This window comes from Mytilus californianus, unplaced genomic scaffold (genome assembly GCF_021869535.1).
Source record: "Mytilus californianus isolate M0D057914Y unplaced genomic scaffold, xbMytCali1.0.p SCAF_12, whole genome shotgun sequence".
In the NCBI taxonomy this organism is placed as follows: Eukaryota; Metazoa; Mollusca; class Bivalvia; order Mytilida; family Mytilidae; genus Mytilus; species Mytilus californianus.
Window position 1 is genome coordinate 51,127,833 of NW_026262604.1, and position 144,179 is coordinate 51,272,011.

Sequence of the window (144,179 nt, forward strand, 5' to 3'; positions counted from 1 at the left end):
CGAAAATCCTTAAAATTTGGTTGACCATTAGCCAAGTTCTCAAGAGAACAGTTATGCCCCAAACACATAAACTGTCATAGCCCATGATAGGGTCAAGGTCAGAGCATCTGGTCTTTGATATAAAAGACTCTTCCGAATAAATTTACCTTAGTAACCTGATCACACTTATTGTGCTGGTTAATTTTCAACTGGAATTGTATACATTGTAGGACATTTGACAAGTCAAATAAAGTTTTACTCAACTGGTATATCAATTTTTGATTGGAAATTATAGCACCACAGGCAAAACAATATGGCACCATATCAAACCTGATAGGACCACCTGCCCACTCATGCTCCACTGTGCTGAAAGGGTCTGGGGATAACACAGAGTCAATTTTAGTTATACAGTACAAAAGTTATGTGCAAGACACAAATCAGACAAATGTTTACTATTATTATAAAAAATCCCTATAATTTAAAGGGATCAAAGTCAAAGACTGATTGACCTGCCTTTGCTAAATAAAAGTGACACCCTCAGATGACACCCGGGGGGTCCCCAGTCCATGATGTTACTCCATACATGATCATCATCTACAATACATTGACACTATTTTCTTCCCATTGCCAATATTTTATTGTAGATGATAGAACGTCTAGTGCCTATGCTACCGCATTCCAACCATAGGCGGATCAGGGAGGGGGTGACTGGATGGGAACAATTTGGTTGATTATATAGGGAATCACTGAAGCATGACTGGAGCGGGACCCACCCCTCCCCCCCCCCCCCCCCTCCCTTATGAAAAGTTCTGGAGTAAGTATACCATAAACAGTGCGTCGAACAGTCTTGGACCAAAAGTGTTTGTACTATTTGTCCACAAGCACTTGTGTCAATGGGGGATTACTATTCACACTCAAATGAAAAATCAGATATCTTGTACGAGTGTCGAATTCTAGTTTTATTATTTTTCCTTGACTTTCACTTACTTTGTCACATGAATAAATCTGTTTCCGCTTGATTTATCTCTTCAATGATATGTATGTAATCCCTTGAGTAACCTCTATAAACATTGTAATCCTTAAAACGAACTTGAAATTTCTGAAGACGCTCTACATTTGAAAATGAAAGTACAAAAGTTTATAAATAAAGAAAGTCCATGTTTTGCGCATGCCCGCGAATTATTAAATGTTTGGGGTTTACACGATACATAACAAGTACTGCTGAGGCACGATGAAACATATTGTAATGATATTGCTATATCATCTTATCAATCTATTTACATTTATAGAGACTCCAGCTGTCTTATCTTGATTGACAATATTAACAGATACATGTTCTTAAAGTTCATTGACTTTATCTATATATAACACACAGGGGTTTTATATCATGTGGAGTTCTATATCATGTATTCTTACAATAAACATGTATTAATTATATGGATTCACTCAATTGGCCTCTAACGATGGTAACATAACATGGTGTCAGATGTAAAAACGACTTTAAAATAGTTAATAGCAAATGCTATCGTTATTGTTTGGTGGGGAAAAGATAAAAGAAAGAATGTATGGTCATTTTAAGCAACCGCCAGAAATGGATTTTTTTCCATGAAGACAACCTATTCCAGAAATGGAAAAGGTGGAAACAAACAATGAACTTATATCTAGTAGTAGCTATGGGGGAAAACAGAAAAGGAACAGTGCAGAGCTGTCTTATATGTCATTGGATTAGAAGGCCGAGAAATTTACAATACATTCAATTCTGGTGAAAATGAAGCTGATAAACTTGAAGTACTGCTGAAAACATTCGAGGACTATTACATCCCGTTGACGAATGTAACAGTAATCATACATCGTTTCAACACACGCGTTCAAAATTCGAGTGAAAGTATTGATCAGTATTCAACAGACCTGAAGTTAATTGCCAAGCACTGCGAATTTGGACACTTAAAGGATGGACTCATTCGTGATAGAATAGTTTGTGGCACAAACTCTTCCAGAGTAAAAGAACGTTTACTTCGAGATGATGGATTGACACTGGACAAAGCTGTTGGTATTTGTCGCGCCAACGAAGAATCTAGAAAACAGATGAAAACGTTAAACGAGGAAGGACAAGTACACGCTTTGAGGAGGAAAACTCAAAATCAAAGAAACAACCGCAAGGAAGGCTATGCAAAGAAAGGTCCGAGCAGACGAGATCATGAAAAGCGAGAGTCGAATTCGAGTTTCAGTTGTGGAAAGTGCGGAACAACTCACGAGAGGAGAAACTGTCCAGCATACAGTAAAAAGTGCCATAAATGCAATATAAAAAGCCGAATCACTATCAGAAGTTTTGTAAATCAAAGTTTTCGAAAAGTGTTCACGGATTAGATGAATATTCTTCATGCGAATCGGACGGAGATAATTACTTCGTAGGAGCAGTAAACAGAAAAACGGAAATCAAAGAAAATGCTTGCTTTTCATCATTAAAATTGCAAGGTAAGACAGTACAATTTAAAAACGATACTGGTGCTCAAGTCAATATCTTACCGCTTTCAATTTACAAGAAATTGTCAAACGTCAAATTAAGCAAATCTTCCACCTCTTTTACTAGCTATTCAGGAGATAAACTCTAAGTTGTAGGAAAATTTGCGTTGCATTTTAAAGACAAAAACTGTGAATTCTTTGTGACGGACACAAATCAATCTCCGCTATTAGGATTCAAGGCATCAAATGAGTTAGGTCTAATTCATGTTATCATGACGGTACAAACAGACGTTGACGATCCTGTCAAATCGTTTCCGAAAGTTTTTACAGGCTTAGTATGTCTAGAAAAACCGTACCATATTAAAATAGACTCAAGCGTCAATCCTGTAATAAACCCGCCGAGAAAGATACCAGCCGCGCTTCGAGAAAAGCTTAAAGGTACATTAAAAGAAATGGAAGACAAAGAAGTAATCCGAAAGGTCGATGAACCTACAGACTGGGTGAATTCGTTGGTTGTTGTAGAAAAAGCCGAAAACAGAAAAGTTGAGGATTTGTTAAGATCCAAGAAATTTGAATAAAGCGATAAAAAGAGAACATTTTGCGCTACCAACAATAGAGGACATAACCACACGACTGACAGGTGCTAAGTATCTGAGTAAATTAGATTGTAATAATGGATATTGGCAGTTACGCATGGATAAAGAGAGCCAACTCCTTACTACGTTTAATTCTCCATTCGGGAGGTACTGCTTCTTGTGAATACCTTTTAGAATTAAATCGGCTCAAGAAATCTTTCAAAAATGAGTGTCACAATTGTTTAAAAACTTAAAAGTTGAAACTGATATCGACGACATTCTAGTGTGGGGAACAACGCGAAAGGAACACGATGATAGACTTCGCTCAGTTCTAAACAGATGTCAAGAGGTTGGACTAACGTTAAATGCTGACAAATGCAAGTTTCGAGTCAAAGAGGTGACTTACATAGGACACACTCTAAGCGCAGATGGAGTAAGACCCGATCAAGAAAAATTACCGGCTATCAAAGAAATGCCGGCTCCAACAGACAAAAAAGGGGTACAACGACTACTAGGGACCATTAATTACTTAGCAAAGTTTGTTCCGAACATGTCAGCAGTCACAGAGCCTATCAGAAAGCTATTGAAAGAAGAACACGAATTCATTTGGACACATAAACAGCAACAAGCATTTCAGAAATTGAAAGACATTATAACAAGGAATCCAGTATTAAGTTTCTACGATGTATCAAAACCAGTAACTGTAAGTTGCGATGCATCCCAATGCGGTCTTGTGGCAATGTTGATACAAGACAATAAACCTGTTGCATATGCATCAAGATCATTGGCAGATGCCGAAAGCAGATATGCCAACATAGAAAGAGAATTGCTCGGTGGGCTTTTTGGATTGGAAAGATTTAATGATTATACGTAAGGTAAACACATAAATGTTGAATCTGACCACAAACCGTTAGAGATGATCGTGAGAAAATCTCTAGGGTGTGCTCCGCCACGACTACAGAGAATGTTATTGAGGTTACAAAAATACGATTTCTCACTGAAGTATATACCAGGGAAAGATTAAATAGTTCCAGAAATGTTATAGCGAGCGCCGATAAAGTTCATCACAAATAATGAAGTGGAAAATGATATACATTGTTTCGTGAACATGGTCATAAGAAATACATCAATGTCTGATAGAAATCTAGAACAAATAACAGAAGAAACTTCAAAGGACGGCATATTACAAACAGTAACCAGGCTTATAATAAACGGCTGGCGAGATGAGAAAAATGAGGTTCCCAAGGAGGTTTTTGAATACTGGAATTTCCGGGATGAATTATCCAACGTTAATGGAATTATTGTAAAAGGAGAAAAAATAATTATTCCAGCGATTATGAGAAAGAATATGCGCAACAAACTACACGAAAGACATTTGGGAATAGAAAAAACCCGAAAATTAGAAAGAGACTCTATATTTTGGCCAGGAATCAATGCACAGATTACTAACTTTGTTTCAAAATGTAGTGTGTGCTTAGAAAGCAAAAGAGCCAACTGGCAGAAATTGAAACTCCAGAACTACCGTGGATGACAGTTGGTACTGATATTTTTTATTGGAACAATAACAATTACCTAATCATTGTCGATTACTACTCAAGATATTTTGAAATTGCGAAATTAGAGAACGTACGTGCGTCATGCGTTATAACACACATGAAATCCGTTTTTGCGAGACACGGCATACCGTCAAATGTCCGAAGTGATTCAGGATCACAATACGTATCAGCTGAATTCGACAATTTGCAGAATCATGGGCATTCACACACACAGTGTCTAGTCCACACTATCAACAATCCAATGGACTAGCCGAAAGATTCGTTCAAAGCGTCAAGAAAATGCTAAGAAAATCTAAACAGGACGGAAAAGATCCTTATATTGCTATGTTAAAATACAGAGATACGCCGTTGGAAAATCTTGACTCACCAGCTCAACTCTTAATGAATAGAAGACTGAGGACAACTATTCCAACAATAAAGAACCGTTTGAAACCAAAATGCGGTAATTTGAAGAACACGCAAAGGAAAATGAAACAACAAAAATGAATCAAAAACAATATTACGATAAAAGTTCAAAACTATTACCGGAACTACAACCTAATGACACTATACGATTCCAGCACCATTTTAAAGGAAAATGGGACCAAGGAACTGTCATAAGAAATAATAACACTCCGAACTCATACGTCATCGAAACACCAGAAGGACAAATTTTCAAACGAAACAGAAAACATTTATTGAAAACAAAAGAAGACAAAATCGAACAAACATCTGTAAAAGAAGCAAATGAAAACAATCAAAACGATTTTGACAATATAACTGATGAACAATCTTTACAACCATCGTTTGTTAGAAGAAGTGAGAGATCCGTCAAAACACCTACTCGACTAATAGAGGAGTGTTAAATTCAAAAGGAAATCTGAGTAGTGCCGTAAGGGACAGAATAATGCCCTTGCTCAGATTTTGCGAGTAGGAAAAGGCAGGATAGTCTATCCTGACCTTACGTTTGTATGAAATTATTTAAATAGATAATCACGATTTATTAAAACTTCTACGTCAAAATTATTTAATTTAGTATACGTTTTCTATTCATTGGAGAAAACATTTTCTCTATTATCTTTATTGATCAACATGTGATTTTCTAAAGTAATTTCGTATGATGGTTAAATTTCATGTTTGTCTGTAACTATTTATCGTAGTTAATTAGATTCAACATACAACACAAACTGGCTAGACTTTCAATGTGACTTAATGAACTGTGTTAAATTTTTATTGCTTGTCTCAAGAGGGGGGTTGTAATGATATTGCTATATCATCTTATCAATCTATTTACATTTATAGAGACTCCGCATTTCTTATCTTGATTGACAATATGAACAGTTACACGTGCTTTAAGTTCATTGACTTTATCTATATATAACACACAGGGGTTTTATATATCATGTGCAGTTCTATATCATGTAGTCTTACAATAAACATGTATTAATTATATGGATTAACTCAATTGGCCTCTAACGATGGTAGCATAACACATATAAATAACATCAGCTGCATTTGATGATTAAATAAAATATATAACTTCATTAAATGTAGAAATAAAAAATAATTAAGTATTCTTTCAACCGTTTAATTATATTCAATATTCACAACAGAGAATAAGTAAGTCAATGATTAATATTTACCTTTATTAGGACGGAATCCACCAAATACATCGGCGGGTCATCCAGTTAAAAATAGCCGCAAAATTAAATCAATGCGCCATTTGGCAAATGGTAACGACCTCTTTACAGACATTTACGGCGCTGAACCTATTCTTAGTTCAAAGGGTATCTACACGTCTCAATCTTCAAAATCGCTTATCTAAAAATACTACCATCGCTAACATTTGTAACAATAAAAATCGTGGTTACCCTTCTATCGATAAGTGTCATGCCAACAAATGACTTACATGTCCCCGTCTTTCCACCAACAATACGGTAAGGTCCACGTTTAATGGTCGCACATTTTCTTTAAATTTTGAAACTGATATAACTTGAAAAAACAAACAGTACTATTTATTTACTCACATGAAACAAACCGGGATGCGGTATTCAGTACGTAGGTGAAACTGGACGATATTTATCTAAACGCACTCAAGAACATCTGTATCGTTTTAAAAGACCCAATAAATTCAAAAGTATCATTTATCAACACCTTAAGAAGCACAATCATCCTATTAAATATTTAGCAGTTCAACCTTTAGAAGTAGTAAATAAGCAGCCTGGTGAATCTCATTCAAAGTTTGTACGATCACGGAAAATAATTGAATTAAATTAGATTAAAAAATTACAGACAGTCTACCCTCTCGGTCTTAATGATAATATCATAGGAATTGGTAATATATCAAGAACCGATGCTGTTAACATTTTGGATATAGTTTCTAAAACTGTTCGTAAAAACCGTTCTCATGGTCGTAGAAAAAATCGCAATCAAAGAAAATTTCGGACCAATCATACCAATATTTCGGACCTAATTTCTATTTCAAAAAACAACGGCAGACATTATCTGTTAACAAAGCTCTGTTCATTACCGGTTAATAAGTTAAATAAAATTTTAGAGGATTGCAACACAATTTCATATAGCAGTCCTAAGTATGAAATCGTTCAAATTATAATGGCATATTGTTATTCTAAACTGTTCCCCAAAATTGATCGCTCTGAAGATCATAAAAAACAGTTTATTAAAATAAAGTATGTCAATAAAGGTTTTGATTTTGTAAATATTGCCGGTATTTTTAACGACCATTCAGTTAAAGAACAAATTTCGGGATATTTTGATAATACTGAGCTCCCTCTTATTTGTTATATTTACAAGAAATCTACCCGGAAATTTGTGTTTAATTATAGCCAATTGTGTAAAGATGTTAATATCAGTGAAAATACACCTACTTCATGTAATTCAGTAATTCCGAATACATTTATGGACCCATTTCCCATGTTATAACAGGAGATCTTAACATCGTTCAAGACCGAGAGTTAAAATCATTCCTCAGTAAAGGACCTAAATATCGTCCCCCGTCAATTATTAATTGGAATGAGTGTCGTGATATCATCCACGACTCACTCCATACTTACTGTTTGAAATGGATAAAACGGGAAAAAGCTGACAAAAAATCTTTGGACTCTTTTTTTAATTCAGTAATGAACATAGTTGATATACGTATTCAACATTTTAAAGAACATTTTACTCTTAACAATAACCACAATAAACCTATTTCTCGTATCAAACATAAACTAAAAGAACTAGCCAAGGAATTTGTTTTTGTCCCGGCCGATAAAGCTGCTAATAATATTATTGTTGTTTGACGTAAATTTTACATTGAGGTTCTGAAAAAAGAAATCACCAATTCACCAACATTCCAACTGACTCCATTTTCAGAAAACGACATCTGTAACAAACATAAACTTTTAGCTACCGCTTTACAAGCAGAACCAAATACAATGAAAGTTCCAACTATGTATTGGCTTCCGAAGCTACACAAAACACCTTACAAATATAGATTCATTTCGTCTTCAAGCCATTGTTCCACTACTAAATTGTCTATTCTTCTTACCAGTACACTTGGTACAATCAAAAACCTGATAATAAATTGTTCAAATAAGGCCTTCGAAAATAGTGGAATTAATTACTTTTGGAGTATCAAGAACTCGTTGGAAGTACTTGATAAATTACATGCATATATTGGTGATTTTGAATCTGTTCAAAGTTTTGATTTTTCTACCCTATATACCTAATTGCCTCACATTCTCATTAAGAAAAAATTCACACACCTAATTAAATGGGCATTTAAAAAGTCAGAATGTGAATATATATGTTCAAACTCTTTTAGGTCATTTTTTAGTAGCAATAAACAAAAAAACTATGTCAATTGGACATGCTTTGATACTATATATGCCCTTGAATTTTTACTAGATAACATTTTTGTTCGCTTTGGAGATTCCGTATATCGTCAGGTTATCGGAATTCCAATGGGGACTAACTGTGCACCACTTATTGCGGACCTTTATTTGTATTGCTATGAGTTACAATTTATGACAAAAATCAGCAAAGACCCATCGAAACAACATCTGATACACAAATTTAATAATACTTTTAGATATTTGGATGATATTCAGTATGTATACTAAAGAAATTTATCCTGTTGAACTTAATTTAAATAAAGCTAATACTAACAATGACCACTGCCCTTTCCTCGATCTTGATATCTATATCATTAATGGAAAGCTTAATACTAAAATATATGATAAAAGAGATGATTTTTCATTTCCTATCGTTAATTATCCATTTTTAGATGGTGACGTTCCCTTGTCACCATCTTACGGTGTTTATATATCTCAACTTGTACGATTCGCTCGTGTATGTAACAATGTTTTAGATTTTAACGAGAGAAATTTATGTATTACTGAAAAATTATTACACCAGGGTTTTCGATATCACAAACTAGTCAAAACATTTACTAAATTTTATCATCGGTATAAGGACATCATTCGTAAATATAGCTCAACATGCAGACTTCTTATACGTTCAGGTATTTCACATCCAATTTTTTATGGAAATATTCTTTATAAAGCACAAAAATGTCAGTATTCACCTCTGAAGCTAACAAAACCTTTAAATAGACTTATTAAGAAGGGATATAGTTACGATACTGTTGTCAGGTCATTAAAGATTGCATATTTTGGCGTTAATATTGATTCACTTATAGGGTCTTTGCATCGGCACTAAACACATTTATTTAAAAACCAGTTGTTGGCATGACACGGGTTATGTTCTTCTCATATATTTTATGATGGTATGATACTAAACCCCTAACGGGAAGGATTGTGCCTGATATTCATATGATGAAGACATAATCTTTCAATCAGTTTAATTGAAGTCTGGAGCTGACATGTCAGTTAACTGCTAGTAGTCTGTTGTTATTTATGTATTATTGTCATTTTGTTTATTTTCTTTGGTTACATCTTCTGACATCAGACTCGGACTTCTCTTGAACTGAATTTTAATGTGCGAATTGTTATGCGTTTACTTTTCTACATTGGCTAGAGGTATAGAGGGAGGGTTGAGATCTCATAAACATGTTTAACCCCGCCGCATTTTTGCGCCTGTCCCAAGTCAGGAGCCTCTAGCCTTTGTTAGTCTTGTATTATTTTTAATTTTAGTTTCTTGTGTACAATTTGGAGTTAATATGGCGTTCATCATCACTGAACTAGTATATATATTTGTTTAGGGGCCAGCTGAACATGCTGAAGGACGCCTCCGGGTGCGGGAATTTCTCGCTGCATTGAAGACCTGTTAGTGACCTTCTGCTGTTGTCTGTTCTATGGTCGGGTTGTTGTCTCTTTGACACATTCCCCATTTCAATTCTCAATTTTATTACAATATATTGTTCACTTACATCTTCATCAAAAGCACATAAGATAAAAAGCAATGTAAAAATTTTCAATTAGCACTATTTCCAATGGGCAACATCATTGCTTTTGGGTTATTCGACGGTCATTTAAGGTAATCCTCGACATATTTATTGTTTTTCATAACAAAAAGTATGAAAAAATGTCTAATTAGTTATAAAGAATCTACCAGACCTGCTAGATCAGAACAATGGCACTTTTTCAAAAATTCCTAGGGGGTAACCAAAATCCAGGGTGCTCGCATAAGGCAGCTTAACTGCCTAATAACGAAATACAAATCTCCTTGTTTTATGAAATTTCTGTAGGGCCGTCTGAAAAAATGTGATCACAATAGAATTCAAATGGAATTTAGCAAAATATTCCATTTATCGAAAAAGTTGAATTGGAAGCTATTCTTATTCATTGATTTTAAAACCAAGGAGATGTAGTGTGATTCCTAATGAAACAACTGTACACCAAGCAATCAAGTTTAAGAGTACCTTTTAGAACTGTACCATTTACCTATACGTGCCAAAGAAGTTATGCAATACAATCAAAAAGTCATTGCACGGGTTATTGGTAAGAAAAAAAGACAAAAGAGACGTTTTTTCGTTCTTGATTGTTAATTTTCCGTTGACCCCCTTTATACGGTGTGTACAGTTAACAACTTATTTGCTATGTCCGTGTCGATAGTCACATTTTAAATTTCAATGGATGTAATTAATGTACTGGTAAATTATTAAGTCAGGTGTTTCGTTACCACAAATTAATTAAAACTTTTACCCAATTCTTCCATACATATAAATATTTGTTTTGGAAGTTTGGCTGTACTTGTAAAATGCTTATTATATATTGGATATCACATTGAGTTTCTTATTTTTACGGTAATATTTATAGAGCCCATACGTTTAAATATGATTCATGTAAATTCATTAATCTTTTCAATCAGCGTTTTATAAAAGGTAATCACTTTAACACGGTAGTAAAATCTTTTTTTATGTTAGTAGTTGTTTTTTGTGCTTCGCACCGATCTATTTAGCAAAACCTTGTGTATTCGTTTTCACAGTTTGTTCTTATTTTGTGCTGTGACACATTTATCCCAAAGTGCAAGTTAAGGGCAGGGTTGAGCGCTTAAAAACTTGTTTAATGCCGCCTCATTATTTATGTGCCTGTTCCAAGTCAGGAGACTCAGGAGACGGTAATTCAGTGGTTGCTTCATGTCCGACATATTTTTTTTTTCTTTAAGCGTATAGTTATAAGTTAGGACGTTCTTTTTCTCGATTGAATAGTTTCACAGTTTTCATGTTGGGTCTTTTTATAGCTAACTATATGGTACGAGTTTTGTCATTGTTGAAAACCGTAGGGTGACATGTGATTGCTTATATCCATGTCATTTGAACACTGGTGAATAGTTTTCTCACAGATTTAATTTTCTTTATTAAATGTAAAAATTGTACTTCGTAGATTTGTGATTACACGACCTTATTTATAGTCGACACCAGACAATGGCCACCAATATTTGTGCAATACACCACATGATCTAACAGTTTTTTTTTTATTTAAAATTATTCTCTTATATATATTCTATTGAATTCCTATTTCTTTCATTTATAATAAAGGTATTAAAACATATTCTAAAGACTACAATTAGACACAAGCTAGATATCGCGTGTGCTTTATATCATGTAAATATTAAATGCCAATTTATTCTATCCGGCAAACTACATTAATATCAAGCATATACCCATATTGTATAGTCTACAATAAGACGCAAGCTGGCTTTATGTGTGCTTTATATCATGTTAATCTTGCATGACAATTTATTCTATTAAACTACATTACTATTAAGCATTATAAAACCCAACATATTCGACAATTAGATTTTTGTCATTATGTTATGAAAATGAAAATGGTTGGCACACACACAAAAAAGTAAAACGAAAAATTTAAAAAGGGAAATGAAATCACATTGAAAAATGTAAAATGATAACTTGTATGTGTAACAGACCTTGACGTTATGACATCTTAGTATCATTACTTTTAACTACACATTTATATTTTCCTCTTTTGATTTGGTTGTTGTGTTGAAAATAAAAATAAATATTTTTTACTTAGGATCATATACATTTTTAATACAATACATAAATTTAATACTCATAAGAAGCCTCAACTTTGTTCTTTATTGTATTAGTCAATATGCAATAAATGTTTATTTACTTCGTTTATTCATACAGCTAGTAATTAGTAGTATAAATGTGATACACTATATTAAAATGAAATACAGAGTGTTCAATTTTGTTAATTGCATGAGGCTTCACTGCAATATTGTATTTAATAGAAAGACAAAGAATATGGGGTATCCATCCATGACACATATTCAGTACATGCACAGCAACAAATAAAACCACAAATAGCAAAGGAACAGCGCTTTAATTGCTGTTCTTCATCTCAGTCACAGTGATGCCTTCAACACGGAACAAAAAAAACTCTCACCTAACTGCAAGTTTAAGTCGGCCCTTAGCATCGGCTTAAGCGGAATTCTTTATATAGACTTAGTAAGAAGTAACACCAACAAATCCGGTCCGGTCAAAAAAGAACATACTGGAAAGTAGTCCATATTTGAAACAAAATAGTTCCTACGCATAGGTGTAAAATATAAAACTATGTAGAATATATTTTAATAATTAAGGTATCAGATGAAAAGTGAAGGACTGGTGATACTTGTAGAACACATAGTCTACCTTAAACCATCACTCCTTGGCTAATGTTAGAATTCCAACCAACTACCTAGAGTATTTTTGAATTCTCAATGTTTAACAGTGGCAATATAATTGAAAATTGATTTGAACTTTTAGCTCATATATTGATAAAAAAAAAAAAAAAAAAAAACACAACTAGCTAAATCTTATCAACTTCTAAATACATGTGCGTAAATCGGTATGAATACTAGCCCACGTTCTTCTTGGCTCATGTATAAAAGTATAAGAATGTAATGTTAAAACTGGATTATAAGTTATTATTTTACTTGGTGACTCTAATGCAGTAAAATTAAATAACACTTACCAATTCCTAGTAAATTTTTCAAAAACCTCGACAAGTAATCAGATGATACTGATCACTTTCTGTCAATTTATTCACACTACATTTACCAAAAAAAAAGTACCAATAATGTCATGCATCAATAATTAAGCTACAAAGATTGTTCCGTTTATTCAAAATATTTAAACGCTTGAACAATATACACTTGTTTAATCGTTCGTCAGAAATCAATGTCCTGTTTTCTTTAAGCGATTTTTTTTCTCTTAACATATGCATAGGGGGGGGGGGGGGATCATAATTCGACGAAGTATGGTAGCACTATGTTCGAATATTATGTTGTATATCCATATACATATGTACCAACAAAGAGAAATAATCTAGCTCGTGGATAGTATTATCTCATAAAGAACAGGACAATGGGTGTCTTCAACTTTATTCACGCCTGATTGCCACCGCTGTTTGGATGTACCTTATCCCAATATTTTCGAAGCTCATAATCATCTATAGAGGTTTTTCCCTAAATTATTCCGTTTCAATTTGTTTTCTAAATATTTTTATCGTTTTAAACACGATTGATATGTTTTTGTTTTATCTATATATAAAAAAATAAACACATTTTGCTTTTGTTATACAGCAATACACCGTTCTTTCCGTCACATTTCATGGCGTTCCTTAGTAAAATATAACAGGGTATACAGTGGTAGAAAATGTAGAGTAAAAGGACAACATTTCAACATTGCCTGCTTTGATAAGATATTACTGTAAGTTCAGAAATTATTACAAAAAAACATTTTTCATACTTCACGAGTAAAAAAGATTTTACTCAACCCATATTCAATATTAACCACAGATGAAAATAGTACTCACAACTTATCAAAAAACTCGTTTTTTCACATATGTTTAAATGCATTGTTATATATGTACGATATAATCTACACATTTATTTGTGAAATTTATGGGTACATGTCAAATCAGTACCTGGTCAATTTGGCACTTATATTGATTGATTTCGTGGCGGTCTTTTTTAATTGGTTGAGGAAGCCGGAGTGCCCGGAGAGAACCACCGACCTTCGGTAGGAAAGCTTACAATCCCAGTCAATTAAGATTGGAGTCGAGCGCGCCTGTCACGCGCAGGATTCGAACTCACAACCTCAGTGTTGACAGGCTAGCGACACAGTTGCCCACCTACTTATACCACTCAGCCACCGAGGCCCCTTCGGCACCTATAGAAAAGTCAATTCGGTCTCCATTTAAAGTCATTTTGGGTTTTGATAAGTAAATTCAGCACATAATACTTTTTACTTTTTCATGTTTTCCTATTTTTTTTGTTGTTTTTTGTTTTGGGATTAGTTTGTTCGATACATTAATTCATTTGGTAATTAAGTTGTTATTAACAAATATTTCAAGTTTCCTCAATGATCTATTAAGACTAGTCATGAGTGTATACATATAAATTATTCTCTGAATTTATTCTCCCTATGCATAAATGCTAAATTGTTTTTTTTTTCTCTAAATTATAAAGTGCGGTCTACAGAGAGATTAAGGGTATGAATCATTTCTTGTATACAAATAGCTGCAATTGACCGCATATACGTATACCGAAATCAGCTAATTTTAGTAAATTATCTTTATTTAATCCACCTTAATTTGTACTTTTTGTAAGTATATCCAGAAACCTTTACAGGAAAGGTGTGAGAAAAACCACTCAGTTAGAGTGGGTTTGTAAGGACTACACAAAGCAACAGAAGTTTAATCCAATCATGACGGTTTGATTTAATAATGTAATTTTGACACCTTGATATAATGAATTTCTGGAAGTAATAAAAAGATTAACCAATTGTTTTAATCATGTAATTCAATTTTAACACATTGATAATTAGATTATGTTTATTATTTGCAAGTGGACACCATATTAATCGACAATTCAAACGTCTCGATCCATTATTGGAGTGTATTCATGACCGCTATTAGGACCAACAATAACGTCGGTAAGCGCCTCAACCGATTGAGCGCCAACTTTGGAACAAGAGGACCAGTTCCATTCTATTAGCTTGTTCAGAAATGTTTGCAGAAGACGATGAATCTCATTTCCACTGAAAGCGGTACCAGAGGGTAAGCTTTAACGATAACAACCTAAAAAGAGTCGATAAGTTCAAGACAGTCTACAGCCTTTGGAATGACTGCAGTAAGTGTGCCAGTCCTTAACTACGTAAATGTGTTGCCATTTATGGTCCACCGGCAAAATGATAAAGTTTAATGTTGACTTAGTGCTATTTATTAAATGTACTAGTTTTGTACGACAGACAGCAACACACGACAGTCACTGCATTACGACTTCTGACTTGGGACAGGCACATAAATATATTGCGGGGTTAAAAATGTAAAAAAAAACTCAACTGCTTTATATGAACACTAGTGCTCCTTGAATATTAACTTCATATAAGACTATACAGCCGGTATTATATTAGATTGTGGGATGATATGATTTAAATATTATCAGGTTGAGTACAATCACCTTGATTTTAGCAGATATGAACATTTTTTATATGGTATAATATATTAACTTGTATCTGCGCATTTCAAGTTTGATTACAGTTGCTCCGAGGTGGGAATCATTGTTACAAAAACGTATATACCGGTAATAAATAAAATAATGTAATGTTAGGGCAAACAAATATGTATGTCTTGCATTGGTGAACATTGTTATAAACCATTAGATTTACCACAAATTTTGGTAATAGGTCGTCATTTTTCCGATTTCCACTATTTAACAACGCTCAATTAGGAATAAGTTTACACGAGAAAACAATGTTTTCAATGATTTTGCAATGTTGTCACAGTAAATCAAAGTCAAGGAAGAGTATACTGATTTTGGTAATTTTGCAAAATCTCTCATTTATAAGCAATTAAATGAGAAAAATTAGCTAGTCTAAAAAAGTTTCTATCTGAAATTGTTTCTGCAAAAAAACAAAAACTTAAGGTAAAAATCATCATTCAATGTCAAAAACTATAATGAGAAGCCTGATGAGTTGAGCAGATAAGCGTACTTGTAGATTTTATCCTGCTGATCATTCTTTTTTTTATTAAAAGGTTAAACTTGTCTACTTTCAACAAAATTACATAAATGGGTAAAAATCAACATTCAATGAAATTAACTCCTATCAAGAGTTGATTCACGATTTCAGGTTGCACTTTGTAAATACAGCTGTTTTACAAGCCACGCCTCTTTTGGGGAGATATATAATATTCATAGATATTTTGTTTTGTTTACGTACTGGTTCCCAGATATGATCTCTGTTTCATCTCATAGAGATATAACTTGGGAATGTTACAAGTATAAAAACACATGGTAGCGGCGAAAATTGAATTCTGAGGAAGACCCAAAGTGAAGGTAGGAGAAGTACAGAATTTCAGTATAAGTTTAACCTCTTAGAAGTTCGGTGCATATATATGTTGAAAATATGCCGCACAGCCCTATGTTTTGACCTTTGAATAAAATAGAAGTGCATATCAACTTTCCCTTCTAGGATATAATTTTTTACGAAACTTCATAGTAAAAGTGGCACAGTTTTAGCCGCAAGGGGAGTTCCTATGGGAAATTGCAGTGTTTATATTTACAGAAGTGCAACCTTCATTCATGTTTGCCTTGTTCGAAGTTCTTTATGATACTTTTGCATAATTAGTTTCTGTCTTTCTTCTTTACTTTCAGCAAAAAAAAAACACAAATATGGGTTTAAATTGGAATTCTAGTGCAATAACTCCTATGAGCAGCCAACTGACAATTATTACCATGTTGATTTATTGCAGATATTGTCATGCTGATCATTTTTGTTATCAACATATTTTTCTATCTACTAATGCTTCTGCACAAGAACACAAAATTATGGGTGAACATTGTCATTCAAGGTTAATAACTTCTTTAATGAGTTGACAAACAATTTTAGAGATCTGCACTTATTTGTAGATTTTCATGTTCTGCTTTAAAATGTTGTTATCAATAGTATTTCATTATCTACTATAGTTTTGGTAAAAATAACCATTTAAAGACAATTACTCCGACAGGCAGTAAGCCGACTATTTCAATCCTGGACTCATTTTTAGAAATTGTCCTTCTGATCATTTTTGTTGTTCATAGTTTTTCTTAATCTATAAAAAAAATTGAGATATTATAGCCAGAAATGCAAAAAAAAAAAGGTAAACATCTTCATTTGAAGGCAATAACCCATGTAAGTTTTTTTTTTTAATATCTCACATTTTTGTCAAAATGGACAGTAGTTAATTTTGATATTCTAAACATGCATGCACCTGCCCAGTTTTCTCTTTTCATAACAGTTTTCAAGATACGAGACAATATTTTCAATTACGATTTTAAGCCTTGGCAATCTAGTTTTGAGGCATGTGCTCACCAGACACATTTTCAAAACTAGATTTTAAACTTAATACCAGTTTTGGCCAAGTTTGGTTCCAATTGGCCCAGTAGATTCAAAAAAAGAAAAGTTTTGTAAAGCAGACAAAGATGAATCTGGTCCTTTTATTATCATAATAAACATCTGTTTTCAGTTTCAAGTTGATCTGACCACAACTTTTTTGGAAACTACCTTTCACCACAAGTATATCCTAGATGGACGGACAGAGAAAGGAACAGTTGACATGTATCCAAAAACATAAAATCCTTCCTTTATCATAGGCAGGGTATAAAAATTGTTTTCTCAGACAATACATCACTTACAGTTTATCAGAAGTATTAGACTATCATTACATCAATTCATAAATTTAATAGTTAATACTGTTATAATTGTTTATTAAAAAATGGAGATAAATATCTAAAATCGTGTAGAAAGAAAAGTTTAGATTGGATGAGAATGACCTGTCTACTTGTCTTACAATTACAACCTCCATACAAATTATGGTTAACTGAGCTGAAAGTGGGAGCTGGACCCAAAAAATACAAATTTTAACTCTGAGGCCTTTAAAAGTAAAGAAATACCAAAGGTGTGCCTGTCATGACTTGAGTCATAAGTGAGAGAACACGTGATATGAATTTTTACATGTGTGTCATGGTCTCAAGTGTACGCAACCCATATTCCTTCTTCAGCTCATCTATGGGCCATTGAAAGAATAAACTAATCTTTTTAAAATGATATAACTATTTAATATTATGCTTTGAATATACACAAAATGATAAAGTCTTTCACAGAGTCAAAAGACTATATGGTTGACTGCTGGTTCACAGTAAACTTACCAAAAATGGACAGGTCAGTATAAAATAAATTAAAAAAGCAGAGGTCATGGGAAGTATACTGTAAATTCATATATTATTGAATGCATTTATTATTGCAATTTTTGAAGAATTCACAAAAATGGGAGATTAATTATTGCGATTTCAGGAAAATCTGCATTAAGCTATATGTATCAAATATCAGAAAGAGAGTCTTTATAATTATTGCGATACTCACTCAGTCACATTATTCGCAATGATAGAAACCTTGCAATAAGTTTTGAATTTGCAGTATTAAAACTCTACAATAGATATCATTAGTCTGTCAAAGACATTACACTGGTTTTCACATTAATTGTATACATCTGTAAGCTCATTCCCTAATTTAAACTTTTCCAGATTGAAATATAAAAAAACTGTTCTGAATGTTTACTTGTAAAATGAACAGAAATTCAAAGAAAGTGCAATACACAGGTGTTTCTTGAAAGATAGAATAGTTAAAAGGATAATACCAAACCAATCACTGCTGACATCGGCACATTACAATCCATGTTGTGTAAGTGAGAGGACATATGAAATAAGTAAAAAATTGTACATGTTTAAAAGCAAGGTTTCTCATGAAACTGGTTTCTGAGCAGTAAAGAACACACTACTGTATTCATATCGCAGCATAGATTTAGGATTCTGTGTATAGGTAGATCTCACATCTTTTTCCTCTCTCTGAAAAGTAGAAAAACAAAAAATTTAGATCTTATTAAATAACAAGAGTGCACATGCTGAAATGTCTCGCCTTCTTTACTAATCATTGATATCATGTTGATAGTCCTAAATATAAAGCTTTATTACAACTGTCACATAAACTTAACATTAACCAAGTAAACTAAACATTGACCAATGAACCATGAAAATGAGGTCAAGGTCAGATGAACCATGCTAGGCAGGCATGTACAGCTAACAATTCTTCCATACAACAAATATAGTTGACCTATTGCTTATAGTTTAAGAAAAACAGACCAAAACACAAAAACTTAACACTGAGCAATGAACCTTGAAAATTAGGTCAAGGTCAATAAAATTTGCCAGACTGACATGAACATCGTAAAATATTTCCATACACCAAATATAGTGGCCCTATTGCATACAGTATTAGAAAAAAAGACCAAAACTCAAAAACTTAACTTTGACCACTGAACCATGAAAATGAGGTCAGGGTCAGATGACACCTGCCAGCTAGACATGTACACCTTACAATCATTCCATACACCAAATATAGTAGACCTTTTGCATACAGTATAAGAAAAACAGACCAAAACACAAAAACTTAACTATAACCACTGAACCATGAAAATGAGGTCAAGGTCAGATGACACCTGCCAGCTAGACATGTACACCTTACAGTCCTTCCATACACCGAATATACTAGACCAGGGTTCTCCCCAGGGCCTTAAAGGACCACGGGCCCACATGTATAATTTTTTACCATGGTGGTATCGTTCTTACCGCGATGTATTATATTTCTCCGTGGTGCTAAAATTTTTAGTTAAAAAATCGAAAATCGGTAAAGTTTTAAACGACTTGTTAAATCTTTTCCGTGCGGTATAAAATTCCAGGTGAAATTTGACCAGTTCAAACCAGTTCAGATTGTTTACACCACGTGATCGATTTACCTTTATGAGGTTAACATTTGTTGATTGGATTTAATTGATGTAATTAACACTTGTAAAATGATTCTTTTGTGTTTTATTAACTTTTAATTAAGAGATCATAACTTTATGATCGTAGATAACTATTTTATGGCTTCACTCACCACCTGACAAGTCGGCAAATACTTTGTACACAAACCGTGTTGACCAGATAGTTGTACACACGACGGTACACATTTTGTACAATCTGCAATCTATTTTATTTTATAAATAAAATGCATGACTGTACCTTCAAACTGGATATCTATATCCATATGATAATTAATGAATAACAGAAGTGATTTGCAAATTTTATCCATAAGCACATGTTAAATTTATTTATATCTACTTCCTGTCATCTAGGCGGGAAAATAGGGAGACTTTGTTGTTGACATTGAATAGGGTTACTTATAGATCTATAGAACTAAGATAAATTTATAGATTTAGGAATTCTTTTTAAATGGATCATGACAAATAAAGATTTAGATTTCAGTGCAGTATTAAGTCTGTATCTATGTTTGATTATCACTAAAGACAAGAAAAGTTAATATTTACATGAAATCTATGGCAAAATGTTTTGAAATTTATGAAAAATTTCTTTTTATTAAAATTTAAGATAGAAACTGGTTCAAATAATAAAACCATATTTGTTCTTGTTAATTTTATATCTCCTTATGACAGGAATCCTTTCACAATACAACATCTTTCATTCTAGAAATAAGAAAGTTTTTTAAATTAAACATTTTTGTTCTCTTTTGAATGATATTTTATTCTTATTGATCATTGATTTTATAAAAGATTTAACAACTTTAAATTTAGATGAATATTTTGTAATGTATCATGTTTTATTTATTTTTAAAAAATATTAAAGTATACATGTCAAACTGTTTATTGATTTACTTCTTTTTTACCAATAATTTTCAATGTCTACATAACACAGTACCACAGCATTAAAACAAAACAGGAGACATAAAAACTACAGTTACTAGAAATATAGCTAAGCGACGCGACGCAACTGATTGCATGAATCATTTCACCAAGCAGTCCACACGCGTTACCCTGGTGCTATCCAAAAATCCTGGGGAGAACACTGCTAGACCTATTGCTTATAGTATCTGAGATATGGACTTGACCACCAAAACTTAACCTTGTTCACTGATTCATGAAATGAGGTCGAGGTCAAGTGAAAACTATCTGACGAGCATGAGGACCTTGCAAGGTACGCACATACCAAATATAGTTATCCTATTACTTATAATAAGAGAGAATTTAACATTACAAAAAATCTTAACTTTTTTTTCAAGTAGTCACTGAACCATGAAAATGAGGTCAAGGACATTGGACATGTGACTGACGGAAACTTCGTAACATGAGGCATCCATATCTTCCACCCTCTAAAATATAAAGCTTTTAAGAAGTTAGCTAACGCTGCCGCCGCCGCTGTAGCCGCCAGATCACTATCCCTATGTCGAGCATTCTGCGACAAAAGTCGCAGGCTCGACAAAAAATCTGTCATTTTTCTTCCTTATGTTGAAGTTACAATTAAAATTATAACAGCATTAAAAGTTTCTGATCCATTTCCATTTCTTTCTGTGACTTGGTTTTGTCAAATGTTATCAATTTGTAGCGGCAGCGAAAAGATTGTATTTCAAGATGTGTTTAAAGTTTTGAATAACAGAAGAATGTATGAAATTTATTCTGCAATGTCTTTGTGAATCTGGCTGTAATTACTTGCTTATGAAAGTGTTTTGAGTTAATGTCCGAATTGTTTAATACAGATGGACAGACAGACAGGCAGAAATAGGTATACCATAGTACATCCTGTTTTTAAAGATGGGAGTATCAAAAAGAATTAAAAAGATAAGTCAGAATTAATTATTTCCTATAGCAATGTTTTTTTCATCCTATAGAGAAAATACTGCCATAACGTTTAAGTTTCATAAAATATATTTTTGGAAAAAAGAATGACATGAAGATCAATGTGGGGTATGAAATGAGGATTTTCATTTTGTGTATTTGACATGACTATTTAAATAACTACACTACAGCTTGCATGTTATAACAATCTAAAATCTTGAGTGTAGAAATAATATTTCAAATCAACAAAAGAAGAATCTGTTCATCTTATTTCTGTATTTTTGTAACTTTTACACAACATATAAGACATTTCATCAGACTTACAGTTTTCCTTCAATTGTCTTCTCAGTTTTCAAATTTCTAACAATCAGATTTAAAGCTATTACATTAAAATGAATCAGGGTGGAAAAAAAGGGACTTCCACCCCAACACCCTCCAAAACAACCAACATACTTCCGTTGGTAATTTTGCATACATCAAATGAAACTATAACTTTCATTCACTTACAACTCATACTATAATATAATGTGTCCTCCAACATTTATTTAAATGAAATAGACCTTATATTACTGTACCTGTATGACAAATCCGACTTGTTTCACAACTTTCTTTAATTCTTCATATGACAGTTCTATAGAAACTTCATTTGGAATGTCCGAATAATGGTATAATAACGGACCTACAGAGAACATACAATATTGATTAAAATAAACTGTTTTTAAATATACCAAAGAGTGGAGCCATTCTACTGAATATTTTTTAAAAAATAAATGAAAATTCATATAAACATATTCAAAAGATCAACATTTCTTTTGCTACACATCATATTATCAGGATTATAATATACTGTGGCATATGGTGATTAGAAAGAACTCATATCTTTCTAGAACCTGTTTGTACAGAGATAAAGTTAATTTCAGCATATAATTGTTTATGTTGTTTCCTTGGTCATGGTATTATGTCTGTCTGATAAACCAGAATATTTACTGGATATATACAAAGTGTATGATTGTTATCTAGGAAAGCTGTCGGTCTAGCTTACTTGAAATCTGTGTATCGGCTTGTCATGCACATTCTTTGTTTTACTGTCCGCATGTGTTAAATAAACCCCCTTCATTTTTACATCTTTTTGATAATTTTGTAAAATGGTATGAATCACATCTGAAACTTTGAAAATACTTTATAAATAAGATGTGGTATGAGTGCCAATGAGACAAGTCTCTATCAAAGTCACAATGTATAAAAAGTTAACAATTATAAGTCAAAATTTGTTCCCCTCAAACTAACCCAATCACAACACAACTTAGAACAATCATTGACAGTGTCAATGCCAGAAACAGCATGCATAACTCTTGCCTTCACAAATTTGATGAGGCAAGAAAAACTGTCTACTTGTTTATACAAAAAAGAAGTAAATCTTTCCAAATTTTCCTTAAATATCAGGCCAACAAATTATGTTTTCTGTCTTCTGGACTGGTTATAATCCAAACATTGGTAAGACTGAGGATATTTTGTTGAAAATTTTGTCTGATAAACATTTTTTTCAAGGAATGAAAAAATCTAAACATAATTGGGTTTAATAAGGAAAGGTATTGAACAATAACAATTGAATAGTGACCCTTGTATGGATAATTAAAATGTCTGTTATGATAGTGTTGTATTTCAGCATTTTAAAACTGTTTAAATTAATCCAGTATCCTCCAGGTTTCAATATACTGTAAATAGTTTCTATATAGGATATACATAACATACATGTGTAACATGTTTAACACATTGGGGCATGCTTGTTTTATCTTACCTAGATTAATCCAGTATCCTCCAGGTTTCAAAATATTGTAAATAGTCTCTATATAGGATATAATACAGTGGGCTGTGTCTATAAAGAATACAGTAGCAACACAATCGAAGGTGTCTGTAAATAAAAAACAAGATAAATATAATTTGCAATTGTATCCAGCATACATCGTAATCATGATGTGTCCTAAAGTTATAGACCTAGCCATTTTAAGTGTTACTGTTATTTGTGGTGAGAATGTCTGGCAGTTTATGACAATATTTGTGTTAAATTTCTTTGTTATATATGTTGATTTTTTCTTCAAACTATGTTCTTCAATGCAAAGAGGTAGAGAAATTGATATCTAGTATTTAGAATTTAGCTCCAGCTGGTGCTTGGGCCCATCTTGAACTTGAAATGATGCATGAGCTTCAACTATAATTTAAGGCCTGGTTGTGACATTGAGACCAAGAACAGCAATACAATAGCTGGTTTTGTTAAATTCCTGTAGGGATGTAGTGTTATGAAATATCCTTTCTTTTCAATTATATTGTTCTCAATTAAATCTTGTTTAGATAATTTTGTTTTCTATTTTCATTAAGTGTTTGATACTTTTCATTATAAAAGTAAGTTTAAATGATAAAAATTGTACCTGTAGCAATCTTGTCACCCAAAAGGCATGAATATGCATCCACAGCTTTGAAATATTGTGTTAATTTTTATCATAGAAATAGAAGCAATATTATATCTATCATTCATTTGCAAAACACCAATAGTTTTTGTTCGTAACACTGGCAATGTATTATGTCTCTAACATCATTGCAAACCCAGACTTAAACATTAACAAAAGGAAAAGGTATGATAAAGCCACATTTTTGGCCCCTTGAATTTTCACACAAAACACAAATTACAAAGTTACAAAATATCCTTCTGATGTTAACATGTCTGTCAGAAATCAGTATTTATAATTTTGAATTTTGTCTAACACATCTGCTTTAAAACTCTTGAATTTAATGCAAAACTGTAAAAAACATAAAACAGAGCCTCATTTTGAGGTTTTGTAATAAATATTTGAATATATATATACATGAAATATATGAGCCAAAGCCTTATCAAAATAATTCTATTTTGCTATATACGCTATAAGATATCTTATACAAAAATAACAATGTGGGTAAAATAACTCCAATGGTAAAATAGTGGTTTGCTTTTATATTATCAATAAACAGCTGCTCCATGAGCGCATGATACGCCCATCGTCTTGTGTGTGAATTTTTATGCAATATTGAATAAGCATAAATAGTTTCCTACATACGGCGTGACATGCGAAAAACCCCCTTTTTTTTAACAAAAAACTCAATATCTCTAAAATAAAATTTTGAATCAAAACCAAAAAGTATACAGATCTTTAGATTAATATAACTAAGAAGTGTGTAAAATTTTAAGCAATAATCATAAATCGTTTTTGAGATACGGTGCGACATGTGAAAACCCCCCCTTTTAAAAAAAAAAAAAATCAATATCTCAAAAATAAAATTTTGAATCAAAACCAAAAAGTATACAGATCTTTAGATTAATATAACTAAGAAGTGTGTAAAATTAATAATCATAAATCGTTTTTGAGATACGGCGCGACATGTGAAAAACCCCTCCCCCTTTTTTTACAAAATACTCAATAACTCAAAAATAAAATTTTGAATCATCACCAAAAAGTATACAGATCTTAAGGTTAATATAACTAAGAAGTGTGTAAAGTTTTAAGCAATAATCATAAACTGTTTTTGAGATACGGCGCGACATGTGAAAAACCCCTCCCCCTTTTTTAACAAAATACTCAATATCTCTAAAATGAAATTTTGAATCATCACAAAAAAGTATACAGATCTTAAGATTAATATCACTAAGAAGTGTGTAAAGTTTTAAGCAATAATCATAAATTTTTTTTGAGATACGGCGCTACATGTGAAAAAAAACACACACCTGTTTTAGTTACTAAGTCCCGTAACTCAAAAAGTTTTAATCTTATTTTCACCAAAAAGTATGCAGATCGTTTGACCATCATAAGAAACAACTCTGTTAAGTTTCATGAAATTTGGATAAGTCATTCTCAAGTTACAGTGCAACATGTTTACGCCGGACAGACAGACAGACGGACAGACAGACAGATGCCGGACATTTGTATACCATAATACGTCCCGTCAAAAATTTGACGGGCGTATAAAAATGAGTAAAGAGGCCATTTTTAGGTCAAATATATCAATTTCAATATGACATTTTTGCAATAAAGTGTCCAGATGATATCATTCTATTCATTTGCTATAAAATTATCATTTTTTTGTAAGGATTGAACATGTTTACTATTTTAGCAATTTCAGGGGCCCAATTATGGCTCTTATCATACCTCTGCCATTCGTGAAATATTGGAATAAAAAAGTTTAACCATAATTTTTGGCTGAATTAATGGATGCATTTAAAGGGTCATCCACTTACAAACTGGCACAATTATGGCTCTTATCATACCTCTGCCATTCATGAACGATTGGAAATTCAAAATTTAACCATTTTTTTTTTTTGCTGAATTAATGGATGCATTTAAAGGGTCATCCACTTACAAACTGCATAACTCAAGGGTCTTTCAGTCTACTTTACTTGTGCTTCTTCTATAAAATTCAGAGAAAACAATGTATAGCAATATAACATCTGATTGTAATTTTGAAAAAATCAGCAAGCTGTTGATCAAATCTTATTTAAGGGTATCCAGGTCAACTACTGCATTACATCATCAATGTAAGTATTTGTATTTTTATGAAAGTCAGTTTTTTTATGGAAAAATAAATTATAGAAACTGAAACAGAATTTGAATGAAAGAAGAGGAGCAGTATGCACTCTTTTACACAGGTAAACAAATATTGGACCAAAATACTATTCTTTCTAATTCTGATTTGATTAAAACTTTCCCAATTAGTTTTAAATCAATGTTTGGTTCCTTTTAATTACTTATTTCCCTGATCAAAATTCAATTATGACATCAAATTTGTTTGCTCTCTTCTTCTTTTGCTTTTATGATATAACAAAAAAGTGACCATTCCTGAAGACCTCACATTGAACTAACAATATCTTTTTGCATTTTTTTTATGGATGGTTGTTTGACGTCCAGTGTTAAGTTAAGTGCATAATCAGGATGAGAACATGTTAATGTGATATGAATATGAACCCTGCTTTGTACTAGTACAACATACTTAGCCCTATTTTAACATGCTAGTTCAACAAGGTACAGAAAGACATATTGTATAAAACGAGGCATTTGAAGATCTAAATTGATCTGAAAACCCTTCAATCATTAATTTATTTTATTCAGTAAATTTTCAGACATATCTGCAGCGGAAAATTAAATTTTGTTCAGACATTTTGTTTGGGACCAATTTAAAAGACTTAATATGTTTCAGATTTGAGTACATGTTTCTAAAAAAAATCTTTATCAGGTAAGCTACAGATCAAATATTTAGGAAATTATATACTGTAACTTCAGAAATTATTGCATGCAAATAATTTATTATTGGGAATCACTGATGAATGGTAAAAATGCGCGATTTAATTAATGCGATCGCAAAATTGCATCTGATAAAAAAATCACTACTGAAATTATGAATGCAAGATTTTATTATTGTGAACCTGATATAGTCTCATTTTTCGCATTTAATATAAAAACATCACAATAATTTCTGAATTTAGAAAAACATTAAACATTCTGAAGCATTTACACTAAAGAGGATCTTAACAGAACAGTTAATATTGTCAAAGTTAAACTTAGTTTAAACCTTAACATTGTATCATATAAAATCATGTCAGGACATGATTTGTTGTTTTTTTTCATATATTTTAATATAAAAATTTGCCAAATAAAACATTCTATTAGTATTTTGGAATCTGTGCCACTTGAACTATTGAACAATCACTTTTGGATTGTGCAATCACACATTTTCTCTTTTGATGCTGAAAAATAGTCATGATAGTGATTAGGTGCATTAGTATTGAATTGTATCAAAATGAGTCAAAAAGTATAACAAAAATACGGAACTCCAAGGTTAATTCTAAAAGGGAGAAGTCCATAAAAAATGATAAAATCAAAAATTAAGCCTATGAACCATCAGAACAAATGGATAACAACTGTCATATTCCTGACTTGATTTTGCAAAATGTCTGAAGAATTCTGAAGCTAATATGAGGAAAATATCTGAAAACAGCCAAACTTCTACCAAGAATTATCTTTTTGCAGTTTATTTTGCATTGATGGAATGATTGATTGATGTATAACGTCATATCAGCACAAGATAACAAGTTTGCATTTCAATCAAATGACTGTTTCAGATTTAGATACATGTATTCACTTGAGATACAAACCTGGATCAGTGTATATTTCCAGGAAGTCACCAGCTGCCATGGAGAAGTTAGAGTTAGGAGGAAGTTCTGCAGGATTTACATCAGGGAATTTACAGCTAGCTGTCTGGTCCTCGGTGTAAGTATTGTTGGTCCATTGATGTATCCATGGATACAGGGTAAACGATTTCACAGCATTACATCTACAAGACAAATCATAAATTTTAGAGAATCATGCAATAATCATGATAATGTAGATTTTGAGCTAGACAAATTATCTAATGTTCCAAATATTTAAGCACCATGTAAAACTATAGGGCAATGTTAAAATATTCAGGACAAGAATATGTTACTGATTTATAACAAGGAAATGTGTCCAAAGAATAACATACCAACTCGCACTATTCATGTTAAGTGAATCTTGAAATCTGAGTCAAAACTGCAAATTGTCAATGCATATATTATTTTTCAAAGGTCACATCATAATGAACATGTGTACTAGTTTTCAAGTTAATGTGTACCTGATACAAGGAGGCTTATGGACAGAAGATCATACAAGAAAATAGAAAGACAGACACAGAGACCAGAAAATATAATATTCTCTACTGTTGTAGATGAATGTTTTATACTAGACAGACATGCAGTTTTACATTTTTAACATTCTACGCCAGAGATTAAACAGTCAGCATGAAGAAAAGTCATCTTATTATAATACACTATTCTTTGATAATCAAAATTCTCTTTTTTTTTGGCATGCAGTTAAAATTTATTATTTTTGAGAAAATAATCTCATAGCCTTATAGTCTATACAGCTGTTGTCAAGTCAATCAATCATATGTTCATGCTAGTAGGCAACACATAATGCAATTGTTGTCTGCATCATCAAAGTGTGTTAAAAAGGAGAAATAGCAGTACAATTCAAAGGGGATTTATCTGTTGGAAGGCAAGCTGATTTATCTCGCTTCCCTAGAATTAATGAATGGTTGTCCCTTTATCAGAATTATAAATGTGTATTTTATGTAAAAGATCAGTAAAGAGGTTTTGATAAATAATCCTTACTTGTTTAGTATAAAATTTGATGCCATCAACATAAAGAGACTCCATTCATTTCCCTGACAACTGTATCCCTGTTTAGCTATCTCATATGCCAGCCTTCCCAAACCAGCTCCAGGAACAAGTACAGAAATTTTAGAAGGATCACTGAAATACAGAAAATGCAAATACTTATAATACAAGTCATGTTTATTTACTTGAAGTTAAATATTTAACTGTAAAAGTAAAAAGTAAATTTGTAACATTTTAATTTTCTTTTCAAGGTGTGATTAATCTAACCTAAAACTTCTTCAAAAATTAACTTATGTCCAGTATTTTTTTTATAACCTCTTAAATTTTTCAGTTTTTTGAGGTCATAACTTGCCTTAAAATGCCTTTAAAATTCTGTTCTTGTTTGCTTATATATTTTTTCTTGCTAGTTCAACCTTTTATCTCAAGAACTAAACAAACAAATCTACTGCATACAATTGTTAGGTTAGTGTGAAAGGCCTTTAAAACAATGAGCACTATTTTAAAGAACAGACATGAATAGTAAAGATAACTATTAATGAGGAACAATTGAACACTCCATTTAAGCATTTCAGTCCAGAGAAGTTCAAGAAAAGAGGAAAATATTACTAATTTACTTTATAGAAGAAAGAAACAATCTGTATGTCTAAGGTATATAACGCTACCTTTAATATAATTTACAAAATGTACCTATACCAGTAAATTAAAAATATACTAGTATAAGTATGACCAATGCCTGTAGACCAAAAGTTTACCACAGAAATTTAATTTTTCTATGAAACTTGTCTAACACATCTAATTTCTCTGCCCTAGTGTCATCAGATAGAAAGTATAATCCCCTGAACCTTATAATTTATGGTTTTACACTTTATTGTCCGTTTTTATCAAAGAAAAACATTTAAAGTTGGCAATTGGCATTAATTTCTGAGATAGATAATACATGTACATGTGTCATATTGATATGTTAATTCTGTTATTTTTAAAATAAAAGTAGCCTTTAAAACACTCTAAAATTGTCAAAATTTCTATGACAACTGGAAAATAACTGCCCTGTCTTCTGTCTTGCATGTTGTCTTTCAAACAAATCCCCTCTTCATTCTAAAAAAAAATATTCTTTTTATCCTTACCATGCTTACCATTTTGACTTTGGAAATTTTTCACAAATCTCCATGACAATAGGAAGATAACATGCTTCTCTCTCACTCTGACCATCTGCACTCCAGTCTCGTACAAACTGTTTTATTGTTGTTCTAACTTTGTCCATATCAAACTGTGTAGGTGGAACCTCTTTTTCATCTTCAGTTGGCTGTCAGAATAATACACAAGCAAATCAATTGAACATGCTAAATAGACCAATTTATAACTATTTATCTTTTTGCAAAATGTTACTACTTCTTTCAAAATATTTCAAAAAGCAAATTAAACATGAAATAAGCTTAAGGAATTGGATTGTTGGCTTTGTTCACATCTGAAATTAATGGATGAATAGACAAAAAAAAAAATATGCAATGAATTGCTATAGTATCAGCCATACAATTTCAAAATATCCCATAATAGAATTAAATATGAATGAAAGACATTGCATTTATTCTGAAAAATTTTACTCATGCCAAGTATTTCTTTATTTGAAACAAAGATAAATTCTGCACACTTTTTTGAAAAGTGCAAATTTAACAAAGACTAATAGGGGAAAAACAATGGTGGTATTACACCTATTATGGGAAGCTGCACATGCACCTTTGACCTTGTATGTACTCTCATTTGTTAAAATTTCATGCTATTTAAGTGAAATATTGCAAAAATGAAATATTCTGAGTTGATTGAGTCTCAAAAACACATTTTAAGAGAAAATTGTCTAGAAATAGGAATCTACCATGAACATTAGACAGAGCAAGCCATACTCAGTGTTTTGGGGAGCTTTTTCTGACTTTTTCTCATTATTTTTTATATTTTGCTATAATAGAAAACTTTTTCCTAATTAGTACTTTAATAAATATACAGTTACAAGTAAATGAAATTACTTTTTGAAGCAGTAACAACAAATCATTCACTAAAAGGGAAGCATTTTATGTCCCTCTCTGGAGAGTGGCATAAATTTAAGTTTTACATAAGGACTTATTGAAACCTCCATGGTGCCAGTAAACTTTTATATGGATAGTTCATTCAGCTTGAATATTTCAATTACTCATTTATTTTCACATTTCTTGCATAGATGTGTGAAAGTTACCCAAAAATTTTAATATTTTTGCCTAAAAAGTTGAAATTTTGAGGAAAATGAGAGGTATAAATGGACCAAAAGGGACCTTATACTGAAGACAAAGAGGTCCATAAGTGGTATTAATCATCCTAGAGTCATCTTTTGTATCATATTCAACTGTTTGTAGGCAGATGAGATAAATATTTGATCCTTTATTGGTCCACACTCTATTCTATCATGATGCGGCTTGGTTTGGATTTTTTTCGAAGAAAGTTTGCTCGAATTGCTGTAGATGTCGTCTTACATTATATTAGATTTTTCTCAAACTATTGAACTGATTATGACAAAACTTGACAGTAATGCTTGAAATAACCAGTATTACAAATGAAAAAAATCACATTCAGTTTATTCAACAAAAAAGTCTTCTTAAGGTATAATACCACCAAATCATAGTATATCACATCCGGTTGCATACGAAAAGGGTCGAAAAAAATATTCCCTTGAATTTGACAGTTGTGTGAAATTAATCATACATTTCATTGCAGTAAAAAATTTCTGAGTCATAAACATATATCTTGGGTGTTTCAAAGCACCATTCTCTTTTTATTTGGTTTTTCTATAAAATATTTTGGAAACTTGAGGTTACATGGTTACTAAAACCTGCAAACAGGAAAGAAAGGGGTGGTAATTTGATTGGCTAACTTCCAGTGATGGTTATTATCTTATATGCAATGAAATATTATGTGAAATTTTGTCTGTAGTACTGGACAGGATAAAACTTTACTCATGCCCAAATAGGAGAAACACAATGGTGGTATTACACCTTTAGGTTCCACTTAGTGAAAAATGCCAGTTGAAAAAACATGATTGGTAGTGTCAAAATTTTCGAACAAAAACCCAGTGCCAGTTTACATGACAGTGACTATATAAGAATTATCTTTAAATACCATAAGTTTCATGGAAAGGTGGGTTCAGGATTTGAGGTTATTAGGGATGCAAGCCTATCACTTTCACTATAAAGCGTAGCAATGCAAAATATTTTTGACATGTTTTATGATAAAAATGATATTTTTCTAACTTTTCCTTTGATACCACATCGTAAGTTTTATAGGTTATGTCATGTTAACTAGTACTGTTTTGGGAAATAAGATTTTAATCATAAATATCTAAACAAGACATGTTGATTTTTTTCTTTAAATGATTGACATAAAAAGTGCGAAAACAAGATTAAAATCCACCTGAAACATGTGAAATATACAGAAAAAAAATGAACATTGGAATTTTGAGTCCTCAATGCTCTTCAACTCCATATTTTAATTGCCCTTTTTAACTTTTTTGATTCAAGCATCACTGATAAATCTTTTGTAAATGAAATGCACTTCTGGCGTACAAATATCTTCATGTATGATGCGATTATTTATTGTGAAAAATATCACAAATATCTCAGAACTACATGTACATGTATATTACTTTGTACCTCATGAGTTTTATTCTCAAACATGTACTCAGCATCTTTGATCACTAATTGAATAATTTCATAGTTATGGTCAACACAGTTCTGGATTAAAGTTAGATTGTCAAGGTAACCAGGCAACATCTTTTTATGACCATCAGACAAACTCTGGAAAGACTCCACTGCATTTTTTACTCTTTTTGATGAATGTATTCTGAAATGTAAACAAAAGCTCAGATGAATTGATTTTCAAGGAATATGCTGAATTCATATCATTACCATCATGACCATCATGTCAATTACCCGATTTCCCAATTTTTTTAACCTATTTACATATTTTTGGAAAACTGGATCGCTGCATCCTTGAAATAAAAAGGGTCATTGTGAACACTTGAAATTGAACAGGCATCTTGATTTCTTAGGCTAAAAATATAATCAGTCAAGGGTCTAACTTAAATACGTTATTAGAGAAAAATAACATACATGTCGTTATTGTGGCTAAAATATAAAAAAACTGTGATAACATATGTATGTTACATGTTTCGAAGGGACAATATACAACCTTTATTTTGTTTAATTTTTCACAAGTTCTATTGATATTATAATTTTCTTTATGTATACTAAACTTTGCAAAGATATAACAGTTCATAGTTTACCAATCATACATAGTACACGGTAACACCTATGTTATTACAGAAAATATATTCCTGCAATAACCAAAGGGTGTTATTACAGCTTCTCTACATCTCTTTAAAGCCTTTGCTCTGACATCTATCACAATCTATTTCAATTCATTGTAAGAAATGATGATCATAGCTTGTAATGAGGCACTGCGCAAGATTCCAAGTAATTCCCAAGTGTCTCATTTACTCTTATATAATAAGTTACATGCCTGTAATAACTAAGCCTTGTTATTACAGCTTAGTTTTCCCTTGAAGGCCTTGTCTCATTGATTTACCATGGTTGATGAAAATTGTATTAATGGAATTAGAAAATAAGGTAAAATAATAAGCTACTGCGCAAAGTTTCAAGAATTCCCAAGTGCCCACTAAAGATAAAATATTCATGATATATTTAACTGATAACAAACATATGTTACTATAGATTAAGGAAAAAAGAGTAGACAACTCATGAAAGTGTCTGTTATAACACATGCATGTTATTTTTCTCTGATAACTTGTTTAAGTTACACCCTTGACTGATAATATTGTTTGCTTGCCAAATCCAGACTGACCTGAAAATATTGATGTGACTGAAAAGATTTTAACCTAAAAAATATGGCGCAGGGCTCTGAGGCTACTGGTCAACTGGGGCAAAAAAGAAGTGTTCCCGTCATATCTAGTTACTAGGGTGTTCACAACATTGATATTGATTTCAGTCACTCTTGACATCAGCAATTTTCCATTTTTCAAAAGTTGAGGAAATACACATGATACATGTAGCATATTTTTATTTACAAAGCAATTCAACATCTTAAAATCTAAAGACAATTTATTTCTTTAGAAACATGTTGAATAATTATCTTTGTACAAAAATGTAGATTGATTGTATGTCATTGTATGTTATTTCAAAGAACAACTTTTTATGCAACAAATCAAAGTACTATTTCCTTTCACTTTCGGCACTTGTCACTCTAGTGTACATCTTCACTACAATTTTCCCTAAAATACATTAATTAGTACATTAAAACGCAATTAAAAATTATCATACCATAATATCACCAATCTAACGATTTTCATAATTACATATTTTTCTTTATAATCAAAAACAATTTGTGAATTCTCAGTAAAATGGTTTCTGAGTCATTTATCTTAAGTAAATTTGTCAACACATAATGATTTTCGGTATTACATCTGTAGATGAGTGTGAAGCCTCTGACATTAATGATGACACCTAACAATCTTATGGGTACATTGAATACACATTGATCTGTTCACTATGCAAACTAAAAAATAAACTAGAGAAGCAAAAAATTTGATAATTAGAGACATGAGATCTAGAGAGGGAGGGAGGTTGGGATGTAAATTTGAAATGGAATGAAAACTGAGCAACACCAGAGTTGATATAAAATATTTCCTTTTTCCTCTGTATATGTAAAGAGCTTGCCATCTTTTTTGAAAGGTGCAACATCAGTTATCAAATCTTGTGCTTTTGACATAACTGAAAAGATATTTTGGTTTAGTTTTTGATGTTTCATATTGACCAGGTTTGTTTATAATAAGTATATCACAGATCATTTTTTCAATATATTTCCAAATATTCTGTGGGCACATTTTCATGGTTTTTTACAGTACTACTGTTTGTTTCAACTTTTCATATTTTACTGGAAATTTCTTCCTTTTTCTATGAGCATGATGAGCATGATAAGGATTGTTTTTCTTGTTTAAGAGCTTATACAATTTATCTGTTACCCAAGGTAAAAAAATGTAGTCTATGTTTGTGTGTGATCATTTTGTATGGTACATTTTTCTGTATAGATTTTAATAGGTCTATCTTAACCTTAACCCTTTTCAACCCTGTGTCAATTTCAACGAATACTACTCAGTCTAGATCATGGGTTTGCCTTACCAATTGGTGGTAAAGTTATCATTTTATTAACAAATTGGCATTGTAATTGGAGAGATGTATCCCAATCTTCTCAGATGATTGAGACAAGAATCATGAGAATATCCAAGTAAGAACTAGTATATATGGTAAGAGATCATTCAGATTATGCAGCTGCTTCACTCTTCTCAGATTAAGAGTTTGCTCTATCCTGGAATGGTTTGAACTGCCGTTGCTCAGCCTGTAGATAGTTAAAATCTGCTTATCATGCTTACCTTAGTCTCTGTTTAAAGGGATTAAGTGGATACTCATAGAGGCAATTGCCACATGGGTCCCCGTTTGGATCTATGCTCAACACACAATTTTTAAATTTATACTTATAAATCTGTGGTATGGCTTTGCTAAATATATTCTTTATTTTTTGCTGGCAGCAGAGGCTTTGTTTACAAACAAAGTGCTTGTGAGCACTGAAAGGGCAAATATTGCTTTCATTTTGCAATTTTGTGAATTTAAAATAAACCATTGAATTGTAATTAGCTAGAAAAAGTAAAGATTTGATTTTGAGTTATCTTCCTTTGTTCATGATTGCACATTGTAGTTGAGGATATTTTTATAACCGATTCATGACCATGCATATCAATAAAAAAAGTTTTCTTGACAAGAAGGATAATTCAAATAAATATCATATTGTAACTTGAATATCTTATTATAACATATCATTAATAAATTGCTTGACACTGACTGTGTCAGATAGGATCTAATTAAACACTCCTGCTTCATTTTATTTAGTTTTTAATTATCACACAGGTCTTCAATATTAGTGTTCTTATTATGTTAAAAGTTGCTCATACTCTTATTTTTAAGTGCTAATCTTTAAAATGAATTTCTTAATCTTTTAAATATCAAATTTTATCATGATATTTACCTAGATAATTCTAAGTTTTCTTAGTGCTTTTTCCAAATTTTTCTGTACCTGGATTTCATAAGAACTCGTAAGAACCAAATTTACTGAGAACCGATAGATATTACCCAAAAACTTTATTTTATACAGTATAAAATAAAATTGAGAATGGAAATGGGGAATATGTCAAAGAGATAACAACCCGACCAAAGAGCAGACAACAGCCGAAGGTCACCAACGGGTCTTGAAAGCAGCGAGAAAATTCAGCACCCGGAGGTGGTCCTCAGATGGCCCCTAAATAAAATTGTGTACTAGTTCAGTGAAATTGGATGTCACACTAAACTCCAAAACATATAAATGAACTCAAATTAAAAAACATACAAGACTAACAAAGGCCAGAGGCTGATCCTGACTTGGGACAGGCGCAAAAATGCGGCGGGGTTAAACATGTTTTGTGAGATCTCAACCCTCCCCCTATACCTCTAGCCAATGTAGAATAAAGAAACACATAGCAATACGCACAGTAAAACTCAGTTTAAAAGAAGTCAGAGTCTGATTTCAGAATAGGTAACAAAAGAAACTAAGCAAAATGACAATGATACATAAATTAACAAAGGTCTACTAGCAGTTACTGACATGCCAGCTCCAGACCTCAGTTAATCTGATTGAAAGTTTATATATGTCTTCATCATATGAAAATCAAGTATAATCCCTCCAGTTAGGGGTTCAGTATCATACCAACATAAAATATATGAGATTGAGAACATAACCTGTATCATGCCAACAACTGTTTTTAGAATAAATGTGTTTATTTCCGATGCAAAGACCCTATGAGTGAATCAATATTAATTCCAAAAAATGCCATCTTTTATGACCTGATAACAGTATCGTAACTATATCTCTTCTGAATAAGTCTTTTCAAAGGTTTGGTTAGCTTTTTAGGTGAATGACAACATTTTTGTGCTTTGTAAAGAATATTACCATTAAATATTGGATGTGAAATACCTGAACATATAAGATGTCTGCATGTTGATTTATATTTACAAATGATGTCATTGTACCGATGATAAAATTTAGTAAATGTTTTGACTAGTTTGTGATATCGAAAACCCTGGGGTAATAATTTTTCAGTAATACAGAGATTTCTTTCGTTGAAATCAAATACGTTGTTACATACACGAGAGAATCGAACAATATAAAAAAGAAGATGTGGCATGATTGCCAATGAGACAACTCTCCACAAGAGACCAAATGACACAGAAATTAACAACTATAGGTCACAGTACCGCCTTCAACAATGAGCAAAGCCTATACGGCACAGTCAGCTATAAAAGGCCCCGAAATGACAATGTAAAACAATTCAAACGAGAAAACTAACGGCCTAATTCATGTAACAAAAATGAACGAAAAACAGATATGTAACACATAAACAAACGACAACCACTGAATTACAGGCTTCTAACTTGGGACAGGCACATACATCAGTCAGGGGTACTACTTGTACAAGTAATTTTTATTTACTTGAAGAAGTAAATAAAATATACTTATATATAAGTTAATATGTAGGATACTTATACAAGTGTATTTAATTTACTTGTATAAGTAAATTATTTTTTGGCCTAGTTATGTCCCTTTATAGACATTCAGATTTTTTTACTTATAAATACATAATATAAATATTTATACAAGTTAAAAAGTCGTCCTATCTTCTTTTCTTGAATTCTTAGAACTTCTTTGCTCTACATAATTTTGAATTCTGTCCTTTGCAGATGTCTTTGCTAATCATTTAAATATAATTTCATGGACAATGAAAATCTCATGTCTGTTATCTTCAGAACACTGCTCTGATAATTTACAAGCCCCAAAGGAGCAATTTTTGAAGGCCTTGCGCAAATACTTAAGATCTTTGCGCAATCAGTTTCTTTGTTGAATCAATGAGATGAAACATTGAACTCTTATAAAAAATTATGAGCTAACCTGAGAAAAATTGTTAATGGCATGATTTTACATCTCAAAACTTGAGAATTTTTGTGGGATTATACAAGTAAATTTTTCAGAAAATTAAGGGGAGATTATTCACACATTATAATTAAGTATATTTTATTTACTTCTTCAAGTAAATAAAGATGACCTGTACAAGTAGTACCCCTGACTGTACATACAGAATACGGCAGGGTTAAACATGTTAGGGGGATCCCAACCCTCCCCTAACCTGGGACAGTGGTATAACAGTAAAACATAAGAACAAATTATAAAAATCAGTTCAAAGAGGCTTAACTCATCAGAAGGATAAAAATACAAATACTACAAATACAAGTGGACGTGGCCGGGTACTTGTACATCCAAACAACAAAAAGACACTAAGTACAGATCTGAGAGTACTCACAGTTACTGACAGCTAGTTCAAAGCCACTAACAACTAATAAAAAAAATCATGCATCTAAGACTAAATTATCAATCCGTACACATCCAACATCCAATGGATTTAGTGTAAAGACGTCATAAACAGTCAGAGAAAAACATGACCTTGTGCAATGCCAAGATACAGGTATCGACAGATTGTAGATCCATGAATGTGTATATGTATATAACAATAATATTTAGTTTGCTTTTAATTTACTGATAACAAAATCAACTTGAGATATATAAACACCATAAGATGGTGACAAAGGAATGTCACCATCTAAAAATGGATAATTAACAATAGGAAATGAAAAATCATCTCTTTTATCATAAATTTTGGTATTAAGCTTCCCGTTAAAGATATAGATATCAAGATCCAGGAAAGGACAGTGTTCATTGTTAGTATTAGCTTTATTTAAAGTCAGTTCTGCAGGATAAATCTCTTTAGTGTACATACTGAAGTCATCATTATTGAGAGCCAATATATCATCTAAATATCTAAAAGTGTTATTAAATTTTTGAATCAGATGTTGTTTCGGTGTGTCTTTGCTGATTTTAGTCATAAATTGTAACTCATAACAATACAGAAACAGGTCCGCAATTAGTGGTGCACAGTAAGTCCCCATGGGATTTCCGATAACCTGACGATATACAGAATCTCCATAGCGAACAAAAATGTTATCTAGTAAAAATTCAAGGGCAGTTATAGTACTCAAAGCAGGTCCAATTGACATAGTTCTTTTGTTTGTTGTTACTAAAAAATGACCTAAAAGAGTTTGAACATATCTATTCACCAGGGGCGTAGCTACCCGGAGGCACAGCAGCACGTGCATCCACGTCGTTTTCACAAATAAAAAAAAGAAAAAGAGAGCGGAGAGAGTGAGGGACAAAGTTAACATATAGGAATTGGTCTTTCTATGTATGCATTTTAAAAACTACACAAAGAATACAAGCAAGAGGAATACACATGCAGCGGAATTTTTAATCCTGTAAGACATGTATGTGTACAATAAATACATACAACAGGTGTAAACTAAGAGGAACTTTTTATATTACGGGCATTGTTTAGAAAATACCAGCTACAATATTTGTTGGTACCACAACCATACCGTATATTCCCTTTGAGTGTAAAAAAAAACATAATCCCTCTAGGGTTAACAAAAAAACTTGAAAATTATTATTTTCCGCTTCGCCCCAAAGCACACATCTTACTAGAATGAAGACTCTTCAACTCGTATCGATCCGGGAATAATGACTGTAACCTTGTGAACTAGTTCAATATTGACTAAGTATGTAGGTCTTGACAACACGAATAGTTCATTTTCACATCACGTCAACGTATCTCGTCCTGTGTGCTTGTAATATTTGCTACCGGACATTAATAACCATTCAATCAATCAATAGTTTCCGTATACTAGTAGATGAGAAGTTGGAACTGTTGTTATTATAAAAAAAAGTACACATTTTCCAGTACATGTTTTACGTTTTTATTTATTTTACAAAAAAAATCTTTTATATAGATTCGATAATTCGAAGTCGTTTCTTTACGGGCCGGCTATACGAAAGGTTGATTGTAAAACCATTTAAATAAATTGTTAATTCTAACTCGTTTTACTGGACTATTACATGTATTAGGTCATTCAATTTTAAAAAGAACTGTCTGTTCGAGTAGGACACTAAACTGCTGATTCTTAAGCGAAAGATACACCAAACTTTTATAACACGTATCTTCACAGCTATCATCTAGATATTGCCATACAACTGGTCGAATGCATATGCATTTGTTAATTAGCTGGCTAATTAAAAACGCAGATCATGAAAAAGATCGTGATCAAAGTACCATTTACTCTGAAAAAGTTCATTAATTTCAACTTCGAATATTCCTAACTACGTAAAATTCGAAATTCCAATCTCTCTCTTGTAGAGTTTACCCACAAAATTTTTAAACATCTAAATACATATGCTAATCAAAATATATGAGAATGTGTCCACCAAGTATTTGGTATCGATGATGTTTCGCTAACAGAAACTCCACATATAGTATATTTTATTTATGTTTATTGTTTGTTTTTTTAAACCTACTTTGCTCAATACAAATACTAGCATATGGAACAAATCGCCGTGATTTTAAGAGCTGTCACGTACAAAAAACGCAAGCAACAATGTTAAGTCTTAATTCGACTCGAAGTTAAACAAATAGTTGACCAAAAAACCACAACAAAAATGTCCAAGTTTTATTTCGGTTGTGATTGTTTTGAAACGCTATATATGCGGAGCTTCTGGGGGGCTTTGCCCCCCTGGTCCCCCCCCCCCCCCCCTAACCCGGGCTTTGCCCTGGACCTACTGGGGGCCTTAGGCAGCCCCCAGACCCCTCGCCCTATAGTTTGTGATTCCACTTCATTAAGAAGGTAGCTATGCCCCTGTTCACATTCAGACTTTTTAAATGCCAATTTTATCAGGTGTGTGAATTTTTTCTTAATAAGATTATGAGGCAAAGTGGTATATCGGGTAGAAAAATCAAAACTTTGAACAGATTCGAAATCACCAATATATTTAAGCATGCAATTTATCAAGTACTTCCAACGAATTTTTGACTCTCCATAAGTTATAAATTCCACTATTTTCAAAGACCTTATTTGAACAATTTATTACCAGGTTTTTGATTGTACCAAGTATACTAGTAAGTAGAATAGATGGTTTAGTAGTGCAACAATGGCTTGAAGATGAAATAAATCTATATTTGTAAGGAGTTTTGTGCAGCTTCGGAAGCCAGTACATAGTTGGAACTTTCATTGTATTTGGTTCTGCTTGTAAAGAGGTAGCTAAAAGTTTATGTTTGTTACATATGTCATTTTCCGAAAATGGAGTCAGTTGGAATGTTGGTGAATTGGTGATATCCTTTTGTAGAACCTCAATGTAAAATTTACGTCAAACAATAATGATATTGTTAGCAGCCTTATCAGCCTGGAGAAAAACATATTCCTTGGCGAGTTCTTTTAGTTTATGTTTGATACGAGAAATTGGGCTATTATGGTTGTTGTTAGGGGTAAAATGATCTTTAACATGTTGAATACGTATATATATCAACTATGTTCATTACCGAATTGAAAAAAGAATCTAATGACTTCTTGTCAGCTTTTTCTCGTTTTATCCATTTAGAGCAGTAAGTACGGAGTGAGTCGTGGATGCTGTTACGACACTCATCATGCTCATTTCAATTAATAATTGACGGGGGATGATATTTAGGTCCTTTACTGAGGAATGATTTCAACTCTCGGTCACGAACGATGTTAAGGTCTCCTGTTATAACAGCGGAACTGGGGCCATTAATGTAATTGTATTCAGAATTACTGCAATTTCATGAGGTAGGTGTATTGTCACTGATATCAACATCTTTACACACTTCGCTGTAATTAAACACATATTTTCGGGGAGATTTTTTGTAAAAATAACAAATAAGAGGGAGTTCAGTATTATCAAAATAGCCAGGAATTTGTTCTTTAACAGAATGATCATTAAAAATACCAGCAATATTTACAAAATCAAAACCTTTATGGACATATTTAATTTAAATAAAATGTTTTTTGTGATCTTCAGGGCGATCAATTTTGGGAAACAATTTAGAATAACAATATGCAATTATAATTTGGACAATTTGATACTTAGGACTGCAATGTGGAATTGTGTTGCATTCCTCCAAAATTTGATGTAATTTATTAACAGACAAAGAACAGAGCTTGGTTAATAGATAATGTCTACCGTTGTTTTTTGAAATAGAAATTAGGTTCTAAATATTTGTATTGTTATTACAAAATTTTCTTTGATTGCGATTTATTCTATGCCCATGAGCATGATGAGAACTGTTTTAACAAACTGTTTTAGAAACTATATCCAAAATATTAACAGAATCTGTTCTAGATATATTACCAATTCCCATGATTTTGTCATTAAGACTGAGAGGACAGACTGTCTGTAATTTTTTAATCCAATTAAATTCAATTATTTTTCGTGATCAATCAAATTTTGAATGAGATTCCCAAGCCTGCTTATTAACTACTTCTAAAGGTTGATCTGTTAAATATTTAAAGGGATGATTGTGCTTCTTAAGGTATTGATAAATGATACTTTTGAATTTATGGGGTCTTTTAAAACGATAAAGGTGTTCTTGTGTGCATTTAAATAAATGTTGTCCAGTTTCACGAAATAAACTGTTTACTGTTATACTGCTTTTATAGATATAAATGTATATTAACTAATAAATTATAATGTGACAATAAAAAGTTAATAAAATGCTCTGCTGGGTGCAGCTTGATACAACCGCAGAGGTCTAACCCTGAACAGTTGGGGCAAGTATGGACACAACATTCAAGCTTGATACAGCACTGAATTTGGATTATCATTAAATATTTGACACAGCATATAGGTTTCTGACACAGAATGAATGTGGTCTAAGAACTTAAATTTTTTTTAATTTACCTATTCAAACCATATCATTATTATTTGCTTTTATATATAAATCAGAAATAACCAATTTAAAATGGAAAATTTTAAAGAAAAAAAAAGGACAAAAAGGAAAAAAAAATCCCTCCCCCAAATTTTTTGAACCCCCTTATGATTCATCACCACCAAACTCAATCCCAGCCTTCCCTTTGTGGTATGGTACCTTGCAGTACAATTTCAGAGAGATCCATACACTTGAACACAAGTTATTGTCTGGAAACTAGAAAAATGCTTGCTTTAGGCCCCTTTTAGGCCCAAAATTCCTAAACATTTATGGCAATTGCCCCCAAACTCAAACCCAGCTTTCCCTTTGTGATATGGAACCTTGTAGTACAATTTCATAAAGATCCATACACTTAAACACAAGTTATTGTCCTGAAACTAGAAAAATGCTTGTTTTTTGCCCCTTTTTGGCCCCTTATTCCTAACATTTTGAGGCAATTACCCCCAAAATCAATCCCAGCCTTCCCTTTGTCGTATGGTACCTTGCAGTACAATTTCAGAGAGATCCATACACTTGAACACAAGTTACTGTCTGGAAACTAGAAAAATGCTTATTTTTGGCCCCTTTTTGGCCCCTTATTCCATAAATTTGGGCAATTACCCCAGAAACTCAATTCCGGCTTTCCCTTTGTGATATGGAACCTTGTAGTACAATTTCAGAAAGATCCATACTCTTACGTACAAGTTATTGTCGTGAAACTTGAAAAATGCTTGTTTCTTGCCCCCTAATTCCTAAAATTTAGAGGCAATTACCCCCAAAATCAATCCCAGCATTCCCTTTGTGATATGGAACCTTGTGGTACAATGTCAGAGAGATCCATACACTAACACACAAGTTATGTCTGGAAGTTACAAAAATGTTTATTTTTGGCCCCTAATTCCTTAACTGTTGGTACCATAACCCCCAAAATCAATCCCAACCTTCCTTTCATGGTATTGAACCTTATGGTAAAATTTCATAGAGATCCATTCACTTAAACTAAAGTTAGAGTGTGAAAACCAATGTGTCTTCGGATGACGACAACGACATCATACCAATATAAGACCGCAAAATTTTTTTGCATTTGTATAAGAATAAAAATACTTTTTAACTGTATCCAAATACACAGAGTTAAAAGTTTAAAAGGATTAATTAGTTTCTTTAATAATGGAAATTTTATTAATAAATACATCATTCATTTGTCATTTGGAAAACTTAAATCTAAAAAAGAATGATTAATACTATTTATATTTTTATTAACATGATTAAGATACAGTTATCTATCTTTTGAATATTTATTGGTAACTACACAGAACTTGCCAATTCTAGACAGTTCGGCATCCAGACAAATCGGGATCGGACAAACTCCCTCCAAAAAATACACTTCCCAACAAGACAAATAGCACCTAACATAGACAAATCGGCACCTCATAAAGATTAAATAAAGCATGTGTTTATTTGCTTATTAGCTTTCAGACCTTATCATTGCTTATTAAATCCTTGATCAAAATATATTGAACCAAAAATTAAAATACCTGGGACTACATGTAATGTAGATATGCGTGCATGACCTCAATTTGCAAGTTTAGTGTAAACAGAGACATATAATACAATTGTATTATATGTCTCTGGTGTAAATATAGCAATTATTTTCGACTGTTTTGACAAGTTACCAATTTGATTCCTGCACTATTTATGACATTATTGTATATATGGTATCTTTGATGAAGTATCTTATGAAGTGGTTTATTCTTTTTGTTGTTTATTTGTGAAGACTGTATTGCAGCTTAGTCATTTGGGTAGCTGTCTTATTTGTGTGTATTCTTTTTCCTCATGCATGAAAATTGATTTCAATAGATTACAAATTTCACCATTCATGTACTACTTTTAATGTCACAATGAATGTAATGCATAGTTCTATTCCGATAGTATTCTAGTATAAAATCAATAAAACACATGTAGCATATTTATCATATTTATTTTATTTATTATAACAAGGGGGCTGGTTTCCATAAAACCAGACATAAACAAATGTTTCGGCTATTTTAACCAACGAAATGAATGGTAAACAACTGCCATAACATATACAAGACTTAGTACAGGAATACTATGAAGAAAATGCTGGGTTAAACCTGTTTTTATAGCTAGCTAAACCTCCCACTTGTATGACAGTCGTATATAGTTCAGTTTTATTGACAAAATTATGTGAGCAACCCAAATACATGTAGACATAATTGGTAAATGTAACAAAAATTGGGACCCAGCAGCCAAAACTGTATAACTATACAACACAGACACACACACACAACTGATTTAAACATACAAACAGTTGGTTGCCAAAAAAATGTTTCTTTTATTTTTCTTGATATATATAACATGTATAACGTGAGGGTACCCAAATTGCACCTATTTTGACAGTTTATTTATGATCCATACACAAGTTTTCATTCTGTATATAGATATAGGAAGATGTGGTATGAGTGCCAATGAGACAACTCTCCATCCAAGTTACAATTTATAAAAGTAAACCATTATAGGTCAAGGTACAGCCTTCAACACTGAGCATTGGCTCACACCGAACAGCAAGCTAAAAAGGGACCCCAAAAATTACTAGTGTAAAACCATTCAAACGGAAAAACCAATGGTCTAATCTATATAACAAGAGGCTCTCAGGAGCCTGAATCGCTCACCTGTATTTCAGAGGAGAAGATTTTTAAATGTTAGCAAACTTGATGAACAAATTGTGTAAAATTGTCTTTAAAGGGCAATAACTCCTTAAGGGGTCAATTGACAATTTTGGTCATTTAAACTTTTTTGTAGATCTTACTTTGCTGAATATTATTGCTGCTTACAGTTTATATATATGGGCAATAATTTGGTATTCGGCCTTTGGTTTCTTTTTGTAGCTTTTTTTTTAAGTTCAAAAACTTTAACTTTTATTCTGTGGGTTGTGTTGGTGTGAGACTAGTATTAATGGAACAAGTAGGTTTTTCGAGGAAAAATTAATCAATTTTGATTCACCGTTTTCGTGACAGGAAACCAAACAGGAAACCAAACTTTATTTTCTTTATTTTGCACAATTTATTTCAAAAGACAAATGAACACCATTACTAGTGTTACTTGCCTCATGTTAATATTTAAAATCTATTTTCAATGTTAAGTTAAGGTTTTTTTTAAACGCGACAGGAAACCACAAGAAACCGAAAGCATTTTTTTAGTTTTATTTTATTGGAAAATCAGCTTAAAATAATCTGAACAGTAAACGTTTTCTTGATAATGTTACTTATAACTTTGGTTTTTAAATTTAGGACTGTTTTTGATAATTTTTTTCCAATAGACAATAAAAACTATGAGAATATAGAAACAAGGGCACTAAGTCTTTAGGATGTCACTATAATAAATTATTTTGGGCGCCGACTTGCATCTACTGATTTTGACTACCAATGTATTTTCTCTTGCTTTTTGTTATAATTCTTATACACTTTTATATGTAGCACATGTGCCTACTAACCCTTAGAAACCCAATGCAGTCTGCTAGCTAGCTCTGTAACACAATTGCATGGTTTACACTTTGTGCTTATGTGTCACTAATCAGAAAATTCAAGCACTGCAAAAACTGGGAGATCTAGCTACTGCTACTTATCTTATATAATGTACTTTTCTATAAAGGGCTGTTCCAAAAGTGAATGTTTTGGGGTGTTGGAGGCACTTTCTCAGCTCTCACTTTTGATTCAATTAATTGGAAAGATGCAGGACATTTTAAATTTCTAAATTTTATTGAACACAAAACAAAAAGCGTGATCCAACAAACATATTAATGTTTGGAACATCCAATATGTGAGTGATGTCCATTTTATCCACAGTACAATGTATAAGTAGTATCTTGTAACGTCCACCCTGTACCTTGCTTTTTGTAAAATTGCATGTTTTATATAGATTTAATAGGCTGTTGGTTTTCCTGTTTGAATGGTAATTTTTGGGGCCCTTCATAGCTTGCTGTTTGGTGTGAGCCAAGGCTCCGTGTTGAAGAATGTACTTTGACCTATATTGGTTTACTTTATAAATTTTGACTTGGATCAAGAGTTGTCTCATTGGCACTCACACCACATCTTCTTATATCCAATAAAAGTTTGAATTGTTTTACATTTGAGATTTCGGAACCTTTTATAGCTGACTATGTGGTATGCTTTGCTCATTGTTGAAGGCCGTACAGTGACCTGTAGCTTAGCTGTAAATTTCTGTGTCATTTGGTCTCTTGTGGAGAGTTGTCTAACTTGTAATCATACCACATCTTCTTTTTTATAAAGACAAGATTCCATATACAAAACCATTATTTTGCAGGTGTATAGAAATTCAATGAAATCCTATAATTGTTTACACCCATTTTTTACAACTGCTGGAAAATTACAATTAAGTACCATGGATTACAGAAATATAACCAAAAACCTCATATACCAAAAAGAATAGCCTGGTTTATTTCACTAAATTTCTTTCCAAAATTTGTGACCACAAATATATAAATCTGATTAAAATAAAATTCTGGTAAGTTGTTATTGGGCTCGTTTCTCTAAAGGTCACAAGTTTGATCGTAACTTCTTATCATTCTATACAAATTATGACTGATCTTCAATGTCACAAGTCTTTAGATTAAACAGAACCCTAGTTTCTTTCAGCAAGGGCAACTGTAAAAAGCTTAATAATATTTTACATGTCAACATTAAAAAAGAGGGACGAAAGATACCAGAGGGACAGTCAAACTCAAAGATCGAAAAACAAACTGACAACGCCATGGCCAAAAATAAAAAGACAAACAGACAAATAATAGTTCAAATGACACAACATAGAAAACTATAGACTAAACAACACGAACCCCACCAAAAACTGGGGGTGATCTCAGGTGCTCCGGAAGGGTAAGCAGATCCTGCTCCACATGTGGCACCCGTGACATCTTATTTCATGCAATGTTTTATGGCAAATTTGATATAGGAACATATTTTCAAAGCAAAATGTTACTTTCAAGTTGAAAAGAAAAGTGTTTTGATATATTGGCCATGCAGGCAGTGAACCGGCACTACTTACCTGAAGGGAAATAACACTTTTGAAACGCTATGAAATTGTGACGCATACAACTAAACTGGATACAACATTGGCTGTTTCCATGTATTGATTTACTACTGGCATACATATGCATTTAGATTTGCATCTCTGGTTAAAATCTGTCTAAAATGTAATAGTATTACTATAAAACTCCTAAATATGTGTTTGTTTTGAAAAGAATAAGTGCAATTTATTCAGAAATTTCCACGTTTTCTTAATTAATACAGGATAGCATAATCGTTGTATCTTGATGTTTTAGCCAAAAAAATGTATTTATTGGTTTTGAAATTCCAGTTTTATACAATTAATTCCAATGTCAAATTCCTATTAATCCAGTAAAGTAAAATACTTTGAACTTAGAATTAAAATCTTATAATAGGCATCATGTGATATTTGTGACCTGCACACCATGTACATGGTTTCCACATGTTAACCCTCTTTAGTGGGCTAAAATCGATAAAGTTCTTCCTTTTAAGTCAGGCATGGTAAAAGTTCACTTCTCCTTTGACAATATTATTGCATTTTTGAAAAGTGTTTGCTGAAAATGATTAAAATAAAGAAAAAAAAAATTGTGACAAAGATACCAACTCTGTACATTCCAAGTGTAACGGTATATCAACATGTATTTTTTTTTAAATTATCTTTATTTACCTAAAATATCAAGTACAATTTACTGCTAAAGCAAAATCAATTCAATGAGCATCGGCAGAATGATAAGAGACGTAATGTTGATTGAATTTTCCAAAGAACCTTTTCATCGTTATCCGGAAACAAAGTGTGTTGTAACGTCTCTCGAATAAGAAATGGATTTTGTCAAGTCATTGGGCATTTATTTTCACTCAAGATAGTGTGCAACATTATGCACGTAGGAAAAATAATAGACCCCCGTCGCGATCTCTCTCAAAATTGTATCTTCCTTTTTTAAACAATATGAAAACAGTCTACAGAATATGCTTGCTATTATCCCGTTGGAAACAAAACGATGTTTAGACCTAATATTTCCTATACCCGGCTGTAAGCGCTTAATCACATGTTAGCCACATGTTTCACGTATGACCGGAAATGATTTGGACTGAACGACAAAAACAATTTTAATAAAAAAAAGTAAATAAAGACTTCTGTTTCGTGTGAAATGTAACGCATAAAGATAACTTCATTTTCTAACTTAATAATTACGAAGGACAAAACTGGAATGTAAATAATCACTGATTTACCTGTTTGAACATCTCGCGAGAGTTCATATTTGCATATTGTTATGAAGAATTCAAGTACAATAAAGCAGACTACACCATCTAAATTTTGCGTTACGAAATCCGAAACCAAAGTAACGCTACTTTTCTTACACCTGCTACAAAAATAGTTATAGTTCTCGGCAATTTCTTCTGACTATTCTTTTTGATAGATGTTCTTTATTATTTGAAAGCAATAAATACGATTTTGCAGGCGACAATTATCTTTAAATCGGGCAGCGTTACGCACTTCGGAAGCCAAAATAACGATAAGAAACGACATACAAAAGTGGCCGAATAATCTTAAATATTTGTTTATTTCAAATTCTCTCTAGGGGAGATTAGAAAGCACCTATATTTTGATAGAAATAATAGCATTTGATGGTGGAGCAACAACTCCTCTCAACAAAATACAATATTTTATCACTTTTCTATCGTTATCGGAAACGGTCCCAATACCAAATTATTGCCCATATCTATAATAATATTCAAAATAAAAACAAAAAACTGCAAAATTTTGTTAAAACTACCAATTTCGTGGCAGCAACCCAACAATAGGTTGTTCAATTTGTCTGATAATTTCAGGGCCGATAGATCTTGACCAATTAAACAATTTTACCCCATGTCACATTTGCTCTAAAAGATTTAGTTTTTGAGATATAAGCCAAAAACTGCATTTGACCCGTATGTTCTATTTTTAGCCATGGCAGCCATGTTTGTCGATGGATACAAACTTCGGATACAATTTATAAACAAGATACCCTAAGGAACATTTAGTTAAAGTTTGAAGGTAATTGGCCCAGTAGTTTCAGAGGAGAAGATTTTTTAAATGTTAGCAAACTTGATGAACAAATTGTGTAAAATTGTCTTTAAAGGGCAATAACTCCTTTAGTAGTGAATTGAAAATTTTCGTCACATAAACTTTTTTGTGGATCTTACTTTGCTGGACATTATTGCTGCTTACAGTTTATATATATCTATAATAATATTCAAAATAATAACAAAAAACTGCAAAATTTTGTTAAAACTACCAATTCGGTGACAGCAACCCAACAATGGGTTGTTCGATTCGTCTGATAATTTCAGGGCCGATAGATCTTGGCCAATTAAACAATTTTGCCCCATGTCACATTTGCTCTAAAAGATTTAGTTTTTGAGATATAAGCCAAAAACTGCATTTGACCCTTATGTTCTATTTTTAGCCATGGCAGCCATGTTTGTCGATGGATACAAACTTCAGATACAATTTATAAACAAGATACCCTAAAGAACATTTATTTAAAGTTTGAAGGTAATTCGCCCAGTAGTTTCAGAGTAGAAGATTTTTAAATATTAGCAAACTTGATGAACAAATTGTGTAAAATTGTCTTTAAAGGGCAATAACTCATTAAGGGGTCAATTGACAATTATGGTCATATTAACTTTTTTGTAGATCTTACTTTGCTGAACATTATTGCTGCTTACAGTTTATATATATCTATAATTATATTCAAAATAATAACAAACAAGAGACTCAAGAGCCTGAATCGCTCACCTGTATTTCAGAGGAGAAGATTTTTAAATGTTAACAAACTTGATGAACAAATTGTGTAAAATTGTCTTTAAAGGGCAATAACTCCTTAAGGGGACAATTGACAATTATGGTCATATTAACTTTTTTGTAGATCTTATGTCTTACTTTGCTGAACATTATTGGTGCTTACAGTTTATATATATCTATAATAATATTCAAAATAATAACAAAAAACTGCAAAATTTTGTTAAAACTACCAATTCGGTGGCAGCCACCCAACAATAAGTTGTTCGATTCGTCTGATAATTTCAGGGCCGATAGATCTTGGCCAATTAAACAATTTTACACCATGTCACATTTGCTCTAAAAGATTAGGTTATGAGATATAAGCCAAAAACTGCATTTGACCCTTATGTTCTATTTTTAGCCATGGCAGCCATGTTTGTCGATGGATACAAACTTCAGATACAATTTATAAACAAGATACCCTAAGGAACATTAATTTAAAGTTTGAAGGTAATTGACCCAGTAGTTTCAGAGGTGAAGATTTTTAAATGTTAGCAAACTTGATGAACAAATTGTGTAAAATTGTCTTTAAAGGGCAATAACTCCTTAAGGGGTCAATTGACAATTATGGTCATATAAACTTTTTTGTAGATCTTACTTTGCTGATCATTATTGCTGCTTACAGTTTATATATATCTATAATAATATTCAAAATAATAACAAAAAACTGCAAAATTTTATTAAAACTACCAATTCGGTGGCAGCAACCCAACAATGGGTTGTTCGATTCGTCTGAAAATTTCATAGCTGATAGATCTTGACCAATTGACCAATTCTACTCCATGTCAGATTTGCTCTAAAAGCTTTAGTTTTTGAGATATAAGCCAAAAACTGCATTTGACCCCTATGTTCTACTTTTAGCCATGGCGGCCATGTTTGTCGATGGATCAAAACTTCAGATACAATTTATAAACTAGATACCCTAAGGAACATTAAGTTAAAGTTTGAAGGTATTTGGCCCAGTAGTTTCAGAGGAGAAGATTTATGAAATTGATTAGGACAACAGACGACGGACAACAACGGAGCCAAGTGATGGCATAAGCTCACATGGATCCCTTAGAGCCCCGGTCAGCTTAAAACTGCAAAATTTTGTTAAAACTACTAATTCGGTGGCAGCAACCCAACAATGGGTTGTTCGATTCGTCTGAAAATTTCAGAGCTGATAGATCTTGACCAATTAAACAATTTTACCCCATGTCAGATCTGCTCTAAAAGCTTTAGTTTTTGAGATATAAGCCAAAAACTGCATTTGACCCCCATGTTCTATTTTCAGCCATGGCAGCCATGTTTGTCATTGGATCAAAACTTCAGATACAATTTATAAACTAGATACCCTAAGGAACATTTAGTTAAAGTTTGAAGGTATTTGGCCCAGTTGTTTCAGAGGAGAAGATTTTTGAAATAGTTTACGAAGACAGACAATGACAGACGACAACAGACGACGACGACAGACGATGGACTCCAAGTGATGGCATAAGCTCACATGGGGCCCTTATGGCTCTGGTGAGCCAAACTAGAGGCTCTAAAGAGCCTGTGTCGCTCACCTTGGTCTATGTGCATATTAAACAATGGACACAGATGGATTCATGACAAAATTGTGTTTTGGTGATGGTGATGTGTTTGTAGATCTTACTTTACTGAACATTCTTGCTCCTTACTATTATCTCTATCTATAATGAACTTGGCCCAGTAGTTACAGTGGAAAATATTTTGTAAAAATTTACAAAAATTTACAAAATTTATGAAAATTGTAAAAAATTGACTATAAAGGGCAATAACTCCTTAAGGGGTCAATTGACAATTTTGTTCATGTTGACTTATTTGTAGATCTAACTTTGCTGTACATTATTGCTGTTTACAGTTTATCTCTATCTATAATAATATTCAAGATAATAACCAAAAGCTGCAAAATTTTCTTAAAATTACCAATTCAGGGGCAGCAACCCAACAACATGTTGCCTGATTGGTCTGAAAATTTCAGGGCAGATAGATCTTGACCTAATGAACAATTTTATACCATCAGATTGCTCTAAATGCTTTGGTTTCAGAGATATGAGCCAAAAACTGCATTTTACCCTATGTATTATTTTTTTGCCATGTCGGCCATCTTGGTTTGCGGGCAGGGTCATCGGACACATTTTTTAAACTAAATACCCTAATGATGATTGTGGACAATTTTGGTTAAATTTGTCTTAGTAGTTTCAGAGGAGAAGATTTTTGTAAAAGATTACAAAAATTTACGAAAAATGGTTAAAAATTGACTATAAAGGGCAATAACTCCTTAAGGGGTCAACTGACCATTTTGGTCAAGTTGACTTATTTGTAGATCATACTTTGCTGAACATTATTGCTGTTTACAGTTTATCTCTATCTATAACAATATTCAAGATAATAACCAAAAACGGCAAAATTTCCTTAAAATTACAAATTCAGGGGCAGCAACCCAACAACGGGTTGTCCGATTCATCTGAAAATTTCGGGGCAGATAGATCTTGACCTGATAAACAATTTTACCCCATGTCAGATTTGCTCTACTCTAAATGCTTTGGTTTCAGAGATATAAGCCAAAATCTACATTTTACCTCTATGTTCTATTTTTAGCCATGGCGGCCATCTTGGTTGGTTGGCGGGGTCATCGGACACATTTTTTAAACTAGATACCCCAATGATGATTGTGGCCAAGTTTGGTCAAATTTGGCCCAGTAGTTTCAGAGGAGAAGATTTTTGTAAAAGTTTACGGACGACGGACGACGGACGCAAAGTGATGAGAAAAGCTCACTTGACCTTTCAGGTCAGGTGAGCTAAAAACGAGAAACATGTATGAACTACATAAACAGACGACAACTACTGTAATCAGATTCCTGACTTAGGACAGGTGCAAACATTTGCAGCGGGATTAAACGTTTTAATGGTACCAAACCTTCTCCCTTTTCTGAAACAATAGTATAACATCACAACATAGCAAAACACACTATAAAATATCAATTGGAATGCTTAACTCATTCAAAAAACGTAAATTAACACACAATGAACAAATAAATTTGACCTGTGACACCTGAATGCAAATACACAGTTCATAAAAAATTACAAGAGATAAATAATTAAAGTCAAAAGTTAATGTGTTTATTTTGTAGATGTATCCTTATTTACTATATAGTTCCACCAATTTTATTTGGATTCCATATTGAATCATAGAATCAAAGCACGAAAGCGCTGTAAAGGCAGTTAATTACAGGTTGTGAGTATTTTAAGTCCAGTTATATCATTATCTTGCATAGTACAGTGTACTTATCAGAGGTGGCTTTCAGTATTTAAGATTTAGAGTTCTCTAATGATATTGAATAAGTTTTATGAATGTCATATTCTGAGCACTATATGAAGGCGATTGTTCTCACTTGTTTATGAACTAGTGCATTATGTCCAGTTTGTACCTTTTTTATCTATGTTTATAGTCAAATTAGTTGTCAAAGGTACCAGGATTATAATTTAATACGCCAGACGTGTGTTTTGTCTACATAAGACTCATCAGTGACGTTCAGATCAAAATAGTAACAAAGCCAAACAAGTACAAAGTTGAAGAGCATTGAGGACCCAAAATTCCAAAAAGTTGTGCCAGATACGGCTAAGGTAATCTATTCCTTGGATAAGAAAATCCTTAGTTTTTTCATTGGCAATCATAACACATCTCCTTATTTATATAATGATCTATATTCAACGACCTCAGGTACAAAAAAAATGTATGTAACTAAACTATGATGGGAAACCTTTGACTTCTTTCTTTATATAAACTTTTGATTTGGTACCATAGAACTATGTAGAGTAAATGTACATTGCAACATGTCAACTAATTCAACTCCAAGCAAAATTATATTTCCAAGCATAAAGTAATTTATGAATGAAATAAAATGCTCCGCTGGGGCGCAGCTTGATACGACAGCAGAGGTCGAACCCTGAACAGTTGGGGCAAGTATGAACACAACATTCAAGCTTGATTCAGCACTGAATTTGGATTGTAATTAAATATTTGACACAGCATAGGTTTCTTGTTTTTTGCCCCTTTTTGGCCCCTAATTCCTAAAATTTGGAGGCAATTACCCCCAAAATCAATCCCAGCATTCCCTTTGTGGTATGGTACCTTGCAGTACAATTTCAGAGAGATCCATACACTTGAACACAAGTTATTGTCTGGAAACTAGAAAAATGCTTATTTTTGGCCCCTTATTCCTAAACTTTTTGGGCAATTACCCCCAAACTCAATTCCAGCTTTCCCTTTGTGATATGGAACCTTGTAGTACAATTTCATAAAGATCCATACACTTACACACAAGTTATTGCCATGAAACTAGAAAAATGCTTGTTTTTTGCCCCTTTTTGGCCCCCAATTCCTAAAATTTGGAGGCAATTACCCCCAAATTCAATCCCAGCATTCCCTTTGTGATATGGAACCTTGTGATACAATGTCAGAGAGATCCATAGACTTGCACACAAGTTATTGTCATGAAACTAGAAAAATGCTTGTTTTTTGCCCCTTTTTGGCCCCTAATTCCTAAAATTTGGAGGCAATTACCCCCAAAAATCAATCCCACCATTCCCTTTGTGATATGGAACCTTGTGGTACAATGTCAGAGAGATCCATACACTTACACACAAGTTATGTCTGGAAGTTACAAAAATGCTTATTTTTGGCCCCTTTTTGGCCCCTAATTCCTTAACTGTTGGTACCATAACCCCCAAAATCAATTCCCACTTTCCTTTTGTGGTATTGAACCTTATTTTAAAATTTCATTGAGATCCATTCACTTAAACTAAAGTTAGAGTGCGAAAACTAATGTGTCTTCGGACGACGACGACGCCAACGTCATACCAATATACGATAAAAAATTTTTGCGGTCGTATAAAAAGGAGTTCTTAATTAAGAAATAAACTGATTCGCTGAGCGCAGCTGGATACACCCGCACAGGTACTACCCTGAACAGCTGGGGCAAAAATGGACACAATATTCAAGCTTGATACAGGTCTGAATTTGGATTGTAATTAAATATTTGACATATTATAGTTTCTGAATAAATGTAGTCAATGAACTTGAAATCAGTTATATGAATTGAATTTATATTCAATTAAAGATTTCTTGCTGTTGTGCAATACACTGTGCTGTTAGGCCGTTAGTTTTCTTGTTTGAATTGTTTTACATTGTCATTTCTGGGCCTTTTATAGCTGACTGTGCGGTATGGGCTTTGCTCATTGTTGAAGGCCTTACTGTGACCTATAGCTGTTAATTTCTGTGTCATTTGGTCTCTTGTGCATGTGTGGAGAGTTGTCTCATTGGCAATCATACCACATCTTCTTTTTTATATTTACATCAACAGATATAAAAAATTCACCAAAGTCAAGGTGAGACAACAAAACTTAGTTGTAAGATCTCTGAAATTTTTTACAGGGTACGAGTTTTTCTCATTGTTGGAGATTGTACGGTGACAGTAACACCTGTAACTGCTTAAACCCATTTCTTATGCACTTTAGTTTGATAAACTCACTGAATATCATACCACATCTCCTTATTTTTATATGATTACAATTTACATGTGCATGTTATTGTAAATATATATATATCAGAACAAAATTCATTGCGTCACTTTTATTTATGCATCCTTTGGCACAATACAAGTTCTAAAATTACACAACATAAAACTAGAGGCTCTAAAGAGCCTGTGTCGCTCACCTTGGTCTATGTGCATATTAAACAAAGGACACAGGTGGATTCATGACAAAATTGTGTTTTGGTGATGGTGATGTGTTTGTAGATCTTACTTTACTGAATATTCTTGATGCTTACAATTATCTCTATCTATAATGAACTTGGCCCTGTAGTTTCAGTGGAAATTATTTTGTAAAAATTTACAAAATTTATGAAAATTGTTAAAAATTTATTATAAAGGGCAATAACTCCTTAAGGGGTCAAATGACCATTTTGGTCATGTGACTTATTTGTAGGTCTTACTTTGCTGTACATTATTGCTCTTTACAGTTTATCTCTATCTATAATAATATTCAAGAAAATAACCAAAAGCTGAAAAAATTTCTAAAAATTACCAATTCAGGGGCAGCAACCCAACAACGGGTTGCCTGAATGGTCTGAAAATTTAAGGGCAGATAGATCTTGACCTAATGAACAATTTTGTTTTTAAAAGATTTGCTAGAAATGCTTTGGGTTTAGATATATGAGCCAAAAACTGCATTTTACCCTATGTACTATTATTAGCCATGTCGGCCATCTTGGTTTGAGGGCGGGGTCATCAAACACAATTTTTAAACTACATACCCTAATGATGATTGTTTACAACTTTAGTTAAATTCATCTTAGTAGTTTCAGAGGAGAAGATTGTAAAAGATAACAAAAATTTACGAAAAATTGTTAAAAATTGACTAGAAAAGAGCAATAACTCCTTAAGGGGTCAACTGACCATTTTGGTCATGTTGACTTATTTGTAGAACTTACTTTGCTGAACATTATTGCTGTTTACAGTTTATCTCTATCTATAATAATATTCAAGATAATAACCAAATAAGGCAAAATTTCCTTAAAATTACTAATTCAGGGGCAGCAACCTAACAACGGGTTGTCAGATTCATCTGAAAATTTCAGGGCAGATAGATCTTGAGCTAATAAACATTTTTACCCTTGTCAGATTTGCTCTCAATGCTTTGGTTTCAGAGATATAAGCCAAAATCTACATTTTATCCCTATGTTCTATTTTTAGCCATGGCGGCCATCTTGGTTAGTTGGCCGGGTCACCGGACACATTTTTTAAACTAGATACCCTAATGATGATATTGGCCAAGTTTGGTTAAATTTGGCCCAGTAGTTTCAGAGGAGAAGATTTTTGTAAAAGTTTACATACGACGGACGCAGGACGACGGACGCCAAGTGATGAGAAAAGCTCACTTGGCCCTTTGGGCCAGGTGAGCTAACAACTAAATGTTATTTCAGATGAAAGTTTTGTTTCAGTTCCATTCATAGGATTTATTAGAATTTTGTATGTTTTGCCAAGTCCAATAATTCGCTCTATGTGACATAGAGACATAATTGACTAAACCACCAGGTGTCGAACATTCAAGAATTTTCAGTGTTTCTGTTTTTATTTGATGAAAAGGTTGCCTGAGCTCTAGGAGCTTTAGGTTTTATCACGGGATATTCTGTGCTGTCAATAATAATCCAAGTCGTAGGAAACTTTAATTTGAAGTTGGATGGTGAAAAATACCTGACTAAACCACTAGATGGCCAAGTGTTAGCCTCACACCACTGTTTAGACATAAAAACAATCCATGTATACACAATATTCTTAACACTAGATTCAATCTAGAATCTAGACAGTTCAAAGTTGGTTGTATGATGCCTCAATTTCATCAAAATCATAAAAAAACTGATTTTCAACTGACACCCTATCAATTTGAAAATATATGTATCTCAAACAATGTGCTGCTGGACCAAGTGTGGTCAAAACAAATAAAAATTTAGTATACAACTCTTAACCGGTATAAAAATGCATGGCTGTGTCACGTGTCTTCATTTCAAAATTCTCTGCTGAAAACATAGGCATTGATGGTGTTTGCGTAATTCCATCTGTGAAGCTCAACATTAGCTCGGCAGTTGGTGGTGGACAGTCATAAATCCTTTCTGCAGTATGAATGACTTCTTCAGGAAAACCAACTTTACAATCAAAACTTTCCTCTAGATTTCTACTACAATATTCATCAAGTTTAATTCTTTTGTTTTCACAGGAAACTGCCCTGATTTTTCTTTTTGCAGACGATTCAGTCTCTTGCTTGGTCCAGGAAAATAGGCTGGGAATTGCAGTAGACTTAAGTCTCTGTATGGTGGGTTTGCGCCCTGAAAAAGGTTATAAAACATTAGTTTTTTTTATAATTAAATGAACTTCCATTAGCAATGTATACTTTGTACTACCTGGCGAAATATTAACTAGATTTATTCATTACAATCTGGATAAAACTATGTTTGCCTGATTCAATGTATGTTATGTAAATCCAAAGGACAAACAATGAGAGACTTATGCAACAAACGTACATTGTTTGTACCTAAATAACTATAATATAGATGAGAGCATGTCATTGTTTTGTTCCTGTTAACATTGTCATTGATATTTTTCAAGAAAGTCTATGAGGCATAGCTTATGCATTCCTGTCATTACTACATTAGCATAATTACTGCTAAAATAATTCTCAGTATGATATACCTCTTGTAAGAAATCATTATAATTGTAGCAATCACCAAAAAATCTCAAACAGATCACATTGAATCGTAATCCAAAAAATTATGACGTCTTGAATTACCCACCCCCTTTTATTCTAAAACGATAATTGCGGTTGTAAACAGACTTTGGTTTATTCGCATGGCGATTACATATACAACTATATATTTCACAAAGAAAATAGAGTTTTACCATGAATAGTTTCCTGCACGTAGTCTTTTTCAGTAAAACGTGCCTTGCAAACAACAGCTGATTGAGATGGACTCCACGATATCATCGTGTTCTCGTCCAATCTGCGTATGGGCCATGGCGTTGATCCAACTTTTCCTTCTTTTTAAGTCATTTGGAAATGCATGTCCTCCTCTTAAATGACATCCAGGTACACAACAACAAGTACTTGGCATCGTTAATTAAAAATATAACTGAAATAGTTGCACAGTGCAGAAACCGGAAGAAGAGGAACAGGATCCGCTACCACGGCGCCACCTATTCAGGAACGATAATTTGCTACTTTATATAACTGCGAAAATAACGTCAGACGGGTTCACGTGCATAAACAGAAATGCGCTTTAAATTGTATAATTTAATTCATGTTCAGTCGACCTTTAATTATAATATCAACGACTGAAATGATTTATAAACATCTAGATTGCAGATAACACTCGAAATTAACCCGAGCTCTTTCCACACGGAATTCAAATAATTCTAGTTTGTCAATCGGTTGACTGCTTATAATGCAAAATACTAATATATCAAAAGTTTTTAAAACTAACAAAACACAATGATCGTTTCTCTATTTCCCAATGTAAATGAAATGAAACAAAAAACATTTTATATCGCAATAAGAAGAGGAGAGAATTCAACATTTCCGGATCTACTTGGAGTCTAATGACCCCCCACGTAGATAAGTTGGATATCGCGGAAGGAAGGATTAACCCGGCAACTAGAAAGGCATTAAAGCACTGCCTTTAAAAATGGGTTTAGACCGACCTCCAAAGGATCCATGATTCTGTAATGAGGAGTACCCAAATTGCATCCATGCTTAAATTCACATCCTTAAAAATCGAATAACAGATGTTTTGTTTTATTTCTTCAAATTTTTAGAACAATTTGACATTAGTCCATGCCAACTATTCATTTTTTTAAGAAATGGATGCTTGTAACATATTTTATTTGCTCATTTTTAAAAGATGACTTTTTTTCGCATGGCGACGTTTCCGTAATTTTACTTTTTCCAGTGACATGAGTGAATACTTCATCTATTGATATATCATGTATATACTGTGAATGTTTTGCGAAAATTTAAATATACCTATTTGCAGGGTTTAAGCTACAATGTAGGATTTTGAGGGCTTCAGTCACTTTTGCGCGGGAGGAAAATCAACCTTATTATGGTTAGCAGCAAGGGACCTAGGATGTATATTACTATATATACATCTTTGTCAGACTTTGAAGGACTCAGACATACTAGGCAGTTACTGCATGATTTGACTGATGTGGCACTTCAATACGAAGATTATGATATAAGATCTAGAAATCTAGTTCACAATTTCACTTCAGATAGTTTCAGGGTACATTCTTAATCAGCAAAAGTTGGGATCCATTTTTTTTTAAACCAGGAATCACAGCATAAATGAACTTGTAAGGACTATTTCACTGCTGCAGTGTATTATTCATACTCATTATCCTTAAAAACGTTTTTAAGCGATATTTAGAGTTAATTCTATAAAGTTGGAACCAAGAATTTGCACAAATCCTTATTGGAACAATTCTAATCAGTGGTGGATCCAGAACATTTTGACCGGGGGGGGGGGGGGCACTGACTGACCTAAGGGGGGCCCGCTCCAGTCATGCTACAGTGATTCCCTATATAATCAACCAAATTTTTCCAACAAAAGGGGGTGGGGCCCTGGATCCGCCTATGCTAATGACTTTAAATTGTAAATTTATCAGGAATAGATCACGTTTACTTTCGATTTCCAAATGAAATGAAAAAGGGAAGTGACAAGTGGATAATAAATTCAGAATGAATCCTGATTCATCTACGGATTGGTTCGTGTTTAAAAAATGCAGGAAATTATCATTTCTTAAATTAAATTTGCTAAATAAGAACTATATTTGTCTCTCTTGTTTAGTTTGATACTTAATTATTTCGTATTTTCTGTTTTAGTGTCTTTAAATTCATAAGAATACTTTCGCGCATGCGCAGTTCATCTTAAAGGAAGCACCTGTTTGATTCGTTAAAACATTTCTGAATGTTATGAATAAAGTTCTATCTTTTTAATCGAAACTGTCGAAAGTTTTTGATTCAAAGTTATATCAAATATGAAGAAAATACATTCATTTTACGAAACTACGACAAGCGAACTGCAAATTGTGATCGTTTGAGAAATATTGAAATTAAAATGCGAACTGTCCAAGGGAAAACTCAAATGACAAAACTAAGACAAACGAACTGCAAATTGTGCTCGTTTGATAAATATTGAAATTGAAATGCCGACTGACTGATTTTACTGGAGAAAATAATGATGATGATCAATTATGAGGTTGATTAATAATTAACGGATTAGTGACCAATCTGATGGCGATAAGTGGATTATCTGTAATCACAACTTATAACACCTGTTGTAAATGTTAATAAGCTGAGGGTCATAAACTTGTCAGAAACAATAACATGAATAAGACAGGTAGAATTGTAGTATTTTCATGCGAAAATATTTTTACTCTTTCCAAATTTAAAGGACGAAATTGATTTGGAATACTTTCGTCATTTTGAAAACTGTTTTGTAAATGACGAAAATGACGAGCGCTAGCAAAATCACTGCCTATTTGAAAGACGTGCATAATGTCAAATAATAAAAAAATACAAATTGTTAAGTCCCTAAGAAAACATGTAAGATTTTTACTGCTATTTTTTCTTAATACACATGTAATAGGTGCAATTTGGGTACTGTGATGTTAGAGAGAAAAAAGAGGTGCCGAATTGTCTTGGTACCGAAATGTCCAAAACGGATGCCGAAATGTCTTCAGACTTGGGTGCTGAAATGTCTAGTTAGCGGAACTTGCATATCTATATCTATAGACAGTCAGGGGACTTATTGAAATAAGTGATTTTTAAATCACTTATTTAAGTAGCAAATTCGAAGTTTTGTCACAAATTGTGATTTTGTAGTTTTATCAAAATTTTAAACACATAGGTTTAGATAATATCTTTTCATTAGTAAAATTGAAAAAAAAAATGAACTCTTTGCTTCTTTTAAACAACTAGGTTTATGCCTTTAATGCAATCATTTAGCTGCAAATTCTATTTTTGTTGAAAAAATGCTATCAAATGGCTTTACATATTGAACTGATACTTTCTTAACAGATTTTTCCCTGCAGTGGGAGTATTTTTCCTGTATAATTAAAGGTTTCATCTTCTAGATTATGTAATAAAATTCTACTGTTCGCGATCAAAATTTCACTGTTCAGGGGTGTTGAAATTAGTGGGGGTTATTAAAATAATGATACTTAAAGAAGTGATTTTTTGGAAGGAAATTAAGGTATGATACTTAAACAAGTGATTTTTATGTCATTATCCTAGATTTAGTACAAGGTCATCACCTGACATGACCCGGTCATCCTATCAACACAGATGTTGGTTCTGATAATTTTAGCAACATAATTAGTCCCTGGATCATTAGTATTCTATATTTAAAGCTACAATAAAATTAAATCACTTAGTCTAGTGATTAATTTGTACTACTTAAATAGGTGATTATTAAAGAAAGACAACTCTTACTTCCAACCTTTAAGGACATAATGTTACTTGAATCAGTGATTTAGAAAATCACTCATTAAAGTAAGTCCCCTGACTGATCGAGTTCCTGCAAGTGAAATTGTACTTTTATTGAGTAAAAATGATTTATATCTCAAAATCAGATACTTTAATACCTATAAAAGCAGTATAACGCCATATGAAATAAAGTTTTCGGGTAACATATATTGGTTTCTGGGTCAATATTCAGTTCTTGGGTCGGGAGTTCTTGGAATTCATATGCATGGTACCCAAAATTGTTAGTAGATGCATTTTTATCATACTTCAAGTTTGCTTCGATCAGTGGTGGTCCTAGGGAATTGACCATCACATTTTTGGGAAGGACCAACACAATTTTGGTAATTTGCAATAGAAATGATAGTGAGGACCTGCATATTTTCTTCAAGGACCACGAGGCAAAAAAAGATTTCGAGAACTCTGACATGTTAAACCAATTCTTTCACATATAAATGCCAAATTTGTAATGTATGTTGTTATAATTTATTGTTTTTACGTTACTTATATGTTTTTGTATTCGGTCAAAAGGTCTCTTGAGCTTGTGTTATAGTTTGTACAGTTTTATATGCCAAATCAAAAATAAAAATGTTCTTTCCTGGTATGAAACTGAAACTTCACACGGTGTAAAGAGTCTTTAAAAGAGTATGGAAATCCATTCGCTTCACACGTATTGTAAACACAAACGGAAGTTGATACCAAAAAGTTGACATGGACATGATAGAAAGAAAATCGTTTGACGCCATGTAAACATATTCAGATTTTTTTAACTAAGTGGAAAAAAGATATGTATGGATGATTTCTGGAATACCTATAGTATTTGAACGCATTTATTATGCGTAAAAAGTGCTCCCTTTCTAACTGTTCCTCGTCTTTAGAATTTTCGTCTTCCATGTTTTCGAGTTATCTCGGATTTTGTCAATATAAATCAATTCCTCGTTATGTTAAACGCACCTGAGAGGTAAACAAAATGGAAACGCATATAACCATAAACTAGACGTAGAAAGTGAGATACAGCAATGTACCAGTAAAATATTTTACAAGACAGTCATGATGAGTCGGATTTTATACGTGTTACTGCACCAAGAAACAGTCCGCAAGACGAAATTTCACCATACCAGACACATTATTCCGACTCCGAGCAGACAAGTTAATTGTTGCTTTTCCTGCTTAATACCGCTAATATAAATAAGAAGATGTGGCCGGTATGAGTGCCAATGAGACACCTCTCCATCCAAGTCACAATGTGTAAAAAGTAAACAATTATAGGTCAAAATAGTTGGGAAGTAGAAAATAACAAAATGTTCTGGTTTGACTACGGCATTGGCAGGTTGAGGCGATATACATCAGGGGCGGATCCAGAACCTCGAAGTCTGGGGGGGCACCATGAAACCAAATTAAAGATTTGTTTAGATATGTATATATGCAAGTGTGGGTGGTGGTGGTGTCATGTATTGGGGATGATGGTGGTCGTGGAGGGGGGGGGGTCTTTTCATTATTTTTGGATCCATTTCTTTCTACTCTTTTATTTGCTGCCAATTGTCCTCTATTCTTTATAGTTCATCACACCTTTAATCTGTTTTCTATATTTTTTGGGCACATTTTTTTCTAGTCTTTACTTTTTGACCATTATTCTCTAATCTGTAAACCCCATTCATACCCTCATTCACGGTAAACCATTCATACCCTCATTCATGGTAACCTATTCATACCCTCATACATGGTAATTAAAACAAGAAAAAAATGTGTATACACATATTTCTGTACTATAATAGAAAAAGAATGGATATTGGGTATCCATCCACGACACAAAATCAGTACATGCACAGCAGAAAAACACACAATAAGCAAAGGAACAGCGCTTTTGTTGCTGTTCTTTATCTCAAATATGAGTATAGGTTTTCTAAAAGTACAATATCATTTTATTAATGATATATATATAAGGCACAGACCATTCATGTTTCGTGGAGGGGGACTTAAGGTTTTTTTTAAAGACAAATCATTGGTTTCTATAAAAAAAATAAAGGGGAAAACACGACATTCAGTTTAAAAAAATGCTGTATGCATTGAAAAAAAATCGTTTGTTGTTTAATAAAGTCCGAAAAAGACTGTTCTGAGAAAGACACATTCCCCAGAAACCGTATACAATGTGAGTGTTTGGTAATAAAGACGTATCTCATATCGATGCTAACATTCCTGACACTAAACATCTATTTTTACATATTCTTTTCAGACCGATTTTAGTTGGTAATGTCTTTCCTGATCAGAAGATTTCTCTTGTTAATCGATCTTGATCATGTAATATTGTATTAGAAATCAATAAATATATTCGTATTAATTCCAATCAGCATGTAGATGTACATGTAGTTAACATAAATGCTTTTGGATATAGACATTACACAAAGGTGTCAATATTTACACACCCATCGATAAGTTGTCATAAATCACGCATGTTGAAGCTGGGGTTAATTAACGACCAGTTTAGGAAGTCAGATCAAGCTGTGTCTTGATTTTAGATCTAGATATCTAGCTATATCGATAGATAAACAGATACAGTAGCAATAAAACTATGTTAGAAAAATTTTTTGGTGACCCCGACTGGGGGGGCACGTGCCCCCTGTGCCCCCCCCCGGTAAATCCGCCACTGTACATAGGATAACAATCCACAAAAAAAAATTTATTAAATCACTGTTATATTTTTACTTTATTTTTCTATGCACAAATGCAATGTAACGTAAAATTACTGAACATTTATTTCGTTTAAATTGTAAATAAGCCACGCATGCAACGGCACGTAATAGTCAAAGTTGTGACTGAGTGCGGAAATATGAAGATAGATAGATAGCATGCCTCCACGTGACCACTCAAACGGTTATAACCATCGTTTGATGGCAAATTATTATCTTATTAACAAGTTCTGTGCCATAGGGCCAATATTTTGGCCTTTGTAATTTCTCAAAAATGCCATGGGGCCAATATTTTGGGCCCATTATAAGTAAAACCTGAAGATTACTTTGAAGTACAGATTCATCGTTTGTGGTGTATTCATGAAATGTACCCAAATTAGTTGTGGTGACAACAAAAATATTTACATATGCAACTATTCCAGTCATAGTTACATTCGATAACTCTGCATGTTACTGGTTTAATAAGAATTATGTCAAATTTACTGGTTACCCTTGTGATGATTAGAAAATTGAAAAATATAGATATTTCACCTCGGTTACCATCCATTCGAGATTTTCTTTTATTGATATAAAATAATAGCATAAATTAATTTCATTAAGAATCGAACAATACTAATCTACATGTACACAGGTCTTGTCAAAATTTACATCGTGATTAGGTGCCATGTTTGTTTTCTTTGGGATCACGTTGATGACTTTATATCTCCTTAATCTAGCTATATGTCCTTGGGTATTATTAAAGTGACAATATAAACGTGTCATACGTAATTGCAATATCAACAGTGAAATCAAATTGAATCATTTGCATGCGTAAAATTAGTGTCGAACATCTTCTACGTTTGAAAATTATTTGGTCGCCATGATTTTTTTTTACGTAACTTCAAAATTTTATCAAAACAAACAGCATGTATCCACTTTAACAAAGAGAAACAATGTTTGATTCTTTGCTGCTTTAAGGTAAGACAATTACTGAAAACGCAAGCATCCAACATTTATTCGATTTTCATCGTAAATATCTTACAAAATATATCTTCACAAGTCGGCCCAAGCTGTCAATGTAAACTGCATGGTTAATGCATATAAATCTTTATTTTGAGTGCGAGAGACTGTTTCTAATTAATATATTAAAGAAAAGGAGAAATAAGAAATTTCTTAAATACAATAAGACACACTTTAATACAAATTTGAAATATTACTTTTTGATTAATAACTAAATGAATACCGGCATGTCGTTACGTTGTTTACATGTACTTCCAACAGCGGCCGCCATGTTTAAAATATTGCTAAAGAATGCCAAAATGTCAACTTTTCAATCAAATTTTGAAGCAAAAAGTTTGATACCTAAACTAATATGGTTTACGATTTCATTTATATGAATATGTTGTTGATCTTTTTAGGGATTGGAAGGATATTAGTAATAATACATAAGTTGAGAAAATTGATTATATAATAAGATCCCATTGCAATTTTATCGAGTTTACCGAAGAAATCAACGGAGGCTGTGTGGTTATGTCACCTCAATTTTCAAACTTATTTTGAAGCAAGAAATCATATATCTGAACTGAAATTTAAAACATTTTTAATTGTAAAAATGAATGTACTATAAACGCGGGGTTGGGAGGTAAAATACACAATGCAACAAAAAAGTTATGACCGTTTAATCTAATAGTATGTACCCCGTTCATTTTCATTGATAATCAATCGTCCATTAATGATATACAACTGAAGTGTAAAAGCCACGTGATGACCGCGATAGTTGGATATGGTTTTATTTCGATTGACGCCAGTAGTAGTGTGACGTTTACGTCTGTTACGTCACTTTTAAATTCACGACAGGTTCCCGTTCTAGAACAAACGCTACGTGTAATATCATGCTACATGTATATTAACGTCAAATGTTGGGATTTGTGTACACAATTCCATTGTCAAACTTAAAAAAATAATTTATAAGCAATGAATGTATTGTGTTTTGGTTATTGGTTGTCTAAGTGGTGAGCAAAAACAACTTTAGGTTTTGGTTCAGTTTGTGTTCCTACTTTTGTTCTACATGCCCATAGTTTGTATAATATTGAGCATTAATGAGCAAAATGAGCACGGAAAATAGGTATTCCGTTAATTTCGGTGAATGATAAAGCTGACCATGCATAAAAGTAGTTGTGAAAATGATATGAAATATATTGTTTGCAAAGGAGTACCTGCCAGAAGATAGTTCATCATTATGTTTACGGCAAAAGATTTTGAAACAGACAGCTAGTCTAAAAGATCGCCTCTTTGTGAAATTGATCTATAGACAGGCAACATACTTGTTTCTTGTCTTGTTTTTAATTAATGATAATGATGGACTGCTGCTTAATGTCCAGTGGTAAATTAATATGCATATTCAAGACGAGAATATGTTAATATATGAATAACACATAGCTGAGAGGGTGATTGAGCAGATTATTACCCCGAGAAAACATTGTCAACTGAGGCGAAGCCAAGGTTGACAATGTCTTTTCGAGGGGTAACAATCTGCTCTATCACCCTCTCAGATATGTGTTATCTAATTTATTATACTGAATGTTCTAATATAACTGTCGATTAAATTTCAAATTCAAAGTAATAAACTATGACGTTTTGTACATAACAACCATCCGTATTTAATAAAGCGCACACTTGATCAAGCGTCTCCGTGAAGGGTCATAGAGTATTTACCATAGAATAGAGTAAATTAACACCCTCGTATAAGCCAATCAAAATATTGCATTTTTACGTGAAGTATAATAATGTGATATGAATACCCTGCTTTGTACTAGACCGATACCGCTTAGCCGGATTCTTAACGTGCTAGTTCACAAGGTAACAGTCCGCAGGAAGACATGTCACCTTACCTGGACACATTCTTCTGACTCAGTATTTGCTCTTACTCCTTAAGCCGCATGCTTAGCGGAGAAGCAAATATTGCAGATGTTTGCCCCCTCCCACACTTTTCAGTCCATTCCTACGCCACTGTTCATACCTCCTTTTATTTATGCTTATAACAAAAATATCAAATATTATGAATGAAGTTTAGATTTAAAGTAACGAGAGAAAATGCTCAACCTTTAGTTTAATTCATATTTTTATATTGTACATAATGTTTATTTTCTTATGTAAGATGTCTTATTTTATAATGTACCAATTTTTAACTCTGAAAATGATATATGAATATTTTTACTTGTCTGTATATATTCATTGCATATGCTGTTAGACGCATTTGTGGATACCCCATCCGCAAGTGCCCCCGTTGTAAAGGAGTAGTTTCTAAATAAATATATATATATATATATATATTAGCAATTTAAAATTTGAAAAATCAAATTGAAATGAAACAAAAACACATTTTTATCGATATTAGTTTCTAAAGGTAATGAAATCCAAACAGTATCCTAGTATTTTGTTCTTTACATGAATAAGGTTAAAATATACCGTTGAATGATCATATTTATCAGATCAGTTCAATGTTGTACCCTCGACGAAGATTCTGGCCGACGCAATGCATATCAAATGCCAACTCTTATCCATTGACTAAACGAGTTAGAATTGGTTATACGTATTACCATGTAAATGTCGGGGTTAAATAAATAAGATATTTTACTGACAAATTGAATTCATTAAAGGCTCTTTCGAAATTACCAAGAGTTTAATGTAATTATGATCATCTTGTATGATCCATAATTGTTTTAACAGTTTATTTTATCTTGCTCTTTATGATTGTTTTATTTATTGATTTGTGTTTAACTCCACTTTCAACACTATTGTGCTATTTCGTGGCGGTCAGTTTTTATTTGCGGAGGAAGCCGGAGTTCCCGGAGAGAACCACCGACCTTCGGTAGGCAAACTGAATATCCTAGTCAATTAAGATTGAAATCGAGCCTTGCTCCTTATGAACTTTCTGATGAGTTTTCAAATAAATAATGATTACACTAATCCGTTGTACTTTGTTATGTCGCTGCAAAACAATGACTCTCGTAAAATGTCTGTCAATGCATACGGACAACAGTATTTCGTAACAGTATCGTATTCTCGGTGATCTTTTCAGGTCATGAAATTTATTTGGAGTATTGATACTATTTATGTCTCCATGTCGCTAATTCGGTGGTATGTCCTTTAAAAAGTAAGACGGTTTTTGCAGAGGAAAACACATTTCAAAACGTCTTTTTGTATATCAAAGATACATTGTATATGCAATCATAGATTTTTATCAAAGAAATACATATTTTACAAAACGTTTCTCAAATTAGAATTTTAGTAATAAAAAATTCTCAACAATAAAGCACCTAATTCCCTTAAAGAACTATGTTGTCCAATTATAAACCTACACAGCAGATATTTAAGATCTTCTGCAAATAATAAGCTAGCTGTAGTGAGGCCTAATACAAATTCGATGAAAAAAGCATTCACATAAAGCTCCTCAATACTATCTATAGGTACTATTAAAAGAAAATTTGTAGATGTTTTTAATTATAAATGATATGTAACAACTCTCTAACTCTTACATGTCTTATTATTGTTTGTGTATAATGTATTATTTGTTTTTCTTTTTTTACAGACAATCATCTAGCATGAAATTTTAGTTATATGTTCAAAATTGTAATAATTGTTATATTTGTTCTGTATGTTTTTTTTGTGAGGGCTTCAAGGTAGATTAGTGAATGCTAATTGAATCATTCTCTTTAAATAAAGTGATTATTATTAATATTATTATTACACATGGCAATTCAATTAAAATATAGATCTCTGATTTCGTTATGCGCATATGCTTTCCCGAGTAAGCGAGTTATGGTAGATCTGAATTTTAATCAGATTGTACACATCGTTTCCTGTCACTAAATCATAATATTAAAACAAAAACTTGATTTTTTTTATCATACAATTAAACCTAGTACTTTGTACAGTTCTGAAATTAGGCTTTTTAGCTCCATCGAAAAAAAAAAAAAATGAAATCACTTAAACAGTAGCTTTCTACATAATAAAAAGCCTGTACCAAGTCAGGAATATGACAGTTGTTATCCATTCGTTTGATGTGTTTCAGCTTATGGTTTTGCCATTTGATAAGGGACTTTTCGTTTTGAATTTTCCCCAGAGTTCGGTATTTTTGTGATTTTATTTTGTTCAGGCTTAGTATCCTAGGCTTTGTATCTACTGTAACAAAGATTTTTGTAAACTTTTACCTGGTGAGGAGAATCATAAGAAAAGATAACACATTTTGACATCCTTTCGGAACTAGAACGATTTCTTCTGCATTTTGACATCACAAATTCTACGAACAGATACTGACATAGGATCAGACATAAAGGTTCAATGATCTTTTCCGTGTCTGAATGTATAGCACCTTTGAAGTCAAAATTGCCACATGCATACAAGAAATGTCATAAAGTATAAATCTGTTGATTTTAAGCAAACAACAAATAACATACAAGTGGTTGTCAGTTTAGTTACTGCTAGCATATATAAAGTCGCTGTTCTAATTTTTATTCAAGCTATTTATGTGTCAGGACAATAAGAATCAGTAGAGACTTCAAATGCACAGATTTGTTGATGGAGAGTTCTGTGGGTATACAGCATTTTCAAGACATAATTTGGTTTTAAATATATCAGGATACTAATTGACACACGTTTTACCATTCGATTCTACGTTCCTTATGACAATTGCGTAACAAGTTCCATAATAGTTGGTACTAGAAGGAAGGGTTCAGATTTCAAAGTCTTAACTTATCTCCGCCAACGGATTGCTGTCTCATGTCTCAATTCTTTTCATCATCGTACATTAATTTTTTTATTGTAAACGCAAAGATGTGTTCAACAAAGTTTATTTATCAAATTGTTTTCGTTGTGATGCCTTATTGTATTTTTGACATGTACTAAAATGTAATAATTGCAATTTGAGGTTTCTGTAGCAATGTGCAACTTGAGCAAGGCGACGTTGATTTTTTTTTTCGTTTTTTTTTTCGTTTAGCTTTTATGTTTCTTTGTTTGTTTTTCTATCTCGATTATTTATTATTTTCTTTAACCGAGACTCCAAGTGTACTGCGTAATTGTTTGTGCAGTTTAACCTCAGTATTCTCAATGATATGAATTGGAATTATGTAGTAGAATTAGGCTTGCTAGAATGTGAATTCGAATTATGATTTCGAATTTGTCTTAAACAAGAGTTACATTTCTAATTTATTTTTAGACAAGTATAAATGACAATAAAATGGTTATTTATGAATTCATTTACGCTTATTGTTACTCTGAAAGTTTCTGATGGAACTTAAGGTATGTTTTGCTTTGATTAGCACAGATATTTGCACAAGGCTTGGGTTTCTAATTCACTTTAAATCAAATGTAGCATTTTTTTAAAATATTAACTTAATTAAAAGAACAGTTATTGGTTTTTAAACATTAGAAGCAAAATATTACTTATTTTTAAATACCAAATTAAGCATATGCGTATCAAACATGTAAATGCTTCAATTTTAATAAATACATATACAAGTTCATGTCTTAATTATTTTTAAAGTTTGGAGATATTTATTATCCTTAAATGTTTTAATTCAGATTGATTGGTTAAATAATTTTGACTAGATTCCGATTTAATCATCTAGAACAAACAACACATGTCATTGGATAGTTCCCATGGTATGGTGGACAGTGAAGTGATCCACATTTAGCAACAACTTCGTAAAAATTTATGCCATCACCATGAACTGAGGATCCGCCGTCCACAAATTCAGGTTGTATATCGATACAAGTATACGAAATTCCACCAGAATTAGAATGATGACTCGATGCAAGATATCCATGGTACTCCATGTTCCAACCTGTATGACACCTGTTCTTCCCTGGTATCATTATAACACTCGAGGCCTGCATCACTCTACAGACAGCACATGGTACGTCCTGGTAAGAACTACCTGGACCAAAGAAATTACCGATGAATTCAGCTCCGTGTATCCGACCGGTATCACCACCGACAGTCTTATTGAAAGCAGGATCTAATGGAAGACACACTGGTTCTGTAGCAGCCCCAGTATCACCTGCAAATCCACCACCTGTATACCCTGAAACAAATTGAAATAGATAATACCGTTAGCCTGGTTGTATGATGGCGACAGAGGACTGTTCTTTTATTATTATTATTATTATTATTATTATTATTATTATTATTATTATTATTATCTTATGTGTAATTGTGAACATCCCGATTAGCTGTTTCTGGACTCAGGGTTATAACTCTGATAAAAGAAGTAGGTTACAACCAACATCGTTTAAAAGTAATCACTCCGAATAGAATTATAAAGACATAGTTATATGATGCTTTACCAATTTTTTCGAACTTACATATTCTGTATTAATAAACATTGTACCTGAATATACAAGCTCCGTATTATTTATGTTTGGACACTGCTTTCTTGACCATCTAACGTAAGTAGTACCACGGGCTAGAGGAAATTAAGGACATCAATGAATGAATAATAAATATCCATGTCTATGTTAGAAACAATGGAAACACAGCAATGAGTATTTGGTTCACTCATATAGTTTATATCGGAAAATAAGGCATCCCTAGACTTCTCCCTTCTAAATCCCTGGCTAAAGCGGACTGTCCCTTTGACTATGTATGGTGTATAATGTGCATGTTAGAAAAACCATAAAAAACAACTCTCTGAGGGGTCCGTATGTGAATTGTTGCATGAAAAATTTACTGTTCATATCAAACGTATCCTTGTTTTTACGTTGCGGTCACTCCTCCTCCTTTCTTTCCAATCGACATAACTTGCAGAAACTACTGGGTAGTATCGCATTAATTGTAAATGTGTCCTCTTCCTCAATATGCATGCACTATTTGCCATTGAACATTAAGCAGCATTATTCAATCAAACTAAATTTTTACTTAGGTGTTATATAAAAATATATATATTTCGAAACGAAAGCTGATTTTTTATCAGCTATAGTTAGAGGAGGCGATAAGACGTCTGCGCAATGCTAGGCGGTGTTGTAATATAAGTTAGAAAAGTACATATTCCAGCCCCGCTCAGGGAGGAAGTAAAGAATCCGATCTAATGTAACATTGTTGCGTTGATTTTCTAGGCACTTTATAAATATTCTAACGCCTAGTATTTCTAAATCATAAGAAATCTAATGGACAAGGTATAATTTACAGTTTTCACTACCCATAGGCAGACATATGCATTATAAATTCATAGTGATTGTATGTTTCTTAAAATAGAAGAACATCCTGTAATTATACTGAAAAGACGAGTACATGATCATTCCTATACACTTAAAAACACTTTGTGTATTGTGCAAAATGTCCTTTATTAAAACCTACAAGAAGGTAACATCTCCTGAAACAAAAGCTCTTTTTAGAGGAGGGAATAATACACTGCACAGTGTTAGGCGGTGTTGTAGCAGTAAGAAGCGAAAAGTACAGGTTCCAGCCTCACTCGGGAGGAAGTAAAGAATTAGATCACATTGTTAGGTTGATTTTCTATATTTGCAATAAAACATGTAGACAGAGTATGTTAATCATAATTGTAGAATACTTCTCTCATTTTAAAAGCCAGGACCGTGAAATTTTAAAGCTTTCGTACAATAATTTGAACAGGGTTGACTAGTAATATTGTTATACTCCCCAACCCCAACCCCCACCCTCCACATACATACGATTATTCTACTAATGTGAAACTAGTCGTCGATTACAGCCGGCATTAATACTCGAACGCGGGATTAGCTAATGAATATTATTAAAGTCTAGATGCATGAATATTGACACCGGCTAGCTTCACACTAGCGATTAATCTGTATAAACGAACCGTTACTTTCATCTTCGACTTGTCGTCTGATTACGTGTATTTCGTCATGTAGCATCTTCTTTATCTGGTTGTTGCTTTGAGTCACTGTTAAGTTAGAAAGAAAGAAATCTGTGTACATGTGAACAATATAGCTTGTATTACAAGTGATTTTATATATAAGAAAAAATCAAAATAAATCTTTCTTGTAATTATTTTTGTCTAATCTAATAAATATTGGCTTCAATGGTTTTTGTTAGAAGCTTGAATTGAGGTCCAATGTGAAGCCTGTGGTTTGCTGTGACAGCCTAATTCAAAACGAGGAAGGTGTAGATGTTGTTAATATCCAAACCAATTATTCAAACAGACAAACTAGTTCAATGTCGATAAATAAATGCATGAATTAGAAGTATGAACACTTTTTTAAAATTTAAATTCTTACTATCGTACCTGTAAGCGAGGACAGGAACGTTGTTGAGTTGGGAAAACAAGAATATCAAACAATTTAAAGATGACCAATTCCTTTATAGCTATATGTTAAATGACTGCAAGTCTGCAGAAAAAGAATCGAAATCACTGATTTATCAGTGTGTTCTACTTATAACGATGTCGGCGTATGAAATAATTGTTTAAATAGTATGAAGTGTATGTAAATGCTAATATCCCGCTATTTGTTTACTTATATTTATGATAAATTATAGGTGCAATTATTATCGAAATCTTACCGTTGTATGATATTTGCTGATTAAAAACATGCATCGTCTTATTCATGTTGCTAATCAACCGATGAGAAGTTTTATTCTCTGCAAAATAGAAAAATGTATTTTAATTGTTATATATTTCGGCCATCAGATTTAAATAAGATGTATTAAAGACACTATTAGTGTCTTAAAGATCACATGATTGACTGACGTTTCGCAAAATTGACTTTTGATTTCTTTACCTTTTAAATTTGTCAGACATACAACTGACCTTTCTTATGAATTCCCAGAAATGTATAAAAATGTATAAAAATGTTTTGTGGTATTTCTCATCAAGAACACTCTGCCTGGTGCATACCGACAAATCGTAGTCTGTGACCGTCTTACTATTTCATGTCCTTAAAACTGAAATTCATGTATCAACAACTTATCATTTTTAATCGAAATCTTTTAATTTGTAATTTGATATTTCGTGATTTTAAAGGGGCACTAGCTACGAGATATGAAAAAAAATAGAATATGATTTCGTTTGGTTCAATTATTAATAAAAGTGAAGTAATGAAATAATAATTCGTTTTTAGCAGCCAATTTTGTTCAATTTTGTCAAAATAAGCAAAGAAATATCGCTGATGAATTATTCACTTGCAAGTATAATATTTTTTTCCCACATATTATATGAAGTATCTACTTTACAGATGTTCATGTAATTGGAAAGAATTCATTCAATAATATTTTTGGAAAAATAATAAATAAATGCATTTCTTAAGATTAATTTTCAGATATAGTTTAACGTGCCAAAGTTATCGCAAAATTTTCCCTAAGTCTGTGACATACCCCATTTAACGTACGTCACCTTATTTGGAGAAACTGGATCAAAGTTCTATATTTCGGGGTTCCCAATAGGTTTAGTCATAGGAAAAGGTTTATACTAAGTAATATATGTTTTATAGTTTAAAGTGCTATGTGTTAATAACCGTTATTGTATACGATACCCATTGTATCTATTTATCAAGACTTACTTTCTGCAAATTGAGAATAAATTACTCACCGTTTTTAAGGTTTCTAAAAATCATGTCAATTGAATCATTATGATGACTGGACAGTTTTGTAATATCACGTGCCATGTCTGACCTAAATGCTAGAGTCTGGTTGTAAAGCGCGAGAAAGTCTTGGCCTCGTGCAGCTTGGTTTGTAGTTAGTGTATGAACCTGATGTTTTAACGTTTGTGTGTCAGTTTGTAATGTGTTTATATCTTGCAGCTGATTAATAGCTTTTAATTGCTTCAAAGCCATAATTTCCGTTGCAATTTCTGCTGACTTCTTGTCATGTGCTGTAAGTTTATTTTTGAGGTCATCATGGTCTACCTGTAACGTAGAATAATTTTGCTGAATCATGGAATAGTGCTGCTGAAGAATTGAGTAATTGCGTCGAATGATCGAGTTTTCATTCAGGAGGCCGGAATAACTTCGATGGAGAACAACATTTTCCATTGTTAGCTTTTGAACACTCTGTTCTAGTTTGTTTGTTTTATTTTCCATATTCTGTAGCTTGGTTTGTAATTCGGCTATAATCACATCGGTTTGACCACGATGGTCAGTTATGTTTAAAGTCTTTGAAACGACTTCTGTGTGTAATTGTGTCACCGCCTCTTCAAGGTGTTTTCTGGCTTTTATTTCCTCTGTAAGTAATTCCATTAATCCAATATATTGGTGGACTGATATTCCATTGTTTGGTGAAGTAGTTTTATCATCAAGTAAAAATGCGTTCAAATTTGAAGTAAACAACGAAAAGCAAAAAAGAAACTTAAACATCTCCTTAATATTGAAGAGGCGTATATATAATATGAAACTATTAACACATATATGTTCTCTAATCATTTTAATATCTAATCGTACTTTGTTTACTTAAACTAAACACATTTTGATAAAAGTATCAAATTCTTATGAATAGCTGTTCTCTTCGACGATTTTTACAGCGACATGCAGATGAAATTGTGCTAGAAAAAGTATGAATAGAAAATAAAATAGGATTGCTTATTGTTTGCCAAACACCTGGTGGCAAGTCATTCATACATGATAAGGACCTAAATAAGTGAAATTGTAGGTTCTGATGTTCTTTAATTGTGAAAAATGGATGTAGATCATTTTCTTAGTAAGTTGTTGTCCTATTGTTAAGGTCTACTTATATAGGGTTAAAAAATAGAACATACAGAATTTCACAAAATCTGGTTTATCTCAGAGATTTTAAAGAATTTAACTAAAATATGAAGTTTTATAAATATTTCATGAAGATTGAGAAAATCCTGAGCCTTAACTAGGATGACTCAGCATAAATTCACATTTTACAGTATGCATGGTTTACTTAACATGCTTAAAGCCCTGAATTCAAAATAAATTCATAATATATGCCTATTTGTGATTTAAATTGTTTAGAAGTGCTTATATTTACTCTTCGCAGTCATTGCAACTCATTGATCCTTCCTAAATAATTTTGTTGGGTTATTTTTGTCCTGTCGATAACCCAAAAGTAAGCCGTAACACCTATATGTGTTTTTTTTTTGTGACCGCGGCATTAAAAAGTACAAGCTAGAATTACAAAAAGACCTCAATAAAACTTACAATAGTGTGTTCTATCCTAAATATATACTAAATACTCCACATTGCTAGAAACAGGGAAAATATTTAGGAAATGTGAGGCACTAGGGGGCAAAAAACAGAAAAAAAATGCCTACCCTGGGTCATAAAACAGATAATTTAACTTGTAAATGCTATGATTTTATTATTTTCAAGGTCTTTTGTAAACAAAACAATAACTGTGCTGGAAAGTTATGCAAAAATAAGATGTAAGCAGTCATTTCTATCAAACTTTTAGTGAATTTATGCACCAGACTGATATCTTCTTATATACAATTTTGCAAATATGGCTTTGTTTAGACACTTCTAGTTCATACATTAACTAACTTATGTTAGTTATATGGTTAGAGATGATACTGTTGTGACAAGAATTCTTAACTGACCATTTGAGACAGAAATTGTGAACTTTCATTGACAAATAGGCATACAGTAAGATGTGGACTGGAGACACAGGCAGGATTGGATACTTTGTATAATCTTGAATGTTGGAATGATTAACTACTAAACAATACATTTATAGTATTCTAAAATGCTTTCAATTTGTTATCAGAATTGTTTCAAACATGTTTTAGACATTTCATGTCAGAAAACATGCACATAGGGTAAGCTGGCAATGATTAAAGTCTTGTTTTCAAATTCTTTAAAAAACTGAAACAGGGGTAGGGGTATAAAATGTACTGTAAAAGGAATACCCGTAGTTTTAATGAAAGGGACTTGAGTTTTTTAAGATTTCAATGTTGTGTCATTTGCTCTTTATTTTTCAATGTCTGTGTTGTTAAACAGTGAAAGTCTTGTTTATCCATCGTACAGGCATGGGAAACCTTATTTCATTTCAAACGTTCACATTCGGTCAAGTTCTGTATAATTTACATGTACCAATGGTGTTTACATGTTTTAAATTTTGTGATTCTAAAGGTTAGAAAAGAGACATTTATAAATCAACTATTATATGATTTATGCCTAATTGCCGGATATGACTCATTAATCTATTTAAACAAGAGCACCTAGGCATGTGTTACTTGTTGAACAGGAACTGCTGACCCTTCTTGAGCACCTGAAATCATCCCTGGCTTTTAGTTAGGTTGATTTTGCTCCAGTTTTAGATTTTTGTGTAGTGATTTCTTGACTGCTGTTAGTCCTTTTTGCGTTTTTATCCATTTTTCTATCTGGTTTTGTTTTACCAATGATTTTTGAGTGCCTAAGTATCTTCTCCATCTTTTTTATCATCTAAACAACAACATATTTTCAATGAAGTGTTCAAAATGTTTCTTAAAGACAGCCCATTTTGTTCATAACACAATTGTCTTCGCGCAACTTCATCTACCTTGACATTCATTTCATATCTGTCAACCACATTTTATTAGCTCATTACAAAAAGCAGACACCTTTGTGATAAATGTCAATATGGCATATGCCATCCACAGTCACTCGAAGTAGCACTCTGGGTAAAAGGGCGAAACATTCCCCGCCTTAAGCTTTCACATGCTTTGAGAATGTTGTGTGTTTGCTTTTAAAACGTTCCTGATGTAGAACATCATGTGGTTTACTAGATCACGTTAAATTAATTTAAAGGTGGATTGAAACTTGTTAATTATTATGGCCATTTCCAGACAAAACACCATCAAATGCTGTATTTGTGCGATATTTATTGATTGCCCCACCTTCTCCTTTTACAAGTGTGTAATTCTACGCATGGGCTTAATCTACATTTTCATTTTCAAATTACGTTTGCAGCATTTAAACTTCATAGTTAAATGACATAATATAGCGCACGGGTACTGAAAGCCATAATTTGAAACGAATCTATTAATAAGCAGTATAAGGAAATCTTTATTCACCCAAATTGAGCATTCTCTTAATGATCTCACATCAACATGTCCAGTTCAATCTTTAATGTTACAGATCAGTTGTGGTTAAGTGGACTCTCAATTTCCCTCTTGTTACTCCATTCTTTGAATGTTACACAGTTCTCATCAGGGTCTCGTTCATCATTAAAAATAATGTCAGGATCTTTGCATAAGAATGAGAGGTACACTTACTGTAACCTCATGGAAATGTCTTGTTCATGATGCATGAAAGCATCTAAAACAGAATTTGCTGTTCATGAAGTACTATGTTTTCTTGATTGAACACTTGTTCAACCACTGTTTTCTAACCAATCACATAAGATTCCCAACGATACAATTTCTAAGACCTAAAACAAAAACATGCTTTGTTCTGCTAGAAATATGTTTGCCGAGTTCCACTGTTTGGCTTTTTCAAAAGCAAAAAAAAAAAAAAAGATTGATCACAAGTGATGATTGATGCATGTCTCGGAAAACAATAAAACATTGTTTAATTGTATTCATGGAATGTCGTATCTTTGTGATAGATTTGATCTCTTCCTGAAACATTGGTCAATGCAAACTGATATATGAAGGCGGGTGACCATATGTTTTGGCTCTACATTCGTGGACTGATGGCCAGACATATTTAATGTTCATTATTATCTGATTCAAGCCATCTGTGTTATCTTTTTGTTAACTTATGCCTTGTAAGGATAGAGTTGCACAATTGACTAATTGTACCAGGTTGGCATACATGTATTTCTTGTTAGACAATTGACAGAGTGCATGTCCATAAAACGGTAATTATAAGATGTAAGTATGAAACCCATGGTTATATTTGGTTAGTATGAAGGATATACATTGTATCTTATTCTAAAGTAATATATACTAAGTTCGAGCAATGATACGAACAGTTGTGCTGGCACATAATATATATGTGAAAGTACCAGAGATTATAAGGGAAATGCATATATTTCAAAACATAAGGTTATGACGAATTTGCCAAGGTATACTTGGAAGAAGCTGGATGTAACGATTCTTTAGCCGTAGTTGAACTCTTGTTTTTGTCAATATTGTCCATGGCTGCTATTGTAATACCACCAGGATTCGAGGGAAGAACCACATATTCAATGTTGAATGTTTCAAAGATGGAATTTTCTAGTACTGTAGATACATAGATAATTGGATCATTCATAAACGACAAACGTAAACTGTACATTTTGGTCATTTAGTACCTCCGTTTCTGGTCCTAACATTCATAAGAAGGCCTATATACATTAAGAGATGGGTTTAGTTCATTTGAATGTAATATTAAAGAAGAATAGAGAAAAACAAACAGAAGTAACTTTGAAATGGATAGCGTCGTATTTGCCTCAATTGAATAACTCGACGGCATCTGAATATTTGGCCGAACGATTATCAACTATTGTTTTAATGACTGTGGAAAAAAATGTTGCCTGCATCATGTCCTTTTGAACTACCAGCATATGCAGCTTTTTTCAAATACCGTTGTCATACAAACAGCTTGTTGTCGTTGCTTATTTAAATGCAACACCAAAATAATCATTAAACAGGATAAAAATGCACATGCCTTGTTAATAGCCTGGCAAGCCTGAGATTACTTCAATGTTTTTTTCAGATCATTACTATGTCCTCTTCCAATTGATCATAAAGAAAACTGTTCGAATCGAGAAGTATACATTCTAGTTAAGTCTAGCTTAAATATTGGAATAACGCAAGTGTCTATACGGGATCCCTCGTTGTTGACTACTATGCTGCAAGAATGGTACCGTAATTACGATTTTCTATAGTTTCCTCACAAATGTTTTGATTGATGTCTTTAGTATTTTGATGTGGTATGCACTTGGGATTATTGGGAAGAAGCCGCCATATTGAAATTTCAATTTGGGTCCATAGCTTATATTGTATGAAGCAACTGGCACTAATAAAAGGACAAATTTGAACTAATATAAGGGATATTTACTGATTTAGATATTTTGTGGCGGCCATTTTGAAAAAAAAACCGCTATATTGAAATTTCAAGGTGGGTTCAAAGCTAATATTTTTGAAACACCCAGCACTACTGCCATGCCAAATTTGACCTTACATGTGACCTTATATAAGTGATATATGTTGATTTTGATATTTTATGGCGGCCATCTTGGAAATAGGTGTCATATTGAAATTTAAAGGTGGGTCCATAGCTAATATTGCTTGATACACCCAAAACTACTACCATGCCAACTTTTGTGCTTTTATCATCAAACCCAAAATTTTTCACCAATCTGCCGGACTTTATAGATAACTGTACTGTTAATCTAGTTTTATAATGATTTTGTTTGCGATAAATTAGGAAATGGTATGCCTATTGAGTGGTTGTGTTAGCATTGCGTCCCGTTCTTGTGATTAATACCTATTATTCAAGTGTTTACCATGTTTAATTTAGGTTCCCAATTATAAATTTTCTATTTCTATATACCAACATTCCACCAGCGCTTGCTAACGATGCATATATCTCTTAGCTGATACGATATTCCAGAGCTTGCATTTCCTATCATGATGTCTTTAATATAGGGTTGCTGCCTACAAGGGTGCTATAAAATTAAGGAATCAAACCTAGTGTAGAAGTTGAAGTTATACCTTCGAACATTTTTTTTGGTGCCAACACGAGTTGGTTAATCGTTGTGGAATATCACAGATGACGACGGATATGTTACAACTGTCGTAACAATAACCATGTCCACTTTTCCTCGAATGTTACTTCACTGAATTACACTTATAACCAAATTTGCACTTATTTTACCTCTCCGGATTTTATGGCTTGGGTTCGTGTTGCTATTCAGTTTTCAGTTTTCTATGTTGTGTTTTGTAGACCGATGTTTGTCTCTTTTCGTTACTTCGTTTGTTTGCCATTGTGTTGTTAGTTTGTGTTTTCGAGTCTGAATATCCCGTTTTGTATCTTCCATCTCTCTGTTTTTAATATTTTGATTAACAATATAAAATTGACATTTAATTACACAAGATACTGAACAAATAACAGTTCGTCTGTATATGAACCAGGGTCGAACTCAGTATGCAGTGTTAACAATACAATTTTACTAGCGAGCTCAGACATTGAGCCACTGAAACGATCATTAAGTACATAATAACGATCATAGAATTTGTTTACCGATAACTTTCTAAAACCTTGCTGGATTGGCCGTCTGTTTTAACAGTATACTTCCTTTAGTGAAATCGTAAATAAATATCAGGTTCGGGAATATCTCAATTTAGGAACATTTGAATTAAAGTTCGAATAGATACAGCACATCAATAGAAATTGAATACTTCTTTTTGTAATTTAATGAGGGTGTTGACCGTTGTTGACTCAAGAACATTTTGTATGACATGCTTTTTATAACTATACACACTTCGAAAAAGAAGCATTCAATTTTAATATTTACTTTTATCTGATTCAACCATAACATAACAAGTTATAAAAAGATTTTCCTTTGTTTTTTCTGTGCGTTATTGGAAGCACGTGAAATCAGGAATGTTTTTTGTTTATTGAGAAAAAAGATGTAATTCTGGATAGCCTTGCGATTGTTGTTAGTCAGTCAAAAGTACGGATTTTTTATGTAACAAACTATAATGGAATCATAACACAATACATATGCTTAAGTTAAGGATAGTATAAATATATGTGAAAGTATAATTTTGAAATTGATTAGATTTTGTTGTAAAAAAGAATACATTACACAACAGGAAAACAGAAAATGTGTCAAACCATAGACCGTTATGATATAAACTGAGAATAGTATACTCCCAGATATATAAATGTATTTAATTTTCAATTGTTTTATTCTTCATGTTGACTTCATTTTACATTAATTTTGGCATTTAGTATGTATTTTATATGCATTTTAATTTCCCATTTCGTATCACTGCTTTACATATCGTTCTATTAAAATAAACCAGACTATTGTTGTTATTGAAAATAGTAAAACCGGGACAGGGAGTCATGCAATGAATGAGGTAGATACATTCCTGAAAGAACGTTCAGTTGTTATCATCATTAAAGTAAGATGTAGTTTTATGACTAAGTAGAGATTTCCAATAAAATGACTTTACTCGACATAACCGACCTAACTCGGCGTATTTCGTCCTATTGCATTGAAGCATGACGGAGGGGAGCATACACTAAATGCATTTTTTGCTGATATAGACTAAATGTAAAAATCAACCCGAACTACTTTTTTTTAATCGTTAAATATTTTGTTATTAAATTTTGAATGATTTTATTGACAAAAATATTTTAATGGAATAAGCAAGCTAGCAACTTGTAATCAAATACACCCATCATTTCTTGTCATTTCACTTGACCCATATTTCAGTTCTTCTCAAAATATGAATTTAAAAAACTACCAAGTAAAAATTTAGCATGAAAATATTAAAATAATGAAATCCGAAGCGAGAAGGTTATCTCTTTTTTTGTTTTTACAAGTTTTAACGCTTAAAAAGTAGATTCCAACACACCCGAATGTAAAAGGTGTACGCGACTAACTTTTTTTAAAAATTATTTTTCTATAATTTAATTCAAGATAATTTGACGTGAGCAGAAATTCATATCATTGATACATTTATCAAATAGTACTTTTTAGTCTTTAACTGTGATAATGCATGGGACGAGGTTTTTGTCCATGTATACATAAACGTGCATTCGCAGATACAGGGGGAGAGGGCGTACTCCCCCTTTCGATCGCCAAATAATTTTGAAAAATCTCACTTTTTCCACGTTATCTATACAAATGTTTAGTATAAAATCGTCCAAATTTTTTTTCGCGTTGCTGCGCTCGGCAGTATAAATTCAATTATCGGGAACTACGCCTTTTTTTTCAAATATCTTGGATCCGGCCATAATCACAAATTGTATAGCACAAAAAAAATTTAAATGATTGTCGTTTGACTTTGATAAATACGTTTTAAAAACAACAATGTTTGAATATTAGACATCTCGCACGGGATTTGAAAGTTTAAGGCTACATACTGAATTGGATTTTTTCCTGGATTTAGAGCTCACTTAACACGGAAATGTGATACTGGCGTGTAATCTAATGGACACATATTCTTGTTTCTGATGTTTCTTTTAATATAAATATTCATTTATTAAGTTATATATAATTCCACTAACAAATAATCATGTATCTTTTACTGATGAATTATCATTACATTTTATAGAAACTACATATAATCTGCTATACAGTTATGAACACTAATGGTCTTACCGACACTCTGTGCTTTTGACATGACACAAGGTCTTGCTTTTCTGTGTTTATGTATTTTTTTACTTAATTTGTGATATGTACAAAAAAAATGTAGTATGATTGCCAATGAGACAACTCTTCACAAGAAACCAAATGACACAGAATTAACAACTATAGGCCACCGTACGACCTTCAACAATGAGTAAAGCCCATACCGAATAGTCATCTATAAGAGGCCATAAATGACAAATGTAAAAGAACTATAACGATAAAACTAACGGCCTAACTAATGTACTAAAAAATGAACGAAAGCACAGCAACAAACGATAACCATTGAATTACAGGCTCCTTACTTAGGGCAGTCACATCTATACATAATGTGGCGGGGTTAAACATGTTAACGGGCCCTCTTACCTGGGACAGTGGTGTAACAGTACGAAATAACTGATTAACATTCTAGACTGGATAATTATTCTGTATTTATTAGTTGTAGTTGTTTTTAAGATAGTGTTCAATAGCTGTGAATACTCTAATATCGGTACATGGAGTTTATTTGGTAATACTAGTAATTGCTGTTTTTGTGCTTCGTTTTAGTCGGACGATTCAATCCCTTTCGTTTTTTATAAATTTGAGATTTTACGTTTCCGAGTTTTGGGGTTTTATTCATTACAAAAAGGTGGATTTTCCAGTTTTCGGACAATAACTCAAAAATGCTTTCAGCAGTTTTCATGAAACTTTTGAAAATTGTTTCTGTTTTAACTGTGAGTATAGACATGACCATTCGATAAACATACTTCTATGATCTCTATTGCTTTTAACCTGGACATTTATAAAACTTGAACTATGTAGCAAAGAGATGCTTCCGTAAAAAAAGTTCTCGACATAAATTGGCTAAAATATCAGATGAGGATTTAGCCTCAAGCTATAATACTTACAAACTATAATAAATACGACGAAGATTTAGCCTCAGGCTATAATACTCATGATAATGATGATGATACTTATGTATGTCTTATATCCAGCGACAAATATTACATATATATTAGGGATGATGACATGATAATGATAAATGAATATACCTTTTTGTACATGACCAACACTTAAGAGTTGCATTTTTATATGCTAGGTAACAAATTAGCGTACCCGATACAAAGACACACTGGGGGTCCAACAAAATAATTGAACCCGTAATTGAGGCTAGCCTGGTACCAGTCAATCCCATATTTAATAAAAACCTGTTAATATATTTTATGCTTTATGTGCATATCTTATTATTATAGCAACACTTGTTTTGTTTTGATAACACCTTTTGTTGCATAATCTGTTTGATTATTCTCCTTGATTCTTTGTATCAAAAAGCTTAGTTTTTATTGTAAAATGGTGTTTCAAAGCTTCCATTATCCTTGTGACTTGCTATTGTATTAATATCCAGTAGGCATGCAATTATTATTCTAAATAGTATAAAATATTTTTTAACAAGTAAAGATTACCCCGTTTTGATCCAGACTTCCTTACTAGCATCTAAGATACATACACTGACAAAATATTGTACCCGCACTCATATTACAATCACCCTGTCTGTCCGTCCGCCAGTCTGTTCGTTCAACAAATATTTTCAATTTTCTTTTCAAAAGCATTAGTATGCTTAGCATGCATTCTTTTTTCGATTTATTCCATTTCATCCGACATGTATATATCTGGATCCGTGTCGAGCGTCCAACTATCAAACAGTCCAAATGGCGTGAATAACGACTACAGTGGCTCCTGCTGTCGTCAACAATAAGCAAAAGCTCATACCGTATTATAATTATCAGATACTAGTTTATAAGGCATTGACTTTGAAAAATGTAAACAGTTCAAACGAAAATAAAACATCTTTACAAGAGTAAAATTAACCCAAAAATTACAGAAAGTAAAAAAACGACATCCACTGAATTGAAAGCTCCTGACTTGGGAAAGCCAATATAGAATTTGGCCTGATTAAACGCGTTTACCAGCGTTCAACACTCTGGTGTAACAGCACGATATAAGAAATAAAACCGGTAAAATTCAGTTGGAAATTGCTCAACTAATCAATATTGAATTAAGCCCAAAACAATTACATTTTTATGATGAAAGACACACAGTACCGATCTTAAAGTACCCCCAGGTACTGAAAGATGATTCTTATGTTCATGTTGAATTACCTGAGTTAAAAAAAATAAGGAGATATGATATGATTGCCAATAAGAAATGAAGTGGATGTAAGCAATGATATGCAACCGTACGGCCTTCATCAATGAGAAAAATCCATACCGTATAGTCGACCATAAAAGGAACCAACTTGAAAAATATAAAACAATTCAATTGAGAAAACTACCGGCTTGATTTAAAACAAAACAATTTACGAAAAACAAATATAACAGATATGAACCAACGACAACAAGTGAACCACAGGCTCCTGACATGGGACAGGCACATAAAAAATGAGTGCTCAACCCCTCCCCCTAAGCCTGGGACAGTGGTGCAACAGCACGACATAAGAACAACCTGGAAAAACCTTCCTTCAGAGAGCTTGGTTTACACATATATACATATTTAAAGTAATTATGAATATAAAATTTGTTTTCAGCCGTGTATCACCTTCACTGGTGATCCTATGCATGGATATGTCGAAGAGTTTAACTTTATATATAAATATATATCTCTAAGGCGAGACAATAATTGAAACTAAAAATTTTTGCTTACCTCAATCAATATGTTATAGTTAAGAATCCACTTCTAATTGGACTAGTAAGAGTTTCTTAATCCAAAAACAACTATGACAATATCAAGCCTTACTTATTAAAAGTACTTTTTAAAAAAGAAATTACTGTAAAGACTGGAGTGGCATTGTAGTTGTCTTAAAATGTAACAAGTATATAAATTGGCATTCTCGTCCACTTTAAATCAGAGATACTTGGGGACAGGACATTTTTTTAGCCAATTACTATGTACTATAAATTAATTGTTTACTATCCACAGCGGTCAATGTTTATATGCAGATTAGTCATCTATTGCTAATCAAGTACACCTTCCAAATTACAATCTATATAACGAATTGGTGTACACATTTATTTAAATATATCATTTTGAATTACAAAATTCTTTTTTTTAATGTTAGTTGACTTTCATTTGAAAGAAAAGTGTGTGTCAACAATTAAGATTTAAAGAAGTACAAGACCTGTATTAATTATTTTTAAAATATACACATCCCTTTGTCGAACGTTTTCTCTGGGGAAAAAATCGGAGATTGTAAATAAACAAGAATAACTGCAGAAGAAGAGAACGTTTGAAATGATACTTAATAAAGTATGATGCAATCCCGGTTATTAACTTTAACATAGACAGATTCTGACTAACACTTTGAATTCCATATTTCTGAAATTGCTAGAAAAATCTCTGTCTAATAATAAATACCCACGGAAAAAAAATATTATAAAACATTAAGAGACGAAAGGAAAAAGGGACACCAATCTGATAACGACAAATAAAAGCATGTCAAATATTAAATAATAAAAAGTTCATTTGCAAAGTATATCGAAAAACAAAGTCATGGTCAAAACCATGAAAGACAACTCAAATCAATCGTATGATAGGTAAAGATACGTGTATATACGTGGTCTTATGACAGTGAAGTTTTGGCGGGAATCTCAATAATCACGTGATATATAAAAATCATGATTTCTTTCGTTTTTCATCATCTTAGAAATACTTGATATTGATAAAATTTATCCTGAATGGGTTTTAAAGTTTAGGAATACTTAGTTAAAACTTGAATGACGCATTTAACAAAATTAATAGGTTAGCAATAACCGGTCCCGTTACGTGCGTACGTCGACTTAGGTACGTATGTCATTTTATTGGAAATCTCTAGTAAAGACGTAGCATGATTGCACGTTGATGAATCAACTTATGGGACAGTACACATTGTATGATTTGTTTAATTGTTGCTAACCAAACAACATACATTATGAAGACGGAAGACGGAAGACGGACAATTAATCGCTTACAACAAAAAATAGTAGACGAGAATATGGGTTTGTATCAATACTTACTTTTGTGTTTCCTAATATCTTACGTTTGTAGATGCAGAGAACAATCCACATTGTTATTCGAATGTTCGCGCGTTAATGCCAAAAGGTACACATATGTGTGATATTTGTGATTATTATTATTTTGTTAAAATCACTTTGATAATTTTGTCATTGGATTGTTTTCCATCCACATATACCTTACTCACTAACTTTATTTCAATCATATATTGAGACCAAATGACATATGAGTTAGCAACTATAGGTCTCCGTACCGCCTTCAACAATGCACAAAGCCCATACCGCACAATTGGCTAAAAACAAAGCCCTAAAATGACAAATGTAAAACAATTTTAACGAGAAAACTAACGGCCTGATCTAAGTATACAATTGAGAACGGAAATGCGGAATGTATCAAAGAGACAACACCCCGACCAAAGAGCAGAAAACAGCTCAAGGCCAACAATGGGTCTTCAACACATCTGCAAATAATTGTTATATTAATATCTTGTATCATCATATTGATTTATCAGTAGAACTAAAATACAACGGAAAGCGGTGAGGAATATTAAATTGTTTGCTATTTAAGTGCTAAATTTTGACTCTTATCACACCTCATCCTCTCATTCTGACAGGTAAACATAATCATTTGAAGTAGTTTTGTATCATTGTGTATCTCGTTTTGTGGATACAAGTTAATATATAATGCTTGAATTTATTCACAGCCCGTAGTACATCATATGTGAGATGGTCACGGAATCAGTGCCCCAATAATAGAACAGGACAAGTTTACTCAGGTAGATATTTGTTTACACGATTTATCAGAACTATTTTACTCACGACAGGTTAATATTTGTTGACTCGATTTATCAGAACTATTTTACTCAGGTAGATATTTGTTTACACGATTTATCTTGAGAAATACTATATTTATCGGGAGATTGTTTAGCAAGACGAAACAAAGCCGCCTTATCAACTAATTTAAAACAAAAACAAAGTTAAAAAGTACAGAATATTGTGCGTTTTGAAGACCTTTGTTAGAAGCGGAAGGAGCTTAACGTTAAATACACATTTTGTATCAATGGTCATCTACTATCGACACTCAGTTAACTGATAAGTATGTGAGTCCATTCCATTTATGCCATTTTAGTATGACATGTAATCGTGGTACAACTGTTGGTTCAACAATTTAGAGAAAATACAATCAATATTTGAAAAGAACACTTTTAGTTTTTTTGGTTTACATTCGTTTGTTCGTTCCTTATTATTCGCATTTTTCACGATCCTATGACTTCTCTGCATTTCTTTTTTAAATCAAATATAATCTTCCCAGACTTTTAACAAAGGTGTACTATTTCTAGAAACGAAGTCATTATATATTACGTCATTTTGAAAAAAAAGGGATGGATTTCATTTGTCTCAACGCTGCACAGTGGGCCGATATGGATCTTACATAAGAACTGCATGAGAGGCCAATATCTGCCTCGGGACAAAATTGATCTAGAACAAATTGCGGTTATTATATATACAAGGCCAACTGTTGGATTGCAAAGGTGATAGGTAATGTTCCTAGATGCTTCTGTTTAGGTTATGCAGGAGGTGGACGTTATAATGAACCAGGATCAGCAGCAGTATGTCTACCAAAAGATCTTGGCTTTGTCGAAACTATTGGTAGTGGTGACAATGGTCATATTTTCTGAACGGAGTTCTATAGTCATGTGTTTGCGCCAGATAGTAAGTATCAGGATGTACCATGTGCTGTCTGTAGGGTGAAGCACGCCTCCAGTGTTATAATGATACCAGGAAAGAACAAATGCTATACAGGATGGAACATGGAGTATTATGGTTATCTTGCTTCAAATCATTATATCAATCCTGGAGGATCTTATATTTGTATTGATATACAGCCTGAATATGTCAGTGGTGAATCTTCGTGGAATACTAATTGCAAACTATTTTATGATGTTGTAACTAAATGTGGATCACTTAATTGTCCACCATACAAAAAGGATTACCCACTTACATGTGTAGTTTTTTCAAAATAAGAAAAAAAAATTAAAAATGAACATCGATTTAACAATTCTCAATTTGTAATAAATGGTTTTAAACTTTGAGAATATTTTTAAAATACATTGATCATTGCATGGCTTTAAATACTCCAAATGATACATATAACATTCTATTTAAATTATATGTATAATATATTTCTATTTAAACACTGTCAATTGTATGTTCTTTTTAGTGTAAAATATTTCAGTGTCATTGCTGGTATTCCCATTGTCACTTTATATTAATGTACTTTTTTGTCATCTTCAACGATGTTAAGAAGATCTTGTCATGGTTAATTTTGTTACATACCAATTTATTTGTAATCTTGCATGTTCTACTTCTAGGGGAAGATTTAATATGATGTCAATGGCATATGATTGTGTGATATTGAAAAGAATGAGATATACAAATAAGGCATACCGATCTGTGATTTTATGAAATGTATGTAATTTTCAAGTGATTTAATTTGTAAATCTATGGAATAAATACTTAGTCTAATGTAAAATATAAATACTCGTTACTTGTCTGGCAAGCATAAAAGGATTCGGGTACCATACCATTTGAACATTTTGCGATTCCTTCATTAGTTGTCACTTTGATTTTTTTAAAGTGAAGTTAAAAGATTTGAAAATTATTGTTACATAGGAAGTAGGAACAGTTGAAGATTTGTGCTCGTCCTATTTTTTAGTGTGATATATATATAGATATATTTACATTCATTGACACTACATGTTTTAGCCTCTTTGTTTTCCTCGCTGATAGTTCAAGGTAATTTGTTTTAAATTTGAAGAATAATTGACAGGAAACATTCCACAAATCCAAAATGCAAACACAATGTGTAACAAAAGAGAGTTGAATGATACCAAATCGATATTCAAACTCCTAAGTCCAAATCAAACTGACAATGACATAGCAAGAAAAGAAAAACGATCAAAAGACAAAACGACAGTACGTATAAAACACAACATATAAAATTATAACCTGAGTAACGCACACCCAAACAAAAACCGGGGGTAATATCAGGTGCTCCGAAAGAGTAGGCATATCCTGCATAAAAAATGTATATACGATATGCGAATAATACATTTGGAATTGTATGAGTCGGAAATGTTTTTTCTGGATTAACCTTGATCAGAAGTACTTAGAACTAAATGTTTGAAAGCTAAACATGTATAAGTGCCGAGCTGTTTGACAAAAAGGTACCTTAAAATATACGCCAAATATATTTTAGATCAACTTTGCCTGAGGAATTTGGTTCTGAATAATTTAAAATTCAAAAACGGAAAAAGGTATGTTATAAAACATTGACTTCTCAGACGATGATACCTGCGGAGACTCATAGTCCACCAGCAGCAGTAACTATCCGCTGCTATAAGTAATGGAAGGACATTTATTTGTTTAATTTTATACTTCATAATATTGCATTTTTATCTTTTATTGAGAATTCCGTGAATAAAATATCGTCATTTATCCTCCTGATTTTGATTTTTTTGCATAAATTCCCACAAAAAGACCTCCTCCTTTCATGAAAAATGACTTAATCAAATATACCTCACATTACAAATTACATAAATTATTACAAGTTACATGGATTTGAGTTACTTTTTGAAAATATTTCAATACTAGTACTAAAAAACATGATTATTAATTTTACATTATTCCTGACAGTGGAATCCGTGTGGTGACACTCCCTATCGGGATTAATGGCGATGTGTAACTAATGTACATTTGTTGACCATTAAAATACATGCTTTTCTCATCAACATTGATTTTTTTGTTAAATGAATGAAACAAGATGAAGATCTCAAATGTTTAACTTTCTTTTTTTATCTACTGCATTTACTTCCATTGCAAGAACAATAAACAGTAATCTTAAGAATGAACAGCATGATATAGTTACAACATGTAAAATTTCTCTCTCAATTTGATGTTTTTAATCACTGTTTCATAATTCTGCTTCAATGTTATTTTGCACTGCTCTTCCAATGCATGTGATATCACATATATCTTCGCCAACTTGTTTCTGAAAAATAAAAGGTTGATTATAACACTGTCAGATTTCAATGTTATCATGTTTGTTAAAGTCCAATAATAAGGTCAACTATAGGTCAACCATAACATAATATGTATAGTGTACATGCATTGCTAAAGGTGGTATTACGTAAATAAAGGTTCATATTATCATGGAGAAAAATGAAAAAAGAATGGAATAATGTATGGGTTACCTACTTGAAAACTGATCTAATACGATTGGGAGAAAAATTTTAGCGCCACAAGTCTGGGTTGGCAAATTTCCATGTTTTCAATATAGGCTGCACTCTGACATTCTTAAATTTCTTAAGTTTTGTTATAAATTAGGCCGTTAACTTTTCTAAATTGAATTGTTTCATATTTTTCATGTCTTCGTCTTTTGTAGCCGACTATACGGTATGGGTTTTCTCATTGTTGAAGGCTGCACAGTTGCCTATGATTGTTAATACCAACTTTATCTGAAATTTGGTGGGTAGTTGTCTCATTGGCAATCATACAACATTTCTTTTTTTTATACAGCTGTTTAAAATTTTTAAAAAAGTATTCTTGTTGTTGAATTTTTCATTATTTGTAACAGTGGCAATTCTGATTAAATTATCATTTCAATCTGTAATCCAGTTTCAGAGAAGGAGATCCCTTTAGGTTCATATGTTAAACTATGTCCTGATGTGACACTCATTTTTGGATCGGCACCAAAACAAAACATAATCTGATTATTCGAGCACAATATCAATGCAATCTGTCAAACAGTTAACTGAGAGGTTTTGTGTACGGATATGTACTTCCCATAGGATTCTTTGTTAACCATATTGACATCTTTCAATTGTTGAATGCCGCTCTCTATTCTTTTGAATTAATCGTTGTTGGTTTGTTGTCTCATGAGCGCACTACAACATTTCATGTTATTGAAATAAAATAATACGGACAAACTGAAAATACTTACCTAAAAAAATCCTAATTTCTCACCAGTTCTATCTCGATCTCATATATTATCTGTGCATTACAGTTTTTAGTTGTTGATCTATGCCTTTATTTTCCTCATAGACTTAATCTTTTTGTTCTGGTGGGATCCAATTTTGGAAACCTATAACAATAGATACTGCATCAAATATTTTGCATCAATTTGTAAAAAGTTGTTATTCCCAACATGCTTTTTATGGTATTATTTATGAACCTATTTACTTTATAAATTGTCATTTGAAAAAGTACATCATGAAAGAAAGATTGTATCGAAGTGTTACAAAGTTCTGTCAAGTGGTTCATGAGCAATTGATGACACATGGGACATAAGTACAAAAGGACAGACTCTCCCATCATTAAATACATGTACCATACCCTTTAGCAGGTGCATGGGTTAAGTCGCCACATACACGAACAGGAATAAAAGTGCCTGTCCTAATTCAGGAATCTTTGGGAAATAGTGGTCAATTGAAATATTATAACACATAGATATAACAAAAGTGACCACGCTGAAATGTTGTGCCTGCTTTACTGACCATGCACTATTTCTTTTGAAAGTTTAATGCATAAAAGTACCACAGAAAATTGACATGTTCAATGATCCATGACAATGAAATTAGAGTCTGTCAAATTATGGCAGTCAATTCTATAATCATATATAGGACAGTCCATATATCACGATAATGACCAGTTTTTCAATAACTATTACATAATTAAATTGTTTTGAACATGCATGTAATATTTGCCACTGGACATTAAGCACATTTTGAATACATGTATTGTAAGTACTTTATGAATATGTTAGTATTTTTGAGGACTCTCTCTGACTCAGTAGGATTATTTTTATATAATGGGATTATCCTCATGAAATAAAGATTATTTATACGAAATTTTGTTTAATAATTATGTGTCGGATTATTAGGGTGTCGGTTCATTGGGTCGTCGGACTTTTGGGGTGTCGGACTAATGGAGCCTTGAACCGACATAAATTCAATCATTGACCAATAAAAAAAATATATTTCTACAAAGTGTATGTGCATGATCTCTTCATATAAATTTCACATGCAGTTTCCCTTGTAGTATGAAAACCAGGACAAGACAAGTTCAAACAGGAAGATTAAGAAAGCAAAGAAAACTGTGCACTTTATAAAAGGGTCTGGATGGGGTTTCTTCATTTTTGTATTCTTTAATATTTTATACCATTTTCACTATTTATTATAAATTTTGCCTGTTATTCTCTTTTCTTTATTATTAAGCACCACATTATTCTCTATTCTTCATGTCTACTTCATAAAGACAACAAAGGGACTGATATGAAACCCTGCCATTCTAAAGTTGCATTATATCCGTGAAAAAAGAAGGGACATTGGATAATTGTCTGTTTTCTGTTTCTTGGTCTTTTCTCACTTGCCGTTGGAAGCAAAATTTATGTCTCTTTAGTTTGTATCTTATTATTAAAGAATATAGGTGAAAAATATAATCCCGGTAACATGTTTAACACCGCCACATTCTGTATGTATGTGACTGTCCCAAGTCAGGAGCCTGTAATTCAGTGGTTGTCGTTTGTTGGTGTGTTACATTTTTGTTTTTTGTTCATTTTTTTTGTACATAAATTGGGCTGTTAGTTTTTTCGTTTGATTTGTTTTACATTTGTCATTTCGGGGCCTTTTATAGCTGACTATGTGGTATGGGCTTTGATCATTGTTGATGGCCGTACGGTGACCTATAGTTGTTAATTTCTGTGTCATTTGGTCTCTTGTGTAGAGTTGTTTCATTGGCAATCATACCACATCTTCTTTTTTATAAACAAATATATGCAAGTCTAACGTTCTGTTACCCCTTATGGAACTTGTTTGAACTAAATTCCAAAGGAAAGACATTTTTTGACATAATAATTTTTTTGTCTTACACATAAATGTCAACATGCATGTGAACCAAATGTACACACATGTTTGTTTGAAAAGGCAATTTGGGTGAATACAGTTGTGAATTTGACTGCATACGTCTGACGTTAACGGAATCAAAAAGGTAGACTCTAAGGTAATGTTATACTGTAACTTTATGTGCTAAACCGTTATATAATCAAGATGACACTGAGGAAAAAATCATTCATTGACATTGTTAATATTCTATTCTTTTCGGGTTTTTTTGGATGTATTTTTCTTAATAATTACATGCATGAAGTGTGTATTTATGTTCAGAAAAATAATTAGACTATTGACTTAGCACTAAAAAAGTGCATTGAAAAAGGATCAAATAGGCCTAGTTTTTTGTCGAAATAGAAGACAAAATATAAGAAATTATATCAGGATGTTCACAAAAAAAAAAAAAAAACGAGTATAAGTATGATTTCTTAAGTTTGTAAAACTTACATGAACAATAGCAATTCGTAGACGATTCGAAAAGGACCCTCCATCTCTGACTTGTCGTGGAAATCGTCTGTTTCTATAATTTTAAGACTTTTTGCAAGTAGCTTGTAGAACAATATTTTCTCTGCTGTAGTCTCAAAATCTTGCCGCCCTCTTGCTGAGTTTTTTTCTTGCTTTGTTGCGCCAAAAGCATATTGACGTTTCATATCCGTGACGTTGCAAAACTTGTGCCTCTCTGTAGAACAGCGCTTTCCCGCCGTCCATACTTTTTCCCGCGTCAATGGAGCCGTAATTATGAAAAGCGATGTAAAAGTAATTTTATGAAAACTATTGCTCTAAGATTGTTATAAACGATGTTTTTAATACAACATTATTTAAAAATACAACTTTTAACTTTGAATATTTGTTTTTTTTTTTATCTTTCTTGTCTTTATAAAAAAAAATGAAAATAATATACCCATTGCTACTAGCTTTATAAGCGCTTTTGTTTTATCTTTGTCAAGTGAAATGCATAACTGATTCTTAACCAAGTTGGCTAGTATTTCATGCAATATTTAGGACGTCTGAAATTTAATGTACAATAAATCTGTTGCTCAGTGGGTCCTACAAAGTAAAAGATCTGTGATGAATGGCTCAAAATTGAGGTTTTGCCAAGTGCTGGGAAAGGATGATTTGTAGGATAGGAAAAAATCATTTGGGTTACCTACTTAGGGAGCTACCATTTGATTTTTAGAGGGGGAGGGGGGGGGGGGGGGGGGGGGGGGCTAGGATGAAAAATTTTGTTCTGCATTTTTTTTAGTTGTAATCTCTGTCCTGCCTTTTTTATTTTTCACTCTATTCGGTCCTGCCTTTTTTTAAAGTTTATCCTGACTTTTTTTACCTAAATTGTCATCCTGACTTTGTTTTTTTGCAAGTGTCTCATCCTGCCTTTTTTTTACTCAAAACTCCTGTCCTGCCTATTTTTTCAAATTTCATCCTAGACTCCCATAAAAATTTAACATCCCCATTTCGAATGAAAATAAATATTTTTTAGATTAATGCTTCAATGATGAAACGGGAATAAAATGTATTGAAATATCGTATGGCAGTACAAGTATATCGGGGAACATTTGTGTACTTTTACAAAAAAATCTTCACTGAGAATTCAATCGCGGCATTTGAGTCCTAAAGAAATTTTCCAGTTCTCTTAAATAAAGCGTGTATTGTGTATATTAATATTTCGCGTAATTAAGTATAACAGTTACCTTTTCTATGATTATTTATTAGGAATGCGATTATTATATGAGATATTCTGATTGAAAGATGTATGAAAAAAAAACTGACGTTTAACAAATTTCTCGAAAGTACTAGTATGCAACATTTTACATGAAAATGACGAACTAGATAATTAGTAAACACGTTAAATAAGTTGGTATTACAGTACTAACAAGCTTATGATCCTGTATCATTTTTTGACATCCGTTTTAAGTATACAAATAATGCATTTAATTCAGTTTGCTTCATGACCTTCATTCCCGCCAAAATCGTCCTTTTGGCGCCGTCTTTTGACATTGTCAGTGCTCCTCAGTATTGTGACGTTACTATGGACCTTTGACGTTCTACACAATCAACAAGATTTGTGTGTAGAAGCCAGAAATGTCCCTTTGGCAGCAAGAGGGTTAATATTGAACATAGTATTACAATTGCCTACGTTTATGTGATTGGATTTAATGACGTCATTCATTGTTTACAAACGTTATTTTTGCACTCGCACTGACATTTCAACAAGTCAACAGTTCAAACTTCTTATGGACAAAAGGTATGGTATATATTGAATATTCTAAAACTGAGAAAATTGTCGCATGGCTAATTTAAAACACATATCCTAAGTAGGAGAATACGCGTTACACATTGGCGGATCATCTAGGGGGATCCGGGGGTTGGAACCCCCCTTTTATGGGACGATCAATGATTTGAATGGGGACCTTATGATCACATATAGTTGGCGATTAATGCATTTGAAAGGGAAAATAAATTTGGGAACCCTATCTCCTGATTTGGATCCCCTTTTTAAAAATTGCTGGATCCGACCGACACATGCTCATTTCCTCAAATCCTGTGTTTTTGTCACACAGTATTTTTTTCCGAGAGTGGTAAAAGGTTATTTTCGTGCAACGTTTTCGACCTTTTTATTTCACGTGTTTTCGTGTTTTGAGGTTTTATTTCTCGTTTTCTCGTGTTAGGTTCGATGTGCGTGCTTCGTGTTTTTTCTTATTTATTTTCCGTGTTTCGTGTTGGTACTCTAAATTTCTCGTGCTTGTCCCACATTTGATTAAAAAGTAAACCAGGACTAAATTCAAAGTCAGTCAGAGATTGTTTTGAATTAAGTGTTCCCAGAATATTAATTGCTATCAAATTACTATGAATAATTTTTTTTCAAATAAGATACAACTAGCGGACGTTAAGAGTTGACCGCAGGGTCTTTATGTAAATTAATGATGACTGCATGATCTTCAATAACGGCTGAGTAATAACTTCTAGTACTTTTTCCTTAATATTTACGATTGTATTTCTCGTGCTTCGTTTTTCCCGATTTTTATTTTCCGTGCAACGTTTTTGCGATTTTTATTTCACGTGTTTCCGTGTTCAGAGCCCCCTTTACCACCCTCTTTTCCCACTCCCACTTCTTTCTCTTCTGTCCCGATCCCACTTGTTCCTATTTTGACCGGTTTTTTTTTATCGATGCTTCATTTATTTGTGATACATTTTCATATTAGTCCACCATTGTCCCAGGTGCCAACACACTTATATAATCCCACCACATTGACTGCTATATATTGTTTAATATTTTTCTCGTTTGAAATGTTTAACAATAACATTTTAGTTACTTTTGGATTTTTTTATTCAGCCATGCTGGATCTATGCGATCACTCTGGTTTTGGAGATGTTGCAAAATACTAAGTTTAAGACACATCATGAAACTAATTATGTGTTTTTATCACTTTCAGAAACTTTCTACACCATTTTAATCATCAACTGCAAACTTTTGACATGTTATAATTATTATAAAAAGCACATAAATAGACTGATGGTTAAAGCTACATGTGCATGAAATATTTGTCACTGGCAAACACCAATACTTCGAGGTTGATGGATTTAATTATCATATTTTGCTCTCTTTATTTAGGAATAAATTCTCAGAATGATTAACAGCATAGAAGACAGCCGCTGAAATGGGAACATACGATGTGAAAATTAAAGACCTATATATATAGAAGGATGTATTTTAATATGGCATTCATCAGAAAAGACAATATTTAATCATAAACCATGTAATTCCGAGTTCCGTACAAGTACCAAAACATAAAAGATGGATGCTTGTAATGAGCTCATATTAGAACTAGGGAGTCCTCTGGAATTACCAATCTACATGTAGCAAGACACATCATATGTGAGACTGAATTGAGGAAAAGACACCAGCCAGGAAACTGACATTCTATAAAGCATTCCAAAGAAAAGATGGCAAAGGGGGGAGTGCAATAAAACATGATACAAGCAAAATTAAGTGTTTCTTTGATTGTTTTATTTTAATTTATGAACCTTAATATATATATATATATCAACAGAAATATTCTTTAAATAATTTAAAATGTGCAAATCTTATTCCACCGTTATATAAAAAACTGTAGTGGTGCTTGCAGGCAATGTTTTATGAAAAATTGTTTTCAAATTCACCAAAAACTTGCTACATAGCAAGAATACGCCATGTTTGCCAGCTTTTACATAAATAAAAAAAAAACTTAAATTTCACCGGTACATCCATATGAAATAAAGTCTGCTGCTGCCAAAAATCAAGATTACAAACTATGTTTCTAAAAGTAGATTACAACAATACTGAACTCTGAAAAATTTTAAAAAGCGTGGAAATTTCATAAACATCTAGCAAAACCAAACGCTAAAGCACATCAAATAGCAGAACGAATTGAAAACAACCGTCATATTCTTAACTTGGTAAAGGCATTATCTTAATTTTCTCATAATAATCCTCCCAGTATTTCAAGTATTCTTACTCTGAAAGGAAAATATGAAAGAAAAATCATTTGCAACTTTACAAATTATCGGCATGAAAATGATTGACATTTTTGTCACAGACTTCATATGTTTATTTGACAATAAAGATTATTATATTAAAACAATTGTTATGATAAATAAAAGAAATTCCAGTTATGATCGATAAAAAAAAAAGGAGATGAGACATTGTTTTATGTTAATTACAATACATTGCCTAACATATTAACATATGGAATCATTAATGTCAACATGTTTTAAGCAATAGCAAAATACCAAAAATGAACAGTATTGAAGATTCTTATCTTGTTAGATATATGTATAAATTGTGCGGTTTTATACACATTGATATTGAAAAATATCAGCCTCGAACCACAATGTAAATCTCTCTGGTGTCGATTGCGTATATTTTTTTTAAACACAGAAAGACAGTCGCAATCAAAATCAAGGAGTAAACAAAGACTCGTAAAACCAAAGTGCATTTACCAGAACAGTTAAAATACATAAAAAGAAACAACACCAACTCGACTAAAAACCGGAAATGAATTCCCATGATGTGCTTCTAAAGGGTAAACAATTCCCTTGAGAAAATCCGATAAACTGCTTATCTTGCTTCATTTCTGTTGTTTTTCCCTTCACTTCAATAGTTTTTTGATAGACGAAAGTAAGCTTGATACTTTTCATCAGTCATTTTCACGTCGCTAAAAAGTCCTGCTCAGCAGAGTGATATAGTCGAAGAGAAAAGTTTTAATATGTAACCAGCTAAACAAGGATTGTAATAATATAGTCACAGAATTATCCAACCTATTTTTGGATACCAATTGTACTCAGATGCACATGTGTCAAAATTTCTCTAATGATAGAGGTCAACACCGAATCAGCGATGTCTACACAAGATACAAAATATAAAAAAAAAATAAAAAAGAATCATCAACATGTCACAATATACCATACTATACTTACTTAGTTTATAAGTTTTAAGTTCCCAATATTTTTTGAAACAATATGCATTCAGATTAAAAAGATAAACCACACCAAATCGACTGCTACAGCTATACCTAAAGAAACAACTATTTTTGATATATGGATAAGGTGCGCACTAAAAAGTAAGTATTTGCTAAAAAAGTAAATGACAAACATCAGTACAATAATAGTACTAATAAAATAGGTACAATTACAATACTGACAAAATAAGTACTGAAACATTACTGACAAAATCAGTACAGAAACATTACTGACAAAATCAGTACTGAAACATTACTGACGAAGTCAGTACTGAACTAGTACTGACAAAATCAGTACTGAACTAGTACTGACAAAATCAGTACTGAAACAATACTGACAAAATCAGTACTGAAACAGTACTGTCAAAATCAGTACTGAAACAGTACTGACGAAATCAGTACTGAAACAGTACTGAAAAAAACAGTACTGAATTTATAGAATTAGTTACGGTACAGTTATTGTATAATAATGAACAGTACTGAAATAATAGAAAGTATAACATTACAAATTTTTAGTCTCACCAAACAGTACTGATATGTACGAGGGTAGAAATGTACCAAAAAAAACGTGGGTAAATTCTTGGTAGTGTAGTAGACTGTCACTCTTCATAGGAATGATTGCCCTTAAATGAGGATTTTTTTACCCTCTTTTGTGTTTTGAGCAAAAACTAAAGAAGATAGAGAAAAACTAAACAGACTAAAAGATCAGTAATACAAGATCAACAAAATAGAGATTTTTGTCATGAAGTCTTTTCTTGTCTACAATGTTGGAGAGTGTCCTTTGTTTGATAGACCAAGGTGAGCGACACAGGTTCTTTAGAGCCTCTAGTTTAGGATTGACCTTCATCAGGAACGCTCAAAGCCGAACATTTGAAAGCCAAGGATGTATAAGAACTTAAACAGTTGAAGAGCTTTATGACCACAAAGGACCTTAAAAAATTGCCCAAATCCATCTAAGGTCACTTTTGCCTGAGGGAGTTGAAACCTTAGATTCTTTATAGTTTCAAAATTCATACGCGGACATTTTCAGAAAGGATTGATATATAATCATGTTAGTACTGAAGTACTGACTTCTGAGCTGATGATACCTCGGGGACTGATAGTCCACCAGCAGATGTATCGACACAGTGCTGTAAAACAAAAAACTCGTTATCAAATTCATCCGAAGTACTTTTCGGGATTTACCTTCATCAGGAACGCTCAATGCCGAATATTTGAAAGCCAAGGATGTATAAGAACTTAAACAGTTGAAGAGCTTAATGACCACAAAGAACCTAAAAAAATGGCCAAATCCATCTAAGGTCACTTTTGCCTGAGGGAGTTGAAACCTTAGATTCTTTATAGTTTCAAAATTCATACGCGGACATTTTCAGAAAGGATTGTTATATAATCATGTTAGTACTGAAGTACTGACTTCTGAGCTGATGATACCTCGGGGACTGATAGTCCACCAGCAGATGTATCGACCCAGTGCTGTAAAACAAAAAACTCGTTATCAATTTCATCCGAAGCACTTTTCGGGATTTACCTTCATCAGGAACGCTCAATGCCGAATATTTGAAAGCCAAGGATGTATAAGAACTTAAACAGTTGAAGAGCTTAATGACCACAAAGGACATAAAAAAATGGCCAAATCCATCTAAGGTCACTTTTGCCTGAGGGAGTTGAAACCTTAGATTCTTTATAGTTTTAAAATTCATACGCGGACATTTTCAGAAAGGATTGTTATATAATCATGTTAGTACTGAAGTACTGACTTCTGAGCTGATGATACCTCGGGGACTGATAGTCCACCAGCAGATGTATCGACCCAGTGCTGTAAAAAAACTCGTTATCAATTTCATCCGAAGCACTTTTCGGGATTTACCTTCATCAGGAACGCTCAATGCCGAATATTTGAAAGCCAAGGATGTATAAGAACTTAAACAGTTGAAGAGCTTTATGACCACAAAGGACCTAAAAAAATGGCCAAATCCATCTAAAGTCATCTTTGCCTGATCGAGTTGAAACCTAAGTTTCTTTATAGTTTCAAAATTCATACGCGGACAATTTTACAAAGGTTTGTAATAAATCATGTCAGTATTGAAGTAATGACTACTGAGCTGATGATACCTTCGGGGTTGATAGTCCACCAGCAGAGGTAGCTACCTAGTGCTGTAAAAAACGAAAACAACTCGTTATAAATTTTATGAGTCCAACGCTCTTCTGGACTTTTCTTCAACAGGAAAGCTTAAAGCAGAATATTTGAAAGCCAAGGATGTATAAGAAACGAAACAGTTGGAGAACTATATGACCAAAAAGGACCTGAAAAAAATGCCAAATTTATCTAAGGTCAACTTTGCCTAAGGGAATTGAAACCTTAGTTTCATCATAATTTCAAGCGGAAAATATTTAGAAAGGTTTGTTATAAATCATGTTAGAACCGAAGTACTGACTACTGAACTGATGATAACTTCGGGGACTGATAGTTCACCAGCAGAGGTATCGACCCACTTATGTAAAAAATGAAAACAACTAATTATAAATTTCATGCGTCCGAAGCGCTTTTTTGGATTTACCTTCACCAGGAATGCTCAAAGCCGAATATTTGAAAGCAAATATACGACCAAAAAGGACCTAACTCGATACAATTATAGTCTGATGGACAGAGTTCTCGATAAACCAAATGTCGATCATGACTTTGACATCAGTTTTTTGCATACACATTTTTCATGATAATTTAGACTTTTGTATCACGCTAATGGCACTGAGGAAAACTTTCTGTCCGAATTGTGAACTAACAAAACATTCTCCACCCCTTACATAATATGTTAGACCACTTCTTAACTCTACCTAAATGTTTATTACCGGACACATAATGAATTACAAATTATTGATTTCTTCAACATGTTCAAAAAGGAAAAATTATAAGCATGTTTGTAGTTGAAAACACTTTTCTTATACAAATGAGCAAATGCAAGTATCATACAGTCTATTTGACCGTTCTATTTTCCGACTAGTAGTGTTTGAATGACCTGTTTGTATCTTCATACTATTTAACACAGCGAAGTCGTTATATTCTGTTTTGATTTATTTTTCGTTTTAAAAAATAATTCATGCAATTTTGCACATAATAAAGAGAACAATAATTGGTTACTTTTTCATTATGGCCATATAAAAATAAGAAGAGGTGGTATAAATACCAATTAGACAACCATCGGCCATGTTAATCATACCGCGTATTGAAAAAACATGTATACATTTTCCAATTTAGGCTGTTAGTAATGTTTTTTTTAAGTTCATTACCAGGTCAACAACCAAAAAGATAAAAATTACATGATCCAATAAATATTCGGTTGGTTAGATTATTTAGAACAAACAACACATGTCAATGGATAGTTGTTTTGGTATGGTGGACAGTGTAGTGATCCACATTTAGCTAACACTTCATACAATTGTTTACCATCGCCAATCCATGAGGATCCTCCATCGACATATTCTGGTTGTATATCCACACAGATATATGAGCTCGCACCATTATAGACATAATAATTTGTTGAAAGATATCCATGGTACTCCACGTTCCATCCTGTATAACATCTGTTCTTCCCTGGTATCATTATAGTACTTGAGGCTTGCATCACTCTACAGACAGCACATGGTACGTCCTGACTGCCACTATTTGAGGCAAAGAAGTTACTGTTGAATTCTGCTCCATGCATACGACCGTAGTCACTACCTCTAGTCTTGGTAAAGTCGGGATCTAATGGAAGACAAACTGGTTCTGGAGGCGCAGCTTTATCATTATAATTTCCACCACCGGTATACCCTAAAATAAGATTGACATATGCTAAAGCTTGCTTGTTTGGATTTAGCTGAAATAGCTGTTCTTTTCACTTTCTCATTATCAGTGTATTTTTTGTCTGAAGACAGCTGAAGAGGTAATTTCTAAGTGCCAAGGTATTATGGCCGATTCACCATAAGCTTGCATCACAAAGAAGACCAAAACATAAACGATATTTGATGAACTTTAATTTTTTTTCATAACACACGTCGGGTAATCTAAATCTACACATGGTAAGATATCATGAACTATAATGAATAAGTACGTAAACAATAGGTAATGCAAACATCAAGTTCAGATGAAAGTTTGGATCTGTTTGGAATGTCACGTTTTTTTCATTTTTTCATTGATCGTATCCCTTTTTACTGTTTACAATAATTACACAAACGTTGCAAAATCTTTGAAATTTGTAGTCTAGAAACATTGTTATGTCTTTATAGCTTATGTGGTATTTATGAAAATACCGTATTACTGTTTGCACTGAAAGATAACCTGTTTCCATAGCATATTAAGGCATATGAGTGCTTTTTATAGTTGACATTAATAATTAATCAGACCAACGAAAAATGATTGCAAAATCATTGTGTGCCTTAGAAATAGCAATTCAGGCAAAGGTACAGACTACACAAATTTCTGTTTGGTTTTGTATACATATGGAACTTTTTTTCTACCTGAATATACAAGCTCCGTATTAGTATTATTTGGACACTATTTTCTTGACCATCTGACGTATGTAGTACCACGTGCTAAAGGAAAAAAAAGATAAACCATGTAAAAAGGGACAATAAACTATTAAACAGATTCTATGAACTCAAACTTACTGTTTCTGTATATGTGTAAATGTGACACCAATCTATTTAACAGTGTACAATATATACAATTATATGTCACCATGTTATTTGACATTAAGGAAGGAATCCTGTTGAACTCTTTGTTCCATATTCATTGTTGATTTTAACAAACAGCAACATGGAACATCAGCCATTCTTAACCATACACACATATGTAGTCAATTTTTAAACGTTTATATCAAATGATTATAATGACACGCATACATGATGAAACAACTTTTCTAATCAAGTATCATACACATTAATTACATTATTAAAACCGTACTTGGCTACTAGTATTTCAAACCTTCTCATTTGGTCTTTGGCGGATAGTTGTCTCAGTTGTAGTCTTTGTATTATTATTTGCATGCTCAATTTTAAGATGAGCCGTTCTTTGGTCATTACATTTTCATCTAAATTTATTCATTCGAAAGCACAAAATGTGTCTATTACGACATAAAAAGAAGAAAAGAAGCAAAGGGTTTATTTGCATACCCCAATTTTTCTTACTATCGGAAACGAAGGGGTTTAAGCAGACATCTGCTCAACCTTGTCAATGTCCTCCACATTTGACAAACGATACTTATAAACACCAAATACGGGATGTTTGATGTAATCGGCATTAATGAAAGGAAAGTGCATATTAACACAATTTGTAAAAAAGTAGCCATTTAGAGGTAACTATAAGACGGATTATACAAGTTATGCTTCTGATTTAAAACAGACTAACAAGCTTTGACATAGTTCCAACATGATTATCTAAGTGGGCCCATATAATGTAATTCCGTGTATAATTATACAGATTCAAAACGAAAATCAGTGGGATAAACGATAGCTTGTTCGTTTTTATGCTGTTTAATGATTTTTTCCATTATTGATCATTGAAAAGATTAAATAGTACTGTTTTCAAGATAAATAAGTGGATTATAAACCATTTTATTAGATAACATATTTACGAATCCAAATTATTTTACTGCAAGATCAATTTGGTGTTTGTTTTTCTTTGGTCCTAACTGTTAAACAAATGATGATAAAACGTGTAAGTTTGTATTTGTTATCTCAGATACCCACACTTACATGTATGTGTCATTTGCATCTTTTTCATTAATGACTTGCCAAAGCAATCAGGGATGGTGCAAGTGTTATTTATTTGCTCTCTACAGATGGACTTGTTTCATAAGTTATCATGTTTCAGGTGACAACTTAATAATTTTCGATATAGAAATGACATTTCTATTGTTTTTATGCTATTGTTATGTTATATTAATATCTCATATATATTTATACGAACCGTCACTTTCAACTTTGACCTGTTGTTTTACAAGATTTACTTCATTGTCTATTATCTTCCTTATCTTGATGTTGCTGTGGTTCACTGAAATTAACAAAGCAAATTTATAGACAATCAATTAGGGATATCTAGCTGCTGTCTAATATCTTGACCCAATACATAGTTCGTTTGAGTACAAGGGCTTGAAAATTATGCTCTATAAGATTCACATTTTTGTATAGGTTTTGAAGGAGCAGCTCAAATATCAGGTAGGGCTAGTTTGTTCAAAACTAATCATTCTTGTCAAGTTTCAAATCAATTTGGACAACCAGTATGCTCCTTCTAAATAATTATGTTAAGGAAAAGAAGAGGGAAAAAGAAAAAGCAAGAAAGTATTCGAGTCCAAAATGTTTCTACTATGAAAATATGCAAAATTATGTACATGCCTTTCTTTATTAATTCATCGTATAACCTTGACGACATTTGTTTAAGTATTGATCATTTACACATAATCTGCTATCATGTGCAAATGATATTCAATTAAGTCATCAGTTAAAGGTTGGCGCATGTTTTATCATAAAAGTTATCAGCGATACTAAGTTACATATAATCTTTAAGAACTCAGAGGTTAGTATAAGAAAAATTAATTACGTTCTGTTAAGTAGTCATGTTTACACGAAGCTAGAGTTTATTGAATTGTCCGTTAACTATAGAAGTTAACCGATTTAGAATTTTACCTTTGTTTGTAATGTCCTGATTGAAGTCATACATTGTCTTATTCATGTTGTTGATTAACTCGCTGGATGTTTTATTTTCTGCAACATATGAATAAAAAAGGAATCTGTAAACTAAGTTGCAACTATATTCTGTGCGTTATTAACATGGAGAAAAAACACAAATACACTCTTTCATTGTAAGACAAACTACAGTGATATTTCTCAATGAGGTGTGATATTTTTTTTATTTGCTTGGTTTCAGATACAAATACTTGAAACTACTACAATTCCTTGTGTATCTATGATCCTTATGATTTAAGAGAATGTTAAATTACGTGTAGTTACACAGAAACTTGTTCCTTCGTGTAGGTCGAGAAAATCTAAATTTGTTTAGAACCATACTGATTCAATAGCATATTTACCGAAGTAAAAATGTATCAAAATGCTGGTGTTTTCTTTTTCATCGATAACAGGTTCATTGACGTTTATTTCAATAGACAGTAAGTGTTTCAATTGATTCTACCATAGTTAATTTGTTCTCGCACTAACATAAATCAGATTTCATACGAAACAATAAAAATGATAAAGAAGAAACAGACACTCAGGAATTTTTTTTAATTTGCATTACATGACTACTTATTGGTGAAATCCAAATTATACATTATCCCCTTTCAAGTGAGGACTAACACCTGCTTGAACCATATAAAGTTGAATAAAGAAAGCTACAGAGACAAGAGAGACTGTTTCATATATCCAGATAGTTCAAATAAATTGATGTTGATAGCCAACTGAAAATGAGATCTATGGCAAACGTGATGATTATAGGTTAACTTATTTTTCCACTTTCTTTTATAAAGTAACAACATACATTGTACACATTGTCAAAGCCAAAGGTGTAAAACAGTTGATGCATGTACGATATACAAGAATTTTTTTTCATATTTAAAAGGACATACTATATGATTAAAAATGAGACATTTATCTAAGTACAAGCGCGAAATATCTAAAGAATTGTCACCGTACGACCTTCAACAATGAGCAAAGCCTATAACCTATGGTGCTACTGAATGTAAATCTTGAAAAGCGATTTGGACGTTCATAGTTTATAAAGTATTGTTTTCAATTTCAAACTAAATGAAAAAAATCGAAATAACACTTTATAAATTTTTGTGACCGAAGCGCGTTTTTACATGTATCTTCATCAGGAACTCTCCAAGGCAAATATTTCAAAGCCAATTATGTATAAATGCCGAAACGCGAAGAGCTATATGACTTAATGACTGAAAAGGACATTAAGAATAATAGCCAAATCTCTTTTTAATCAATTGAGGGAGTTAAAACATTAGTTTTTACAAAGTAAAATACCCCACAAAAAAACGAACTTTTCTAGGTTTATCAACGGATAAATTACGAATAAATACGTGGTTCATCATGTAAGTTAGTTGTAATTGACAACCAGAATGTATTTGAAACCTTTTACAACAAAAAGTCCAAATAGATCAAAATGAACAAGATGAAACATACACGATCGAAATGAAACAAAATATACTTACCGTTTCGGAGGTTCTGCTCGATCAAACTAATGGAGTATTATAATGTCTGGACAGTTTTGAAATAGCCTGTGCCATATCGGATCTAAAAGCCAAAGATTGGTTGTAAAGTGCAAGAAAGTCCTGTCCTCGCGCGGCCTGGTTTGTTGTCAGAGAATGAACTTGACGTTTCAGTATTTCTGTGTCCGCTTGAAGTGTATTGATATCCTGTAGCTGATTAATAGCCTTGAGCTGCTTCAAAGCACTGAGTTCTGTCATTATTGTTGAAAACTGATTATCATGCGCTACTTGTTTTTGAACCATGGTTTCATGATTTAATTCCAGCATAGAATAGTTTCGTTGTAGGACTGTGTATTTTTGTTTAATGACTGATATGCTATTTTGGAGAACAGCTTTCTCAGTTTTCAGTGTTTTGACATCATTTTCCAACACATTGGTTTTATTTTCCATATTCTGTAATTTTTTGGTTAATTCAGCAATCATTTTGGTTTGCTCACGAGAACCAGATATATTGGATGTTTTAACAACAACCTCACTGTGAAGTTGCGTCACTGCCACTTCCAAATGTTTTCTAGCTTTTATTTCCTCGGCAAGTAACTCCATCAGTGCTATATTATGATTGTCAGACATTCCATTGCTAGGCACCGTAGTTTTATCTTCCAATAAAAATGCTTCTAACATTGGAACGAGCAACGCAAAACAAAAAAGAAAATGTAACATTTCCATTATAAAGGCATAGGGCGTACATTTGAATTAATCAAAATATAAAGATATGTTGTAATCAATTAACCTATATAAATGTTGTTGCTCAAATGGTGTTATCTTTATTTTATTTGTGAATTGTTTACATATATTTGATTATTACTTTGGATAGGTTTTTACATTAGAATATTAATACAGTAGAAATATATATCCAAAATGTAGATAAATTCATCAAATTTGTTATTACAAGTGCATGTTCACTCTTCTAGTACACTTGAGTTAATCACCGGGTTTTGGTATAGTTCGTAATACTCAATCGGTTGTTTGTAAAGTTTTCTGGGGTATATTGTTTGTCTGTTCGTCGTATTTCTTTGATTGGATCGTTGTGTCTTCTCGTTCGTTTCACCAACCGAAACATAAACGTATTGTGGAATTCTGATCCCATTTGCAGAAATTGAATAATATTTACTGACAATATGGTACTATACTATACTATACTATAACAGGGTTATTTCAATATTATATCGTAGTATGTCAAATTGTATCCTCGAGCTCGTACAATAACCTTTACTGCTCTGGACAATATTCAAAAATATTAAAGCAATATAACCCTATAGTATTGATTCACATTGATTTTTCTAGTTGCCTTTAGCTAATTCTATTGTTATAGGTTAACGGTAGATAACACAAATAGTTTATATGTACTGGAAGTAATATTGATATTGGTTGTGCCCTTTTTATGTTCAACCGATTTTTTTTTATCAATAAATGCTAAGAAAAAAAATATTAAGAGAAGCAATTTAATCTACTACAGGTAAACTTGAGATGTTATGTAGTATCAAAATTTTTATTAGATCACCGGGATTTAAATGTTCACTTAATTTAATGAATTATCACGACACAGATACAGTGAAATGAAAACTGATTAACCCAGGAAAGGAACATACCTCCTTTAGTTTGAAGATCTTTGTAAAGGAATGATCACTAAAAGGGAATTTTATTAGAACAAATCACAGCCAACTGATGAGATATCAACTCAAATTATACTTAAGTAATCCATATAATGTTTTGTCTTCTTATTACATTTGTACTTCATTGAACTCGAATCAGCGAGATGCGCGAAAGTGCATTAAAAAAAATCAAATATTTTTGTTGACATGTCTGTGGGAAACTACATTAGTAGTGAGGATAAATAATGTTCTATTAGAAATCTACTATTTTGAGAGAATTGTTCTGATTAAGTTCATAAACTTAATTCTATTCAATATTGTATGTACTGTGCAGAAAAAAAATCCTTGAGTTATAGCATGTGCAATTGACAAGTTACGAATATTTTTTATTGTATTCGTTTTACCGGGAGTATAAACAAATTTAGGGACGACTTCAATCGTATCTATACTTTTTTCATTGAGGGTTTAGTCAAAATGATTTGTTTTCTGAGGGTTTTGGCGTGTTGAATTTACGAAAATAGTGTTGGTTTATACATAAAAAGTAAAATAGCAAAAAATACTGAACTCCAAGTAAAATTTAAAACGAAAGTCCTTTATCAAATGGCAAAATCAAAAGCTCAAACACATCAAAAGAAAGGAAAACAATTGTCATATTTCGGACTTGGTACAGTGATTTCCTCATGTAGAACATGGTGGATAAAACCTGGTTTTAAAGCTGGCTAAACTTCTCACTTGTATGAAAGTCACATACAACAAGTGTAATATATTTGACATTCGTGAATCACACATTTATGTTCATGTCAATGATATTTAAATAGGTAATCATTTTTGATTCAAAACATAAATATAGTAGAGCAGACAGGTTGCACTATTGCTCTAAATTCCTTTTATGATGTAATTACAGCATGCGTTTATGTGATATTACTTTACCCAGATTAAATGCCTCTGCCAAATTATTGAAAACAAAATTGAACAAAAGATATCGCACTCGTGTTTAAAGTATAATTTTGTATATTCTATAAAAAAAACATGGAAGTTAGGGAATAGTTCTTTTGGTATGTACAGATGGAAACGCGAATATCCACATTTAGTGAGAACTTCATAAAGTATTTCGATTTTTCATAGATAACAATCCCATCAATCCGGCTATTTACACAAACATTTGCACTCGCTGCAGCTTCTGTATAATAGTGTAAAGCCAATATTCATGTGATACAAATTTTAAAACCGTTTTGCTGGAATTCTCTTTATGTATTAATGCTAAACCGGAGACTGTCTTTGATCTACTCGACCACATGGTATGCCTTGTTCAAGAACATAAGGATGAATAAAATTGATCCAATGTTCTGCTCCATATATTTGAACATAAGTCTCCTTCAGTGGTTTTTATTTTTAACTCGGAATCTCTAGGAAGACACATGGGTTCATCTTAAGATCCTGCTTCACCAAGATGTCCACCTGTTGCATTTCCCCCTGCAAAAGATTTATAAAAATTAACAAAGCAATAGCAAAATAAAAAACAATCTGATTAAGAAGGCGATATATCTGAGAATTTAAGGTTGATTAAGTAAGTGCATACATACATACATACATACATACATACATACATACATACATACTTTTATACATACATACATACATGAGATTTTCACTATATCTTTTTGTGTTTTTCTATTCATATTCAAAGGAAGTAAAACACAGAGTGTTATCTACGTATAAATTTGTGTTTGGTCGTTCAATTGTGGCAAAAACAGTCCTGATCAATTTTTTTCAAGAAGTATCATTCGAATGCAATAACAGCGTTAGATTTATTCGGTTTCCCTACAAGAATGGAGATAGCATTTGACCATTGGTGACTGATTCGGAATTATTGTTATGTACATGATTAAAGGATTTCTTCCTAGATTGCGGGGACATCGAAACACCGGGCGCCCGTCCGTCCGTCTTTCTGTCAGTCTTTTCGTTCGTATGTTTGTCTGTTCGTCCTTCCGTCCCTCCGCTCTTGTAAGCTTCAACGAACATAATTTTCATGAGATATTTACGAAATTCATATCAAATCTTTAAATTAATAATGTCTCGAACAAGTTTGAAAACAGTGCCAAATAACTATTCTTATATGAGTTTTGCCCCTGGGAACAATAAATTAAATGAATAACTGCATGGTAAGCGCTCCAAAGGCTACATTTCTGTTTGGTTTATGAAATTTATATAGAAGGTTTATATCAGCAATGTCTGGGACAAGTTTGAAAATCAGTGCTTATCACTACTTTTTACAAGAGGTATGTCTCATGGAAATGTGAATACTATAGAATTTTGTGTTGCAAGCGCTCTAAACTATAAAATTCTCGCCAGATAATAATGAATGGTATAGTAAAGCTCAATATCAGATATATCAAAGACAAATTCAAAAATCAGAGACAATTGATTATTTTTAAATGAGCTTTGCCCCTTGGAAATATTAATTATATAGAGAATTGCATTGTAAAGGTCTCTCACGCCTTCTTTTGGTAGAATTGTTATGAAATTTTATATCAAAGTTTTTCATCAGCAATGTTAGTTTAAAAATCAGAGCTGATCTATTATTTTTACAGAAGTTATGTTTCTTTAAAAAAATATTTATATTTAACATGGCATTGTAAGCACCATAAAACCTACATTTCTTGTCGAATTATTATGAAATGTATATCAAAGTCTTATAATAGTAAAATCAATATACACCTGATTAATATTTGGAAAATAACATTTTCAAAGAAATCATGTTGACATGTCTCGTAAGAAAATTATCAAAATATGAAAAGATAAATAAATATTGTTTAGTTAATACCTTTGGCAAGATACAATTATATTTTTATTAATTTTCCTTTCCTCCGACTCATTATCGTCTTTGAAAGTAAGTTTTGATTGACTTCCTCATAAAAATGTCATAATTTCTCCTTCACGATTAAAACGTGTGAATATGATTAAATAGTAACAGGTGGATTATGCGCATTATCCTTTTCGGAACACACAATACTATATGAACTAACCTAACATGTAAAAAGTACATAACGGACCAATCATATCATGCTTGTCAAAAAAGCAATGGTTCAATGTTTATGTATGTCGTATTGATACCGTAACAATATAATGTTATGTGTCGTCTTTATTGGAAACAATGTTATGAAATAGCGATAGATAATCTTATAAATTGGGGCGAATGTTGTTCCCGTTGTCTGATGATAAAAAATTACTGTAAGTTTGTTACCCGTGGTATTAATATAATATCGAATGAAACTTTTATATCGAGTTATTATGATTAATATATTTACAAAAATAAATAAAAAATTCATATCGTTTACGCAACTCTTGACTTTTTTTTACCCGGACTCAGATAAAAAAAAATTTGATGAATTTTTAAAATTTGAAGTCTAATCTAAATTAGAAGGACAAAAACACATGAGCATGGAAAATTATCAAATAGTAGTTCGGAAACCATTTGTAAACTAACTTATTTTAATGTCAATTTTATCACAGAAGTAATTATTGGAAACGCAAATTCCTGCATAACATAAAAATGAATTACTATATTTCAAAACATAGGAGCGTCCGAGTGCATCAACAAATAAAACACCTGCTTACGTAATAAATAGTATATGTTTTTTTTATTGTGATTCAAAACATTTACAAATAAGGTTATTTTATTAAAGAGTTGCCCTAGTCATTTCCTTCTTCTACAGATTGGCAAACAAACTCAGAAATTGAAGACAAACTGACAACGGTAAATTATAAGTATTATCGTTTTAGTGATATGTTTGAGATATTTCTACAGAATATGTCTAACTGACTTGAAAATAGGTAGTATTATTCATAAATTACTTGAAATTACTTGAAATGTTTTAAATAGGTATCACAAACATATTAAACTCAATTGTAATTAATAGCTTTGTTGCTATTACACATCATTGGTTAGGTATATATAAAAACGTAAAACTATATAAACGTCGAAAATTTGCTTAGCACAAATTTAAAATAAAAAACACCAATAGCCATGTCGACCTTAGGTCGTTCCCTACTATCTAAACTTTCCATTTAAGCGTTTTTCTACAAAACTCCGTTGCTTATTAATGGTTGTTCGGACAACCATTATTTTGCACTAAATCTAGGTGATGTATCTAATTTTGTTTTGATAAAATTTTATTATCATTCACTAATTTTGCAATAAATATATATGCATGGAATTGACGTTTTACATTTTTAGATGTTCTGTCAGTATTTCACATGTAAATGCAATTATATTTATGACATGCAATATTATAATATTGGAGCTATTTTTTTTTCTGTTCAAAATATGTCAACTAAAGACAAAGCAAGTATATATAATAGGTGGAAAATCATCACTTTTTGACGCAGATCTGATTTGTTATCTGATATCAAAGGAAACATTATTCATTATTGCGTAACTACAAAACATGGGTGAGTCCAGATATGTGGGTCAAATTGAGGAAATACTAGTTTACTGACGCGTATTTTTTTGTTGTTGTAAAAAAACGTACAATCTGATGTTGAATCGGTTCAGATGTTAAATTACCCTTATAATCTCTCTGCTGTTTATAATGCATATCAAAGTTTTAGATAGGATACTTCGATAAGAAAATTTATTGTTGATGATTGTTTTCTTATTTTGATGTCATTCTAGTGTTTCATACATTTCTATCTCCATAATATGTTTTCATTGTTTGCGTGTATGTTTGAAAACTTATAAATTATTTATAAAATCATACGTTGATATATCAAAATCTTAAGTAGGAAACTTCACCGGAAAATTTATTTGTGATTATCGTTTTCCTATTTTGATGACATTCCAATTGAGTCTTATTTTTTACGCCCTTCAAATGCATTCAATGTTTTCGTGTCTGTTTGAAAACTAATAAAGTGTTTATAATATCATCAGTTTATATATCAAACTTTTAGGTAGGAAACTTCATCGGAAAATTTATTTGTGATTATTGTTTTCCTTTTTGGTGACATTTTAGTTGTTTCATTCTTTTTTACATCCCTAATATATATTTAATGATTTGGTGTATGTTTAAAAACAGAAAATATATTGCTGATTACTACTATCCTGTTTTGATGTCATTTCAGTCGTTTTGTTCTTTTTTATCTTTATAATATATACAGTTCTGATTATAAAACCACAAGGTATATCATTACATGCCAATAACGACAAGAAAAACTAAAACACTATAGAAACCGATAAGTAATTCACCAGAGGAGAAGGAAACATCTCCAAGGATAAAACCCTTGCTAAAGTAGGATGTCCGTTTGGCTTTGCGAGAGGTATATACTGGCAGCCACGTGCTGTAGGAATGTAGACGTTAATCCGAAGCCTTGTGTATAAAGTATCATGGAGAGGGCTTACGTAGGCTTTGCCTGTTGGCCAATCCAATTCAATTTATTTGAAAAAAATACTGTTTAAACTATCAAGAGTCTAACCCTCACTGCACATTAAAGAAATATATTCCACATCATTTAATTCATAACTTCATCCAATCTTAAGCTTACATGTAATTTGTGATTCAAAGTAATCGCTTTAGCTTTGCGATATTAAAATCATTTATCTTGAGTTTCGAAAAAAATGCACCAAACTTCATGCATTGAGCAAGTGTATACGTTAGCATTACTTTCAGATAACATTTCTTAGTTTAATAGGTAGACAAAAGCTCGATCTCACGGATTTGTAGGAATTTTGCAAGTACCTAGAGCATACGATACTGCCTATAAGACTTGAAAAAAAATATCAAGTTATTTTCATACTTTTAGAGGGAGAGTAATCTGAATATTCTGCATATAGAAGTAGAAATGAATAAAAGGCACGATAACTTTGCAAACAAATTAAATTTATTTTTCGAGGTTCATGACTTAATTCTTGAATTCAAAGGCAAACAAGAAGAAACTATTTATTTCAACATTTACAATTTCCAAGTTTGTACCTTTTTTAATTTTTTTTACCATTGACACATGTTTGACTTATTGGTGTTTCAATTATTACGTGTTATACACATAATATTATTTGGTTGGTTATTTTTCAGCTAATCAAACGACATACCAACAAAATATGAAATGGATAATTAAATAAACGGCTTAGAACAAGAAATAGTTGACGAGAAATTAGGTTTCACTACTGTAACAACAGCCCATGAAAAGGCCGTGAAATGTCTGTGAAATATCACTTGGCCGTGAAAACCCCGTGAAAATACCCCGTGACTTTTGTAAAAAAAATATTTCTAAAGGCCGTGAAAAATATTTGATGTTAGAAAAAGACCGTGAAATTTCAATATCCCGTGAAAAAGCCGTGATAATTTGTCCTTTCATGCTTAATAAGAAATATCACGGCCTTTTCACTGGTTGTTGAAACCAGTGAAAAGGCCGTGATATTTTTTTATGTCAATTGTTTCTGATCCTAATTCAGATTTAAAACATCCCATGTGATTATTGTAATATGGTCTAATTATTTCCACTCACATTTTTCTAAATATCCTATAAATTTTTCATTATAAATATATGTCTGTTTAAATATTATTATATGCAATACTACTGTACAGGACTGACTTTTAAATGGAACCATTCATTGTTATAGTTAATGACTTTGTGCCAATACATATTTTGTATTTAAAGAAAAGTATTTTGCTTCTTGTCTGTACATTACTATAAACAATGTAAACATTAATTTTAATTGGAACCAAAACATGTAAAAAAGAGAACTTCCCGGAATATCAGACCGTATCCGGATTCGTGTTTCTTTTAGAGTAATTGTAACATTTCCGCAAGGTTGGAAATTTGAAAGACGCCTAAGGTCGATTAATATTTACTTTATAGATGCAAGACGAGTGACAGCAAGTTTGAGGTAAGGTAAGTTATTAATTTTTTATTCTTTTATGCATCATATCACCAAAATGTTGATGACGTTTGTGAGCATTTCCATTGAACTGATTTTCACTGAATTTGCAGAAACCGCGCAAACATGCATGTGATATATTCACTTATATTTGAGTCTGTTGCACTTGATTCCTTTAATCATTTCGGTTTATGCTTTATAAGACTTAAAGGATCTTTTAAATACGATTACGGTTTTGTTTTGTTTATGTATTTGGGGAAAAGGGGGGGGGGTCCTTTTTCCCCACACTGGCCACATAGAATAAAATGACATTTGTGTACAGTACACTACGTAGACATAGACATAGATAATTGGAAATGATTATAATAGCAATAAGTATCTCTGAAATGGAGTTCACTCTGATAATCAGAGGCGTAACCCCCTTTGAATGTGTCGGGAGCTATTTAAGTATTTTCTGACTTGGCCGTCGGGACACAGAGTTCAAAAGGGATTATTCAGAGGCGTAGCAGGGAAAGTATTTAATATTTGTACGGCAAAATGTGCTTTCTAGAAGGGTTTGTGCCATATCATAAGAATAATTGGTATGGCAATGAGGTGTTTGAAAATAATAGGTATGGCGAATGTGCCTGCAGTAAAAGTTGCTACGCCCCTGGCCCCCTGTAAAATAAATAGCTGTGACTCATTACGGCCATTTAGTCTAGACAGTTTGGCTATAGCCATACATATTATTACTTCAAAGAAACATTTAAATTTAATAGTCTGTCTTAAAAGTGTCTTTAGTCTTTAAACCAATCTAAAAAAAAATAAAATAAGTTGACAATACAGAACTTCGTTAACTAATGATGCCATATTGGATAGGGGTCAGATTTTCTGGAAAATGGTATGAAAATAAGGGAAAACCTATGCATGTTTCCAAGTGGCTGTTCTGTTTCAATAATGTTTTTTAGTATATTTCATACCATTTTCACCTCCAGTATGAAAATCTGCCCCCTATTTAATATGGGGTCATTAACCGTGAAGTCCTGTGTTGCATGGAATAATATTGTAGCTGTTTTAAGTACATGTATGTACATAAATGCCAAAAATTAATTTGAATATATAAATAGTTTTTTTATATACATGTATAATATATGTAATGTTTCTTTATTCATTCTAGGAATGAAGAGCAAAAGGATATAGCAGTTTTTATATAAAATAGTTCAGGAATCCAGTTGGAAAGAAGAGCTTTTCAGTTAAAAGTATTTCCTGGGAATTAACAGGAACTTCTATAATTGTTTTTCTGGAATAGTTATCCAAAAGGGCAGTGAAAAGTAAAATCACAAAAATACTGAACTCCGAGGAAAATCAATCGGAAAGTCCCTAATCACATGGCAAAACACATCAAACGAATGGACAACAACTGTCATATTCCTGACTTGGTACAGGCATTTTCAAATGTAGAAAATGGTGGATTGAACCTGGTTTTATAGCGCTAAACCTCTCACTTGTACGACAGTCTCGTCAAATTCCGAAGGATTACATTAGACATATATTGCTGAAGTGGTAAAATCAGACCAAAGAGATGTACAAAATTTCTACAATACATGTTACAGCTGACTTTAGCTACTTAATCACATTGACATTAGTGTGCTTTTATGTTTCCTTTACATAAGTAATACAGTTCTATTAAAATTAATATTTTTATTCTTTAGAACAATTATAATGATTACTAAAAAAAATACAGCATTTTAATATGGTTTTTCATAGTCTCAATTGCATTGTACATAAATACGTTGTCTGTAGATGTTTACACTAGGTTTTCAGGCATTTCACTTCACTTGATTGAAACACCATTTAAATTTTTTGTTAAATTATGGCCTGAAAAATACATTTAACATTTTACAGGAGTTTTCACAATCAGTGAATGGCTGTTTATCACAGTAGTACATGTACATTTCACGGTCTTTTCACAATGGGCACATAATTTATCACGACTTTCTCACTGTGTACATTTTTTTTTTCACAGGGTTTCTACGATCTTTGAACTGTGTTTCCTATCATGATTTCCTTGATAGAGGATTGCTGCTCACAAGGAAGCTATTAAGCCAAGATTTCCAAATGGTGAAGTTGAAATCATTCCTTCGTAAATTTTACGGACGTCATCACTAGATGGTTGACCGTTATGGAATAACCGTTTCACAGATGATATCGGATATGTTCCTCATGTCGTAACTACAATACTTTCCCTTTTCACGAATGTGACTTACCGAATAAGACTATTTACCGGATTTGTAATAACATAAGCAACACGACGGGTGCCACATGTGGAGCAGGATCTGCTTACCCTTCCGGAGCACCTGAGATCACCCCTAGTTTTTGGTGGGGTTCGTGTTGCTTAGTCTTTAGTTTTCTATGTTGTGTCATCTGTACTATTATTTGTCTGTTTGTCTTTTTATTTTTGGCCATGGCGTTGTCATTTTGTTTTCGATCTATGAGTTTGACTGTCCCTCTGGTATCTTTCGTCCCTTTTTTCACGGTGTACATTTTTGTTTTTCACAGGGTTTCTATGGTCTATTTACCCAAGTTTTCAGTTGGCACCTTTTCACGGCCTTTTCACGACAAATAAAGGCATATACTGTACTATATCTACATTTCACGGTCTTTTCACAATGGGCACATAATGCATTATCACGACTTTTTCACAGTGTACATTTTTTTTCACAGGGTTTCTACGGTCTTTTCACTCAAGGTTTCAGGTGGCACCTCTTCACAGCCTTTTCACAAACTTTTCACAGACTTTTCACGACAGTCATTCCACGGCATTGTCACGGATAAGTTTCACGGCCCACCGTAAATTAACCGTGACAAACACTGTAAAAATCACCAGCATTTTTACGGACATTTTCACGGCCGATCTACGGTGCATTGTTCCAGTAGTGTATGTATCATGATAACCTATACATATGATATATTCAGTAAGTGATTCATTTTGATCCTTATGATATAGAGGAACTTAGTCAACGATAGCGTAAATAAATAAAAAAAAAAGATAAATGTACAGATTGCTACATGTATCTTGATATGTCAAACTTGCATTCAACATCAAAACCAATTTATGTACCATATATGTATTTTCATTCTTATGATCATCATTAGTTTATATGCGTCTGTTCTTTCTTCATATCTTTCTGCATTACGGTTAAAAAAAATGAATCTGAAGAATAAAATAATTTGTCAAATGATTGAGTTAGCACATACAAACTAGGTAAGATTGGTGAGATGAAACAAAAAAATGTATTCAAAGGAGAGATTCTGCCTTTTTTTATTCCATTTTTGTAAGTTTTTTTGCAAATGCATCGTGGTCTTTCTAACATAATAAAGGAACACAATTCATTATCATTTACAGAAACCTCGTAATTTTAGTGGCTGATTTTTCTAGTAATTCTTAAATGTGCTCAAAACAGTTTGTAGTAATTTTGTCATTATATTTACAAGATTCATTTTCTGTTACAATCACAAATTTAAATTTGTTTTACCTACTGATTGAGATATATGTACTTGTAGCTCGTGGTACATGTACTACATATATCCGATGGTCTTCTCGGAAACAGTGTCCTAACAACAGAACAGAGTTAATTTACACAGGTAGTTAATTTTGCCGTGATGTCAACGATGACAATCGATCAAGCTAGTCAGGAATGAAAAGCGCTTAAATCAGTATCGTAAATATTATCATACGATCCACTTTGGTGAAGTAATTTCGATCAGAATAATGTTATTTTTTTTTAATGAAAATAACGTTGGTCTGTCCTCATACTAAATTGTTAGTCTTACTTGTCTTTTGTCAAACCGAAATTAAATAACAGATACACATTATTTTTGTATTTCTATAGAACTGGCAGATATACAACTCGATCCATTGTTAATAATTTAAAAAAACTTTTACCTCAACTTGAATTAATATGCCGTTAAGCGACTTTGGCTCTTTTGTGTATCCCCTTTTGTATTTTAGAATCCAAAAATTTTGATCCCGAACATATCTGATGGAGGAACATTATTCCAAAAACACGTATCGTACTAACGAATATAAATATTGATTGCTGATTATCTTTCGCGGAATTGTGACACATTTCAAATTGCAAATGATATCAACGTTCGTTTTACCCAATAACATTTAATAAAGCAACACGTGATAACCAAAGATACATTTAATTAAGTTGCTGTCTGCTGCATTTCTTTTGAGATTAATTATATATTAGTAATTGAAATCACAGGCACTTCAAACATTAAACAATCCATTAATTTATTAAAATATTTATGTGTTAATATCATATTAAAAAAGTTCAATATGTTGGTCTGTCTGACATCAATATATCTGTCAAACAATTGTGACGGTAATGAAAAAAAAAACACATTTAATGGTAAAATTGTAAATGGTTGGTTCTTATTTAATTTTTAATTTTGATAGATATCTTCTTAATGTCCTCAGTTTATATTTTTGTCTTGTCTTGTAAAAGTAGGGGTAACTTGTTTTGCTATAGCTAAAATCTTTGAAAATTACGTCCAAAAAAACACAGTTTGATCATTCATGACATTTTATTTCTCGCCTATAAGTAATGTTTAAATAAACAATGTCCATACACATGTTACAATCTGTTTAAATATCACTGTTTTTATGATATGTAGGGGGAGGACGTTACAATGAAACAGGATCAGCATCAGAACCAGTCTGTCTACCATCAGACTCCGACTGTGTCAAAAGTAGTGGTAGTGACTATGGTCATATGTATGGAGTTAAATTTAATAGTAATGTCTTTGCTTCAAATAGCCAGTATCAGGACGTACCCTGCGCTGTCTGTAGAGTGAAGTAGGTATCCAGTGTTATAATGATACCAGGAAAGAATAGATGCTATACAGGATGGAACATGGAGTACCATGGATATGTGACTTCAAATCACTATAGTGCAACAACAGCTGGATCATATGTCTGTATTGATATCAACCAGAATATGTCAGTGGTGGGTTATCATGGAGCAGCCAAAGTAAACTATTTTATAACGTTGTAGCTAAATGTGGATCACTTCGTTGTCCACTGTACAAACAGGATTATCCCCTCACATGTGTTGTTTGTTCAAAATAAAAGTTCAATTCAACAATGAATAAATTTAGATATTATAGTCGATTAACAATAATTGTTATTGAATATCTTATGCAATTTGGAGAGAAATAAAATGTCCATTATTATTAATTGATATTCTTATTTTTTTTTTTAATTTTAATAGTTCCGCATCTTAGATATCTTATCAAAATTGAATGAATTACTTTTAGGAATTCGGCATTCGCTATAATTTATTCTGATAATACCTCTCATGTGTACAAAACAGTTATCGGTAAGATTTCATTTGAATATATTCAGTAAACATAGTCACACACTCTGAATCATCAATTGTGTATCGGAACGTGAAGAAAAAGGATAATGCACTATGCTGTTAATTTTCTCTGTTGAAGCTCGTTTTCGAATTCCGCCTAATTAGAACGAAGGTGCACAGATGGTTCCCATAGAAATTCCGTTGTTATGATGAAGAAACAAATCCTTATAACGTTTTGATGATCATTATTTGCAGTAACTTATCTGTATGGATCAGTTTTTTTTTTGTACAAATTGTAATATTTTCCCATTCCTTAAACAAGATATGTTTATTTGTTTCTACAGTTTGTCTTCAAGTTAAAAACGCAGAATACTATTTTATATGAAAGTAAATTTCAAAAACTGTATGATGAAGCATTTGGCAGACACTTATGTGGTTTGGGTATCCAGTATAGTAACGGAATATAATGAAATGTCAACAGCTATTTCATTTGTACAGTAAGTAATATATTGTGATTTACAAACAATAACGATATTGGTTTGGGCTTTGTCATATGTGTCGTCGAGTTATGACAAGATGCTAATCAACATATGATATTTTGAAGATAGACCAAATAGCTTGCGAATTCATACATCCATTTAGTTTTTATTCTATTTCGCATCAATGACCTCATGATCTGCAACCTTTAGGAGGCGTATCTGCAAGTATTTTAAAGTTGAGTTTGCAGCTTACGGGATTTCATAGTTCATAGTTACCTCATTTTGTACAGTAAGCAGTTGTACAGTTAACATTACCAGTTTATGTCCAAAACCTGTAAAGACCCGTCTAAATTCCATTTATTTGATTGAATCAGCAACACTTACCGTTATCTTGATGATATTATTTCGTTAAATAATCAAGAATTCTTAAAATATACTACTGACATTTACGCAAAGTAACTTACGTTAAATAAATAAAATGTTAAAAGTAATAACTGTCCTTTCCTAGATTTAGATATTTCAGTTTTACAAGAGAAACCTTTCAGAAAACATTACGACAAAAGAGATAATTTTTCTTTCCCTATTGTAAATTTTCCGCTTTTGGCATTGAAATACCTTTGACACCGTCTTACTGTGTTTATATATCCCACTTCCTTTGTTATGCCTGTATCTGAATCGACGTTTTTTGGATATCATTGAGCATACTCTATGTTTTATTCATAATTATTAAGTCAGCGATTTCATTACCACAAATTACTGGAAACGTTTACTTTATTCTTCTGTAGATACAAAGATTTGGTTTGACTGTACCTGTAGATAACTTATTTAAAACGCAACAGCACATCCTGATGTTGGTTACCGAGCCCGGTAATATAGATACGATTCTTAAAATTATCATCCTTTAAATAAACTTATTATAAAGGGCTAACAATAGACTTTTTTTCATATTACCGACTTTGACTCCGAAGGTTATTTTTTTTCGACAGGAGAATTACTCTGTGGTATAACATCCTGGTACCAAGTCAAGTAAGAGTAACGTAAAGAAGTAAAATCAAGCTTTCAATCGGTACAATTTTTTTTTTTGGGGGGGGGGGAGGGGGGTGTTAACAAACTGCGTTATATGTTCTTTACACGATAAAATCATCGGAAAACAGTAAACTTTCACGGTCCGAAAACTAAGTGATCGGCGATATCGGAGATTTATGTTTTCATTGTACAAATGCTAATTAAATATATATATATGCAGGATAAACACAAATTGTCGTTTATATTGTTTCTTTGCATATCCTATCATGAGTTGACGTTAATATTTTTTTCTTTATATATCATATAATAGATTGTCCTTTATCTACCCTATCACCACCATCTCTAACCCCACCCCCGGCGTTGTTTCCTGTGATGAATATACAAGAAATTAAGTTAAATATTCTTTGGATCTTAACATAATTCAACATGAAAATCTCCGAAAGGTGATTTCTCATGGTCCTAAGTTTAGAGAACCCAAACACATCAATTTGAACCATAACTTCAAAATAATTATGGATTCTATTGAAGACTACGCCAGAGCATGGACTAAACGAGAAGAAGTTGAACAAGACACTTTGTCAGAATGGGTCAAACTAATCAGGACTCTAATTAAACGTCGCATTCATAAGTTAAAAAACTATGTGAATGATCGACCAAAGTCCTTTTTCAGAGACAAAGAGGCTGTGAAATGTCTATCATCTCTTCCTGATAAGTTTGTTGTAGTTCCTGCGAACAAAGCTTCAAATAATATTGTCTTTGTATGTTAATCGTATTACTATGATTGTCTTGTAAAAGAATTAGGAATAAATGAGCACTAAGGTTATCCCACATACAAAAAAAATATCATTTGACAAGAATGAGATTTTGGCGAATCATAAGTCCTTCATGACTTCAACGAACATTGCATTGAACAACAAATCGGAGGGCTTACCTTGTTTGTATTGGATAGCTAAGCTTCACAAAATTCCGTACAAACAACGGTACATTGCCTGCTCATCTGCATGTTCGACTATAGAATTGTCCATTAGATTGATAAAAGTTCTGTATGCAGTGAAAGAGGGCCTTCAGAAATACTGTGAAACTGTTTACTCGCGTAGTGGTATTAATCATATGTTGATTAAAAAAAAAAACTATAAAGAACTTCCAGATAACTTTAATTCTCGACCTTTTTCTGAGATTAGTTTTATCAAAACTTTTGATTTTTCAACCCTGTATACCACCATTCCCCGTGTGAAATTGAAAAATCGTCTAAAAGAAATAATCACAGCGCTTTTTAACGTAAAAATGGTAGCATACGCTATAAATTTATTACTTTGGGATACCATAAGGCATATTGTAACGCTGCCTCCCTGGTGCTAGAGTCGGCCACCAGAGAACACAGAGTCACAAAGAAAAAGAGAGTAAAATGATCTATAAAGTGTAAGGTTCAACGTCCACTGTTTACCGTCGGACCAAAACACGTTACAGAAAGGAAAATCGTATACTTGTGTTTATATATATATTCTCAGTTGTGAAAAAAAATATCTGAATAAAATAAAGTTTCATATTTTATTAATATCAAAAATAATCCACGACAGAGAGAATGGGTCTTGCCGGCTCTCTCACTGGTCTGGCCAGGTCCCCGGTAATGGTTGGTCTTACATATACAAACAAAACTAGTCTATAATTCAACAGTCAAGTAACAAGGTTGTCACTTATTTAGAATCTTTCTATAATTTCAAGTTAAGGATATTACCACCCTTCTACATTATAGGAGACAATAACTTAGTATAACAAATTAACTGACATATTGTTATCTATTGTTTGTTTTTGTAGAGATTAAGATTGTAGCACAATGTTGACTGCTGTACCCCTATTTTTGACATTTTTACCTATTTTTGTCTGTTTGTTTTGTTCACACATCCTTGTCAATATAATGGAATTTGATTCGACTGTCAAACAAGTGAGAGGTTTAGCTAGCTATAAAACCAGGTTTAATCAAACCGTTTTCTACATAAGAAAATGCCTGTACCAAGTCAGGAATATGACAGTTGTTATCCATTCGTTTGATGTGTTTGAGCTTTTGATATTGCCATTTGATTAGGGACTTTCCTTTTTGAATTTTCCTCGGAGTTCAGTATTTTTGTGATTTTACTTTTTTTTTTTGTTTGGAAATTCCCAATTTCGATGTTGACTAACGACGAGTACATTTCTGTTGCAGAAAAAAACGTTTGACGATTCATTTGGTAAACATAAATGTAAACCATAATGTCAATCATCTAAACCCTAATATACCGGTAAAAAGTAAAATCACAAAAATACTGAACTCCGAGGAAAATTCAAAACGGAAAGTCCCTAATCAAATGACAAAATCAAAAGCAAAAACACATTAAACGAATTAACAACAACTGTCATATTCCTGACTTGGTACAGGCATTTTTTTATGTAGAAAATGGTGTATTGAACCTTGTTTTCTAGCTAGCTAAACCTCTCACTTGTATGACCGTCGAATCAAATTCCAATTTTTTCTTCTGCACTTTAATATAAAGAAATAAAAGTAATCAAATAACATGTATTTCTGTTACTTCAAACCTTTTTTCCGAATCTCAGAATGCTTGTTCCTCAATGCTCTTCAACTTCGTATTTTATTTTGCCATTTATAATTTTTCTTCGACCGTCACTGATAAGTCTTATGTAGACTAAAAGCGCGTCTAAAGAACAACATATTAATCTTGGTATCTATGATGAGTTTAGTTACTTTTGCTAGGTTATTTTTTGTGTAGACCTTTTTTAGGTTTTTCTATATTTCTAAACGGTAAAAATGTTAACCTTATCTACTTTTTGATTCCATTCAAAATATTGAAATTTTATTGAGGATTATTTTTTCAAGGTTTTATTTTTCGTATAAGTATTCATGAAATTTTAAAACGTGATTTATACCCCTGTTGCTTCACAACACTAACTAAATTGTTAAGATAAACAACAGTGCAGAAAGATATGGATTTTGATCTTCATGAAAGTAAATTCGATCAACACATACTGTCATGGCGGTCTTTGGTCATTACATGCTTTTTTGTATTTTCCATAATTCCGTTGAAAGTGCTTTTTCTAGAATATGACAAAACTCAGATTCAGAGTTATAGTTTGTCGGATAAATATTATATAGCCGGTGTAGAATTACTAGGAGAGGAAACCAAGGCCAAACAACTATTCGAAGACGCTGTGACACAGTTATACACCTTGTTGCCTAAACATCAAATAGAGCAAGTTTGAAAAATAAAACCAATCACATTAAGGATTTAACAGGTAAATAACAAAATACGGAGAAAAATAAAATGCTTGTGCAAAAGATTCATCAAATGAAATCAGTGGTTGTCGTTTGTTGCTGTGTATCATATTTGTTTTTCGTTCATTTTTTTGTAGTTTTCCCGCATTAATGTTTTTATATTTGCAATTTCGGGGCCTTTAAAAGCTTACTTTGCGATATGGATTTTGCTCATTGTGGCAGGCCGTATGGTGACCTGTAGTTATTTAACTCTATGTCATTTGGTCTCTGGTGTAGTCATTTGCAATCATACATTATTTTCGTATTTTTATATTGCTCATAATATTGCCACAAAATCCAAACAGAACACTCATTCTTTGAAAGAGACCTTTCAAAATGGTAAGTAGACTCTATTATAGTATATACACCTGTTTGTTTGTGTATCGATACTGATTTACGTCCAATAAATATTGATTTCGATGTTGAAATATAGAGTTGGGTTTCGTATTTACTAACCTTTTTTGGAAACATAAACTTTTATTGAAAATCAAATTTGAACAGGTTGATAATTGCATTAAGGCAAAAGAATTTTAATTTTAATGTAAGAAATTATATATCGGCAACATTAGTTTACCAATGTTCAAATCTCATTAACTGATTAAGACGTCAAATGAAGATCACGATGGATGGAGAGTTGTTTCATTGGCACTCATACCACATCTTCGTATTTCTATGTATTTGATCTTTCAATTATTCGTTAACGAAATACTGTAAAGCATACAATAATCTTGAAAAAACGAAAGATACCAAGCGATATTCAAACTCATAAGTCGAACACAACCTGACAATGCCATAGCATAAAACGAAAAAATGACGAAAAGACAAACAACAGTACACAAAACATAACATAGAAAACTAAAGACTGAGCTACACAAATCTCACTAAAACCGAGGGTGATCTCAGTTGCTCTTGCAGGGTAAGGAGATCCAGCTTATCATAAGGTATCCGTCGTGTAGCTTATTTGATTAGATACCCGGTAATAAGTCTAATTCGGTAAGTCACATTCGAATGCCGATTGTTTGTTGAAAAACACGTCCTCAAAACGTAACAAATATGGTTCAGTGTAGCATAAAACATGAAAACATTTTTAAACAATATACACCAACAAAGATGAAATGCTGAATGCCAACAGTTCAATTTTCCTTATTATATGGGAAAATGTCACGATCAAACACGGATATTCCTTAGAATCGAGTTATTAAAAATAAACGGTCTGGTTTTACAGTAATAATAAGATGACACGCGTTTTATTGTGATCACAAATATAAAATGCAAGGGATTGGTTACACATCTATTTACGGCTATATTTGCTACGTTTGATTGACGCATATATGAAACCCTGATGTGGATGTATCTGTGAATAAAGAAGGTACATTGACAAAATTCCGCATATTTAATTACTGATTAAGGAACTCAGCTTTTAAGATCAAATTTAAATATTTGAATACTCATAAATATGAGGAAGAAGTGTATGAAGACTAAATCAAAAGAAATCCTAATTATGGTGAAAAGTTGGACTTTGTATAGCGGGTGATGCGTGCATAGTAAGAGACGGTTACCTTGTCTATCAATTCGGTCTCGCTCCTTTTGCAGTTCATGCAATTTCATCGGTTTTTTGCTTATTACTTTGAATTGATGCAACTTGAATATCGATAAATAACTATCGCTTTAATATGACAGTTGTTATCCACTCGTTTGATGTGTTTGAGATTTTGATTTTGACATTTGATTAGGGACTTTCCGTTTTGAATTTTCCTTGGAGTTCGGTATTTTTGTTATTTTAATTTTTAATTATTTTGATCCAAGTTAATGGTCGTCTGCCTGGTGTTTGTACTGTAGTTTATGATGTGTTTCCGTTATACGATATATTGTCTAGATTAGCATATGAAGGTATGTGTACACTGATTTCTTTAGTTCAAACTCAAACACATTTAATGTATTTGACAAAATTAAACTTTTCGGCTCAATTGTTGTTCGTATTTGTTGATTGATTTAAATGGTCGATCTGTTGTACTGTGTAGTATTTTTGTGTGTATTTTGTTTTACCTTTTAATGTGTATTCTTAGAAAAGTAATTTTGAATGTTCAGTAAATGATTGTTGTTTTGCAATTCTTGAAAGATTCAGTATTCACAGTATGTATTAGTATAATGTAGAGATTTTCTCTATATACGAAATGAGTGCTTGAAAGAAGACAAATATGTTTAAGCCATACTTAAGTACACATATCAAACAAAAGATACATGTCTTCCAAATCTACGGTATATATTCCTCGAATGCGAACACTTACTATAATAAAATGGACTAATTATGTGATCTACATTCCTGGTTGAAGGCCTGTTTCGAAACATGATTTGATGTCCTCATTTTTTATTGCATTATTATTTTTGTAAGTGCGCATTACGTTGATATCTAGTATGTTTGCATTAACCGAATATGTATGATAAAAAGCATGAAGCCTTCGTGTAACAGTCATTACTTGCAATCTTTTAGCCTTTTGTATGGTATATTTAACATCTAACAAGGTTAGCAGATTTAAACTTGTCAGTTAAATGCAATATTACCAAATACATGTTAATTTAAATTGCACACAGGAGGTCTACGAGATAATTTGTTTCCTATTTAGTACTATCAACATTGTAATGTAATAAATTTATTATAGATAAATCTGTTGTTAAATAATATTTTGATAATCAAACAATTTTAAGACTTAGTTTTTGAAATCTATAAATTACGACAATATTATCTTAATACTTACTTAAACCCATTCGGTTAAGATGCATGAATTCATGGTAATCTTAAATCTTTACTGGATTGGTATATTCTGTGTTCCCTTTTTGAACGGATTTCTTCTCGACAACAACAAACACCGACACCGAATAGACAAACAACAGACGAACATTACACATCAGTAATTAAATTAGTTGCGGAAGAAACCAAGGCGAGACATTAATTGGAAACAGTTGTTGCGCAACTGCTGCACAAATCACTTTTAGCCAAAACATGTAATATCACTGAACATCAGGATCAAATCAAGCTAATAATGCAATTAAAATATGAAGTGCAAGGATTGAAAAACAAAATTGATATGCTAGAACAAAACGTTCAACAGCTAAACATTGAGAACTCTGCTTTCGTTCAAAATTATTCCATCCTACAGGGAACTAACTCTCAGTTAATGTTGGATAACGAACAGTTGACACAGAAACTTATATCCAATAACAACTAATCCATCGACATTTCTAAACAGCTATATGATTTAAAACAAGAACAAGCCAAAGGTCAACTGCAACATGTGAAAGATATAAACATTGTGCAAAAAATACCGAGGTGTTGACGAAACTCTGAGATCGAATCAAGTTGCACGAGGCCAGGATTTTCTTGATCTCATTAACCAAACTTTAGTATTTCGATTAGATGTTGGTCATGATATTACTAAAATGAACACATAACAATGATGTCATGCAAGGGATTAAGCAAATTGTCCAAAACAGTAAGTGAGATCTCGAATAGTTAGATAGTTCCAAATGAAATTCAACAAGCCTTTTAATCGTTCTCATCTTAATTACCCCGGCTATCTTACGATGTATTTGCTTCTTTTACAATTGTTTTAATTCCTGTCTGCGTTCTGGACATTTTTTAAGAATAGAAATTGTTATAAAGAGAAAAAAAAATCATTTCGTCGATTTAGATTTAAAATTTGTCTACAAAGAATTTATTGAATATAGTTGCAAACCAAAAGATGATAAATGTAAGAAAAGAACGGATTTAGGGATTTTTAAAGATTTTTCTTTCTTTCTGCACTCATTTCATATACAGCAGGTAGCTTCATAGGAGTAAGTTAAATACATATATCAGCAATAATTGATTTCGTTTTGTTAGTTCTCCTATATTTCATATTTACTTATCTTTGAAATCATGCCAAATTAACTATTTAGTCGGTTTCCATTTTAATCCAATACATTATTTGATTACATCTTAAAGTATAATCGATGCCTGTGTATTGTAATAAAACATAAACAACGGAAATTGGCGATACATGCGTTTTACGATCACCATCACGAATTGGTCGACCGTTACACTGTGTCGGTATCATAACTTGATCACTAGCGATTCTCGGTCTTAGATCTTCAGATACCAGTAGAGTAGTGTGATCTGTTATTTTACCGATCGTGACGTTTCCCCCTCTTTTTACAATTTGACTTAATATGGATACAAACATTAAAATATATTGGCTATACGTCAATTTGACAGCGGTCAAAGGAACATAATAACCAATAGACGTCTGTCTAGTAGCCTTTACAAAAATAAGGAGATGTGATATGTCTTCTTATAGGTTCTTAATACGCACGCATAACTGAAAGTCATGAAGATGTTTTTGTTCATTATCAACAAATAACATTCTAGTTTTGTAAGTTTATGGAAATAATAAGAAATATTTGATTCTCTTATCAAAGAGTTTTGTACTATGTTACATCCTAAAACTTGTAACAATTCATCTGAATTAGCTTCAAATAATTTACATTACTAAAGCGGAATCTTACAATAAGCATCATGGCGGTTGACACGCATGTGGAATATAATCTGAGTTTCCTTGTGGAGCACCTGATGTCAACCCGGACTTAATCCAGTTGGTGTTGCTCAGTTTATTGTTCTCTGTAGTAAATTGTAAACTGCTATTTGTCTTTTCAACGTTGTCGTTACTTGTTATGGATTTGTAATTTTGTCTTCAACTATATCTCCCATCTTTTTTTTTAATTAAGTAGATTTTTTATAAATGAACCAACACATTTTCAGCAAGAACATGGATACTACCAATAACTATACATTAATGAATTTATCAATAATCAAGAGACTAAGATTAAAATACCCTCAGACAGAGCTGATATAATATGGCTTTTGCTATTCTTTTTATGGCCCTGTTTGTGATATAGCTCTTAAAATGTTCAGATACTTATACTTTATTTTCTTTTAAAAGTTTGGGTTTGAGCGTTTTTTTTTTATCAAATTTACCAGAAAAGCGCTTCGGATGCAAACTTTAAAGTGTTGATATCATTTTCAAGTCTTTGATATGGAACGTCTTGTAATTGATGAAACTATCAATGAATATCCAATGCTAAGATAGCAAATTTAGATTACAACGTGCATGCATGTACTGCCCGTCAGCCTATTGATTGGTTATTTGCTGACGGTAGATAGAAGCTGGCCAATCATTATAGCACATAACAAACAAACACAAAAGTAATTGATGCCTCTTTACTTAAAAATGTTCTTAGTGTAAGTGAGATCTCGAATAGTTAGATAGTTCCAAATGAAATTCAACAAGCCTTTTAATCGTTCTCATCTTAATTACCCCGGCTATCTTACGATGTATTTGCTTCTTTTACAATTGTTTTAATTCCTGTCTGCGTTCTGGACATTTTTTAAGAATAGAAATTGTTATAAAGAGAAAAAAAAATCATTTCGTCGATTTAGATTTAAAATTTGTCTACAAAGAATTTATTGAATATAGTTGCAAACCAAAAGATGATAAATGTAAGAAAAGAACGGATTTAGGGATTTTTAAAGATTTTTCTTTCTTTCTGCACTCATTTCATATACAGCAGGTAGCTTCATAGGAGTAAGTTAAATACATATATCAGCAATAATTGATTTCGTTTTGTTAGTTCTCCTATATTTCATATTTACTTATCTTTGAAATCATGCCAAATTAACTATTTAGTCGGTTTCCATTTTAATCCAATACATTATTTGGTTACATCTTAAAGTATAATCGATGCCTGTGTATTGTAATAAAACATAAACAACGGAAATTGGCGATACATGCGTTTTACGATCACCATCACGAATTGGTAGACCGTTACACTGTGTCGGTATCATAACTTGATCACTAGCGATTCTCGGTCTTAGATCTTCAGATACCAGTAGAGTAGTGTGATCTGTTATTTTACCGATCGTGACGTTTCCCCCTCTTTTTACAATTTGACTTAATATGGATACAAACATTAAAATATATTGGCTATACGTCAATTTGACAGCGGTCAAAGGAACATAATAACCAATAGACGTCTGTCTAGTAGCCTTTACAAAAATAAGGAGATGTGATATGTCTTCTTATAGGTTCTTAATACGCACGCATAACTGAAAGTCATGAAGATGTTTTTGTTCATTATCAACAAATAACATTCTAGTTTTGTAAGTTTATGGAAATAATAAGAAATATTTGATTCTCTTATCAAAGAGTTTTGTACTATGTTACATCCTAAAACTTGTAACAATTCATCTGAATTAGCTTCAAATAATTTACATTACTAAAGCGGAATCTTACAATAAGCATCATGGCGGTTGACACGCATGTGGAATATAATCTGAGTTTCCTTGTGGAGCACCTGATGTCAACCCGGACTTAATCCAGTTGGTGTTGCTCAGTTTATTGTTCTCTGTAGTAAATTGTAAACTGCTATTTGTCTTTTCAACGTTGTCGTTACTTGTTATGGATTTGTAATTTTGTCTTCAACTATATCTCCCATCTTTTTTTTTAATTAAGTAGATTTTTTATAAATGAACCAACACATTTTCAGCAAGAACATGGATACTACCAATAACTATACATTAATGAATTTATCAATAATCAAGAGACTAAGATTAAAATACCCTCAGACAGAGCTGATATAATATGGCTTTTGCTATTCTTTTTATGGCCCTGTTTGTGATATAGCTCTTAAAATGTTCAGATACTTATACTTTATTTTCTTTTAAAAGTTTGGGTTTGAGCGTTTTTTTTTTATCAAATTTACCAGAAAAGCGCTTCGGATGCAAACTTTAAAGTGTTGATATCATTTTCAAGTCTTTGATATGGAACGTCTTGTAATTGATGAAACTATCAATGAATATCCAATGCTAAGATAGCAAATTTAGATTACAACGTGCATGCATGTACTGCCCGTCAGCCTATTGATTGGTTATTTGCTGACGGTAGATAGAAGCTGGCCAATCATTATAGCACATAACAAACAAACACAAAAGTAATTGATGCCTCTTTACTTAAAAATGTTCTTAGTGTTGACTGTTCTGTAGTTTCAATATATAGTCATAAATCAATTTTGTTTAATTTCAGCTAACCAAACAACATACCAATTAAAGAAGGAAGTGGAGATCACGGTAAATCGCTTACAACAAAAAATAGCAGACGGCAATCTTGGTTCGTATTATCTTAATATATATTATTAAATTTGCTGAGTTAGAAATTGTGTTCAGTTTTTACATACAAAAAGTAGAGGAAAAAACTTAAATGGAAAACATCGTATGAACAAAATCAGCAAAACAAACTTTATTCAAAATATTAATCTGGTTGTGTTTCCCCGAAAAATCTCAGATATTTACTTTGTATTGTAGCATATAGACCCGCATATGTCTTAATTTTTTGTCCGATGCAAATTATCTGATTTTACAAGAGTAAGACTTTTTATTATTAGAAGTAAACGTATAAATACCAGCGTCTTAATCTGGTTGAGTTTCCCCTTGACATGTGAGATATTTAGTTTGTATTGTATTGTATTGTAGCACATGGTGCCACATATGTGCGATGGTCACGCATGCAATGTCCTGGTAACCAAATTGAGTTAGTTTATTCAGGTATTTATTTTGTTGTGCATATCATATAGCTTAATATGCTTAAGCTATTTAGGAATGACTATTGGATTATTTAATGAAAAATAAATTAACACTGATTACAAAATATATCGAATCAACCAACGATAAAATTATACTTTTATATCTTGATACAAACTTTGACCTTACATGTTATAAGGATCAGTGTGGTTGTATGCTTTTATTTTTAGTTTGGGTATATATTTGTTTATAAAACTTTCTGTCCTCTGCATATTATTCTTTTGAAGACAACGACGTCATGAGTCCTAAAAAAGTCACAATTATGTTAATAGAATACTGATTTTTCCAAACAATGAAAAGTCCAAGTTTGAGCAGCAATCAATCATAATGCACCCAAACATGGTAATTGAAAAGAGATTTACTGAGTTTTTTACACCTTAACCACTGTACATTGTAAATCTATCCACTGGAAGTATATCATCACACACAGGGAAATTTCACTAGCATGAATCTCATATGAATTTCAATTCATGTGAATCTCAATTCATGTGAAATTTACATCAACATTTTCACGTGAGTTTCATGTATACGCTTGTTTGAGGGTGAATCGCGCGTAAATTTACATGAACATTTTACGCGAATTTTATGTAAAGAGTGAATCGCACCTGAAATTTTTGACGTGAAATTGACCTGAGGCTAACATGAAATTCACGTGAGCAAAACTTGCCTGTGTATTGTTAACAAGTTAACAAGTATAGATAATAGGTACTGACGATGCGTATCAATGTAATAACTTTTTTAGTTTTCTTTTATTTACTTTCAAGTTTAAGTACCCTTAACCCATGAATGTTTGTTTTCCCCAAGCGAGATATTGCACAGCATCTTGATTTTTTTATATGTCGTGTTAGGAAAATACAAATTATAGAAGGAACATTCTGTATTTATTCTTTAAGGTTGAGTTTTAAAGGTACAGCTGTAAAAGGGTGACATTATTTAAGACATTTGCACGGATTTTATTAGGTGGTAACAAACACCTTGACTTAAACTAATTTGGCACTAAAATTTTCATAAAATTTTGAAATAAAATCTACTTTGACCCTTTGACCAAAAATTTGAATATTTCAAAAAACTTGAACCACACACTTTATCGGAATAATTTCATTGATTATATCGCAGTTTGAAAAACACTAGTTTTGATCATTGAGAAGCTAAATATTTCATAAACAATACAACGTGATTAAAACGTTCATCTGATTTTTACAGAGTTATCTCCCTGTAGTGTTATGTACCACCTTAACTTTCGATTTATAGTTTTTATTCCTCCTTTTGTAGCTTTTGTTGGCGCTCGAATTAAAACAGTTGGACGTCCAAATCAAAAACGAAGTTAAATCCCGTCCTCTTTTCCCCGAATGTGACCTACCAAAGTAGAAGGAGATAAGGTGTGATTGCCAATGAGACAATTATCCACCAAAGTTCAAATGAAGTTGATATCAGATTTTATAGGCAACCGCACGGTCTTGAAAAAAGAAATAAAACTACATCGTATACTAGTAGTCAGGAAGTAATATAGTCAACGATTTTAACATATTTTATGTTTCATATTTCAAAACAAATTCTTGTCAACCTGTCAAGAGTTTTGAGATAAATCTTATCAACCATTATTGTCGGTATCAACATCAATTTGTGTTGTATTTTTATTTTTTTTTTTCACTTTCCAGTCTTTGTAAAAGATAATATCGTATCATAAGCATTTTTGAAGAAAAAATACTAATCTGAAAGAAAAATGGTACTTTGGACACATTATTTTGTATAGAAATAACATAGGGCACTAATTTTTGGGCAAATCAATTATCATGATTGCAACACAATGCAATCTTACCCTTGTAAATATCTATGCATAGCTGCTTATTACAGTGAAACTATGTATACTTTCAAAGGGTGCTTTTATGCAATTGTCTAGACTGGGAGTAATAAGTATGCTTGTTGTGATACATTAGAACTGGTGTTCGTATAATTCATTATTGTTTCTAAAAATTATTTGCTAAATATATAGAATAAGTCCTGACCGCTAGAAAGGTGTTTACAACTGCATTTTATAATTTCATTGAGTGTTTTTAAGAGTTGTATTTTATCTTTATGTAATCAATTAATTCCTATTGATGTTTTGATTATCGTCAGTTAACTTCATTAACACAAATAGGTATTTTGGGATATAAAACATTGCATGTTCGTTGAGTCATGCAGTAAACTCTTTTACGTGATTATTTTCTTTTTTAAATAAGTAGTTGGGATATATTAAGAGAAAATCTTGGTTAGATTTGAGAGGAATTAGATAAGAGATGTGTATAAGCTTAAGGTTGCTTTTTAGTCCTAGGTGAAAGTCGAGAATTTGAATAGTGTTGTTTAGGTGATAATTTGTGCTATTTTGCCACACACTTTGACGTATGGCGTGATTGTTGTCCGCACAACATTGAAGACATTTGCACGGATCTCAATTATTTTTTTTCCAGAGAGTAAATAGTATTTCGTGGATGTGATGCTGTCGGAGAAGCCTTGTCTGGTACGGATTAAAATGAAATTCATTGTGTTATGATGTTTATCTTTTAAAATTGCTATTTCCGTGAAACTTGTGAAAGTTGCTTGACGAGAGTACTTATGTTTCTTCAGTATTTTTGTACTTTAATGTTTCAAATTTATATTTTTGTAAATAAAAATAAACTGCACACATTTTTCTGGATTACACGTTTAATAAACAGTAAATTAATTGCGTTAACCCGTATATTTTTTATTGAAATAGAATACACAAAATTATGGTTTCAGTTTTCGTCGATTTGTCAGATCCATCCATAAACCATGACTGATAGCTTCTTACACTCGACAGCATTTGTATTGTAGACTGTGATTGTACTTTGTCCGTTCGTCTTTTTCTTTTGTTTATGGTGTTGTCCGTTAACTTCTGACTTGTAGTTTTTATTCCCCCTTCGTAGCTTTTTGGCACTCGAATTACAGTTGGAAGGCCAAATCTAAAACGAAGTTAAATCCCGTCCCCTTTTCCCTGATTGTGACCTACCGAATTAGACGGAAATAAGGTATGATTGCCATTGAAACAACTATCCAACAACGTTCAAATGAAGTTGATGTAAGAAATTATATGCAGCCGCACGGTCTTGAACAAAGGAAAAAAACTATATCGTATAGTCAGGTAGTAATATAGTCAGCGATATTAACATCTTCAATGCAATATTAACATCTTCAATGTTTCATAATTCAAAACAAATTCTTATCAAATACTGTTATTGATAGAAAAGATAGGACACGTTTCTACTATGCTCAACATATAAACAGACTTATCACTGTAAATTCAGAAATTATTGCGATGTCTTTATGAATATAAATATTTCGAAAGTATTATGTTTGCAACAATAAAATCTTGCATTCATAATAACAGAACCGATTTTGAATTCCCCAATTTGTCTGTTATTGCATAAATTGGTTCTCGCTTTTTTACTAGTAATCAGAAATTCGCAATAATGAATTCACGCTTTAATTTCTACATCTATAGTCACTAAAGTTACTAAATCGAAATTATCATCGAGATGTTCGTACATTTTGTATATTGAATTTCCTGAAACAACTTTATCATCATGAATTGGTGCGATAATTTGATTATTATGTGGTTATTCATTACTTTAATAATTGATACAAAACAAAACAATCAACAAATGATAGTTATTGTGAGAGTCCATACCCTTAAAAATAGTGCTAACTCTGTCTGACGTCTTTCATTGTGTCTTTGAAAATCAGATTGATAGAGAAAATGTATCTTTAGTAAATGACCCTATATTGAATACTCCATACCGCTAACTAGGAGAATATTACTGTATTCGACAATTATATAACGAAAAAAAAAAAAAACAATTGATAAATTTCATCTGTACGAACCACTTTTCTGGATTCAACTTGATGAGGAACACATAAAGCCGACAATCTGCAAACCAAGGATTGAAAAGAACTAAAACACCTGAAGATCTGTATAAACAAAAACATCAAAAACAATATCCAAATTAATTTAAGCTCAGCTTTGACTAAGGGAGTTTTCTTAAGTTTCTTTATAATTTATAAATTTAAAAACGGACAATTAAAGAAAGGTTTGTTATATATCATATCAGTACCAACACACTGACTACTGGGTTGATGATAACATCGCTAGCTATTCCTAACAGATGAAACGACAAATTTGACGTGTGATATTTTTTTCTTGTCAAAGGTAAAGTAATAACGCATTTTGTTCACCTCTGTTCGCCGCAATAGGCGGCATGCCACATAAGAGTGGAAGATAATATGGGGACATTTAAAGCTCAAAAGTCGAATTGAAATTGACAACGCGATTCCCATGATGTCATAGAAACGAATGACAGTTGAAAATAAAAAAACGAATTCATAAAACACTACATAAAACAAAAAAATTTTAACAACGTAAAGATGTACACCACCTGAAGGTAACACAGTATAAATGAATATTTTATTATCCTCTGTTTAAAATCTTACGAAATTACTACATTGGAACTAAGATGTATTCAATATATTTATCAAAGCTCAATTCACTTTTTTAAGAGGCCAACAATATTTTCGTTGGTGATATACTTTCAACTAAGTTCAAATTTGTTTGCAATTCTAATAGACATTGCTAACCACGGGCTATTCAAACTGCTTCCAAAACTGACGAAAACGCATTTTTTTTTAAACAAGCATTCGCTAATAAGGGTTCGGATGGTATCAATATTTGCAATATTTTCGTTTAAAATACTTTGCAGATTATTCAAAAATAAAACATCACAAATCAATTCATATACCTACATCAATCCAATTGAATCCAAACACAAAAAGATTTTAGAGACATTTAACTTCACATAATAAGTCAGAACCTACCGATTGGTATTCTGCATCGTACTCACACAAATAAAGTGCAGCTGGTCAAGTAATAACTGGAGACCTTGGTGATGTAAGCAATAGAGCTTTGTTAGTCAAATCTCTAAAATGTTGACTTTCCTTACCTATCAGCTGGAAGTAGAATTCAGGATTTATGATTTATTCGGTTGAGGACTTTCCCATAAAATGGGCAACGCGTGAGCCAGCTGTACCAACGCTGGACATTGTCTCAAATAATTGTAGATCATTCAAAATTTATAATGGGCAATGGTAATATGGGTTTCTTTTGATTAACCCTAGGCTGCCGATGCGTGATCCTCTTTCACTACAAAGTGGTTGTTTAGGCAGACAAAATCTAAAAAATATCTCATATTCAAAAATCGTTATTTGCAATGTCCAACTTAAGAATTTAGAATACATAGCAAAACCGGTAATCCCACATATACCCATACATCATTGACAGAAAAAGACTAACATGTTTAAGTTAATCACAAATCCGTCGTTTTCTCATTTGGTTTTATTTTAAAAAGGTCGATGTAAATATACTGTCTTCATATTGGATATCTAATCTTCAGAAAAAAATTAGAAATAACTATGTATACCTGGGTAGTCAACATGTTCGACTAAAAATGCTTCTTAAAAGTTTCTACCACCATTATTTCTTCATACTCATGAAGCAGAGTATTATCCACAAAAAATGGACATCATAGGTACATTTGTTTTAATTTAGGTCATTGAATATCTTACGTGGTTAAGAGCCATAATGATTCCAACACCAAATTCACCAACGATGAGGTCTCCTACATGTATATGCTTAACATTTTGATCGACGTTATATTTCAAACCAGTTAATTGGACTTAATTGTGATAAAATATTATGTAGTGTTAAAGGTCGTATGATAACCTGTAGTTATCGTGTGAATTTGTATGTCGTTGAAGTGCTATCTTATTGAAGCTAACTCGTCAAAAATATACGTGACATACTTTCGCTAGACCTTAATCAAGCATCAATCCATTAATAATTAAAGTAATCCGAACATTTGCTTTTGTTCATAATTGTAGAGCTCTCAGTGGCTTCATATCCAGCGACAACTGATTTATATACCGTATGCATACCTTGAATGTAAATTGCATCTGACTAAGAAGAAAATTCCCTGAAATATGCCACTATGAAACGCTTATGATTGCTTGCTTGATTTTTGCCTTTGAAAAATACCCAACGATACTAAGGGGACATTGAAATCCCAAACATATAAAACTGTAACAAGCCGAAGGAAAGTAAAATTGATAATGGAAACGGGGAATGTTTATATTTATTCAGCTTGATTCGTTGCGAAATGTTTAATTTGGACGAATTTTTTTTATTAATGATGACATGCAACATTATAGAAGACACTCAGTAATGTAAAGAACAGGCATCTAGAGGAGGAACACATTTTTTTAAACTACAAAACATTTGTCTATATATCTTTAAAATACAGACACGTATATCAGTAAGAAATGAAAACAAATTATAAAGATTTTCTGTATAATTATGATGTCATAATTTGATATTTTACTATGGAAAATAAATAAAACCAATACTGGTTTTATACAGTTTTCTATCATAGGTCATTTATTGAAACATAATGCACACAAAGAAGCAACAAGTTAAGAAGAAAAAAACCTGTGTGTGCTATTTTCATAATCCCTACCTATATAAAGTGTGTACATAAATATACTTTTCTAGTAAAAAATGGTCTTAAAAATGAATATTAATCAAGAGATATATAGAAAATATTAGAATATACACATATCGTCTTGATGTGTTTATGGTAACCCTTCAAATTAGAAATTGGTTTGTTTTTTCTGAAAAAAATCATACCTTGACAAATGGCAAGTATCATAAACTTCTAATGAATTTTGTTTAAAATGAACCATTTTCTTGTTTCCGTTTTAAAAATGTCAATCGATTTAAAAAAAGGTTCATGCATTTACTTTGATACCGTAGATTATAGCAGCTGCAAGCGTAACATATACATACTACTTTGATACAAATAAACATGGATTTCACAATTTAATAATTATGTATGTACGAACATAAATATAACTTGATACGTTTTACACAGGTCTACTATCAGGAAGATAACAGTCTTCGCTCGTGATGGTTACCTTTGGATAAAAGATAGCAATGATACGAATAGTAACAGTCACTAAAAGTAAAATATGAAAGTGAATATCGTATTTATTTGTTTTCTGCTTTTCGTTTCAGTCGTTAAAGTAACAGGATTCTTACTGGAAGACAGAACGCCATTGCCTAATAATGATTTGACAGATAAACATTACATTGCCGTCATTGATCTGTTGCTTGAGGAGAAAAAATCGAGACAGCAACTAGAGGTTGCTGTGACACAACTACACCAGGAACTTTTAACAAAAACATCTCATCTGCCGACACCGAATGGTGCAAATAACTTAACTGAAAATTGCAAGGCAGATCTGCAGGCAATGAAAAATTATTCAGACAACATTCAAGGAGAGTTGACCGCGGAAATTAAGTTACTTAAACATGAACGTTCACTTCTTCAGCAGAATTTTTCAAAACTTCTGTTAGAAATTACAGATATAAGGATTAGATTTAAAAATTTCGAAAACAGATCGATTGAAGACTCGAGGAAAGTTCAAAATGACCTCAATAGCTTGAAGCAGTTAAAAGCGATCGATCAGCTACAAGATGTACACACACTACAGACCCAATTCGAAACTATTCAGCGTCAGGTTCAATCACTTACAATAACACAGTCAGCTCGAGGACAAGATTTTCTTGCTCTTTACAACCAAACTCTTGGAATAAAATCAAGTTTAACGCAAAGTATAAAAGATCTTTCTAATAATCAAAGTGATTCGATAACACAAGTTCAAAATGTTCTCACGAGAGGTTTGTATTTCTTTAAAAATATTTTAAATTAAATTGAATTGTTATAGAATTATTTGTTGAAAGACCGTGCTGATGGTTAACTGCAGTTTGGTTTCCGTGTACATATTATCTGCATATTTGTCATTTACACTACTCGGACCGTCTTGATCTATCTTACTTAATTACCGTCCCTTTTTAACCCGGATTTGAGAATGTTCATTATGTCTTATGTATGTCCCCATATCTCTGTGAAAGGTGGTGCTAAGTTATCTCCTGCTGATCAAAATTGGATGCTGTTATGTATCTGTTTTAAGGTGAAAGCTTTCTTTTTCTCTTTATTAAGTTTCTCAGAAAAAAAATTTGTTGTAATGAGGAGACAATGCTATACCTCCTATCGGCAATAATGGTCAATGGTCAGTTCAACTAAAAACACATTACTCCAATATATTATGGTTCGGTTAACAAATCCAGAAACAAAATCCAGATAATAAAAGAAAAACAAGTTTGGATCTTATGAACAATGATCATGATAATATTAAATTCATTTCATGATGTCAGAATATT

General features: G+C 32.3%; 2 protein-coding genes across 2 annotated transcripts; both read right to left on the minus strand.

Annotated features, from left to right (window-relative positions):
* Nucleotides 1-18,157: 18,157 nt before the first annotated feature.
* Nucleotides 18,158-63,818, minus strand: LOC127721970 (carnosine N-methyltransferase-like). The gene is made up of 8 exons (XM_052228815.1): nucleotides 63,724-63,818; nucleotides 32,623-32,812; nucleotides 30,085-30,254; nucleotides 28,946-29,086; nucleotides 27,911-28,089; nucleotides 23,534-23,647; nucleotides 22,311-22,414; nucleotides 18,158-18,916 (listed from the first exon to the last, which is right to left on the minus strand). Exons 1-8 carry the CDS (start codon nucleotides 63,804-63,806, stop codon nucleotides 18,812-18,814), a joined length of 1,086 nt encoding a protein of 361 aa, XP_052084775.1. The 5' UTR covers nucleotides 63,807-63,818; the 3' UTR covers nucleotides 18,158-18,811.
* On the minus strand, nucleotides 56,455-59,912 carry LOC127721974 (uncharacterized). The gene is made up of 2 exons (XM_052228824.1): nucleotides 59,294-59,912; nucleotides 56,455-58,722 (listed from the first exon to the last, which is right to left on the minus strand). The coding sequence occupies exons 1-2, from the start codon at nucleotides 59,376-59,378 to the stop codon at nucleotides 58,361-58,363; spliced, it is 447 nt and encodes a 148-aa protein (XP_052084784.1). The 5' UTR covers nucleotides 59,379-59,912; the 3' UTR covers nucleotides 56,455-58,360.
* Nucleotides 63,819-144,179: the final 80,361 nt, after the last annotated feature.

Excerpts from the sequence above, each read along its gene's own strand:
- LOC127721970 (XM_052228815.1), bottom strand. The coding sequence starts at position 63,806 with ATGGAAGACGAAAATTCTAAAGACGAGGAACAGTTAGAAAGGGAGCAC. Across the intron at positions 30,255-32,622 it reads TTGAGAATAAAACTCATGAG|CCAACTGAAGATGAAAAAGA; the intron begins GTACAAAGTAAT and ends TTATTCTGACAG. Across the intron at positions 23,648-27,910 it reads GGAAATATACACTGATCCAG|ACACCTTCGATTGTGTTGCT; the intron begins GTTTGTATCTCA and ends TTTTATTTACAG.
- LOC127721974 (XM_052228824.1), bottom strand. The coding sequence starts at position 59,378 with ATGATATCGTGGAGTCCATCTCAATCAGCTGTTGTTTGCAAGGCACGT. Across the intron at positions 58,723-59,293 it reads CGTGCAGGAAACTATTCATG|GGCGCAAACCCACCATACAG; the intron begins GTAAAACTCTAT and ends AACCTTTTTCAG.